Source organism: Dermacentor variabilis, chromosome 1 (genome assembly GCF_050947875.1).
Source record: "Dermacentor variabilis isolate Ectoservices chromosome 1, ASM5094787v1, whole genome shotgun sequence".
NCBI lineage: Eukaryota > Metazoa > Arthropoda > Arachnida > Ixodida > Ixodidae > Dermacentor > Dermacentor variabilis.
Genome location: NC_134568.1, coordinates 161755885 through 161900063, shown reverse-complemented (window position 1 = coordinate 161900063; position 144179 = coordinate 161755885).

The following is a 144179-nucleotide window of genomic DNA, read 5'->3' as shown; positions in this document are numbered from 1 at the left end:
AAACAATATTAGTGTCCGAAGGTAGGATTGCACCACTGCCCCCCAGCTCAACTACCCGACGTTCTAAATATTAGGCCACAATCGCTTTTTTTCTTAATTGCCTTACACACAATTGTACAGAACTCACTTGGTGTTAACACACAGTAGGAGACAACGCATATAGCTTACCCAAAATAAAAGTGTGGAGATTTGTAAAATTTTATCTATAGCCCAAGCTTGCCTCGTCCTACACTATATTAAAATTATTTCAATGTCATCCGTGACTTGACTCTTTCAAACCACTCTGGCACGCATCTCATCGTATTTTGAGCTTGCACAAAATCCCTTACAGTTTCTCTAAAGTCTTGCCTCGCCGAGCGGGCGTGGATGTATGCATGTCCTATTGCTGTTCTTCACCATCATGTGCTATTCACGGCCAGAACTAGGATAAGATCAATAGCGTGCCATCGCCAGACTGAACGGACAAAAACCGGATGCCGTGTTTGTCAATCAGAACTTGATTTTTTTAGAGTACGTTGTAGCACGCCTCAGAAGAAGACCCCGTTCCAACAGTCATGAAACACGCTCTCAATAGACCCGGAATGCCGGAAATTCCGGGACCCCGGGAAGTCCCCCGGATCTGACGGTATCAGTGCAGCTTTTCACAAAGCTCTAGAAGACAGGTTAAGGTGAATCTTTTCTATGTTTTTTTAATCAAGCATAATATCTCAGTCTATTGTCCCCCTCCTTTGGAATAACGCACACAATTCTTATGCCCAAAACAGACGACCAGGAAAAACCGGCAAGTTTCCCGTCCTATCGGTCTATCAGCTTAACCACTGTAAATTATCAAATCTTAAAAAAATCATCAGCTAAAGGACTGCAATCTTTTATTATTAAATTACTGGTGCTACAGTGAACGCGCGGAAGCAAAGGCAGATAAACTTTTACAAACATTAGTGTAGTGAGTTCTAATCTAGAAAAAGGTGATGTCGCTGGGCTTGAGGCGGCGACGATCTAAATTGACTTAGAAAAGGCTTTTATCAGACAGAGTTGGCTACGATCTTATACTGTAAACTTAGGCAGAGTGATTACAAAGGGAGCAGCCACCGCGTACTGGGCTTGTATAATGCAAGTTAGTCTAAATCAAACAGTCGGTGAACGCATAAAATGAGTACCCCTCTTCGCCAAAGGTTCTCCTTCACGCCGCATTCTTTTTTCTTTAGATTACGAACTTTTTTGCTTGAGCTTTATTGGCAATGAACAGATAAGAGGATTTCGGCTGCAACAGGCGGAAGCAAAACTTGTAGCTTACGAAAACGATGTCGTGGTGTTCTGCGTTGAATGCGAAAGCATCGTGCGAGTCGTGTAAACCTTAAAAAGGATTTGTGCCTTGAATGGGAGCGCTATTAACTAGGGAAAGTACATGCGGAGATTGGCGCGTACATTGGCCAGCGACTGGCCACCAGGCACCTTTGCCAATATGACTTTTGACACAACTCCGGCGAAATTTTTGGGCTCTCCCCTGGAATATTATATAGAGATTGATCCACGTTGGCGAAAGCAGATGTGCGAATTGCGCAAGAAAGCAGACTAATGGAATGGATGGCAGTGGTCCACATTTGTTAGGCCTACTGTGAGTAACTTACCTTTCGTAATCAAAATTATAATCTCCTTCAGGTGCTGCGCTGTTCGAGCGCTAACGTACAAACTGGTATCGAGTATTCCTGGTTTTCGTGTGTTGTTCTTCCTGGGAGAGGACGAGCTCTACGGACCTTTTCCGATGCGTCCGCGACGGCGGATTGGGAATAATACACCTTTCGTTGAGCCAAGAGTGGTCAAGCTGTTTCTGTTTAATATATTATATATTATAATACATACATATTATTATATTATATTATGGTATTTTATAGATGTTAACGACCCACTCTTAGCGTACCACCTGCCAGCTCCGCTTGAGCGCAGCTTTGCCTGATATTCTAGTCGCGGCTGACCATATTTAAGGTTCAATTCGCGGATTTTAAAGAGGTGTTGTGTTGGCTTGCCGTTTTTTTTTGTGTGTGTGTGTACGCTTTTCCTTGTTATACCTAAGCGAAGTACGTCGTAAAGAACTTGTGAAAAAGACGTTTGTGGTTTAGTCCTCCCAATGCCACTTTACCGGTCGTTGTATTACTTTCCAGAACAAGAAAGGGGCGTTTTTAAGAGCGTTAAGATAATGATGCTACCCGCAGTGGCAAAAACATTGCTCTTTTCCTCCGACATGTTCGCACCGACACGTTACCAGTAAACCAATGGTTGCCTGAGAAAGCATTGTTTGTTCCATTAGGCCGCGATTGCACGCATACTTCGCTCGTGGTAAGGCGGGCTGGGCATTTCCGACGTGTGGCGCGTGCGCCACGTCGCATAGCACAAACGAAAGCACGTGCACGAGCGAAAGTTTTTGATCAGCCGCAGAGTCGGCAATGAAACGCGCTAGGGAGAAACGCACACACACACACACATAAACAAACGCACAATTTCTTGATGCACACAAATGCGTTGGTCCAGCTCTGTGTCGGTACAAATTGAAAGCAGCACGCTCGCGGTTACTCCACTTCACTTATTGTAAAGACATTTGCTAAAAAATAAATAAAATGAACAGTATAAGGAGATAATGCATATCTGTATCGAGAATACTGCTAGTAAGTCCACGTGCAAGGCGTCATTCGCTAAAAGCCAACGGGTAAAAAGCGCATCACAGCCATTCGTAGGCATCAAATCACTTCCGTGCGAACAAGCTGGGGTAATGAAGAGAGGCCAGTTTTTCCACTCATTTTCATGCTTTTGTTGGGAGGTGAAGAACAAGGAAGCTCTCTCGTAGATTAGCCGCAACTGCGGCGGCTCCATTCAAAGGGCGTGCAGGCCGTCAAGCAAAGCCAGGAGGCACAGCCGAGTGTAACGATTACGTTACGGCTGAGTTCAAGGATCAACTATCACTCAGGCAGTTAGACCAGTATGCGCCTGCTCCATTCAGATAAGTAGCTTTTGTTTTGCGGATCCCGGCTTCGTAATGAGCTACGCGCACAGGTCACTTCTTTTGCAGCTTGCGGCTTAGAGCTGGGAGCAAACGGATTTTGCAGAAAGGACTTCTACGAAGAAAAGATTGCTCTAAATCTGAACTCCGCCGGGCACCATGGCACAAATAAAAACTGCAGTGGTGTGGAGAAATCGTGGAAGTCATCCTCCTCTGGCTTCTGACCAGCACAAAAAGTACAAAGTATAAAAGCAAGCCAACCACTCGTTTTTTTATTACCGCTTACCTTTATCACTGTATTAAAGCGGCATTATATAGCAACGCGAAGATGATATTCTAACCCGAGATTGAAGGAAAAGAAAGCAGTCACAGAACACAAAAAACAAGAAGAGAGGTTCATACCACAACGACCAGTCGTTGTGGTGTGAATTTTTCTTCTTGCCCTTTGTGTTCTGTGACTGTTCTTTTTTCCTTCAGCTATGTACCAACTGGCCCAAATTTCAACCCTTCTCCAACCCAAGAACACGACACAGTCCACCGTTGCTAGCATTAAACCAAAATCTGGGTGGAAAAAGATTGAAAATTAGAAGATTAACAACCCGAATAATAGAAAGAAAACCAGAACGAGCCGATGAGAAAGAATATCCAGTTGGACAGAAAGAATTCTGCAACTACTTGTTTTCAGCATTGATAATTTTTATCCATCAAAATTTCAGCTGCAACACTGTTAAATAGCTACGAAAGAATGTAGCGTGCGATTCTGGTTTTTCTGGTGTACCATTTAGCACAATTTCGTGTCCTGTGGCTAACTACACTCGTGAAAAGCTTATATTTCACGCGCTTATCGTGAACGCGCTAGGTTTCAACTGCGCACATAGTGCAGGAACCATTCTACCAGCAGGTTGCTCAGCTTTAAAGTGTTCAGCGTCATGCAAGGATATATTCAGTGATTTGCTCCAATGACGTTCTTGCTTTCTGTTCGCCCTCGTTTCTTAGTTATGCGGAGAAATTCGAGATATGTTCGAACATTCAGGATATTTATGATACAAATCAAGTGGTTTTTGTCATCGTATTCATATTCAATTCGAAAAATGAAATATGTAATCATGAATATTCAGTGAAGGCTACAAATACCGCATAATCGCGATTATGTGGTTATGGAACACTGCAGGTGGAAAACGTTGTATAACTGGTACCTTTATGCCGGCTGCCATTAAACGAACTTGAACAGACGCGCTTGGATTGGGAAGCTGTAACCTCTATTCTCACAGTTTTCACGAAAACGTGCCAAACACGAAGACGAAAGGAACACATAGGACAGGACGGGCGCTGAGCTTCCAACTGGCATGTATTTCAAATGATCATCTATTTATGCCGTGCACATCAGGTACATCATGCACGCATCCTCATACAAAGGGTTGTATAAATCATACAGTTCATACATGCGACTGTATGGTGAATGAGTTGACGTGCCTAGGTACCTCAAAAGAAGCGCCACTTCTATTTTCTGCAACGCCAAAGACGGCCAGATTACGCACTGGTCACCTGCCTTCCTTATAAAGTGCGCTTCAACTATTTTGCGTTTTGTTTTTGTTTTTTCTTTCCTCAAGAAAGTTGTGTCGCCAAAGATGGGTGTGCATGTGCACTTTTAGTAGTGTTCAGCCAAGTGGCTACCGTATTTTTTTCTAACATCATTATTGTGCTGTCTAGCCCTGTCGTTGAAGTACTAGCCAGTTTGTCATATGTAAACGCGTCCACAGTCTAAATGTATCTGATACACAACATCTGAAGTATAATTGGTGTAATTAGTGCAAGTGTAATTACTACAGGTTTACACGCTGAATTTAATCCGAGCGCCACTCAATGTAATCCAGGAATCACTGTACATAACACAAACGCCAACAAAAATAATCCAAACGCCAGCGAATTTAATGTAAGCATGGCGTGCTTCAAGGACATTCGAATTTTACGACAATTGAAATTTCTCTAACATATTAGGGGTTGATATTTCTATTCAAAATGAAAGGGCAACGTGGTTACTAGTAGTGTTCTTTCCACTTGACTAACGACAACCTTCGGACGCTTTTAATGTTTCGTTTTGAAAGCGACTCAGAAGACAAATTATCCCATACAAGGGCCAGAAAATGTTAGCATTAGATCGTTGATTTAGTGACGCAGCCACAATGCCGTCATCGGTATCAACCGAAAAACAATAGAGCGACTCAGTCACTAGGCGCTGGTAAGCCTCGGTCACTAATGAATCACTTTTTCTGCTGCCGCTATCACTAGACTTCAGTGAAATACGTCGTCATAGACACCGTTTAAATTCTCATGAAATTAGGAATTAACTGCATGATCCACCTAACTGATAGGGCCAAGTCACTAGTGATCACAAGTTACGCACTATGCTCAGTTCAATGTTCTGGCAGTTTTAGACAGTATAGTGTCGCGGATATGCGGATATCGAATGGAATGTTATAAAACGAGTGATTCTACCACGCCTGTTAGGAGTTATGATTATTTGATTGGGGGGAGGGGTGCAACGGCGTTAGCAATCGTTCATGCTCGTCGTCATTGACATCTATCAAAATGTCATTGAATAAGCATCTTTTTTTCTGCTACAACTGCTATCCGATAACGCAGAGTGATAAGTGATCCCTAGTGATTTATTTATTTATTTATTTTATTCATACGTCAAATACACCATTTGGGGTTTTACATGAGGGGTTGGCATATTTAGATCATATTTTCAATGAATGCCTTGAACGATGAAGGACTGGAGTGGTGCACCGTTTCAGCAGGTAGATGATTCCAGTCTTTCGCTGTTTGAACGAAGAAAGTTCAGATGAGCGGTGGTGCGAGCTGTGGGGGGATAAACCGCTTTTGAATGGCTATGGCGGGATGAAGTGCGATGCGCAAGCGTGATGTCGGTCTGGTGAAGCAGCAAGTGATAAATTGGTAAAAGAGGCACAGTCTTGCTGTTTTGCGGCGGTGCTCGAGAGTTGGAAGGTTCAGAGATGGCTTAAGTTTAGTAACGCTAGTGTGGTAAGAGTAGTCAGAATGAATAAACCTTGATGCACGATTATGTATGAATTCCAGTGCTGTTGCCGGGTTAGATTGGTATGTGTACCACACTAGGCATGCGTGTTCCAGTTTGGGTCGAACGAGTGTTAACTATTCCAGTAGTTTTACTGAGAGGGGAACAAGACGTAGATCACGACGCAGGTAGCATAGTACACTATTGGCACCATTGCCAATGCTGCAAATGTAGGAGAACCAACCGAGGTTATTGGAGAAGTTAATATCTAAGTACTTATAAGAAGTCACAGCACATATTTCAGAACCGGCGATAACGTAATTAGCTGAAATAAGTGATTGGCGACGATGGAAAATAAGTAGCGACGTTTTTTCGACGTTGAGGGACATTAGCCAATTATTACACCAAGTTTCAATGACGTTAAGGTCGGACTGGAGAGCCCGAGAATCAGCGTCGTAAGTAATAGGACGATAGATTACGCAATCCAGCAAATAAACGAATTTTGGAAGAACAACCTCTCGGTAAGTTGTTAATGTATATTAGGAAGAGTAGTGGCCCCAGAACCGCTCCTTGTGGCATGCCGGAGAAAACGGGTGATAAATTAGACGAGCATTGGTTAGCGTAAACAAACTGTTGACGGTTAGTCAGAAAGTTGCGTATTCATTGGAGAACACAAGGGTTAAGCTTAAGAGGCGATAGTTTAGGAGGAGCCGTTCATGAGGAACCTTGTCGAAAGCCTTTTGGAAATCTAGCAAGAGGGCATTATGGGCACGTTTTGATCAAGATGTGAGCTGATGTCATTAACGAAGAGAGCTAGTTGAGACTCGCAGGACATGCCTTTCTGAAAACCATGTTGATTAGGATTAAATAAATTAGGGGATGTTCGAGAATAAATTATATGCTCCATTAGTTTGGAACAAACACTGGTGAGGGAAATTGGACAGTAATTGTGGCACGATGACGATAATCCTTTTTTGGTACTGGAAATATTTTACCTATCTTCCAGTCTCATGGCACCAATCCAGATGATAATGATTGCTGAAAGATGTGGCACAAAAATACACTGGAGACGTGCGCAGTGTTCTTAAGCATTTTGGAATTGATACCATCAATGCCGGCCAAGGATGTTAATTTGAGGTATTCAATTAGCTTGGTGATACCATATTCCTCAATTGTTATGTCTGGCATCGTTGGGTGATTGAGGTAAGGACAGTCTGGGAGGTCAGTGTTAGGTTCAGAAGTGAACACGGAAGAGAAGACAGTTTAGTACTCCAGATACTTTATGGCCGGGAACATGGTTATTGTCATTATCATATAATAGTAACAATGGTTTAGGTTATTTGGGCTAATGTATTTCCAGAATCATTTGGGATTGTTTTGCAGCATGTTAGGGAGTGTTGGTGAGTAGAAGGTTCGTTTAGCTGTTGCGACCAAAGAATCAAACGCCTTTTCACTGGCGTAATGTTTTCCCCAGGTAACAGCGGTATTTGAATGCTTGGCTTTGAGAAATAATCTTTTCTTTTTATTGTTTAGTCATTTTAATGTGTTGTTGAACAATGGGTCCGAAGGTCGTTCGGTTAAGATCATAGTTGGTATGTAAGCCTCAGTGAGTTCGATCATTTTATTTTTAAAAAGCGTTCAGTTGGTGTCTACTGTGCGCTTCTGGAAATCTGTAATATACCAGCCGTAAAACTCGGGTAGTGCATTATTGATGCTGATGTAATCACCTTTATCGTAAAGTGTTATTTTCTTTCTTTGTTTTGTTTTGTTTTTGCATTGAGGTAGTTGCCAGAATAATTCTGCATGCAGTACTGAGTGCTGACTTAGTTCTGGTAGATGTGCTACAGAAGAAATACGGTTGGGATGGTATGTTAAGGTAAGGTCGAGTATATTAGAGCACTGTTCGTTTTTTCGCGTAGTGGTAGATATTAGCAGCGTCAAACCAAAACTGAGGCATGTGTTAAGAAAATTACATTCGAGGTTATTCTTATACAGTGTTATGGCTGGTTCGGGCCATGTTATATCAGGAAAGTTAGTCACCTTAGAGAAGTATCATAGAAAGCCAACAAACACTGACACCGAGGAAAACATAGGGGAAATTACTTGTGCTTAATAAATGAAATAAAGAAACGATATATTAATGGAAATAAAAGTGGATGAAAAAACAACTTGCTGCAGGTGGGGGAACGATCCCACAACCTTCGCCTTACGCGTGCGGTGCTCTACCAAATGAGCTACCGCGGCGCCGTTTCCCCATTCACTTTCTTGGGTATTTATGTTTCCTAGTAGACCCGTGGGAGTGTTAGCCAGCGCCACCACTCGCAACTCACAACTGCACTGAAGACCGAAGTTAGTTCTCGTTCTCGTGACGCCTACGGCAGAAATGATGTTCCACGTCCGCCGCCAAAGTCTGTGAGTGGTGGCGCTGGCTAACACTCCCAGGGTTCTACTAGGAAAGATAAATATCCAAGAAAGTGGATGGGGAAACCGCGCCGCGGTAGCTCAATTGGTAGAGGATCGCACGCGTAATGCGAAGGTTGTGAGATCGTTCCCCACTTGCGGCAAGTTGCTTGTTCATCAACTTTCATTTCCATTAATTTATCGTTTCTTTATTTCATTTATTAAGCACACGTAATTTCCCACATATTTTTTTCGGTGTCAGTGTTTGTTGGCTGCTTATGATATGACTAATAAAAATCGGGCCCCTCGGTTAACCCCCTTTCTTCTAAGAGGAATAGTTGCGCATGACTAAATGACGTTGTAACAGCTTGCAGTGCCTCGTGGAAGTGCATAGTGAAGGAAGTATCTGCGTCGGGGGTTCGACAGCATACACCGACAATAATTTGTAAGTACGAAGAACGGCAGAATACGAATAAAATTCCTAGAGGTGAAGTGATAACGACAATGGAGCAACGAATGCTGCGATCGGCAGCCATCAGAACACCTCCTCCACGTTTGTGTAGACGATCCCGCCTAATAATGTCAAAACTAGGGAGGAATGAAGTAAGCTCTGTGTTATTGACGATGGAATCCAGCCATGTTTCTGTTAGTACAAGAAGCTTACAATCAGAGGAATCGATGAGGCTACAGAGTGCTTCGCGTTTGGGCAACAAACTTCTAATGTTAGTATAAACAAATGATACATGGGTGCTATGTGGTTTTGCGGTAGTGCGTGATGGTAGCTATGAAGTTGATATAAGTCCATTTGTCGTGTTACCGTAGTTGTAAGTTCTGTTCTCCATGATTAGTTTATCGTACCGAAGTTTGAAAGATTTCTGCTGCGACTTGCCGAACTCGATTAGTTGTTTACGCGCATGCCGAGTGTTAGCTGATTAGTCTTCTGATATGCTGTGGTTGGACGCTCTTAGTTGTTTAGCATTTGAAAGAATGCATTGTTTTACTTTGAAATGTGCTAATCTGATAATCATAGGTCTGTTTCTATTATAGCCGCATTTGCGAATTCTATGAGCGCGCTCGATATATAAAGGGGATATTAGTGTCTAACGCTTGCGTTGATTTCGGAGCATTGGAGGGTCGACGAGGTTGGCCCGTCTGTAGTATTAGCGCGCCGTGGCTAGGGCGAGCCTACACCTCGCACGAAGGCATACAACAGGCTGTAGACGTGAGGCGGCGCAGCGCGTCGGTCAGGGTTGGTATTCCCTGGCACACAACTGAAGATGCTCCGCCAGGGAAGTGCATCCCGCAAGCCAAGCATTTTCCTAGCATCCGCAAGATACATTCCCTAGCATATTCTAGATATTAAACTTCAATCACCATTTAAATTATTTTTCATTTCATTCCTACGACTTCGTGCTGTATGAAAGTACTCTAACACCGAATTCAACGTATAACTAGTGATAATTAACAATTCTGCATTATCAGTAGCCATTATTGGCAGAAAAAATTGCTCATTTAAGGATGTTTTAATAGCTGTCAAAATATCAATATCACGAAGTGCCTGAATGATGGCTACCACTTCCATATAGAACAAACTGATGCGTGATCACTAGTAACTTCATTCTAGGATCTAGGTATCATAATTCAATCGCTGTTTAAAGGAGTTTTCAGTTGACATTCATGGCCCTATACTGCATAAATGTACAAGCACATTGAACTGAGTGGGTCATTAGTGATCCCTAATGACTACGCATTGTCATTTACCAGTGATACCAAAAAGGCTCACTTTTTGACAGTTTTCTTATAAAAGTGACGTCATGCACGAAAAAAACATGCCACTATCAAAGAAAAAGTTATTTATGCTCCCTAGAGACTTAGGCACACCAGTTCCTAGCAAGCGTCGTTGAATAACTCGTTTTATTACATTTCACACAATATCCATTACGTTATGCTGTCTAAAACAGCGAGCTGAACAGCTCAACTGAGCATATTAAGTAACTTGGGATCACAAATGACCTGGCCCTATGAGTTAGGTATATCATCTAGTTAATTGCAAATTTCATAAGAATTTAAATGGTGTCTATGACGACGTGTTCCATCGAACTCTACCGAGAGCGGCAGCACAAAAAGTAATTCGTATTCATTAGTGTCCGTAAACTACCAATGCCTAGTGCTAATCACAGATTCACTTTTTGGTGTTTCGGTTGATAACCATGACGACATCGTGCCTGCGTCAATAACTCTCTTAGCAATCTAATGCTAACACTTCCTCGCACTTCTCTGCGAGAATTTGTCTTCTGACTCGCTCTCAAAACGAAATATGAAAAGCGTCCGAAGGTTGTCCTTGCTGATGTGGGAGGAACGCTGTTGGTCTGCCACGCTGCCCTTATATCTTGAATAAAAATATCAACGTCAAGTATTCCAAGAAAATTTCAGTTGCCGTGAAATTTTAATGTTTTTGGAGGACGTTATGCTTGGCGCTTGGATTACTTTGGCTGCCGTTGGGATTAAGTACAGTGGTTTTTGGATTAAATCGAGTGGCGCTTGAATTAAAATGACTGGCAGTTGCAGTAATTTGAATGACTCATATTAAATTGAGCGACAAAACCTAAAGGTACCTAAATTATGGCCCTGTGTCGTATGGAAAGCAGTGTAAGTATTGACGGAAATACAGTGACGTTCGCGTCTATTCTAGCAAATCAGAGAGAATATTTTGCAATTCCAGGTGCTTTGTTTACACTTTAACTTTGAACAAAATTATGTTTTTCTCCGCATCGTTTGATCAAAAATACGGCGCCATTTCTGATCTGCTTTTTCAGCAAAAACGGAAACAACCGCCGTGCTATCTATGCACTCACCAGCGGACAGGCGAACTGCTGCTGATACGTGCACTCGGGCAGCAATTTCCAATAATTCTGCTCATGTTACATTATTTCATCTCACCTGAGGCATCTCACCGGCATATTGAAGCAGTGGCATGGACGCAAAAGCAAGCAAAGGCAAGGGACACAAGAACGTAAAAAGATTGACGTCAGGAGCCCATTTTACGTTCTTGTGTCCGTCGCCTTTCACATGATGCTGTTCCGATATGTCAAACCGTCTAACTCACTGCCTCCCCTTGCAACTTAAACGTCCGTATTCACAAAGATTTACGTTCATACGAGCTCTGTGCAAATGGTCGGCCACATTCACTAATCTGTCCAGCATCAGCATTGGCTGGCATTTTCTCTTACGAACAATTCCAACGTTAAGACGTTCTTGCGAATACTGGTTAAGAACCCTTTAGGCTGTAATTGTTCTAAGAGTTAATTGGCCAAGTCCGCCCTGGCTTTGCATTTGGCTTGGCTTGGCATGCGTGGTTTCCATACTGCCTTGTTTCTTTCTACACCGAGCCTGTTTATACGTCATGTGGAATTAAAACTTTTGAAGTGGTCCTAACACCACGGCGCACCCTCACTGGGTGACTCTCGTGCTCACGGCATTCAAACGCACAAAATAAGCTGTTTAGGTGCACAATAATTCGTTTTAGTACAGGCGCTGTTTATGACGCGTCGTGAAGTGCAGTATCTGCAGTGTAGGCGCACATTCCGCATAGTGCATGTTCCTAGGCTAGCTTACTTTTTTTGTAGCAAAATAATAGCAGTAGCTTACACCCTGGTGTTAACAGCGCAAAACTTAGAAGGGACACGAGACGAGAAGGCAACACCACAGGCGTTCCTTCTTCTCGTCATCTTCTCGTCTTGTGTCCCTTCTACGTTATGCGCTGTTAACACCAGGATGAAAAACCAACTAGCCGAAGCTGCTATTCCAGCGAAATAGCTCACACGACGACACAAAAAGGGAGAATCTGACAGGGAGGTGCCACTTGACACTGAACTTTATTTTCAGCAGGCACGCACACTTCATTAAACAGCCAAAGTGGCAAAAATGGTCAACGCGAATAGCGACAGTACTATTTGTCTGGTGGAGGATACTGCTTGTGTTTGGTCCACCGACTTGGTTAATGATGTGTCCAACATGATACGTGTGAACACCTTCAGTGGTACTGCGCGCCGTACCACTGCGCTCCGCGCATTAACGTGAAATTAGCGCTCACATATGAACCGCCGAATTCCCCTGCAAGTTTTTCACACTCGAGAATAAATTGTATAAAGCCATGCATTATATGATTAAGGCCTTTTCCACACCACGTGAAGAGGACAGCCTTACGCAGCAGGCACCATACACAGCGACAGTTATCTGTTGCGCCACCCCAAAAAGGTGTGTCGGAAGGCAGTTGCCTGGGCTGCACCCAGCCTAAGCCGTGCATGCCGCCATCGTCCTCAGTCTCCATGAAGCCCATGAAGAACGCATCTTAGACGAGCATAGCTCTCGGCAGGATGCGAGGACGACCAGCACTGGGCTCCGGATCAGTACTCGGGCGTATCTTGACCTGCCACTCTTCGCCCCGATGCATACTCTGTACACAGATATGCAGCTCGAGAAAACCTCATTCCTGCAGGCTGCATTGTAGAAAAATAACTCTGTTCAGACAGCGTGATGAACAGTTTTACTGCAATAATTGTAAGCATTTTGTTTATCGCTTGCTAAGTGTCCTACGCGTCGCGCTTGGCATCACTCATCAACGTTACTTCTTGATTTGCGTTTGTGCACGGTAAAAATGGCTTGATACAACCAATTTTAGCACTGGCCGTAGGCTCTGTTGCGGAAACTTATCAATGCTTCAAGAGACGAGACACCGTTAAGTGCACGGCGGCGCTAAGTGGTGTCGTGCGTTACTAGTAAAATATTCGTTTTCGCTAAGGGTACGTTAGCCGTATCCCTTCAACTTTGCTTTACAGGTGCACCAGACGAATACGACAGTTTCTTTTATGGAAGTATGCGCTAGGACTTATCTCCTTGCTTTCGGCAAGTTTTACGTTAATATACGTCGGACGTAAGCACCCCGCACCGCTAATGCGCGCATCCCTCGCGTCAACGTTGCTACTGTGAGTGATGCGGTGGAGAGCTCCTGACCGAGATCATCCCTGCTGCAACAACTGACGCCTCATCTTCCACATCGTTGATGCGCGCTTTTACGGAAAGAAAAACGCATTCCATTCACTGTCTCTCTATGCGACACAATGACAACGTGTGCTTCTCGCAAATGGACAAATAATATGTTAGGCTCCGGGATCCGCTTAGTGATTGGTGGAAGTGCGCCCGCGTTGCAGTGGTTGTTCTTATATTTACCCATTTCCAGTATGTCAAACTCAACTCTCCGACGCGTAAATTAACAGAAATGGTAACTAACCCACAGCGCAACTCTTCACTGAACAGTTAGCTCCACTGACCGCTCTTCATGTTGCCTTCAATTTACATTTGTGAACAGCCACGAGGGACCCTTGTCGTACAATTTGCTTTGCGACTCACAAGCAGTTCTTTTCTGAAGCTTCTACGGAATAGTACGCGTTAATCACATCATTGTGGAGTCCGCTATTCAAACTAATAAACACGAGGGAGAATCTACGTGCAGTTCACTTTGATGACAATCAGTGCCAGCGTGGCTGAAGGCTCGCTTTTCCAGCAAAACATGTTCAGTGGTGAGTGTAGGCTTTTACTACGGTACAGATAAAATGTCAGAGTATAGAATACGTAACGACAACAGGAGCAGGCTTTTAGAAAAGCCGAAATTATTAAATATTATGCGGCACATACCTCAGTCAGTCCACAGCACTCAGTTAGACCTCAGTCATACCAAAGTTAAAGGTTATCGTTAGGAATACAGAAGCGATTCAAAGTTGCCCGTTCAGAGGGTTACGGTGGATGCTCCGATGGCTACGCTAGGATGCTGAGTACAATACCAATAAAGTAATTTTTTTGTTATCGCTACGGCAGCTCAACTGATGTTCGAAATACCTTTCACCACTCAAACCTGACAAGTGCTTTATGACAGCAAGCAGAGCAACGCCACTACTGCCCGAAAGTCGCATCCATAGAACCATCGGGTAATGCATTTAAATAAGTTTAGTCCACTGTTTTGCAAAAAGTGGAAAAACTATGGAAACATCGAAGCCTTTCTTATGATGTCTAAATGCGAGAGCATTACTTGTCGTTGAGTTTTCCTGAGCTATGTTGCTGAGTTTAATGTAGCGGCGAAATGTTTCTGGGTGTAATATTACTGCTTATGAGGTCGCAACAACGCATGATGACAAGCCGGTCTAATTGCGATCTCTCATTCTAGATTTGTTAGCGAAGTTATCCCTAAAGTAGTGCTTCACGCAGGATGCGTTGAGTGTACATTCTTGATGACACCGTGTTTCAGCATGACAACACAACTTTGCTGAGTGGTGACAGTACTTTTCCGAGCGGAACCATAGTGCTGACACTACGTTGCTTGATCGGCTTCGTAGGAAACTCCACCTCATATGCTGGGGGGGATGTCGTAGTCGTCGTCTGACGGGTACTTAAGGCGCGTTCCTCCTTATTCTTCATCATCGACCTTGGACTCCGGCGACGGCGTCTGCGGGTCCAAGTTGATCGAGAGAAGCAAAGCCTTGTGATCGAAGTAGTACCTCGATGCGTGCCTTATTGCGTGCGCTGTGCGTGGCATGTTCTAGAACGCCAAGATGATTCCAGTGCTTCGCGAAGTGGTGATTGCAACTATAGGAAAGGAGAGTCATTGCCTAGATGGCAGCAGCTACAGCTCGCCGTGCTCGCTAAATGGCCGCTCGCTCTAGCTTACGCATTGTCGAGTGCTTGGGTGGTGAACGTTGCTTCGCTGCAGCAGCTCGCTTCGCACGTTCTGCTTCGTTGCGATGGTCTCATACTGGTCGGCGGTGAACTGGCGTCTCCGGCCACGCTTTGCTGTCTTGCCTGATGATTTAGACTCGAGTGATTAAAACGGACAGGCCGCCATTGGAATATGAACCTGGCAACATTTAACGCTAGAACTTTATCTAGTGAGGCGAGTCTAGCAGCGTGACAGTGCCCACAGAAACAGTTCGTGTGTACGTGCGTGTGTGTGTTTAGGTGTTTTTTTTATCCTTCTCTCTCTCACCTATTGCATCCCCTTGCCCCTCTGCCTGTACAGGGTAGCCAACCGGAGATAATCTCGGGTTAACCTCCCTGTCTTTCCTTTGCCTTTCTCTCTCTCTCTCTCTTTGGAGGAATTAGAGGGCAGTAAATGGTATATCATATGGCTCAGTGAAGTTAGGAGGACAAAAGAAGCATATACAGTGCTGAAAAGCGGGCACGTCCTGTGCTACCGGGGCTTAGCGGAGAGATGAGAACTAGGAGTCGGATTCCTGATTAATAAGAATATAGCTGGTAACATACAGGAATTCTATAGCATTAACGAGCGGGTGGCAGGTCATGTTGTGAAACTTCATAAGAGGTACAAAATGAAGGTTGTACAGGCCTACGCCCCCACATCCAGTCATGATGACCAGGAAGTCGAAAGCTTCTATGAAGACGTGGAATCGGCGATGGGTAAAGTCAAAACAAAATACACTGTACTGATGGGCGACTTCAATGCCAAGGCAGGCAAGAAGCAGGCTGGAGACAAGGCAGTGGGGGAATATGGCATAGGCACTAGGAATAGCAGGGGAGAGTTATTAGTAGAGTTTGAGGAAGACAATAATATGCGGATAATGAATACCTTTTTCCGCAAGCGGGATAGCCGAAAGTGGACGTGGAGGAGCCCGAATGACGAGACTAGAAATGAAATAGACTTCATACTCTGCGCTAACCCTGGCATCATACAAGATGTGGACGGGCTCGGCAAGGTGCGCTGCAATGACCATAGGATGGTAAGAACTCGAATTAGCCTAGACCTGAGGAGGGAACGGAAGAAACTGGTACAAAAGAAGCCGATCAATGAGTTAGCGGTAAGAGGGAAAATAGAGGAATTCCAGATCAAGCTACAGAACAGGTATTCGGCTTTAACTTAGGAAGAGGATCTTAGTGTTGAAGCAATGAACGACAATCTTGTGGGCATCATTAAGCAGTGTGCAATAGCAGTCGGTGGTAACTGCGTTAGACAGGATACCAGTAAGCTATCGCAGGAGACGAAAGATTTGATCAAGAAACGCCAATGTATGAAAGCCTCTAACCCTACAGCTAGAATAGAACTGGCAGAACTTTCCAAGTTAATGAGCAAGCGTAAGGCAGCTGACACAAGGAAGTATAGTATGGATAGGATTGAACATGCTCTCAGCAACGGAGTAAGCCTAAAAGCGGTGAAGCAGAAACTAGGAATAGGCAAGAATCAGATGTATGCGTTAAGAGACAACAAAAGCCGGCAATATCATTACTAATATGGATGACATAGTTCAAGAGGCTGAGGAGTTCTATAGAGATATATACAGTACCAGTGGCACCCACAATCATAATGGAAGAGAGAGTAGTCTAGAGGAATTCGAAATCCCACAGGTAACGCCGGAAGAAGTAAAGAAAGCCTTGGGAGCTATGCAAAGGGGGAAGGCAGCTGGGGAGGATCAGGTAACAGCAGATTTGTTGAAGGATGGTGGGCAGATTGTTCTAGAGAAACTGGCCACCCTGTATACGCAATGCCTCATGATTTCGAGCGTACCGGCATCTTGGAAAAACGCTAACATAATCCTAATCCATAAGAAAGGGGACTCCAAAGACTTGAAAAATTATAGACCGATCAGCTTACTGTCCGTTGCCTACAAAGTATTTTCTAAGGTAATTGCAAATAGAATCAGGAACAACTTAGACTTCCGTCAAACAAAGGACCAGGCAGGATTCCGTAAAGGCTACTCAACAATAGACCATATGCACACTATCAATCAGGTGATAGAAAAATCTGCGGAATATAACCAACCTTTATATATAGCTTTCATTGATTACGAGAAAGCGTTTGATTCAGTCGAAACCTCAGCAGTCATGGAGGCATTGCGGAATCAGGGTGTAGACGAGCCGTGTGTAAAAATACTGAAAAATATCTATAGCTGCTCCACAGCCACCGTAGTCCTCCATAAGGAAAGCAACAAAATCCCAATAATGAAAGGCGTCAGGCAGGGAGATACGATCTCTCCTATGCTATTCACAGCGTGTTTACAGGAGGTATTCAGAGACCTGCATTGGGGACAATTGGGGGTAAGAGTTAATGGAGAATACCTTAGTAACTTGCGATTCGCTGATGATATTGCCTTGCTTAGTAACTCAGGGGACCAACTGCAATGCATGCTCACTGACCTGGAGAGGCAAAGCCGAAGGGTGGGTCTAAAAATTAATCTGCAGGAAACTAAAGTAATGTTTAACAGTCTCGGAAGAGAACAGCAGTTTACGATAGGTAGTGAGGCACTGGAAGTGGTAAGGGAATACATCTACTTAGGACAGGTAGTGACTGCGGATCCGGATCATGAGACTGAAATAATCTGAAGAATAAGAATGGGCTGGGGTGCGTTTGGCAGGCATTCTCAGATCTTGAACAGCAGGTTGCCATTATCCCTCAAGAAAAAAGTTTATAACCAGCTGTGTCTTACCAGTACTCACGTACGGGGCAGAAACCTGGAGGCTTACGAAAAGGGTTCTACTTAAATTGAGGACGACGCAACGAGCTATGGAAAGAATAATGATATGTGTAACGTTAAGGGATAAGAAAAGAGCAGATTGGGTGAGGGAACAAACGCGAGTTAATGATATCTTAGTTGAAATCAAGAAAAAGAAACGGGGGAGGGGGGCATGGGCAGGACACGTAATGTGGAGGGAAGATAACTGATGGCCATTAAGAGTTACAGAATGGTTTTCAAGGGAAGGGAAGCGTAGCAGAGGGCGGCAGAAAGTTAGGTGGGCGGATGAGATTAAGAAGTTTGCAGGGACAACATGGCCACAATTAGTACATGACCGGGGTAGTTGGAGAAGTATGGGAGATGCCTTTGCCCTGCAGTGGGCGTAACCAGGCTGACGATGATGATGATGATTAAACTTCGGACAATAAGGACTCCATAGCGCCTACGGTAGAGCCACTCCTTTCATGAGCCATCTAATGAATCGCCCGCCAGGCAGAGGCCAATAACGTGCGCGGCCTCAACAATATTCATCACTGTCGCTTGTTGCAACAGTAGCGCAGTGATTAGTGCGCTCGGCTAGGTGCGGTGGCAGTGGCTCGCACAATCAAAACCTCACCGTGGTCACTTTTTTTAGTTAGATGAAGATGACATAATTTGTGTGCCGTTTTTCTGCCACAGGTTCCTGTCACCGATTTCTGATGACATTGGGGCCGCACGATGAGCCAAGCAGTGCTTTCGTAGTAATAAACGTATTGAAAAAGCTGCCCAATAAACGTCCTTTAACACATGACACGTGGATCCGAGATGAAGGTAGCAATAAAGGCTTTAGCCACGTCATACTATCTTCGGCAAAGCTCAAGAACGGCAACAATAAAGGTGTGAAGCAGTATTGAACCCGGGTACGTGTCCTACAAATCGGACATTTTACATCAACGCCAACAGCAAGCTACGTCCAATCTCTTCTGCACTTGCTATAGTAACCCCTGATTGGAGACTGGAGAGCTTTCTGCCGCTTGATTTTTGTTGATTCCGTCGTTCGTAAAGACATTTAGTGGCCATTCCATACCTTCTGTTTAACGTCTACAGCTACTTCTAGACCGCGTTCGTTAAAGAAGCGATTTCTCAGCCTTACTGGCACCGGATGACATTTGAAGTGAGCTGCTGCATACAATCATCTTTCTAATCTGTGCTGAACACAGTTTAGCGTATGTGACGACGGAAAGGTATGCATGCATGATGCACGGTTCAGTACGTATTTTAAAAACTCTGAAAGCAGTGTGAAGCCTGGTGGCGCGCGCATTCCGGAACAGTTTTCTCCTTATTGATCTCCTGCATATTAAAATAAACGTTCCCGCACTCGTCCAACGTATCTTTAGACACTTTATAAAATATTGCAGCAATTTCGCGACAGTTACACTAAGTGCTATATTAAGGAACTCAAAATTCTCTATCAGTTTGGAGTGCTACTGCATGCTGCAGGATATAAGTGTCGTCAAAGGAGCCTGGTCCCAGTGCACAAAAAAAAGTTAATCTTAAGCAAATCTGAAATGCCAAATATACTTACATGGCAACTATAGAGTAAGTGAAAATTTTATTTTAAGTGTCCGGTGATCTGGGCGTGGTGGGGACTTAAGCACCCCAGCCTAAGTGACGGCCTCGAGTCCTTAGACACGGGCTGATTCCTCGGCGTGCCAGACGGCCCACAGTTGATCAGCGAGGTCGTGGCTGAGCAGGGCCGCCTCCCAACGCGCCCCGCGGTTCGAGACGGCCATGTCTACCTCGTTCGTCGGGGACTCCTGCAGATCGCTACCGGCGCATTCCCACAGCATGTGCTGCAGCGTCGCTCTGGTACCGCACGCTTTACAATCGTCGGCTGAATAAATGTCGGGGTAGCAGAGGTGAAGGATCGCCGGGTTCCGATATGTGTGTGCCTGCAATTTCCTCCAGGCGACCGCCTATTTCTTGTTTAGTTTGGCATTCGGTGGTGGGTATTTACATCTGTTTAATCTGTAGTGTTGCGTGATGTCTCTGGAAGTTGTCATGCGATCCCCCCACGTCCACTGCCGCATCGCTCTCGCGGTGGGCGAGACGTCGGGATTGCCGACAAGCGCCGCGGCTCGGCATGTAAGTCCTCGAGCCGCGCCGTGGGCCGTCTCGTTGCCAGGGAGCGGAGGGTCCATGTGGGAGGGAGCCCATACGAGGAAACAGTCGTTTTTGTGGCAAATATTGCCGTCTTGAATTCCGGCCGCTAGCGTAGTTGCTTCTAACTGCCTGCGAATCGCTTATTACTTCGGCGACCGTAGTGGCTACCACGAGGGCTATCGCCGCTTCCACTCGTCCGTGCGTATCGTCGCACTTGCGACGCAAGCTCCGCTGTGGTCCGTGATTGCGACCGCGAAACCGCGTCGCCACTCCTAACAGGCCGCGTCTACGTAAATTGTTTCTTTGCTGCTGCCGTATTTCTTTTGCAGGTGTCGCGCACGCCTGTTGGGCCGGCCGACGTGATGTGTCGAGTGAGTGTTCTTGGGCAACGGCGAAAAGACGATGCGCTCACGAATCGATGTGGGTATCGCGACCTTTTCGCCGTGCTTCGTTCGGTACACTCTAAAATCTAGGGTGGGTATCGCAGTAGTGAAACGGCCGATTTACTCTTCAAAGCGTTGTTTTACTCTTGCAAAATGTCGAGTCGAGTGAAATGCATTGTTCACTCTGTCAGCAAGGAGAGAGTGAAATGTGCTTTTCACTCTGCCCTTCTGTGAGAGAGTAGAATGCCCATTCTACTCTTGCGGCAATAGATAACAAAACGTAGCGTAAGCTTCTGCTTCAACTGTAGGTGGCTAGCCCCCAACATGCCTATGTATCACTCACGCGCGCTGAGCAAAGAACACACCGTTTTGGTTCTAAGAGAACAAGCAGTCACCGTTCAAAGGAACGCGGAGCGAGCGCTCTACTTTTTCACTCGGAGTTGCTCCTCGGCGCACGCGCTCGACATCTCGGAACACCATAGCACAGGAGAAAAGGCATCCGTCCAGCGAGCAGCAACGAAGGCCATCCAATGAAGATCGTGTGTCAGCCATCTGGCGTCGCCGCGGAAACACGACAGTTGTTCGTCATTCATTGGATATAACAACAAATCCTCCACGGTAAGTGAATTTTAACTTAGGTGTACATTCTACGTATATGACATGCTATCGCCAGGAAGTGTTCGCCGCGCTTAGCCGACGCGATTGACCACGGAATAGGCAAGCGCCCTGTGTCTTTCGACGGCAATCAAAAAAGCCAGTCGTCGCGATAACTGCGTGTGATTTTATCCCTTGCCGCTATCCGTAAGAGCTTTGAAAATCGCAAACGCTGCCAGAACCATGGCATGTGTAATAAGACGTGAGGTGAGAGGACGCTTAAAATGGTTTGTTCACAAGCCCATGATTCCGAGCTTATGCGGAGCGTGCTTAGCGTGTGTTTTGTGTGTTTGAATTTATTCACTTTGGCAGTCTACTGTGTACCGAATGCTGTTGAAATAAGGAATCACGTAACAGAAGGCGTCATTTTGCTGGCGGCATGCTTTCGTTATAAATAAGCCGCGCGCTTGTCGGTGTCTCGCCCATGGGTAATATGCGACCACTGAAGTTAAGTGCAGCGCCAGTGCTAGTTAGGAACTTTGCCACAGGCATGCAGCTGCATGCGGCAAGAGGTCAGTTAGGTGCGTTATCTTGAACTTACTGAACACGCATGAGGAATTCATGTTTTATGCTGAATAAACTACAAGCCCCGTGTAAGCGATCCTGCGCGCGACAGCTACAAGCGATGCGATGGAGATGGCTGTCACGTTCGCTCGTCGCCTACAAGTCGTACTCCGTGCGAACGACGTCGGCCCCGTGTTGCCAGTATGAGGGCTGTAAATACGCGTCAAAACTAGGGCGAAGCGTGTTTTAGTAGTTTAAGTTGATGTATTTTAGCGTAAAAAGCAGCATAAAATATTTCTGAAGGTCTTGCAGTAGGTTCTTATCCTTGAACGTATATAAATTCAATCGTTTGCTCGTTCCGCGGGACAATCGGTAGTATTTGAGCGATGTACATCCAGTTCTGGCTTCGTGCTATTGGCTAGCCGCTCATAGCACTCCCGAGCGACGAATCCTAGATTTCCAGAACCGAGCGATCTGTTCAAGCGACCGCCCGAATTGTCGCTCGAAGCCGTCGCTCGTCGCCGTCGCGCACTAAATTGCTCTCATGGTGTTTAGCCCTTAGACTGAACTGTTTTTGGTCATGTATTGAAATGGTGTGATGATATGTCTGATTTTATGTCTCCTGTTGCGGTTTTCGAGCACGGTGCGAATCTGAAAGGGTGCTTATGTCTACGAACTCGGTGAATTGTCAAGCAGCGAGTTATGCATCGGCATCGAATATAACAGCTGCTGTGTGGAATTACAATTAAAGGGGCGCTTTGCATACATTTATCGTTTTGGACATGCCTGTTCATTTGCTAATGCGAGTTGGCGTTTCAGAGTTGTGTCAAATGAACAGCTAAATCAGCCTTCCTCTGGAGGTTGCAAGCATAATGTGTGCATCTTGCTACTGCATGGCAGATCAAAATGTGTTTATAGTTTTAATATTTTTAGTGGAGAAATAAAATGTCAAAATAAAACGTGGCTTTAATTCCGTGTTACCAGCCATCTATCGTACACAAAACAAAGAGTTGGTCTAATAAACTCCGCTCTAACTGCAACCTTTACATGCCATCAAGAATGTAAAATGCTAGATGTGAAACTGCAGCATAGACGAGCGTGTCAAAATGAACCCCATTGCACACCTCATAAATGAAGATAAGTTCATGCCTTCTAGTAAGCTTAGATGCAGGCCGCAGTGAAATTTCTTTTTAGGATTCAAATGTGGGTAAGCTTGCCATAACAAGCCTTGTTGCCCTTTCTTATAGGTATATCCAGTCACATCCATTGAACTGGAGGACCCTATTTTCACCCCTATTGAGCATCATGTTTGCAGCTATGATCCTGAAATTACGGCTTGAGCAGTGGCACAATCATAGATGATGTTGGGGGCACACTGGGCACATGCTTAGGATGTGTCACGACTGGTGTCTGCGACAGGCCAGACTAATGACAGACTTATGACATCTGACAATGACCAATATTCTATTTATTAGTAGGAGTATTTTAACAATGGTGCTGAGCGAGGATAAACTGTCGGTTATTTATTTTCGTTTAAAACTAAAAATTGAAGTTAGTTTAGCAGTTGACCGTTGCACTCATTTAGATGTCTGGCATGCATTTCAGTAGGAAGAATAAAAGCTAAGACTTTCTTTTAGCACCGTGGCCTAACTTCTTGACTGTCTTGATGTTGTTTTACAACGTGTCCTCGTGTTGACTTTTGCACACGATATTTTTCCGGCACCCGTTTTATATAACTCAAGGAGGCAGCTGCGAGGGCACAAGGACCTCAAAATAGCCAGCCCAGCGCGACTCCACATGGTGCAGGGGAGCGCACGTCAAAGAATCAAAATACATTGCTATGCAATTTGGACGAGAAAACTAGAATGTGGGTATATTGGGTGTACCATGTGACTCAACAAAGCTTTCAAAATGCAGCGCTGAACGGCGGGACGACTGAAGGGACAACAGCGCTGTTGTCCCTTCGCTCGTCCCGTCGTTCAGCGCTGTTTTTATTGCTCGTAATCATGAACCAACCAGCCCAAATGCGTACTCTTTCAAAATGCAGTATGTCCCACCAAGATGAAGATTATCATGTGATTTAGACAGTCATCTTAACATGGAATATTTATGTAATGTCTCTGATGGGAAACTCAAAATCAAGTTAGCTCTCTGGAGACAAACACATAGGAGCAAGTGTCATGGAAAAGGGAGAAAAGTGCTTTAAAAAAAGCTGATTGCTTTTGTGAGATGGTGACTGCTTTTTGTCTTGCCTCTCAATAGATATATCCATGTGATAAAAAATAGTGGAACAATGAAATTGCATATTTGCTTAGTGACATGATACATACTTGCAATGAGCATGCCGTCTGTGTTCACTATAGAAAGCAACACCTCATGCTTGGTCAGGTGCTTACATACATTTAACAGCTTTAATAGATTACATTTAACAGCATGGGAATGCAAGCGTGCAAGTACAAACGACTGTCATTCTGTATTTTAAATGCTGACCTGAAGCAGACAGATTTTCATGTCTTCCCTTTTATCTATGTTTTACACCTAATTTTAGAAGTATGGCTTCCTTAGTTCATTAGAACCGCTCGTGCCTCCCGAAGTGAAAGCAAGGAGCAATTAGGGCTTTAACTGTACACCGTGGTGCACACCTTACGTCTTAGAAGCCGGAAAGTCACTTGGAATTGAAAATTATTTAAAAAATGTAAAATTGGGGTTTCTCCTGTGAAATAGCCATACAGTAGCTTCTGGCAGGTATTTTATATTTTGATTCGGATGACTCAATCTACTTGCCAACCAAGTATGCTAGTGGAGGCAGACATGCGTTCTATGAAAAGAACAGAGCATCTGAGTAGAACACTTGTTCATCAATTAGTGGATGTGAACATAAAGTATTAAGCAAAAGCGCCTTAGTTTCATGGCTTCTGTAGACATAATTTTTATAAGGCAAAATAAAATTAAAGCATTGTGCACTTGATGAATTTCTGGACTTAAGATAGAGTGCACAGTGAGGCGATTTATTATTCTTCCGAGACACATATGTACTTGTTCTAAGACAAAGATTCTGTGAAGTGCGATAATTTTTCTTACTTGAACGCATCTTAACCATTTCAGTACTAAAAAAAGCTTTGGTTTCAGGTAGTTGGTTCATTGTGCAAGTATATGCATAGCCGGATGCAAAATCCACGTGCATCAAAGAGATATGTGAAACAGGATTTATGATTTGCTTCTTTGTCTTTTTCGTGCACTGCCCTGCTGTACTTATGCTGACGTCGCCTTTGATGCATGACATTCATCACATCTGATTTTTGGTTCACATCTGAAGCTACGCTATACTTAGATTGCATTTTCAACGAGTTACAATAATTGATCATGTAATTGTGCAAGCTGCTCCTCAGAAGTGTAGCATTCTTACCTAATGGAAATGAAAAGCTACCATATGTGTCAAAAAATTTGATGCTCAAGATTTTAATGCCAGTGCTCCTTGCAGTTTTATAGTCATTTGCTACACAATACATAATATTGTATATTTAATTTTATTTATTTGTGAGAAAGTGTAATGGATCAATCTCAACAGCACGAGGAAACTACTTTCGTGAAGAGGCCAACCGAATAGGAAACTTGATACGCCTCTGTACCACTTTGAGACCGGGCAGGATATTGCGGCAGAACCACTACAAGACACACTTGGGAACAATGGGGCGCAGCCCGTACATGAATAACTTTATGTGAAATATAAGAAAAGCTAGCTAGACCTGCGGCCTCACATGAGAATATATAATACATTTTTAATGCACTGTACTCTCACATCCATAGACTGTAGAGGACGTTATCATATGAGCTACTGTCTTAGAATATGGCACAAAAATTTTCTTGCACAATTTATCTACATTACCAGCCCCATGCTTAGCAGCTTATCTGGTAACCACTGCCATATAAGTGCATGAGTTTTGTGTCAGAAATGCGTTTGCTGGCCAGTAATGTGGCGCATATTTGTCGATCACAGTGTCAATACTTTGTGACTTTGCACACGTTTGTTCTATGTTTAACTTACCATTGTATTCTTTATGTTTGAGAAGGCGGAGCCGGTTGCAAATAAGGTATATTTCTACACTGTAATAGTGTTGAAACTTTAGAGAACATACCCATGTTTTATTACAAGATGTGTTCTAAAGTTCATGGGCATCATTGTAATCTGATTTTATGCGTTTGGCAGTATGTTTCTCAAATCATTATTCAGTTTGTCTTGTGACTGATCAATAAATATTTTGACCTTTTAAGAGAGAAAATGTTTAATTTGAGTAACTCGGCGACTACAGATTACGTCCCATTCATCAAGCATAAGTGCAGGAGCTGTTCATGAAGGAATCAAATATTCCCCACATGTAAGTATTGCGAATCCCTTCTAACGTAATTATGGATCTACATCGTGCTTTCACACTATTGGGAAGAGTACTAGCACTCTGTTCTGAAGGAGTACAAGCACTCTGTTTGGGGGAGTAGAAGCACTCGGCTTGAAGAAATAGTACTCGGTTTGGAGGAGTAGAAACACTGTCTGGGGGAGTATTATTATCCCGATGTGGAGAGTATTAGCGCTTTGCGGAAGAGTACTAGCACTCCCTTGCGGTCGAGTAACAAAACTCTGTCAGGAGGAGTTATCCTACTCTCTCTCAAACAGGGTCGATCTACTTTCGAAAAGAGAGTGAAATATGGAACAAGCAGATACTTCCTCAAAGAGAGTGCCCAGAACTCTCTGTTTTTAGAGTGTAGCTGATTCCCAGCGTCTCGACGATGTGTCGTCCGGTTCTGGTCTTTCTCAAACGCTCGTATAGCGCGACATTGTCCGCTTCGATTACCTCCTCTAGGGTATTCTGCAAACCCAGTTCGAAAATTTTTCCGTGCTCGTATTGATCGGCAATGCGATGGCACGTTCGTGCGCCTTGCGGATGAGGCGGTCTAGTTTGGTTCGTTCGGTCACCTGCCACTTGAGGTAGGAGGCGACGTACGTTATGTGGCTCGTTACGAACGCCTATACCAGGAGGGTCGTAGTGGCTTCTTTGATTCCACTATGTCTATTTGTGAAGCGTTTCAGCAACATTGACCGCACGCTCTAGTCTGCATACGGTTTCGCCGTTTTGGCCGTTGGCCGACAGGTGCAAACCCAGTACCCTAATGCTGTGAACATGCGGGATGACGGTGCCGTCCAATGTGACTACTCGAATTTCTCTGTCTGGGCGCTCGGCTTCGGAATCGGCGTTCTTGGGTTTGCGGCCCCTGGGCGTAAGTCTGTAGAGCAGGAGCTCTGATTTGGCCGCACCGCATTCGAAACCCGTGTTACGCAGGAACTCCTGCACCGCGTCGACAGCCGCCTGCAATGTTTACTCTACGTGGCCGTCATTTCCTTCGGCAACCTACAGCGTCATGTCATCGGCGTACAAGCTGTGGTGGAAGCCTTCTATCTCTGCTAGTTTCCGGGGTAACCTGAGAAGCACGACGTTAACGAGCGTGGGCGAGATGACGGCGGCCTGCGACGTGCCCGTGCAACCTATGTCTATGTGTTGCGATTCCAGTCCGCCGATCGCTATGCGGGCACGGCGACCAGTAAGAAAGTCCCATACGTAGTCGTACGTTCTCTCGCCCAGTCCCAGTGCTCGTATGCTTTCAAGTATCGCGGCGTGTTTTATGTTGTCGAACGCCTTTTCGAGATTGATTCCGAGTATTGCTTTTGTGGTTCGCGTGGGATTGTCTACGATGTGGTATTTGAGTTGAATCGTGACATCCTGTGTAGAAAGGCCACTATAGAATAAGGAGAATTATTCTACTTCAATGCAAAACTACACGGCGATTCCACTGCTCCCATGCTCTTGCGATGAAATTAAGAGCTTGCTTATAACGGGAACAAAGAGAGCCACTGGCAGCATTCTCTGCTATACGGCTTTTCAGTGGGCGAACACGAGCAACCAGAAGGCCTTGAGGTACACTCTCACGAGAGTTTTGACTAGCCTGAGCGGTGCAGCCGATACCAGAACGAGGTATCATCTATAATATTGGCTAATTCCTGCGATTCTACTGTCTTTTGGGAAAGTGTCTGTTTGGATACTCGCTCGCAGCTGTGGGGAGTGTTCCGCATCCAGGTCGAGTCAATGCGTTCTGTGCAACTGGATTCTACATAAGTTTCGTGAAACGTCAGCATGGCGTGGTTTGAACCAAGTGGTCATGGGCCTGGTTTGGCTATCTGCGGTAAAAGGCACGCAATGGGAGACATGTGCAAGATCAGGGCCACATTCTCGATGAGAAAGCCACTGGCTGACAATTGAGAATGGTGTGCTATCGTCTATTGAGCGGTTTCTGCTGTGAGGCTGCAATGTTCTCTTCGTGTTCTTTGCTCCCTTGCATCAGCACGCAATGGAGGGAGCCAACCCAAGAGGAAAAATTTATAAGAACAATGAAGCAGACAGACGAGGCACGGTTTCCACTGCGGATATGCCTGTGGAATATACTGGTCAGAATGATTTCGAGAAACTTTCGAGAAAGTGTGCAAAATGCTCCACGCACATATTCGCAAAAATATTTGTCTGGTGGAGGGCACTGTTATGTAATTTGTCGGCCAACTTCGCTAATGATGTTTCCAACATGATCTGAGGCGTGCACATCTTGAAAACAACTGAGGAATATACCACCGCGCTCCACGCATTGACGTGAAGTTAGCGCTCACATGTGAACTGCGGAATTCACCTGCAAGTTTTTCACACTCGGGAACGAGTCGTAACACCATGGAATATAAGATGAACACCTCTTCCCCACCACGTGAAGACGGCAGTGTCACGCAACAGGCAACTTACAAAGCAACAGTTATTTGCTGACCCACCCCAAAAGGTGTGACGAAGGGCAGTCATCTGGGCTGCAACCAGTCCAAGCCGTCCATGCCGCCGTCGCCATCCGTGTTGACCAAGTCCATTAAGAACACCTCTCAGACAAGCATAGCCCTCGGCAGGATGCGAGGATGGTCAGCCCTGGGCTCCGAATCCATACTTGGGCGCGATCATGACATGGCAGTTTACAGCCCGCTGCATACTGTGTACAGCGATCTGTAGCCTGAGAATGCCTAATTCCTGCAGGCTGCATTGTAAAAGAACAAATCTGCTTTGCAGCGTGTTGAGGCTTTTTACTTTACTAATTATTATTATTTATCTGTCATTTGCTAAGCACCCTCATGCGCGGCAGTTGGCTGCAATTATCGGCTTTCTTTGCTCTTATTTACTTTCTCGCGCTGAAAATGGCTGGATGCAAAACGTTTAACGCTGGCGGTAAGTCTGCTGCGAAAGTTTATCAACGCTTCCGGAGTCGAGGCACCGTTCAGTCCACTGTGGCGCTGCCAGGTGTGGAATGTAACCGTTATAATTGTACAGCCATTTCGCGACCTCCAACCCAAATTCTCAATTTATACACTGAAAATTCTGTTACATTCAGGATTGCTGAATGCTACACAATATTATTGTCGTCAAAAGAGCTTGATGAAGGAGGAGGAGGAGACAAAGGAGAGGAAAGACAGGGAGGTTAGCCAGTGTAAGTACCGGCTGGCTACCCTGTGCTGGGGAAAGGGGTAAAGGAAATAAAAGGAGAAAGAAGAAGAGGGAAAAAATGGAAAAAAAGAGAAAATTCACACAGTAACGCGAAACTACGCGCTACAACGTTCAAAGGCGGTCGCACAATTCGCAGTTCCTTAAAAACTTCAACAAAGCCCTTAAGGCCTTGAGTGCCGAAGCCCGTCTGGACCAATGTCCTAGAGCTTTTTCCTCTGTAAAGGGGCGATTGTCCAGTTTTGCGAGAGCGGTCACGAGCACTTGTCTTCGCACTGCGTAACGGGGACAGTCACATAGGAGGTGTTGAATCGTCTCCTCGCAGCCGCAGGTGTCACAAGTAGGGCTGTCGGCCATGCCAATGCGGAATGAATATGAGTTCGTGAATGCCACGCCAAGCCACAGGCGGCACAGAACTGTTGCTTCCGCTCGTGGCAACCCTGGTGGTAGGCGGAGTTGCAGACGTGGATCCAATTTGTGGAGACGTGCGTTCGTGAAATCACTGGTGTTCCACAGATTCTGCGTAAGCTCGCGGGCGAGGGAACGAAGACTTCTGGGTGCATCTGTTCTTGACAGCGGTATGGGTATAATCTGGGCACCATCATGAGCCGACCGGGCAGCGTCATCCGCACTGTCATTTCCTGAAATTCCACAGTGTCCCGGTATCCACTGGTAGATGATGTTGTGTCCCTTGTTGATTGCGTGATGGTGGAGCAGTCGGATGTCTGCGACTAGGTGCTCATTTGGTCCATGGTTGAAAGGAGACATCAGACACTGAAGAGCTGCCTTTGAGTCACATAAGATGGACCATGAATGTGATGATTTGTGAACTATAAACTCCAGAGCAGCACGGATAGCTGCGAGTTCTGCAGCCGTCGATGACGTAATGTGAGATGTCTTGAACTTGAGGGTGACGCACTCTGCGGGAATCACCACTGCTCCAGCTGAACTATTAGAGGATACAGAACCGTCTGTGTAAACATGGATGCGTCCTCTGTGCTGTTCATGTAGCACTGAAAGCACGGTTTGTTTGAGGGCGAAAGTGGACATCTCCGTTTTCCTTTTGATACCGGGAATAGCAAGAAGAGCCTGGAGTGGATGGAGGCACCACAGCGGTTGAGGTGGTCGTGCTGCAGGCGTGAAGTTTGACGGTAAAATTCCATGGTTGGCGGCAATAATCTTGCTAAACGCTGAACGAGGTCGAGCGGCAGGAAGGGAGGCGAGATGATGCGATGGAAGGCGGGCGAAGTGCCTGATATGCATCCTTAAAGTGTCGACTTGAAGATACGTGTTGATGGGGTGGTCATGCGCGATGGCTATTGTTGCTGCCGTGGACGCACATCTGGGAAGACCAAGGCAAATTCGCAGAGCTTGCGCTTGTACAGATTGGAGGGCACGGAGGTTGGTCTTGCCGGTCCCACCCAGTACAGGTAAGCTATAGCGCAGGAGACCGAGGAACAGTGCGTTATAGAGTTGGAGCATCGCACTCACAGACGCACCCCATGACTTTCCCGCAAGAAATCTGAGCACGTGGGTTATCATGACTAATTTCCTTTTTAGGTAGGATATTTGAGGACTCCAGGAAAGGTCGCGATCTATTATCACTCCTAGAAACCGGTGCGTCTTCTCGTAGGCAATTGGCTGTCCATTAATTCTGATGACGTACGGTTTCATTGCTTTACGCGTGAAAGCGACTATAGAGCACTTCTCGCAGGACAGCTCCAGACCTCGTGCTCGAAGATAACCTGATGTTAGTGTGGCCGCTTTTTGAAGTCTGGCGCGCACCTGAGGACGCGTCGCTCCTGATGACCAAAGGCATATATCGTCTGCATAGATCGACACATGGACGGATTCCGGAAGGGTATGGACCAGGTCGATGAGCACCAGGTTAAATAGAGTGGGGCTCAAAACGCCTTGTGGTACGCCTCGGTAGGTGTTGCGTTGTGATGACGCACCGTCCTCTGTTTGCACAAAGAATGACCTGTCCTTCAAGAAGCTGGATATCCACCGAAAAACAAGGCCGCCTAGGTCGACCTCACCCAAGGCGTCCAGGATGGCTTGATGGGTTACGTTGTCATATGCGCCTTTGACATCCAGGAACATCGCCGCTGACAGTCTCCTGAGGCTTTTTTCGTGCTGAACAGAGGAGACAAGATCTATAACGTTGTCTATAGAAGAGCGTCCGCGTCGAAAGCCTGCCATAGCGTCAGGATATAACCGGTAGTGTTCTAGATACCACTCTAGACGCGTCAGCACCATCCTCTCCATCACCTTTCCTAGACAACTGGCCAGAGCAATGGGACGATAAGACGCCACATCTAGGGGTGATTTACCTGGCTTGAGCAAAGGCACAAGGCGGCTGGACTTCCATGCAGCTGGAACTTCTCCATCACGCCATGAATTATTTTACACGTCTAGAAGTGCATGCCGGACTGTGTGACCGAGGTTTCCAAGAGCTGCGTATGTCACCCCGTCAGGCCCCGGCGATGAGGAACGTCTGCACGCTGCCAACGCCGCCTGCAACTCCTCGATGGAAAACAGATTGTCCATACGAGAATCCCGCGAGATTGGAACATCACGGGGATCACGTATAGCGAACGATGGCGGTAAACCAGCAACTTTGAAACAGAAGTCCTCCGCTACGTCGATCTCTCTGCGACCTTGGTAGAGAGCCAGGCATTTGAAGGGGTGGCGTTGTTGCGGTGATGTTCGAAGACCACGCACTGTTCTCCATATATGTGACAGGGGTTTACGTGGATCAAGGGTATCAAAGAAGGTCTTCCATCTTAGAGACTGCAGGGAGTTGATCCGACGCTGGATCTTCTTCTGTATGCGTCTCGCCTCACTTAGGTCGTAGATGGACTTGGTGCGCCTGTACCTTCTTTCCGCGCGACGGCGGATTGCTCGAAGCCGCTCCAATGCTGCTTCGAATTCAGAAAATTTAGGAATAGGCCTGAAAGATCTTGTGGCTTCTTGAGCAGCAGCGTTAATTAGCTTCTCGATGTTGCCAGGCAGACAGTCCTGGATCTCTTGGCAATTCTTCTCCATGAGCAATGTGTATTTAGGCCAGTCGATGTGATGAAGAACTGTAGTAGAGTGTGACTTGCGTATGCCGTCGATTTTGACATATGTTGGAACGTGGTCACTACCATGCGTTTCGTTGTCAGTGAACCATTTCACACTGGCACTGAGGCATCTTGAAACAAATGTCAAGTCCAGGCAGCTGCTGTATGTCAATCCCCGCAGAAAAGTGGGACTGCCATCATTTAGGCAGCAGAGCTCATGGTCCGACGCGAAGGATAGTACACGTCTGCCTCGACAGTCCATCTTTAAGCTTCCCCATAGCGGATGATGCGCATTGAAGTCGCCGGTAATAACCCATGGTCCAGGTGTCGCTGTTAAAATTGCACCTAGTCGTGCGTTGTCAAATCGACTATTAGGTGAAATGTAGGCACCTATGAGCGTGAGTGCGACGTTCTTGCATTTTATAGTCAAACACACATACTGATTGCCGTCATCAGGTGCCACTGGGTGTAAAACATATGTGAAATCGCATCTGATATAAACGATGACTTTGCTGCGGTCGGTACAGGTGGCAGACATGAAAGCTTCATATCCTGATAGGCGGATGGCGCTCTCAACGTTGGGTTCACAAATGACGATGATTGGAAATTTGTTCTTAAAAACAAACGGACGAAAGTCCGAAATACGCGATTTAATGCCTCTGACATTCCATTGGAAGATAGACGCTTCCTTGACCTCTTTAAGGAACGAATGTAGAGGAGCAGCCATGGTGCTTCTCAAGACCGGACAGTACCGGATACAGGGCATCCAGTATTTGAAGTGCGCCTCGAGCCGCCGGAGTGTGTATGGCGGTCAGCAGTGCTGGTAGCGTGTTCATAAGGGCCCTTATCATGGTGACAACTTGTTTGTCGTTGTCTTGGTTGCTGCCAGAAGGTGAAGCATGATTCGGCGAGCGTGCTACATCTTGTCGCTCCGCTGGTGGATCTAGCCGTGGCAATGGCGGCCACTCCTCGCTTGAGGCAATGATATGGGAGACATTGTGCTGAGGAATCTCATTGCTGCTATTGCTAGTTGTATGCAGAAGTTGCTGGACTGTCAGTGGACGCGGTGCATCCTTAGCAATAGCAGTGGGTTTCCTAGATCTCCGGCGACGTGAACGTCGACGTCGCACCTTAGCGGCAGCCTCCCTGTGCGAGGAACCATCCCTAACCATTTGCCTCAAAACTTTCGCCTCATTTTTCACATGTGGGCAATTCTTCGAAGTTGCATCGTGAGAGCTCTGACAATTTGCGCACTTTTGGTTTTCTGCATGACAGGCGTCGGAGCTGTGCGACCCAGAGCACCGTGAGCATACGGCAGCGTTTGTGCAAACCGCACTAACGTGCCCTATCCTTTGACACTTCCTGCACTGAAACGGCTTTGGCACAAAAGGCCGTACAATGCGTCGGAAGTGACCGACCTTGACGTGGGACGGTAGGCTGTCTCCTTTGAAAGTTAACTTGACACACTGCGAGTTTCCCAGGCGGCGGGCTTGCAATATGGCAATTCCCTCTGTCGCCGGCTTGATGAGTATATGCAGGTCAGCATCGCTTATGGAATTATCTACGTCATACACAACGCCGGCCGTAGAGTCATGATGGTCTTGTTTATAGCAGCGTACGTTGATGCTATCCAGCACCTTAACGTTGCTCAGAATGTCTAGCGCGCTGCGGTTTGTGACATCTATAGCGAGGATGTTCTTACGGCCGTTGATCCTTATATCTTTGATCTGACCCGGAACAAGTGCCTCGAGCGATACAGATGTGGCTTGGCAGTTGATCCGGTTCAGATTCTCGCTAGCAGCCACAGGCACATATAAAATGGTGAGGTCTGATGGCTTTCGCGTCGGCATCACAGTTGCCTTACTTGTGGAAGGAGACGTCCTGACGAGCCTTCTCTTTGCTTTGTGCTTCGCTACGGGCATGAAGTCGCTGTCATCCGAGGTTTCATCACTGGTCCCTGAGTAGATCACAGTGTCCTCGCTGTAGGTGTCACTCGGGCGACTAGACCGCTTTCTCGGTGCGGTCGCTGTTGACGTAGAGGGACCAGGAACCTCTCCAGGCGACTCCACGTCCATCGCCGTAGTTAAGGGAGTGGCGTCTCCCACAAAGTAGCTTTAAATTCTCAGAGACAAAAAGGCAGCGTTCCACACAGGACACTTCGTCGTCGTCCTCGGCCAGATCTGTGCCAGCTTGATGAAAGTGGGCAATAAGAGGTAATCTGAACGAACAAAAACGAAATGTCAGAAATCTCTTAAGCAAGCCAACGATCAAGTGAATGGTGTACTTTCTTGCACAAATATACGCCGGTTCAAGGTGGCCATGGTCATGGTGACTAAACTCTGAGCATGCGCATTCGGCCGGATGTGGAGCCACTCGCAATTGCGGGTCAATAAAATTCAATTTTATGTTGATTCCTATAAAAGAAATAAAATGCAATAGTCTCTTCTATGCGGCTTTTCAGTGGGCGAACAAGAGCAGCCAGAAATCCTTGATGTGCGTGCGCTCTTACGAGGATTCATGCTATAGCCTCCTCGGTGCAGCCGACACCAGAGTGAGACCATTTCTACGACACTGGCTGGTTCCTGCGTTCCCACTGGATGTAGCCGTTAGACTGTCGGAATACTCACGTGCAGCGGTGGGGAGTGTTCCGCACCCACGTCGAGTCGATGTCGGTACAAGTGGATACCACGTAGGCGTCGTAGTGAAAGGTCAACATGACGTGGTAATGGACCAGTGGCCCTGTCCCTGATTTAGTTATCTTTGGTAAAAGGGACACCATCGGACACATGCGCAAGATCAGGGCAACATTATCGATGAGAAAGATGGCTGGCTGAGAAATGAGAGTAGTGTGCAACTTATTGGCGCGTTCTGCTGTAATGGAGAGAGTGAACCCAGATGGAGGTGTTACAAGAAGAATTGAATTGAGACAACGTATGGTTACCCAGTGCGGATACGCCTGTGGAATAAACCAGTAAGGATGGTAAACTTTCGCCAAAAGCATAGTTCTAGGCAAGGTTGCTACCATTATCGCAGATAACGTAATAGAGCAAGAACAAGCAATTCCAGAAAATGACAATTTTCCACAATGCACCTAATTCAACCCATGTGCTTCTAACTTTGCTCACACATCACCCTGCATCACTGAAACACCACCAAAAGACGTTTCGCGTATGCAGACGGCACGCATCTGGCGCTTAGCGAACCACTGACGCGTATAGTTCTGATGGAACCTGTGCAATGACCGGTCAATACGACCATTTCTACGGCTGAACGCCAAGCGATGTGCTCTCCTGGCTTTCTGCAATCGTGTATCGGCCTTGCGCCCGCGTGCATGTACTGCACACATGCGTTCAAGGTATGCAGGGTAGTTTGTTAAGCTGCGAGCTTATTCCCTGCACCAGCCCTCAATGAACGCCGAGAGCTCATTGATCGTACTGAAGGGTGAACCGTGCGGAACCAACTTTTTTCTTCATGCCACCATCTTCATTACGCTCTTCCACCTCGGTCGTGGATATGCTGACAAGCTTTTGGTCGCTCCGAGGCTGGGCGTGGCGCTCCACGTCTCGCGACTCGAACATTCGAATGCCCAATGCGTGAACAAATCGCGAGCCCGCGCTGGCTCGTGCCGCAAGCGCAAGCCTCTTTCATGATGGTAACAGTAATTCATTCATTAATGTCGCAAGCCCACCATAGGGTATATGCCAAAATCCGGGTGGCATTATGCTAACAAAACGACGTGGCGCTGTTCTAGTTAGCGATATTCAAAAATAACCATGTTGTGCGTGGAATACATGGATACTACAAAGAAAAAAGACGGGCAACAATAAAGCACTAGGGCCTTTCTTTTTTTTCTAATTATTTTTAAGCGCTCCTTTGTTGTGCGCATTCTCCTTTGTGGTTCCTATTCCGCGCACAGCATCTGTACCTCTCACGATAACAAAGCCGAAAATGAATCCTGAAGAAGTTTGCGCGGAGACTGGAGGACAAGCCGAAAAAAAAAACAAGAATGAGCGCTAACTCTCAATTGAAGTTTCCTACAAGCACATGCACGGATAAATAGCAAGAACCAAAACAGAACAAAACAAGGCTACCATCTTGAACATCACGTGTTACCCCGTCTACCACATTGAGTTGGCCAAGAATCGAAACCCCTATCTTAGAAGCGGGCGAAAGTCTCACTGATGCACTTATCTCCGCTGATACGCATATGGAAGGCTACCGTGAACTCACGCACGAGTTGATCCCTGTGCCTGAATAGAATTGTTGTTTTGTCGAAGAGTCGTTTACATTGGATCTTCTTTTACTTATCGTTCTTGCCACACGTGGGGCAATATTAAGGGAGGTTATCAAGGGAATCTCCACGAAGTAACTATGTTCTCCTAATCTTTCATTATTGCATCGTCCGATTTGGCCGATGTAGAATGTGCCACAGGATAAGGGCAAACCTCCCTAAACATTGCCGCACGAGTGGCTATAGCATCTCTTTGCCTTGAATTATCGCTAGAGAAATCATGCCACCACAAGATGCAAGAAAGCTTTCAAGTGCAGGTGACAAAATTGCTGCAAGCAGGTTACCCCCATCAGTCATCATTGCAATTGATGAGGGTCTGTTGCAAAAGTTTAAGCAAAGAAAATAGAAAGACAATAATGATTTCAGGGGAAAAAAGCGTGCGCTTACATGTCCGTGTCGTGTCCATGTAAGTGTCTATCCATGTACGTGTCCCTGCATTCATAAAGTCTCGCATAATGTCAAGAAGGTCGCGAATATAGGTAAGACGTTGGAGTGGTTTTCTCTGCCCCCAACAAACTTGACTGCCTTTGCCCTCACATAGCTACAGCAGGCGAAACAAGGCGAGCTTGCCGAAAGAATAAACGCTGGCCCTATCTAAACTGCACCAGTCAGTTGTCTATGACATTCCTTTGGCCCGTGGCAAAACCTATATCGGTCAAACAGGAAGGTGTGGGAATGACAGATTTAGAGGGCACGCCTTCAATATTTAAAAGACGGAAAGAACACATTTGGCGGATCACGTGAACTTTTGCGAAGGATGTGAGGCATTATTTCTTGACGGAAAGATTCTAGGTAACAGCCACAGTGAGCAGGCCCGCTTGATACTGGAAGCCTATCACATAAAAAGAGGGGCGAAGGTTGCATGAGTGAGCCTTCATTAAGCCTGTACTTAAAAGAGTTGGCATACCTCTACCCGCATATGAATTACGCATTTCTTGTTCATATGTTCATAGCTTGTATTTTTTCCATAAAGGCATCTGCACATGGGCCTGTGTCAATATATTTCTTGTCGACGTTGTCGAATAAGGAGTTAAAACTAGCGCCTGTCCTATGTATGACCTTCCTTTTGTGCCGTGTCTCTTGTTTGCGCTTTCAAAATATTTGTCAAGTATGCACCAATTAGGCCCACAGAAAGTTCTTCATAACCATTAGAGCTTGCACAATGAAAGATAGAGGGAATTTTAATTTAGTATGTCAAGTCCGATGTGTGGAAAAGTATATGTGTGGAAAAGTGTATGTCTTCGGGGTAATGATTCGCATTTTGGGAATACCCGAAGTTTACTAATGGTAATTGCAGTTTGTTGCTAATACCGTATGTAAATTATGTCCTTTCAAAACTATGGGGCATGTGAAGCTTTAACTTTCTAAAACCAAATTGTATCTTCGGTAAAACAATCTGGGCAAATTTCATTGTTGTAGGCGCTTAGTGTCCTCTGTGCGAAATTATCAAAGGTCTGCGAACTGGTATTTCCTATGTTAACTGGGGGAGTAAAGGTCTTCCTGCTTGCGAACTGCGAAGGCTATCCAGTTGAATCTTCGTATCATTCCATTTCATTTTTTTTCAGTTCATTTTATTTAGGCCCATTTACAAGCGAATGGAGGGTGCCAAGGTAAAAGCTGCTTATTGGCAGCTTGGTGGGTCCTGACCCCCTTTACATATTGACCGACCGGCGGCAAAGAACACTTTCAGAAATGAAACACACACAACAGTGGGTTACATCAATTAAAGGGAGTAATTACATTTATTTCACTATGAATCTAGGTGGTTTCATTGTACCATGGTGATTTAAATCATAGTTTACGCTAGACAGATGAGCTCCGATGGTGTCAAGGCATGGATATCAAGGCCGGCTTCTAGATAAAAATTTAGTAGCCGTGGCAAGGTGTTTGCGAACATTTGATGGCCGTAATTTGTTCTCGAAAAAGGTATGAGCCATTTTTCATGGCTGCGCGCGTCATATGTGGGTGTACTCTCTTTTAAGTTTGCTATGTTTGGTCGTAGGTTTGGTCGTAGAGATTATGGCTTTTTTTTATGTTGTACTTGGGGAAAAGACCTTCAGTGTGTGAGTTGTACGGCACGTGTGCAATAGCGCGTGATATATTTTTCTTTTGCATCAATACTATTTTAGCGAGATTGGAAGCTGATGATGGGCCCCTTGCAAGGTGGAAATAATTTACATGCGAGGCAAACAGTGCATTATAAATGATCAGTTTAGCTCACGTTGGTAAAAGACACCGATTTCGATGTAGTATACCTTTTATGCGGCTCAGTTTCTGGAGTATAAAATCCACGTGAGCGTCCCATTGCAATGTGTCGGTAAAGTATACGCCAAGTACTTTTACCGCGTCAACAACCTCTATATTCACAGATTTGTAACATATATTGTATGCCATTGGAGTACACATACCTCTTGTTTTAAAGATGACTGCTTGCATTTTATTGGAGTTTACTTTTAAAAAGTGGTCCTGGCTCCATTTTGAGAGATGGGTTAAGAGATTGTTCGCTGCACCAATGAGGCCTGTATAACAGTTGCTTGATAAAAAACACTTGTATCATCTGCGTAGTTTATGCATTTTGCTTCTCGGTGGATAAGAACTATGTCGTTTATGTATATATTAAATATAAATTGAGGATACTTCCCTAAGGGACACCTGGTTGTATTTGTCGTGTAGATGATATGCTAGTGTTTATAGACACATATTGCTCCCGATTTCTAAGGTAAGATGCCAGTAACTGAAGAGGAAGGCCCCTAATGCCATATCTTTCAAGCTTAAGTATGAGGAGGTCATGATTTATATAGTCGAACGATTTTGTGAAGCCTATGAATAGACATTTACAAGTAACTTATTTTCGAGGTTTTGCAGTATATATTCTTTCTGTGCTACCAGTGCTGGTTCTGTTGATTTACCTTGTTGAAAACCGTATTGAGCGTCTGTCATTAGTTTATGTTTCTTGCTGAAAGGTGTTAACTGGTTAAGAATGATTTTTCAAGACCTGAGTAAGAGTGTGATATGTGGGGAACTCACTGAATAAATTGGGCATCGCGAGGCATTTCTATGTAGGTAATGGAGGGCTCAATTCTGTTAAAATATACGTATCACAGGAAAGGTCGGCACAGTGTTATATAACCTAAAATGATGGGAACTCGCGACACATGCGACATCATGTCTCTGTCTCGTTGGGGCATTTACGAAGGCTTAGTAAACCCTCGTAAAGCGTACTCTTCGGAATGAGAGGGACGTCTATGTGCGGTTGTTTGGAAAGTGAAGCGACTATTGAACAGATTTTCTACCTTTGGGCTTGGTACGACGTAAAGCGTAGACCTCCCAGGACAGAATTAAACCAGCTGGACTATGATAGTTTTCAGAAACGAAGATCATTCAACCATGGCTGTGCGCGTCACTGCCCTGAAATCGTGTCGGCAGCTATCTGCGAAAATTTTTATATTTGGTGCGCAACTGCACGTGTGCGCGCAACTAGTGCTCGTTCTCTCCCGTCATTAATGCGAGATCAATACTTGGCTCATTGTGCGACCCCGCCGTCACATCATCAGAAAGCCGGGGCACAAAAGCGGCTCACAAATTACGTCATCCTCGTCTAAATAAAAAAAAAGTGGCCACGGCGAGGATTCGATCATCTGCCATACCGCCACTGTTACCGCTCCATAGCCGAGAGCGCTAAACACTGCACCACTTTTGCTTTTTTTTGTTTAATGAATGCACCACTTTTGCTACCGGTCGCAGTGATGAATGTATTCGAGGCTTCGCACGTAGTTGGGCTCGGCCTGGCGGGCGATTCACTACATGGCGCATGATAGGTCGGATGCCACTGTCGGCGCTGGGGAGTCGTCATCGTCCGAAGTTTAATCGCTCTAGTATACATCATCAGGCGAAACAGTAAAGCATGGTGGGAGGCTCCAGTTCACTGCCGACGAAGTACGAGGCCATCGCAACGTAGTGTAACTGTCGATCAACTGGAACCCGCAGACGCTGTCGCCGGATACCATGAACGATGACGACGAATAAGATGCAATGCGCTTCAGGTACCTGTCGAACGGCGTCTACGACGTCGCCCCAGAGTATGAGGGGGAGTTCTCCTACGAACCCAATGAAGAAATGTAGTGACGACACCATGGTGCTGCTCCGAAAATAGATGCCACTCGTCGGCAAAATGGTGTCATCGTGCTGATAAGTGGTGTCATCGTGAATGTACACTCAACGCAACTTTAGTAATAACTCCGCAAACAAAACTCAGCGGAGAGGTATTCCAACAGGGCCGGTTTGTCGTCTTGCGTTATTGCGACCTCATAAGCAGCAACATTACACTCGAAAACATAACGCAGCAGCGCTAAGCTCAGCAACATTTCGCTACAACGCTAAACTCAGCGATATAACTCACCGACACACACAGCGACAAGTAATGCCCTTGCATTTACACATCATAAGAATTGCTTAGGTACCCCCTTAGCTTATTCTGCAGGGTGATCATTTTTAAGTTTTATGGCATTTATAAATATAGCCTGCTGCAGGTAACATATTTCTATTCCTGGGGTGCTATGCAGGATGCGCCGAGTTTCTCGTTCACCCGAGTTTTACCCGAGTTTGCTCGACGGCAGTCAGTGAACGGAGATAGCGTGAAACGCGCCGAAGCTGCAGGCAAAAAAATATGTAGACAAAAAGCCGCGTATGACAACATGAGCGCACCCTGCGCGGCACACTGCTTCCACGTTTCAAGCGTTGAAGGCTGCACAACGAAACGCGCCAGCGCCGCGTATTGTTATCAACGGATTATCGCAACTTAGCGATTCCGTGACTGTCCCGCTGTCTGTCTGCACACTTGCCGTGAGCCGCTTGCCACGCCTTTCCCGGGCGCGTCAAGGGCGTGCCTCCTCTTTCTGGTGCTATCTTTCTTTCCTCGGTCGAATGCGAAGAGGGTACATGCGGTGCATTTTTGTACCTACACTTCCACTCAAACGAATACGTTAAAATACAACAAATAAAATAACGAACATTTTTATTTCTTTAGGTATCTGTTTTTCGTTTTCAATGCTAGAAATTTGTGATGACAAACGGAGATCGAGCTAATTATTAAATTTTGCACTTCTTGCCGCGAGTGGCGACAGTGAGGCGAAAGCTTAGAACCGGTACATTGAAGCGGGTCGCACGCACGAGGGCGTTCATACGGGGATAAGTCGCCTAGGGGCGCTGCAGTGCTATTCTCAATAAAGTCGGTCATGATCCATGGACGGTCATGGCCACTCTTTCTCTATTAGGGGAATAGACACGCAGCGCCGCGGTGCGGCTGTTCATCGCAGGCGCTTCACTACGCTATTAAGGCCCCCGCTTTACCAACTAAAAACGACACAACGGCTGTCGTTGCAAAATGGCGGCATGTTATTTTAGAGTGCGTAGTGACGCAGTTCAGTGAAAATGTACCAGCTTATTTTTGTGCGCGAAGCCTCTGCGATACTTTGCGAAAAGTGCGTGCTTCCCAGCGACACAATTCATCGCTTGTCATCGCTTGCTCAGTGAAGGTGCCCCTGAGCGCATGTACGCAGTATATGAGTGTGTTGTGCAGTCGAAGGTGCTTGCGGATTACCTCTGCTGGAGCCAGCAGCGATCGCAGATGGATATCGTAACGACACCGCAGCACTCGCATTTTGGCAGGTGAGGGCTCTTGTGTGCAGTTATGAAATCAGACTTCGAACGGAGAAAGGTGTTGGAACTGTTGTGTGCGCAGTGCTTGTGATGAAGAAATGCCATTGCACTGGGTCTAGGAGAGCGAGTGATTCTCGGACGCTGATCGTGTTTACGACGCTGTGGCTCCGTTTCATCACCGATGGCAGAGCAGCCATCTCAAACGACTGCTGCAATACGCACTCCTCAGCATCGTCGTCCCCCTCGGCGCATCGACGCCTTGCAAGCAGCTACAGTGACGTGCCGATAATTATTTAGTGTGTGCTACGCGCCACAATGCAGGCAATGAAACCGTGTTGTGGGGCCATCTCAGCCCGAGAAGATGTATGCATAAGCCAGCGACAGTCAACGCTTTGTTTTTGATAATGGTGCTCAGTACATCACCGATGACAATGCGTTGTGCGTGTTGTATGTCGGCGGTCAAGATTGTTGATGCCTCTCAGCTCCACACCGCGTCGCTGTTGCCGGAAGATAAGTTGGGCGTGGCCCAACTGTAGTGGGTGCGCGCACAAGAGTTACACGCCTCGCGCGGGGCGTGACCTCTGGTTTTGATTGAAAGGCGAACTCGTGCTAAACTCGTACATCGCGAAACCCCCACCGAGTTCAACTCGGGAACATGGCGGCGGCAGTAGCAGTCTGTTTCATTGCATCCAGCGGCAGCAAGCGGCAGTATGACCGTCCGGACCCGTTCACCTACATGACCGACGGGGAGCTTCAGCGTCATTTTCGCCTGTCGAAGACATCAGTGCGCTGGCTGTGTGACGAGCAAGGCGAAGACTCTCGTCTGCGGAGACAGCGTGGCGGGCTTCATTCGCTCACCGTCGTAGAGCAAGTCATCTGTGCCCTCCGTTTCTACGGGACTGGGAGTTTTCAGGGAAGCGTCGGCGCCGAGCGTTGCATTGGACACCATCAAACTACTGTTAGCCACTGTGTCAGAGATGTGTCTGACGCGCTTATCGATGCGGCAGTGCGTAAGCGGTGGCTAGCTTTCCAGAATACTGCGGCTGAGCGGGCATATATAAAAGAATGCTTCCTACTTCGTGGGAACATTACGAACGTAGTCGGGTGTGTCGACGGAACGTATGTAGGAATTAAGGCGCCTTCAGTGTCAGCGTTACTGTGATTAACATTCAAGCAATGTTTAGACACGCCATATTGCCAAATTTGCCAGTTCTGTGTAGCCGACTTAAATTTTGTGTTAGCGACATCTCACATGCAGCTGCTTATGATATTAACTTTTTCACTGGTGACTTTTTGCCGATTGTACTACTTGTCTGTCAGGGTGCCTTCCAAATGGCTCATTTTCTTGGGAAAGAGGTTAATTAAGTACAAATAGATAAATGGATATCACAAATTGTGTGAAGTAACCTATGAATCCTAATCTCATAAAGAACTTGGGGTTCTTCATTGGTGAAATTACTTAGTATGCACAATGCTGAATTTTGGTTATGCGTAATCTATCAGCCGCACTATGAAACAACGAGGCATTGCACAATTTGTTGCAGCGCGAGATGTGGATGTTGCACCAAGCCGGTTGTGCCTATGCATGTGTGGCAAAATGAAAATGCATTGAGAATCTTAGTGTGTTGGCTTGCATGAAGAGAATACTTCAGATTGTTTGCTCTGTTCACTGTCGATGCATGTGCCAGAGGTTCAGTGTATCTTCTTTTTTTGGGGGGGCGGCGTTATTCTGGATGGATAAATTGTATATTTTCGTCTCATAATGGGGCTCTAATTCTTAAGCAGTAGAGCAACGCACATCCAATGCTCTGCAGAACTCTCGGTACGTGAAGATGTCATGAACCACCAAGGCAAAATTACATATCGGGAGAAATGTGGTGCAGATGCCAATGAAAAGTGGGTCTTTAACCCACCATGATAAAAATAAAAACTGCAGAGCAAATAGACCATTTGTACAGCTTTAGAGCAATGATTACACAAAACGTGATATGCTCAAACGAGTAAATGCTCGCCGCAGTGCCACACTAGGATGAGCGACATGCAGCATATATTGGCATTGAACATGTCTCATAACCGTTATTTTTATTGTAAGCCCTCGCTGTCACACCTTTCCCTTCGGCACTCCCTTTACTGAAACGTGGTACTGTCTTTCCATTGGTGTCATGATGATAATGGTAACGGCAGCAGCAAGGCTGGTTAATGCTTGCCCCTTTGATTCCTGTGAGTTTAGTGGTAAAGAATATGGCACGTGCGTACATACACCTGTGCTGCAAAATTTAACACTTTTGATTTTTTGGAGAGCTAATTTGTGTTAGGAAATTTCAAAGATGTGCACCATGTGGCCTAATAACTAGAGCATTGGTGAGGTTGAAGATTGGGTGTATTGGTATGGAAGCTTGAAGTTTAATTGCACAACAATTCGATGGGACACAAAGAAGAAAAGTGCACAGCAGAATGCTCTGCTGTGTGTGTTACTCTTCTTTGTGTGCCGTTGAATTATTGTGCGATCCAACTTCAAATATAGCATTCGGCTTCTTTGGTGCAGGACCGAGGAAGTGTGAGCTATTCGACAACATGCCTAGTGCCTTGCCACACAATTATGGAAGTCTGAAGGTTTGCAAACAAAGCTTTGCTTTCAAATCCACCTGCTCATGTAATACAAGCACTGATTGAAAAAACCACCATACAAAAATAATTGTGAAATCAATGGCCTGTGAAAAGTGTAATTTGTATATTGACGCTGTTGACATAATAGGTGCCATACCGGCCTCAAAACTGTACTGGACAGAGCAGTTTGTATCCTATGTGAAGCACAACCTCCCATTACATGCTGTGCAGATAACCAAGCTCAGTTTGTTTTGACGTGCTACACAACATTCACTGTAATCTGTTTTTGATTCTAAAGAAGTGCCAAACACCACCTCTTTTTCAAGGACGTCATGGGAATATTTGGCGAGACCTTTTTACAGCCCCTCATAATGAAAGTGTGGCCAGCCAGCTTTGCTGGGATGCCTTTATAGATTTCTGCTCCTGATCATTGTGTGCTATCAAGTTGCAGAAGTCTATGCAACTGGTGCAAGGCATTACGTGTTTCTATAGTCGGATACAACTTTAGGAGGCTGCGGAATCTGCACTTTAAGGCAGGTGAACACAAGCTTGCACCAATGGGCACGCACTCTAGACTGACATCGTGCTGCCGGATAGACTAATACCTGCTCGTTGGAGAGGGACTATTTCTTTAGATGTGGAGGCAATCAGCTGCTGCGCTTTGGTCATCTGGGCGGGGCCTCTCTTGTCTTCTGAAGTTTTATCCGACTGTAAAGGATGCTGCTTTTCATACAACACAAAAGGACAAAGTGTACAATTATTTGGCCTATGAAATGGATACATCAGAAGTGTGCTATGGAAGGGCTTAAGATGTGTGAAATATAGTACATGCAATTATAAGACAATGTTAAAGAATATGTGATATCGAACATGCATGTAATGGCACATTTGAATCGGGGAGTGTTGCAGTCATATGCACAGTCTATAGGTGATAGCATTATTAAGCTCCTGCTGTTTCCTGGCTTCATTGTGAATTACACACACCGTTCATCTTGTGGCTAATCAACACACACTGTATTCTTGCACATAGAAAGAACAAACAGCACAATGTGTATGCTGCATTAGTGTATTTTTTATTTACATGGTCCAAGAGTGGCACAGGTTGTCTTACGTTTTTGCCTATTTTGAAGGGACACCAAGTGCATGTTACAAGTCTCCTAATATGCACAGCACAATGTTTACTGCAATAATTTTATTCTTGTTCTTGAATAATAAGCAAAATATTAAACTGAAAGCTCCTTTATAAGGTGCCTTTTGTGGTTTCAACAGGAGAGCAGTGAGGGCACCGATACTACTGTTGCAGAGCAGCCCTTTGGACCTCTGCCACACTCTCAAGAGCACGTGCCTGGCGCTCGCCTACTGCCACCAGGCAGTTGAGTGCCTCCAGCAGCAGAATGTTTTGCTGCAAAAAAAGTGTATTGGAATGAATCAGCCGCATACAAACCATTATTTACAAAGAAAAGTGCTCGTTGCACTATTAGTACTAAGTGCCCTTAACTGTGGAAACCTTCATGTAGTATTTATAATAAAGCAATGTGTCGGGACAATGTTGCTTTATTTTTCATCACTGGGGTTTTCTTTTTCAGAGCCAATTGTCATGTTTATTAGTGTGCCAGCAGCTGAGGTGGCCCCGCACCTTCGCCAGTCTCTGCTGTCGGCACCACAAACCTATTTTTGTTCGCTGCAGAACAAATGCCTCACCCTACAATCCCGTCTTATACGAGCTGATTGCATCCTATGCCTACAAACATCATATTTTTGTCCCATTACGCAATTTTCTGCCATCCTCGGCTGTAGTTCTCTCTCCTTGACATCCATTCTGTCATGCTTATGTAATCACCTGTTATGAATTGGCAACAAGTGATCGAATGCGTGCATGGCCTGCCTGCCGATTCCTTTTTTTTTTTCCTTATCTCAGCTAGCATATCAGTTGCCACGGTTTACTACGCCACTGTCTTCCTGCCTTAATGCTATCTCCAACAATTTTTGTTACTTCGCTTTCTGCAGAGTCCTTGAAATCTCAAGTTTCTTTGTTAACCTCCGGGTTTATGTCCCATATTGCATAACCGGTAGAATGCAATGATTCTAAACTTTTTTCAAGGATATCGGCAACGTGGCAATCACGATTTGTATAAGTTTCCTGCTTTATATCAGTACCTGCTATTGATATTTTACCTGGATAAAGATACTCTTCCATAAATTTTGCGGGCTTAATGTCACTCATGAATTTCTGTTTTCTCACCAAGTTAGTGAAGGTTACCTTCATCTTTTCCATATTTTCGCGGGCCCACTTGCATGTAAAAGCACGAACACTCATTGGTTCTCACTGCCTTCTTTAAACTGCTGGACATTCAGTTCGTTACTACGAAAGTGACTTAATCCGTGCACTCTTATTATGCTAAATATGAAACAGTAGAAATATACTTATCTGCAGTTTGTCGATGTCTCCTTCACTGTGTTGGTAGCGAGATCTATCGTCGCTACCACCTCCTTGTCGCATCGTAGCTATATAGGCTGTCTGCCTTTTGCACACACTATGTAATGTTCGTGACGCTCGCAGTCACGCAGATTGGAGGAACTCGGCGCACTCGCAGAAGCAACACCGGACAAGTTGTTTGTTCAGCACTGCGTCGTGAACAGTAGGTGCGCGTTGCGATCTGTAATATCTCCGAAGCTATTGGGAGTCTTACGGGGTGCACGGAAAGATTGCTGACGGAGGAACAGAACTATCCAAGAAATAGTGGTCATCGTCGAGCCTGATCACTAAGTCGCGCACTGCAAGCTCGTTGTACGAGTTTGTTTACACTGGGCCTCTTCGATGTTTAGCCGCCATGCTCGCCCGGTGAATGGATGTGATGACGCCACCACAGCGTTCCCTCGTGGTATAATGCGAAGCGTACTAAATTACAAATTAGTCTAATGCACATTCAGTGTACAGGTTGTAAGCTTTAAAATGCTTCTAAACCACGTTAAACTAACTAATAATATTGTACTAAATGCGTTTGTTTTATAACTCGCTTGTGCATGTAATGCACTCGGTGGAACGACAAACAAGTGAAAGAAGGCAAGACCATGCACCGACGGTATGATCACGTGAGCCCCAGTTTGTCGACCGCCCAGAAGGCAACGCCCAAGGAATGATAGCCAGCCAGAGTGAATCTAGATAAACCAATGAAACTGGAGGCTTGTCGAAAGATAAAATGTGTCTCGGTACCATTCGTGCTTTCATCTTGGGGTGTCGCCAGAGCTCGTGAAGATCCCGAGTTTCGCCAAACTCGGCGCATCCTGCATAGCACCCCTGAGCTGGATTATACAGAGAGCCGGACATTACTTACATAAGAAATATAAACATATTCAACTAATTACCAAAAGTCCACTAATTATATTTTGAATTATTTACTTTACGATACACATTGCAATTTACGAATTGTAGCCAGTGACATGGCAGAGCGTATCCACTTGGAATGAATTTACAGAATGGCGCCGATTTGGAGTTATCCCCTTGAAACTTTCCCTAAAAGTACACTGTTGATCCTTTACTTTTTTTAACAAAACGCTCTTTTAGACATTGAAGCACAACGCTAACTGCAACTTCCATTTATTTTGCTCCACACATTGGGAATAAATAGCTCGAAACTGGTGTCATCCTAAATATGCATTTCAAGTGGATTCGCCTTGCAAATTCACCATCTACAATTCGTAAATTGCAATATGTGCTGTAATGTAATTGATTAAGAAGTTAATAAGCAAATATTTGTTAATTAGTTCAATATGTGTTTCAATTTCTTGTTCTAGTAATGTTCACCTCTTCAAATAATCCAGCTCAAAGATGCATTATGCTATCTGCCACAGGCGATTCTTTAAAGATTACATAAACTTCGAAATGATCGCGCTGAATATTTTCGTCTCTTTATGTATACTCTGCCCTGAATACAGGGTAGCAAACCGGACGCGCCTCAGAATAACCTCTAAGCTTTTGCTCTATTTTCTTTCTCCCTCTATTTCTCTGGTCCCGATATGTGACATCGAACCTTCGTGAAAACAGGTAGTCACAGTATTTAAAAGAAAAAAAAAACGTTCGCTCTGCGCAATATGACGCAGCTGATAGCGCAATCGAAACGCCACTCACCACTGACAAAGCGTTTAAAGGAAGTTAATTGAAACAGAGTAGTCACATTTTGCAAGCCTTTCTGTCATCAGAAAGCAACGTTCGAGAATTTTGAATCTGAATCCATATTCACACACCTTCTATATCATAAGAATTTCTGTCCATTTGCCGGCCGCCTTTATTGCCATTATCTTCTTTCTCGCGATTATTCGTCGGTGCTTCCTCTTATGAATCGTTCTGACGTTTTAATTGCGCAGTGAATACAGCCACTAGGTCCATATTCAGAAAACTTTTCACATGATGGAGCATGTAACAACGGACGTTGGTCAATCGTGACAGTTTAAACCTTATTAGAAAGGGCAGCGAGTCAATAAAAACAATTAAGGAAAAATTATTTATGGATTCGGTTTATGGTATAGAATTCTCAAATTTTCCTTTGGGTGTACCGGTTGTCATTGGCCAAATTTCTTTGCGAAAATGTCGGTTATCACGGCGTGCTTGTAAGCTGTAGCTTTTGCGCGTACATGCTGCATGCTGTGGGGCGATTGGAATTGCGAATAGGAATTTTCGTACATATCACGCTAATTTTATCACTATTTTCGTCTACCTTCTATACACGAACTCCATATCATCCTTTAACGACTCATGTACATTGTCAAATCAAGTAAGTGTGCTTAATTTTGTGTGCATATGATCTACGATCAAGTCTAAATACAAGACCCGTTCGTCGATTTTGTTCCACTACGGTGGGAGAACAGACGCCGTCCAAGCTCTGTGGTCAAAAATTAATATAACAAATGTTTCTAATCACGTTCCTCATGAGAATACGGATCAAACTGGGCACATGTAGGTATGTTGCACCAGTCCCAAAACTAGTGCGATGATTCGTACCAAAGCCAATGGACTTTTGCACTCCCATTGACGTCCCTATAATTGCTTACGGCTAGTAAACAGCCCAAAGGGATGACATGGTATTCTGACACACCACCAACGATTTCGTCCAGTTAGAAACAGGGGATGCAGGTTTGCGTCGCAGGCTGCTTGTGATTTGCTGCACTTGCGTACCGGTCCCCGAGGAAGCCAGATGGTACAGACTTCAATCTGCTTCGTGCCAATGTCGGGACTCTTTCACCCAATCAATATAATATATATTATCATACGCGGCAACCGTAAAGGCAACGAAACGGTCATCTCACCTCTCACAGTTCGCGAAATTTACGTATCGCTAGTCAGCATGGCGGAGTGAAACGGACTGCTGTGGCAGAGTCTCTCATTTGCGACTGAGTTACGACAACGACTCACAAAAGGGGCTAATGGTCGCGTCTTTATGACTCCCGCACCACGTAGGGACACGCACCATATGGAAGATCACGTGCGGAGTTTCTCACCCCTCGCTCACTACTGCCGAGTGGTGTGTCCAGCTTATCGCGCCGTGAGTCAAGTGCGGGCACCGCTTCACACATGGGAATACCTCCCGTGTGAATGCGCACCGTGCCTGCTGTGAAACGCACCAATCCACCGATTATACAAAATTACACTGTGCGGTACAGACGTTCCCCTTCACGGACACATCACACGAGGCTGACACGGCGTCCGCGTAAAAAAAATGCGTGTTGACGACTGTGCAAACCACTTAATTCATACCATCGCACAGCTGTGGGACACGAACCAGTCCGCGTGTCATGACACTAATAAGAGGTGGTATGCCAGTTACTCGCGCCTCTCTCGGGCTGTCCCATGTCAAAGAAAACTGTCAATCGGTGTATCCAGTAGCAAATTAAACGTTTGTTGTATTTGTCACGCAACACTTCTTATAAAGAACAGAGAGGTTTTTTCTAGCACAGCTATAAGCTCTTCGCATCATTGAACACTCTGAATGAAAGCGGGTTGCGGCAAGAAACACACTTTCTACCATAAGCTCCTCGCTCCTGAGCATATAAGTTTCACTTTCTGTCACATTAGCCTTTGAGTGACTTGGCACTTTGGAGGCCCGGAAAGGTTCGTAATACCGCTCGAAATCTGAATCTATTAACTAATTCTCCTAACGGGAACTTTAGTACATGAAGATCGTGCTTTCTGTTGACTTAGGGACGATATGCAGTTTGCTCTGACAAATTTCTTTGGCGGCTATTCGAATACTTTCGTAGGTTTTGTTGAAACAATGAACTTGTACAAGACGGCGTCAGTCTTACTGGAGTGGATGCCCATATATATATATATATATATATATATATATATATATATATATATATATATATATATATATATATATATATGGCAACCGGTGATACTCAAGGTAGGCGCCGGAAATTTTTTTCGAGCCCCTTCTGGCGTGTGCTGTGCTTATGTATATTTACGCATGATTTGCAAGATACCATGCAAGGTGAACGAATTGCTTTATTTCGCTAGACGTGGAATGAATGAGGAAGAGAGAGAGGAAATGTACAGAGGTCAACTGTAAGTGAGTCTGGTTTGCTACCCTACGCCGTGGGAAGGGCGTTAAGGGATGAAAAGAAATAAAGGAGAGATGAACTTCACTAGAGCTGAAATTCGGGCTGGTTGCTTATTCATGAACCTCAAATAACAGTGCGTAAAAAAGAAAAAAAAAACAAGGGATGAACGTAGAACGGTCATTCCACGCCAACTGTCCCAACCATAGCGCTCAACCATTCTTCATTTCTCTAAAAAAATACACAAAAATTCCACGTATATAAGCATTCGTTCCCAGCATATTTCGAGCGCAAAAACGTTTTTGGACGCGTGACTGGTCAATTGAATTTCACGAAGCAGTGGAAATCCAGGTGCGAAACAAAATGTGCCAAAATTCGACGGTCTCGCCCATTCCATACCTATTTGGGTTTTTGCGTTGTCTGAACATTTTGCTTTCATTAGAAAACCGTTTCACAAAATACTATTATGTGCTTTAACCCTTAACACCAAGGTGAAAAGGCGCAAATTATATCGTTTTTGGCAAATGTTCCACAGAAAATGGTTAAGGAAGAAAATGTGGAATTATTTTCATATAACTGTCCCCTAAAACGTACTATCTTCTAAAACAGGCTCTAACATAAGACCCTGAATTTAGCACAGATGCTATTTTTGAATATGTTTAGACGCTGGTAACACACTAAGATAGGCCATGAAGAAAGGATATAATTGAGAAGCGTAACTACTTTCGCCGTGGAAATTTCAATCGAACTAATTGACGTTTTCACCATTAAAAAATTTTGAATTTGTGTCTCACCATTGGAATAATTTGATTCGCGCTTCGACTTCACCCCACAGAATATAGGCGGGAAATGCAAACCAGGATAGTGCAGATGGTGGTATGCGCAGAGATGAATAAAAGACCTAATCACCAGATGTTCGTAAAAAAAAAAAATCTGAAGGTATGCCTACTTGACGTAGATCGCCATTGCGCACTTCCGTGCTCCTAGAAGTATATATGCAGCCGCCTACGCGTGAAGTGGTAGAGCGGGCCACAAATCTCTTTCTCGAACGTGAACTGGGAGCACTTCTTGCACTACGCACGTTCAGTCACAGTGAAACCAGCGAAAACAGACGAATACACTGAGTGAATATCGGTAATGGGCACCTTTATGGATTATATTGCACTAGTTCCGTGATACGTCTCTTCTATTATTCCAGCTACCCGGGGCCACATGGACGACAGTCGACAAAGTTTTTTGTTGGGACACGCGGCACAGGGCCTTTGTGCTGTCAAGCTTGAAAAAACCTGCAAAAATTATGGGGTTTATGGTAAAACCACGATCGGATTTTGAGCCACGCGGTACTGTTGGGCTCCGGAATAATTTCGACCACCTAGGGTTCTTTAACGTGCGCCTAAATCTTAAGTCCACGGGTGTTTCCTCATTTCACCCCCACCAAAATGCGGCCGCCATGGATGGAATTCGATCCCGCGACCTCGTGCTTAGCAGGCCACCATGGCCACTAAGCAACGACGGCGGGTAAGAAACCACAAGCGCAGCTGTATATTATTCGGGGCATTGTGATATTTAAGTTGTTATATTTATATTGTTATATTTTCTACCTTCTTTGTTATCGCGTTTCTAGTATATGGTCGAGCATTTTGAAGTTTCGCGGAATTTTTTGAAATAGGCTGTTGCAGATAACATAGTTCTAGGCCTTGATCTGGATTAGTCGCAATTGAATGGAATTAAATTCTGGGGTTTTACGCGCGAAAACCACAATTTAATTATGAGGCACGCCGTAGTGGGGACTCCTGATTAATTTTAACTACCAGATCTCTGACGTGACCCCAATGCAGAGGACACTGGCGTTTTTGTGCTTCGCCCCCATCGCACTGCGGCCACCGAGGCCGGAATTTGACCCCGCGACCTCGTGCATAGCAGCGCAAATCTATGCCGCTAAGCCACCGCGGCGGGTAAGGGAATTAGTCGGTGGCGGACATTACTTGCACCAGAAATAAAAACACATGTTCGACTAGGTAACAAAATTTCACTATTTCTTCTTAATTATTTACTTTACAGCACACATTGCAATTGACGAATTGTAGCCGGTGAGCTTACAAGGCGTATCCTCTTGGAATGAATTTCCAAAATGACTCAAGTTTCGAGATATGTGCCATCAAACTCACCGCAATAATGCAGTGTTATTCCACTTACTCTATTAGTAAAATGCTCTCTTATGCATTGAAGCACAAAACTATAACTAGAAAGCCCACATATTTCATCCAAAATTTTGTGAAACAATATGTCCAAACTGATGTTATCCTGGAAATAAATTTCAAGCTCATACGTCTTGGTGGTTCACTGGCTACGACTTGCAAATATTGTTATGCCCTTTAAAGTAACTAATTAAGAAATTAATTACATACTTTTGGTAATTCGGTGAATATGTGTTTTAATTTCTCGTGCTAGTAAGAGTCGCCTCTTTAAATAATCAAGCTCAAGAAAAAGAATTATGCTATCTGCCACAGGCGATTTTTAAAAATTACGCAGAGGTTAGATATGATCATCACGTATAATATACAAAGAATACAGTATGAAAGAAAGAACCGAAAACCATATGCAGCGGGCACACCACCCATATTTTTTTCCGCAGCACATTCAGTTGGTTTGTGTGTCCTGGCAAAATGCTATGAGATGAAGTCGATGTGCGAACCTAAATATTGCAACGGTGAGACTCAAACTCCAGAATGTTTTTCTCCGTGAAAACGCAAATTAGCTCCAATAAAATTTCCGTGCCGAAAGTTTTTATGCTTCTTAATTATATTTACTTTTCTGCGTATTTTTTCATGCACCACCTTAGTGTGTTACCAACGTCTAAACATAGGCCAAAACAAAATTTTTGCAAAAATCAGGCTTTTATTTTAGAGACTGTCTGCAGCATATCAGCGGAAATAAAATTTTTGAAAATAGTACGTTTTAAGGAAAGTTATATAAAAAAATCCAGGTTTCCTTCCCTGACCGTCATTGGTGATATATTTTCCAAAAACTTTATAACTTACGCATATTTACCTCGTTGTTCAGGATTGAAAAGCATAAAAGCATTTTGTGAAGCTGTTTTATAATGACAACACAATGTTCATATAACCCAAAAACGCGAAGTTCGAAATAATGCTCGAAACGGTCGATTTTTTGCTAATTTTTTTTTGTTTCGCATCTGGTTTTCTACCACTGCGAGCACGTGGGACTGCCTATCACGCCTAGAGTTGGTCACGGAGGCCAGTCAATTTCACAAAGTGAAGTATAGCGCCTGGCCTCCTTTGAGAGCCTGTGACTCAAAAAGCCGTGCTCGAAGAATCACGGAAAATGGTGAAGGTCTAGCCGATTTAACACCGTGGTAAGGACGTCGTGTTCAACGTTATAACGATGACAAAAACGCAATACGTGTTCGACTGTCTCTACAGAGTTACGCCAATCGCACATGAGTGTGTCTGCTATTACAATGAGAAACTAGAAGCCTTCTGTAAAAGGCACTGGCGACAGGACTTTCGTAAGAGGCGGCAGTAAAATTTGCATCACTGTGGGAAAGGTGCGATGTCAGATACAGATACAATCTTTTGTGTGCATGATGATGAGTGCATGATGTACGTGATGCGCTGTGCATAAATAGATGATCGTTTGAAATAAACACTAGTTGGAAGTAGCGCCAGTCCTGTCGTATGAGTTCCTTTCATCTTCATATTTAGCGCGTTTTCATGAAAACTGTCAAGATGAACCCAAACGCCCCAATGAACAAAGTTGCAACAAAGCATAACTTGATTTTGATAGTAAAACCAGGATTACAGCAGCATAGGTGGCGGAGACCGATTCATCTGTGCAAATGTACGTTCTTTCGCCATGCGCCTCGTTGAACAATGACAGCGTCATCTGTCGTAGGGTAACTGTTGAGTGACGGTCTCCTTCACAATTCCAGAAGCCATGAGGCTTACTTGTGGCGATCGTAGGCACCACAAGTACCCCTCTTGTTCTACTCGTATATTAGCAGGTTTGATAGGTTACAGCAAGTTTCAGACATGTGATTTGAGGTCTGTGTGCTGGCATTGCAGCAATATGAGAATTAGAGACGTGGCAGGAGGTATCGAATGTGTGTTCTCAGGCTGTCTTCGCAGAAGTACGTTGATACTGGATTGTTGTATGAGTTGAAGCATGCCATGACAGCCTAAGACAAATGTACAGTTCCTGACGTTGCAAGCTCTCGAGAGTGCCAATATTTTTTTTGCGTCTATTGGCCTAAACTATCAATCTGCAACGTAAAAATCCCAGAAGCAGAGTTCTGTACAGCTACAGCGGGGACCATGCCGACGTTACCTAGATTTTTCCGCACATGAAATTCAGTACGCGAGTGGTGGAAGTTAGTCTCTTCGGGTAGAAGCAGTGAGGACTTCACGAAAGGTCCCTGTCAGTGATCATATCTAACAAAGGATGAATCTTTTGTTGTGACACAACCTGGCCGTTAATAGAAAGAAGGTACGGTGTTATGGGCTTGAGCGCAATCGCCAATAGTGTGCCCTTTTAGACGAAGACACTAAGTTCTATTCGCGGAGATAAGAACACGCATAAGCCATCTGCCGACTGAATTCTTGCACGCACTTGAAGCCGGGTTGACCACAGAAAACGCAAAATAAATTTCGTCCGCGTATATTGATAAACTAATTTTCGTTGATAAGATTTCAGCAAGGCCAGCCACAGTAAGGTTAAACAGAGTAGGGTTCAATAGCTCCCCCTAACGGGCACCACTGTAAATATACGTATAGGTACGATAATTGGCAGTGCAGCCGTCTTCGGTCTGCGCAAAGAAGCATCGCCTCGCCAAACAGTTGCGAATCCACGGAAGCATTCAGCCACCGATTCCGACAGCTTCAAGAGTCTCGGGAATCGCTTCAAGTGTGACAGTATTGTATGCGCATTCACATCAAGAAACAGCGGCACTGACATGCACTTCAGGAATCTTTATTGCGATAGCAATTACTCCGACACTCCAGGCGCACTGCTGCTGTTGCCGTCACCATGCTGCCCTGTATAAAGTCCAAGAGCGAGGAGATTGAGCGGCCTATTTGCCGTATGTTGGTGGTCATGCGATGTGCTGGGGACGAGAGGACAACCATGCGAGGGCGAGCCGAGAAGGGTGCTGGCTGCATGGACACCGCTTTCCCGCGTGCGTATTTTGGAGCTAACATGACTGAGGCCACGCTGTCCCAGGGCAGGGCTAGAGGAACGTTCTTATTCATTAGAGGTCCCTCACGCTACTAAGAAGTTATCGCAATGCTAGTAACAGATAAAAAGAATAATCAAAAAAGCAGTTATAACACGTAAATATTTTTCCTGAGAAAGTTCCCCTCGCAACTCTAGTTGCTTATTTGTGTGTGGGAGGGGGGGGGGGGCAAAATGGCGGGTGTTAGTTGAATTTGCGCGAGCTGCTCTAGACTACCCCTAAATTTTATAGCGGGCCAGTAGTGCTAGCCCCTGTTCGTTCTCTTTAAGTCAAATGATAAACGTTATCTCCAAAGCACGCCTGCCGATGTACGGGCCTCAAGTCTAGGAATACGCTTAACACTATTTTTCGAGCTTACTTTAAAGAAACCAAAGAAACGAAAAGGAAAAAAAAAGACCTTACTTGTACGAGGGGCCGTCTACTAGTACTCGCGAAACGTAGAGCATGCAGCGGGAACTTCACCGCATTCCAAAGCTCGTTTCAGTGTTTTTGCAAACTATTGCTCGCACGAAACAGTCTGAGAGTCAGTTTACAGCGCTTTCCGAATTCCTTAGCACTTCTTTCAAACCTTCTTCGCACTCCTACCACACCTCCATCTTGAATATCTATGCGAAGATACTTGCAGTTTGGAAGAAAGCAGAATTGTCTGCTGCAAAGTGCTTTCTCGTGTCTAGTTTCCCGCGCCGGAACTTCAGCGCAGGAAATTTCCTCTAAGGCTACTTTCTAAACAGATAACATTAACTTGATTGTTCTTCGTTACTTCTGTTCGTATAATACTGCTCTACATTATTTCTAGAAAACACATTGTTGACAGCTAGCACTGATGAGTTTAACAAAAACCCCTGGTATTTAAAGTAAGTATTGCAGTGCACAACCAAATGTACGAACGAGCTAGACGCATTGTTTGGAGATACAAAACAAAACTGTAAGCTAAATAGATATGCTTAATCGGGAACTTGTCACGATATTTATGTTTCGCCATTTTCAATTTTGTGTTGACAGAAATGTCGCTGTTATGGGCGCAACAAAACTAATCAGGATAAGCACAAAAATTAATATGTTTTACTTGCCCCAAAACTGCTTTCGTTCGCACTGTGGTTCGCTTTCGTTTTAAGTTTTTGTCACTCTTGTTATATGCCAAATGAAACATTTTTTTTCTATTTAGGTTGTCCCTAAAGGTCACCAAGTAGTATATTTAGATCCGTATTAGAAGTTTCTTTTTATGGTAATGGATGTTGTATTTTTCAAGAATTTCCTCTTCACGTGTAACGATCGCATACACAAATGCATGCTCGTGTACGCAGGCGCAAAAAAAGAAAGCAAATACAAGCTCCAACTTTGCCAGGCGTCCTTCGTGTCAATCTTTCAGGACTTAACGGAAGACGGCAGCGCGTTGCGACTAGGTTTCTGAGTTAAGCACGCTAACGATTCGTACGTTTGCGCTCAGTGCGTCCCTTGGATTGCGCGCGCAGCTATAAATATAGCTGTTCCGTTAGTTACCGCACCACGTTTCCTGCTCCCAGCTATAGCCAGCAGCGCCGTGCTGTTACCATCGCAGATACAAGGAAGCGGCATTGTTTGACGAGGAAATGATCACTTGGCGTTGGCGAGAACGTGGGTCAACGTCGCCTACCCCTGCCGCACTTCCCGCAGCTTAGCACGTAGGCCACCTCCAAAGCACGCTGCTTGGCGAAAAAGGGCTGTCGAGAATTAAAAAAAGAAAACAGAAGAGAAGCAAGAAATGAGACAAATGAACGCTTTCGCAACTTCACATCCTATAACAGGAACAAAAAAGAAAGCTCATTATTACATTTTATTTCTCTTTTTCTCCTGTCTTTCTCCCTCTTGTATTGCTAGCGCAAATAAGTCGCTCAGAGAATCAGTAAAGCTCGCTCACAATGCTTCCATGAAGCTGACGAGCATCTATCACCGTTCTAGTTGAGACCAGCAAATGGCGCCGGAGACAAAGGGCCGGGTAAATGTTCGACTCAATTAGAGCATCACAAACAGGCGTTACTTGATTAGAACGGTTTTGTCACTCTGTCAACTGTACTACCGCACTTCCCCCCGCTCCCCCAACTGCCAAAGCAAACCACTGAACACCTTTAGTGCCTCTGTTCGTTTATTTTCTTGTTTCTTCTTTTTTCCACGTGTACGCGTGTGTGTGTGTGTGTGTGTGTGTGTGTGTGTGTGTGTGTGTGTGTGTGTGTGTGTGTGTGTGTGTGTGTGTGTGAGTGTGAGTGTGTGTGTGTGCGTGTGTGTGTGTGTGTGTGTGTGTGTGTGTGTGTGTGTGTGTGTGTGTGTGTGTGTGTGTGTGTGTGTGTGTGTGTGTGTGTTGTCATGGTCCAGCGTGATTACCGGGTTAATGTTACCTCTCGTTTGTACCGCTGCCAAGTTGCTTCGCGTAGATCATCCTCAAAGCCTTGTGTTTGTTTATTGGTGTGTCCAGCCACGGCTTCACGAATATCAGATTTGTTCTCTACGCGTACTGATATTGTTAATCGCCACTTTCTATAGAACATCCACTGGAGCCAGTAAGCAGTAGTATGATGGTGGGAATCACAAGGACGGGCTTACATCAGTGTTATATATAATATTGCCACATGGTGTGGCGCAGTAAGAGACTGAAGAAGAGGAGAACGAGGTTCGTCTCGGCATCGCGCGTCGCCGCTTGCGTTTTTGTAAAAGTGCAACCGCCTGTATCTGATTCAGCTTGTATACCCCAGGAGGGTATACGCGACAATTTGGTGGAGCTTGCTGGGTACGCTCAACTTATGCAGGAGACTCCACTGGGCAGCAAGAACCTCGCCCCACAGTTGGAGTTGACTCCAGTTCACCGCACAAGCCGGCGAATCCGAGGCCTCGCCCCAGAGTTTGGAAACCTGCAGGAAAAAGTGATGACTGCGACCACTGCGACTTCTACGGAACGGGTGACACCAACTTACCTAACGCTGCTGAACCCCCAAGTGCCGACGGCTTTTCATGGCGACACATTTGAAGACGTGGAAGACTGGCTGGCGGAGTTTGAGCGCGTGACTGCGTTTAACGAGTGGGATAACAACGCCAAACTCAGGAACGTCTACTTCAGCCTCCAGGATGGTGCTCGCACGTGGTTTATGAACCGCGAAAGTGCCCTGTCATCCTGGCCTGAGTTCTAGCGCAAGCTACTTGAGACTTACTCCAGCCCCGATCGCCAAGAAAAAGCGGAACGGGCTCTTCAGTCACGCGTCCAAAAGCCCAACGAGAGCGTCACGATGTACGTGGAGGACATGACGCGTCTCTTTCAGCGTGCCGATCCGAGCATGTCGGAAGAGAAGAAGGTGCGTCATCTGATGAGAGGCGTAAAGGAGCAGCTCTTTGGCGGTCTTGTTCGCAATACGCCCAGGACTATTGCGGAGTTCCTCACCGAAGCCACCCATCTATTTCCAGCAGTCAAGCACCACCTCTGCCAAGCGAATCCCGGCGCAAGACGTACGCAGAAACATTACTGAGCCCCGTCCAAGCTTTCGCACCTACTTATGTGGCGCCGCCAGTCGCGTTGCAATCGGCGCAAGCCGCTCCGACAGCTCCGCCGTATTTCGACGATCGCCGAACACCCGCGAGGAAATCAGAGGTCTGGCGAGCACCCGATCGACGACCGCTGTGCTACCACTGCGGCGAATCTGGTCATGTGTACCGGGAGTGCCCCTACGGACGACTCGGGCTGCGGGGCTTTTCTATCGATTCATCTCGACCTAGGTTTGGCCAAAGGCCACCCGACATCGCAGAATTCCTCCAACAGCAGCGCAGACCGGGCCCAACGCAGCGGCAGTCACGCTCACCCTCACCGCGGCGATATTTCCCTGCTCGCGATACCACCTCGAGGACGACGCAAGGGCGATCACAAAGTCCACGCCGGGAAAACTGACGTCAGCGACCTTCCGAGGCGGGGCCGCTGATACTCGATGCGCTCAAGACCTCGTACCGTGCCGACCACAGAATAACGAAAACACGATGACGCCAGAACCAGTTTCCTCGAACAAGATTTCACTGGACATACCTGTGTTGATCGACGGCAAAACAGTGAGTGCACTTATAGATACCGGCGCCGATTACTCTATTCTTAGTGGAAAACTGGCGAGCGTTCTGAAAAAAGTTACGTTGCCCTGGAACGGGCCACCAGTTCGTACGGCAGGTGGCCACGTCGTCACACCGCTTGGCCTATGCACGGCGAGAGTAGAAATTTGCGGTACTGCTTTTCTCGCCACTTGTCTGGTTCTACGCGAGTGTTCCCGCGATTTAATCCTTGGAATGGACTTTCTCCGGGAATATGGCGCCATTATTGACCTCCGCGAGCGCTGCATCACTTTCTCGACACAAAGGGCAACACAGACCGACGCCATTGGACACAGATCCGCACTTCGCGTTTCGGACGAGAGCATCACGATACCGCCGCGTGCGAGTGTTATGGTTCCGGTCAAGTACGACAAACTACAAGACGGTGAAGCCATTGTCGAAGGCAACATTTCTATGTTGCTGGCACAAGGTATTTGTGTAGCGCGAAGCCTTGTGGAACTTCGTGAAAGCCTGACAACGGTCCGCGTTACCAACTTTACCTTTGAGCATCGGCACATTTTTCGTGGCACTGCCATCGCCTACGCCGAACCATCAACGGACATCGTCGAGTGCTTTGCTTCTGAGGTGGACACAGACGATGGTTCGCTCCGAGACATCAATGTAAACTCCGAGCTTACGGACGACCAAAAGAGCGCACTGCAGGAACTCTTGAACGAATTCAGCGTGTGCTTTGCTCGGGCTACTAAGGTGGGACAAACGCGTATCACGAAGCACCGAATAACGACATCCGCCGACGCACGTCCCATCAAACAACAGCCTTATCGTGTCTCGCCGAATGAACGTGAGGCAATTCAAGCCCAAGTCAAGGAGATGCTAGATGATGGCGTCATTGAGCCTTCGCTCAGTCCGTGGTCCTCCCCGGTCGTTCTAGTCAAGAAAAAAGACGGAATGCTTCCTTTCTGTGTTGATTATCGACGCCTCAATGATGTTACCAAGAAGGACGTGTACCCACTACCACGTATCGATGACTGTTTAGACAGGTTGCGGCGAGCTAAGTATTTTTCGTCTCTCGATCTAAAGAGCGGTTACTGGCAAATTGAGGTCGATGAACGAGAGCGTGAAAAAACTGCTTTCGTCACTCCAGATGGCCTTTACGAATTCAGAGTACTTCCCTTCGGTCTCTGTTCGGCCCCAGCAACTTTCCAGCGAATAATGGACACCGTTCTCGCTGGTCTGAAGTGGCAAAGCTATCTCGTCTACCTTGACGACGTGGTTGTTTTTTCGGCGACATTTGACGACCACCTGAAACGACTTCGGCAAGTTCTCGAAGCCATCGGATCGGCTAACCTCACCCTTAAGCCTCAGAAGTATCATTTCGGCTACAAGGAGCTGATGTTTCTCGGACACGTGGTCAGCGCGGAAGGCGTTAGCCCCGATCCCGCGAAAACTGCCGCTGTAGCCTCGTTTCCAACACCGACCGACAAGAAAGGTGTCCGACGCTTCCTGGGCCTTTGCGCATACTACCAGCGTTTCATCGAAACATTTTCAAAGATGGCGGAGCCGCTGACTCGCCTCACGAGGGACGATGTATCGTTCGTCTGGTCCTCAGAGCAAGAGATTGCTTTCACCGAGCTTCGACAGCGTCTGGTGTCAGCACCAGTTTTGGCCCATTTTGACGAGGAGGCGGACACGGAAGTTCACACAGACGCCAGTAACGTTGGTCTTGGTGCGGTCCTTGTACAACGGCAGGAAGGTATTGAAAGAGTGATCGCCTACGCAAGTCGCACACTATCGCGTGCAGAAACCAACTACACCACCACGGAGAAAGAGTGTCTTGCCGTCGTATGGGCGCTGGCCAAATTTCGACCTTACCTTTACGGCCGCCCATTCAAAGTTGTAACTGATCACCACTCGCTATGCTGGCTTGCAAATCTCCGGGACCCTTCTGGACGATTGGCACGGTGGAGTCTAAGTTTGCAGGAGTACGACGTGACCATCGTGTACAAGTCGGGCCGCATACACGAAGACGCTGACGCACTCTCGCGCGCCCCTATCGACACTACCGACCACGACATTGAGGACGACGGCGCTTTCCTTGGGGCCGTAAGCGTTACTGATTTGTCCACACGGCAGCGCGCAGACGACGCACTACGGCCTATTTTCGAACATCTGGAAGGACGGAACCCAACAATACCCCGGCATATCGCTCGAGGATTGTCGTCTTTTTGTTTACGACATGGCGTCTTATACAAGAAGAACTCCGCTGCCACCAACAAGACCTACCTTTTAGTCGTTCCAGCAGACCTCCGTGCCGAAGTTTTGTTCGCCTGTCATGACGAGCCTCCGTCTGGCCATTTGGGTTTTACGCGAACGCTTGATAGAGTGCGCAAATCCTACTACTGGCCGAGACTTGCCGAGTGTGTTAAGCGATACGTCCAAGCCTGCCGTGAATGCTAGCTCCGAAAGTCGCCAGCTGTGAAGCCTGCGGGATTGCTGAATCCGATTGACCCACCTGGCAAACCTTTCGACCAGGTCGGCATGGATCTTCTGGGCCCGTTTCCATTGTCATCTTCTGGCAACAGGTGGATAATCGTCGCCACGGACTATTTAACGCGATATTCTGAGACAAAGGCGCTGCCTCGAGGCACAGCTTCCGACGTTGCCCAGTTTTTCATACAGAGCATCGTCCTACGGCATGGCGCCCCATCGCACGTCATCACAGACCGAGGCAAAGCCTTTACAGCACAGCTCATTGAAGACGTTTTTAAACTCAGCTGCACGACCCATCGAAGGACAACTGCCTATCATCCACAGACAAACGGCTTGACCGAACGACTGAACAAAACGATGACTGACATGCTGTCTATGTACGTAGACGTACAGCACAAGACGTGGGACGAGATACTCCCTTACGTAACGTTTGCCTATAATACTGCTACGCAAGAAACAACACGCTTCACGCCGTTTTACCTCGTTTACAGCCGTGAAGTGCAGACTATGTTAGAAGCGATGCTGCCGTGCGACAACATCGATCATCTCGACCTTGCCCAAGATGCCGAACTTTTCGTACAACGAGCGGAAGAAGCCCGTCAGCTTGCCCGAGTGCACATAAAGCAACAACAGAGCATCGATGCGCACCGTTACAATCTCCGCCATCGACATGTGGAGTTCCCACCTGGTGATCAAGTTTGGGTCTGGATTCCCGTGCGCCGAAAAGGACTATCCGAGAAGCGTTTGAGTCGCTACTTCGGACCTTAGAGAGTGTTGCAGCGAATTAGTGACGTGAACTACGAAGTCCGTCCTGACGGAAGTCAGCCTCCCCGACGTCGACAACCGCAATCTGAGATTGTGCACGTTGTGCGGTTGAAACCGTACTATAGCCCCTAATATTCGACGTTTTCAGCTGCTTCGATTAGTTTTGTGGTTGCTCGTCCATCAGTGCCTTGTGACTATCTCGCACAGCACAGTGATTGTGACTATAGCCTATGTGTTCGTCCTAAACCATCTCGGCGCTCTCAGGTCAAGGCTATGCATGCTTTCCTTCTTTTTTCTTTTTTTTTTGAAGAGGGGGTAATGCCACATGGTGTGGCGCAGCAAGAGACTGAAGAAGAGGAGAACGAGGTTCGTCTCGGCATCGCGCGTCGCCGCTTGCGTTTTTGTAAAAGTGCCACCGCCTGTATCTGATTCAGCTTGTATACTCCAGCAGGGTATACGCGACAATATATATATATATATATATAGTGGTGGCGCTGGCAAACACTCCAGAGTTCTACTAGGAAAACATAAATACCCAAGAAAATCGACAGGGAAACTGCGCCGTGGTAGCTCAATTGGTAGAGCATCGCACGCGAAATGCGAAGATTGTTGGTTCGGTCCCCACCTGCGGTAATTTGTTTTTCCACCCACTTTTCATTTGCATTAATTTATTGCTTCTTTATTTCATTTATTAAGCTCAAGTAATTTCCCTAATGTTGTCCTTGGTGACAGTGTTTGTTGGCTTCTTATGAATATATATATATATATATATATATATATATATATATATGCCTGACTTTCAACTTCATCGTCTCCGCATATCATCATCCATTGTACATCTTCATCTGCATATACCATCACCAGCAGCGCAGCTGGATCCTCGTGGTAGTAGCACGAGTTCGGCTGGAATAAAGCGGTTCCTTACAGTATAATATATATTGTCACGTAGTAGTGACGATGAAGAAAGCAGCAAAACTGGGAATGACGAAACTAGCATTTCATTCCGCGAACTTGTGCCCTCAAAAACAGGTTACACAAAAAACAACCACAGCGACGAACAAAGTCGGCGATCTGCAAAAATCTCCTCAGCGGGTCAAGCGCGTCGGCTTTTATACATTAGTTACCGAAGCTTTCAGAGTAATCCGTGGTACCCGCGTGTCTTCCAGAAAATTCTGCACCATTAGCGCCGCGCATACATGACAGCAGATTACACAAGGTTCGGCGACAACTGACAGCGGATAGAACCATCGATAACATTCGAGAAACTTGCGATACATGCAGGTGCGTCCTGCCCTGTGGGATAACAATTGTAAGGCGGTGAAAAATGATCACCGGAAAAATATAAAGTACACGTGTCACTGCCCCCCTCTCAAAAAGCATCGCACCGATGCTAAAAATATAACAGGAGAACGAAAATTAAAAAAGGGCGCTTATTAAATAAAAGTAACAAAACAGCAAACAAGCAAAGTTCAAAGTAACACAGTACAAAAAAAAGAAAATCCGAAGTTCAGCTATGCAAAGTCCCGAAGTTCGTTAGCGCTGGTAGAACGGCTTAAGCCGCACAAAATGGACTATTTCAGGTCGTGAGCAGCGCCGCTGTGATAGCGAATTGCCGTGTGGCACCATCTCATAGTCGAGTGCGCCAATGCGCCGGATGATCTTGTATGGTCCGAAATGGTGGCGTAATACTTCCTCACTGAGTCCTCGTCGGCGAATCGGGGCTCAAACTCAAAAACGGTCGCCGGGCTTGTATTCCACGTAGCGTCGTCGAAGATTGTAGTGTCGGCTGTCCGTCCTCTGCTGGTTCTTGAGGCGTAGGTGGGCGAGCTGTCGGGCTTCTTAGGCGCCTGGAGATAGGTGGCGACGTCGACATTTTCGTCGTCGTGTTCGTCGTCGTGTTCGTCGTCGTGTTCCTGACCAGCTTGAACGGCGTTGTCATTGTTGTTTCTTACACTGCTGTGTCGTAAGGGAAGGTTAGGTACTGCGAGACGGCATCCCAGGCCTTGTGTTCGACGTCGACGTACATTGCCAGCATGTCAGCGAAGGTCTTATTCAGGTGCTGCGTACAACCATTCGTCTGCGAGTGGCAGGCAGTTGTCCTTCTGTGGCTTGTCTGGATGTACTGCAGGATGGCTTCGGTCCGCTCTGCTGTAAACGCTGTTCGTCTGCCGGTAATGGGGACTTCTGGGGCACCATGTCGCAGCATCATGTTCTCGACAAAGAATTTCGCCACTTCTGCTGCACTACCTCTCGGCAGAACTTTCGTTACAGCGAAGCAGGTGAGGTAATCGGTCGCCACGACGATCCACTTGTTTCCAGATGCGGTTATCGGAATGAGTCCCAACAAATCCATCCCGCTCTGCTGAAACAGTCGGCAAGGTAACTCGATCGGCTGCAGCAATCGCGCTTGCCTGGTTGGCGGTGTCTTGGGCCGTTGGCAGTCGCGGCAAGTCTTGACGTAACAGGCGACGTTGGCGGTCAGACGCAGCCAGTAATACTTCTCCTGTGTTCGTGCAAGTGTACGGGAAAACCCGAGGTGCGCGTCTCTCTGATTGTCATGCAGGGCATGCGGGCACTTCTTACCGGACTGCTGCAGGCACAAAGAGAAAGTGGTTTGCAGGGGTTGGGGAAAAGTTCTTCACCAGGACGTCATTTCGCAAGGAGAACGAAGACAATCCGTGCCTGAATATCCTCGGAGCAAAGTCGGTTTTGCCATCCAGTTACTCAGCAAGGCTTCTTAGCTCAGGGTCCGCTCGCTTCTACTCGGCAAAGTCGTCTGTGCTTATTGTTGCTAAAAAGGCGTCCTCGTCTTGGTCATCTTCGGGCGGCGGGTCCAAGCGAGCGCGAGACAGGCAGTGGGTATCAAAGTGTTTTCGTCCGGACTTGTAATGTACAGTGATATCATATTCTTGCAATCTGGGGCTCCATCATGCCAGGCGTCCTGAAGGGTCCTTTAAGGTCGCTAGCCAACACAAGGCGTGATGGTCGCTTATGACTTTGAACAGTCTGCCATATAGGTAAGCGCCAGATTTTGTTGTAGCCCATATGATGGCAAGGCATTCCTTTTTGGTTGTAGAATAATTGCCTTCCGCTTTTGACAGCTACCGGCTAGCGCAAGCTATCACCCGTTCAAGTCCATCTTTCCTCTGGACTAGGACGGCGCTGTGGCCTAGGCTACTGGCCTGGCCTACTGAATGTGGATTTCCGCCGAAGACGCCGATACGGTGACTGCATGCGTCGTTTGAGTTCTTGAAATGCGTCAGCCTGCGGCGTTTCCTACTTGAACTCGACATCACATTTAGTTAGATGTGTTAGCGATGCAGCGATGGGTGAAAAGTCCTTGACAAAGCGCCTGTAGTAGGCGCACATACCAAGGAATCTACGCACTGCCTTCTTGTTGAAAGGCTGCTGGAACTTCGCGATGGCAGCTGTCTTCTGCGGGTCGGGGCGTACTCCAGATTTGCTGATAATGTGTCCCAGGAACAGCAGCTCTTCGTGCGCAAAGTTACACTTTTCCAGTTTCAAAGTGAGTCCGAAAGATTTGATTGTCTTTAGTACTGTTTCAAGGCGTCTGAAGTGCTTGTAGAAAAAACGACGACGTCCTCCAAGTCGATGAGGCAGGTGTGCCACTTCAACCCTGCTAATACCGTGTGCATCACGGGCTGGAACGTTGCAGGTGCCGAGTACAGTCCGAATGACATGCCCTTGAACTCACAGAAACCGTCTGGCATGATGAAGGCAGTCTTTTTGCGATCCCGCTTGTCGACTTCTATTTGCCTGTAGCCAGTCTTGAGATCCATCGGCGAGTATTTAGCGTTGCGGAGCCGATCCGATGCGTCGTCTATCCGTGGAAGGGAGTATACATCTTTCTTCGTATTCTTGTTCAATCTACGATAGTTGAAGCAGGAACTTTTCTTTACCACGACTACGGCAGATGCCCACGGGCTTTTCGACGGCTGTATGATGTCGCCGCGCAGTATTTCATCGATTTGTTGCTTTATAGCTTCCCGTTCTCGCATATAAACTCGGCATGGGCTCTGGCGGAGGGGTCGGGCACACTCTTCGATTATTCTGCGATGCTTTGCAACTAGTGTTTGTCGAAGCCTCGATGATCCGCCGTGGTTGCTTAGTGGCTATGGTGTTGGGCTGCTAAGCACGAGCTTGCGGGATCGAATCCCGGCCACGGCGGTCGCATTTCGATGGAAGCGAGATGCGAAAACACCCGTGTACTTAGATTTAAGTGCACGTTAAAGAACCCCAGGTGGTCGCAATTTCCGGAGTCCTCCACTACGGCGTGCCTCATAATCAGAAAGTGGTTTTGGCACGTAAAACACTATAATTTAATCGGAGAGGACAAACACATTGCCGGATTCCACATTTTCCTCGACGTATGCGATCGTCGGGCTCTTCTTCATGTACTTGAACTCTTGGCTGAAGTTTGTCAGCAACACTTTGGTTTTTCCTTCATGCAGTTGAGTGATCCCTCTTGTGACGCAAATTTCACGGTTGAACAGTAGACGTTCGTCACCCTCGATGACGCCTTCTACGTCTGCAGGTGTTCCGGTACCGACGGAAATGACAATGTTGTAGCGGGGCGGGACGCTGACTTGATTTTCGAGCATACTCAAGGCATGGTGACTACGAGAGCTCTGCGGTGGTATCGCTTGGTCTTCGGATAGCGTTATCCATTTCGACTTCAGGTCGATGAATGCGCCGTGTTCGTTCAGGAAGTCCATGCCGAGAATTACGTCTCCTGAGCACTTGTTGGCTTCTAATGACATGACTAATAAAAATCGGGCCCCTCAGTTAGCCCCCTTTCTTCTCGTCTCGTGAACACTGTTCGATGATAACGAAGGTGACAGGCTAGGAGCGGTCAGTAATGGTGATTCGGGCCGTGCAGATCTAAGTCGGCGTTATCAGGTGTCCTCCAGCTGTTCGAATTTGAGGGCCTTCCCATGCAACCTTAACTTCAACTGGGCCGCAAGGGGTCTACTCATCATTGAGTAGTCGGCTCCTGTGTCCACTAAGGCGGTGACTGCGTGGCCATCGAGAAGCACGTTGAGGTCGGTGGTTCTTTTTCTTGCGTTGCAGTTAGATCTTGGCGTCACATCACGGCTGCGTCGTGTTGACTTGTGGCTGGAACGTCGCGTCGTCATGTCTTTTTTTGTCGGCGTATCCTTTCTTCTAGGGTGCGTCGGGATGGCGGCGTCTCGTTGATATACCGTTGAGATAGACTTTTCGGCGTCTTCGTCGGAGGCGGAAGATGTTCGTCAGTCCGACGAACAGCAACCGCACGTCCATCGGCTGCTGCTTTTAATTTTCCGGATTAGGGCAGACGGTCCGGCCCTGGGCTGGGCCGTCTGGACGGCGCTGTGGCGAGAGGTGGCGGCCTGGTGACAGCGAACGGGACGGTCGTCAAGGGCTCCACTGAATAGCGGCAAGGTAGTCGGCGTTATCACGAGGGTGTTCACCTTCCTGAGGGCACGGTGCGTTCACGGCGAACCCATGTCGCGGTAAGGACATCGGTGGCAGATGCGGCCGGCAGTGATAGCAGAGCGTATGGTGGTCGGGGGCTCGCCAAACGTCAATCTTCCTTGGAATGCTTCGCGAGGTGATGGGTTGGCGTGCTGGTGGCGGCGGGGGTGGACGACGCAACTGTGGCGTTACCAGGCCCTGGCGCAGGCGCGAAGGGGGAACGTGACGACGGGCTACTGCGGCATACGTCATCGCTTTCGGCTGAGGCTGCGGCGATTTATGTACTCCGAGTGATTGTTGGAGCTCCTCTCGTGCAACGTCGGCAATCGAAGCCATTTGAGGCTGTGATGAGGGGAACAGCTTCTGAAGCTCCTCCCGCACCACCGCTCTGATAGTCTCGCTCAGGTCGCCCGTGGCCAGTGGCTGAAATCCGGCGTTGTTTGCTGAGTTCGTACTGCAGCTCAAGTACTGATTCCGCATTTCCAGTGACTTCTCGATGCGGCTGTCCTCGCCAAGAAACTCGTCAACGGTCTTCAGTAGGCTTCGTACCATTCCGGCGAAATGTTCCTCCTTCACACCACGCATGAGTAGGCGGCCTTTCTTCTCCTCGGACATTTCCGGGTCGGCGTGGTGGAATAGACGTCGCATCTCCTCCGTGAAGATCGCGATGGTCTCATTGGGCAGCTGCACTCGGGTTTCTAATAAAGCTTGGGTTCGTTCTCTGAGTACGACGCTTGCGAATGTCAGTAGGAAGTCGCTTCGGAAAAGGCCCCACGTCGTTAAGGTGGCTTCTCTATTCTCGAACCACGTCCTGGCGGAGTCTTCCAACGCGAAAAAGGCATGTCGCAGGTTGTCGTCGCAGTCACAGTTGTTCAAGGCCGCGGTTCGTTCATAGGTCTCCAGCCAGGTTTCTGGGTCTTCAGACGATGATCTATGGAAGGTTGGTGGGTCCCGAGATTGTCGCAACAAAATTGGGGACGATGGCGCAGCTATTGGGGTTGCTGACTTGAGTTGATCTCGGTGATCTCTTCGGGAAGAAGTCCGTATTCCGGTAGCAATCCTTGCTACCTACGGCTAGCTCACTTGTCCTTGGCGACGTTGGTGTTGTCCTCGAGTTTCGGCCTTGTATCACGGCTTTGCGGGGGCATTCGGTAGATGAACGCACTAACACCTCCACCAGATGTCACGTAGTTGCGACGGTGAAGAGAGCAGCAAAACTGGGAATGATGAAACTAGCGTTTTATTAGGCGAACGTGTGCCCTAAAAAACAGGCTATACTCAAAGAACAACGATAGCGGTGAACACAGCCGGTGGTCGTCGATAATCTTCTCTGCGGATCATGCGCGTCAGCTTTTATACATCAGTCACCGAAGTTTCCAGAGTAATCGGTGGGGCCCGCGTGTCTTCCAGAAAATTCTACACCATTCGCGTCGCGCATACGTGACAGCAGATTACGCAAGATTCGATGACAAGAGAGAGCGGGCAGAACGATCGATAACAGTCGAGAAACGTCCGATAGATGCAAGCGAGTTCTGCGCTGTGCGGTAAGATTTGCTAGGCGGTGAAAAGCGGCCCCCCGAAGAAGACGAAGTACACACACACACACACACACACACACACACACACACACACACACACACACACACACACACACACACACACACACACACACCCTGTATATATATATATATATATATATATATATATATATATACAGGGTGTCCCAGCTAACTTGGACCCAGATTTTAAGACTACCCAAGTGCTCTAGAGAAATCGTACCGACTGCACAGTAGCCGTAGACGTATGTACTTACGGCCACTGTTTTTTCATCACCAAGTATTACTTTGTGAATTAGTGAACTATTTAATTATTGCTTGAATCGCAAACTTATCAACTACATAGTTGTTGGGCACCTCAAATAACCTCCGAATCAAGCATTTGTTTAGTGATCAGCTTTGCCTCGTTGGTTTTTCCGAGAAAAAACAAAAGCGCGCGAAACATCCAAAATACGATATAGACAGGCGCTCGCGCGCCGCTACTCAAGCGCTCCCAATCGAATCACCACGGATACTCGGCTGTACTAACGGCGGCAGCTCGATACAGCGCTTCACGCTGTGTGATGGTCGCGGCCACAAGAGAACACGCCGCTGCCGCATTGATAAGGTCCAAGTTAGCTGGGACACTATATATATATATATATATATATATATATATACCATGAGAAACTCGTTCTCGTCTGTGAAACGCTGTCTACGTTTAAAATACTGCAGAAAAAGAAAGGTATCTATTGACGTTTTTACTTGACGAACGTTACAACGAGGGATTATTGAAGCAAAAAATCTAACACCTCTGTTTCATCTTCGGTTTGTGTCGGCTACTTCACTCTTAACGACTTCAGGCCGGCATTCTCAAATCAGCAGCTGAATTCAAAAATTGTTGATTCATGAATGCTACGAGTGCAAAATAAAGGAGGCACAAACCGAAGACAGGGACACTACAAATGCTGGACTACAATTGAAATTTACTTAGCACAATCCTGCGCTAGCAGTCAGAGCACGCGTGAAACTCGTGCGTGCCACTCATGCTTTGACTGACACGCTACATTTCTTTATTGGCGGTGCCAACAGGAGTGGTGCTAGCGCAGTTGTCGCCTTCATATTTTTTAATGGGAAATGCCTCAAAGATCAATCCGTTAGGTTTTGATTTGAACCCGCATAAGACACGTGTGCCATCGAAAAGCGGGCCGCACTATCTAAGACAGTTTTCGGCAAGAAGTCCTGGTCCTGTCGTAGCCGCTTCTACATGCGCGCGGTGTTCTCTCAGCCTATTACTTAGGCTGAGAAGATTCGCAGATTTGCGTCAGCGAGTGGCACTCACTCCTTTTATGGAACAATAATCATCTTCAATGTTGTGCCCGTGTATGTCTATGCCAATAAGGCACTGACATATTTGTTTGTTTCTATTTTTTGTGCCTCTACGGGTGGCGCAGAACATTGCAGTCCTACTTCAAACTCTTGGAGCCTGGTAGTATGATCTCAATATGCCTCTAATATCAGGAAGAGCGCCTTTATTGTTCGACCTTTGACTGCACGTGTTAGTATCGCTCTCCTTTCTCTATTTTATGAAGAGGTAGCGAGCAAGTCAGTGCCGTGAAAACAGAGGGCAGGTCCCTAACCTGCTCCAGAACAGACGCAGGTGTAGCTCCTTATGTCCTGCCCCGAGTGTCGAGAAGAGCAAGAACCGCACGTTTCCTATGTCATGTGGAAGCGAAAGAAGCCCGACTCTGTACTCCGCCGCTCCTTGACCTATAGAGTGCAACTCGGTGGCACTGATCAAGAAAACGACGAGACTTCGAGAAAGAAAAAACGGGTTTCAAATAGACTCCTATAGACTTCGCGCATGGCGTAAACCAGGGGTTATATTTGATAGAAGCATCACAATGGCGCCAACATCATCCTGTTATCTATTGTTGCTCTCTTCATCACGAGAACAATCCCAATAGCTTCGTTCCTACATAGCCCCGTCTTATTCGTCGGAATTTGCCAAAAAGGGCAAGAAAGCGCTTTACCAATTCACCGAAATTAATTCAGCACTGCAGTTGGGGTGCTGTAGACTGCCGAAAATACTATATGTCTGCATAGACATCACCTCAGGGGGGATGCTCGCTAGGGCGGCCTTAAAGGGCCCATCAGCAGGCCACATAGAAAATTTTGGTTATCCGCTGAAAGTTGCAACGTGCCATCGAATAAGTGTCCTACGCAACAATTTTTCAAATAAGGTCAATATTAACAAAGATAGAAATATTTCTAGTGGCGCGATCGAGCTATGGTTTCAGGAGGCGAGCGTCACCGCCGACATAGGCATTCTCTCCGCTTGCCCCATCTAGGCTCCACAAGCGAAATTCCTCCCTGTGTTCTGCCATACCGGAGCCGGAGGGTCGCGTGACGAATACTTCACGAACCCCACCTTCTTTTTTTCTTATAGCGAATGTGTTCGCCTCTAGTTGGTCGGCATTTTTCGTGTTCGCGTCCGTTAACAAAATTGTGGGCCGATCCTGGTGGCAGTGCAGGGCAGGGACAGTGACTCGTACCCCCGGAAGGCAGAGGCTTCAAGCACTGAGCAAAGTGAAGTGAAGAGTGCATACATTATTTGGAATCACGCATACAACTTACAGAACAACATTCGTTTCAATAGTACCCGCCGTGGTTGCTCAGTGGCTATGGTGTTGGGCTGCTGAGCACGAGGTCGCGGGATCGAATCCCGGCCACGGCGGCCGTATTTCGATGGGGGCGAAATGCGAAAACACCCGTGTGCTTAGATTTAGGTGCACGTTAAAGAACCCCAGGCGGTCAAAATTTCCGGAGTCCTCCACTACGGCGTGCCTCATAATCAGAAAGTGGTTTTGGCACGTAAAACCCCAAATATTATTATTATCGTTTCAATAGAGAGCGAGCACAAAGCAAGCATCCGAACCATATAATTGATGTTAAGGTACTCCTGATAACAATGCGAAGCGCGCAGCGCTCCCCGCCCACGTTTCCTGGTAACGATGACAGTTGCGCAAGCAGCCGAAGCGGCGGCAGCTTGCGAGCAGCGACGCCTCTAGACTTTCGTATATAAGATAACCAGCCTAGCAGGTGATTTTATTGTTGTAGCATCACTGTGGGTATGCAACGCATAGTGCGGACTCCCGAGGAGCAGCGTGAATACGAGGAGCAGCAAAGGGAAAAAGAAACGTCAATACGACCAGTGGCGGAGTGCTGCTAAAATTACCACTAATCCCATTACTGCTGTCATTACTCTAAAGCAATAAAGCGTTGCATACCCCTCTCTTGAGTTGTAGTGATGGTTTTCAACAGCATCGGTGAACATCCACTTTCCCAAGGCCGGGATGGCAAGTCAGTGTTTTTTTTTATCTCACTCTCTAGCATTTTTGCTGAGTGGCGCACTTCCGGTGACGTACTCGCGCGCGACCTGCTGCGTTTGTCTCGTTTCGGCCAGCGGATAGTTTCTTCACACTGCACGAGAACTCCTGATCAGTGCCACAATCACGAGCAATGGGGAAGGCGTGAGAGGATGAAAGAGCATGATCGCGGCGCTGGAACACGGTAGAAAATTAGATAGTTTCGTTCTCTGTGCACACGACTGCACGACGTGGGAACAGGGAGACGAAACGGAAGTACATCTCTCTCGCTACGGTGCGAAGTAAAATAAAACGACGCAGACGTTCTGTTTGTATGTTTTATTATTTCTCTAAACGTTAATTCATCTATTCAAGCAACACATAAAACAAATAGTTGACGTTGCCTTGAATAATTCTTTAAGTCCCATGTCGCTTTGAGCGACGTCACAGCACTGTAATTTGCGAAGGCGCACTTGCGCGATATACGTCGACTACGTATATCGCGATATACGTCGATATACATCCAGGAGAAGGGCAAACGGCGTTTGGTTTGAAATTTAAGTTCTTTTCATGGCGCATATGGATGCAGTACTTAGCAGACGCGATCGCTAGCATGCATTGTATATGCGCTGCGCTTGTCAGTTGAACATGGCCAGAGCTGGTGAGGAGCCCTTTAACATTGGCCCTCAAGACCACCGTGAACCTAGGGGAGACATATGCCTGCACAGATGTAGAAATCAATTGTGCAAGTCGAAGAAAGGACGTATGTTTCCGATCATTACACGCAACCTCTGCATTGGCTATCAATTGAGTTCAATTGAAATTGTCGAGTTTGACGTCGCAAACCAACTCTTGGGCTATAATGGTTGCCGTAGTAAGATGCTCCCGATTAATTTTCACCACCCGGCAAGGGCTTTTTTAATGTGCACCTGAATCTCAGTATACGAGTGCTCTTGTATTCTGGCTTTAGCGGATGCTGGTCTGGAACCATTGATGACGCAAAGGTTCTCGTCTTGTGCCTGCATAATACCATTGCGCGTAAACGAGCAGCTTATAACATCGGCGCCTTGTCATATCGCCCATTCTTCATACCCATTAACAGTAGCAGTAGGAATGGGCTTAGTGTCAGAAAAATATGCGTAAATTTTCACATCAGTTCGCATAAGCCTCTAGGGCTTTCGTCTAATCTAAGATTAGGCCGTCTGGGCAAGTAAACACTTTCTTCAACTTACTGCTACTACCTCAACTGCTATAACATAGGTTTCTCACAAAAGTCACGTATCAACATGTACAACAATACACCTGCGGCAAAGGTATTACTGCACCCGATAAGAATGTGGCATGTGCTATTACACAGACTAAATAAATTCTGTTCCCGCCGAGCCCAAAATTCTACAAATGTGATGCATACGATGTATACCGTATGCCGACATATTCTGGGCAACCCAATCTACTCAAGAAAAAGATAGAGGACAGGTAAGCATACAATAGAAGAGTTTGTCGCATGTCATTTTATTACGTACTGACTGCGCTCCAGCTCAATTTAGTTCAAGTGCGTCTGAACTGGACATTATGCAAGTCGTTTTAGTGCACTAAGAGGTTTCAGAGTTTCCGGTCTCGCCTGGCCTCGTGTAGCATCACCATCAAGAAATTAAAGAACATGGGCCCTATTATGTAAAACTTCTTTCCATTTGTCATTGTTTGTTCCTCCTTTATTCGCTGGTGTAATGTTACTTATTCCTTATCGCCTTTTTCAGTCACTCGCTGCGAGGGGTGATAAGAAATAAAGTGAATCAAAGCAAAATAATGCGACAGCAAATTGTAGTGTGTGATATGGCCACATTCATAATTCTGCTCAAGCGTTGGTAGAATTAGGTCTTCATGCAGCCAAGGCCACGACAATAGCAACCACATCCGGGGAGCAGTGAAAATAAGGGGAATGTGGGATATTGCTAAAATCCTACCTGTGTTCGCAACCCCATCATAAAATCTCGCACTTGTAGAGTTCAGTTGCATGACGTCATGCGCAGCGACGACAAGGTTATTTATGCGCGATGTTTTTGCTGGGGCATCTGTAACATGAAAGGGCTTATCAGTTATGCACAATACGTTTTGTTTGTAAAACTAGGCAAGTTCGTAGCGATCTCTTGCGAGAAGCACCACCTGATACTACAAGGAGGCACAACACTTAGCGCAAGTGAGAAAAATAGGCTGCATAAAGAACAATTTAGTGATCTCAGCAAAAATAACTGTCATCTCACATACAAACGTTCACACCTTAAGAAACCTGTTGGCTGTCGGCTAGATGAGTTATATCGCAAAAGCAGACAATGTGTCAAATCAGGCGAGACCAACGCCCTGCACGTAAGATTTTACTGACGTTTGCTTCGTGTTGTGACTATGTTAGACGACACCTGCTTTTTTGTTTTGTGCTAATTCAAGTTCGACAGTACGACAATATCGTGACGCACCTTATGCCGGCCAGGGTCATTGAGGGTCAATTGTGTTGACACTTCCCTTTTTAGAGTTTCCAAGACGACCCGGAAAAAGAACGCAGTTAAATCCTTTGTCTTGCGTGCCACCTGCGCTGTAGAGCTAGCTGTACGCTCGAGCAGCAACAGTGTGAACCAACTCCACAGGGATTTCAATTTCCGCGTTTAGAACTGGAGTCGCAGGAGTCGTCTACAAGCGCAGTACCGCGTCGCCGCTTGCCTTTTCTTTTATGGCCGCGTCTTGCTTCGGCAAACAGTTTCAACTTTCGGCGGCCGACCACGCCGCTGAAGCAGCGGCGAGAACTACTCTAGCGGACACGCGAACGACCCCCTTTTCACACTTGCTCTCCGCTCCGTCGCAGGACGTGCCAGCGGCAAGACGATTTAGGAAGTCGTCTCGGCGAATACTTCGAGCTGATGTCAGCCGAGGTCAGAAGAGAGCACGGCATTCGGTTTGAAGGCGCGCTGCATAGCTTCCCCCTTGCCATGTCATCCTCGATTTAAGCTTTCGTGCTCACTCTCTCTCGTGTTTGTCTTATCCGGGAACAACTTACGCATGACTGTTCCCTGCGCCTGTCTTCGCATTTTTTTCTAACTGTTTCCCTCGCCTTTCGCTTCGGTCGGTCGGTTTGTCGGTTGAACGCCACTGAAGCCGAAAGGGAGAATGCACACACGTCGAGCCGGAGTTTGGCCATCCCTCTCGGCCCTGCAGTATAGATATCCACACGGTTACTTTTTTGTATGTATGCGTACGTGGGCACAAGTTAAATGCTACTTATGTTTACCCAATGGCGGAAACAGGAACAATATACTTTGTTTAAAATACATGCGCAACGAAGAGTACTTTTGACGCCGCTCCCTAGTGATGGGCGCTTCATCAGACAATTTCGACAACTTTTCAGCACACAAAAGCGCAGATACGAATAATATTGTCGCAACGTCAAAACAGGGGTTCTAGAGCAGGAGCCACAGCAGCCGAATGGTGTTTTTATTATGAGCGCAACCGCGACTACTTCGCTGCGGTTTTACAAATACGGTCATGCACACTCGCGTTTTCCTCTTCTGCGACAGAGTACAGGCGCGGCATTTGCGTCCTTCCGAAGGAAGCATCGTCCCCATGCGCAATTTAAGCGCATGAGGGTGGGGTATAACGGCACAGAGTTAAACTCGCAAGAAAATACAAACAAGAAAGACAAAAATTAAGTTAGTTCGACAGTTACGGCTTCATTTGTACCACATGCACCACTTCAGGTAAGTGCTTGCGGCGAGTTGAACTATTGTCGCTGTCAGGAACGAACTCGTAATTCACGTCGCTCAGGCGGCGGATCACTCTGTACGGCCCAAAGTACCGTCGTAGGAGTCTTTCGGAAAGTCCACGACGGCGTATGGGTATCCAGACCCATACTTTGTCGCCGTAGTGTAGAAAACGGATCTGTGTCGAAGATCGTATCGTTTCGCATCTTGGCTGAATGCAGATACGTACGCGGGCAAGCACCCTGGCTTCTTAGGCGTGCTGGGTAAATTCGTCAACGTCGGTAGGGATGTCATCAAACTCGTGCGGCAGCATGGTATCCAGCGTTGTCGTGGCTTCGCGACCATGAACCAAGCTGAATGGTGTCAATCCGGCACTTTCTTGTCGAGCGGTATTGTAGGCGAAGGTAACGTTAGGCAAAATCTGATCCCAGTTCTTCTGTTCCACGTCGACATACATGCAAAGCATGTCTGCGAGGGTCTTATTAAGACTCTTGGTTATATTCCGTTCGTCTGGGAATGATATGCGGTTGTTTTCCACTGCTTGTACCACTGAGTCTGAGAACCGAGTCAAGGAGTTCGGCAGTGAAGGCAGTTCCCCCGTCTGTGATGACGACTTTTGGGGCGCCGTGCCTAAGGACGATGTGTTCGATGAAAAAATCAGCGGCTTCTGTGCCTTCCCCCCCCCCTGCTGGGTAGCTTTTGTCTCCGCGTAACGCGTCAGGTAATCGGTGGCAACAATGATCTATCTCTTGCCAGCTCTAGAAGTTGGAAATGGGCCCAGAAAATCCATTCCAACTTGGGCGAATGGCTGGCCTGATACCTCAACCGGATGTAAAAGACCGGCAAGCTTACCGGGAGGTGCTTTGCATCTTCGGCAGCCGGCACATGTTTGCACGTGATGCCTTACACTAGCAGATAGCTTTGACCAGTAGTACTTGCGTGGGAGTCGGGACAATGTTCTCGTGTAGCCTAGATGGTATGCGGTGGTTTCATCGTGGCATGCTTTTAGTATTTCTGTTCGAAGTGATGCCCGTACGACAAGCAGGTACGCGCTGCCACGCGCAGAAAAGTTCTTCTTAAGGAAACCATCGTTCCGGAGACAAAACAACGGCAGTCCCCTGGCCGGAACGTCTTTACTACGGCCTTCCAATAAATTATTTAGTGGGAGCAACTCTGAGTCGTGGCGCTGCTCTTGTGAAATAGTGATGGCGATGACGACGCCCAAAAATGCAGCGTCCACATCATCGGTACCTGCGGACGCGACGGGTGACCGCGAGAGGCAGTCCGCATCGGTGTGCCTCTTCCCTGATTTGTAAATTATGGTCATGTCGAACTCCTGAAGGCAGACACGAGCGCGCAAGATGGCTAGATGGATCTTTCAGGTTAGTCAGCCAACAAAGAGAATGATGATCACTGACAACCTTGCGTGAACGGCCGTACAAACAAGGTCGAAATTTGATAACGGCCCACAGCACGGCGAGGCATTCCTTCTCGGTAGTCAAGTAGTTTTCCTCCGTACGAAAGAGAGTTCGGCTGGAACGGCACCCAGACCAACATGGCTCGCATCAGTGTGAAGTGCTGTAGGAGCGTGCTAGTCGAAGTGCGCAAGAACAGGAGGCTTTTGAAGGCGTTTGCGTGGTTCGCTAAATGCTACTTGCTCATTCCCCCCCCACAGAAAAGGAACATCGTCTCGTGTCAGACGTGTTAACGGCGCATCAATACATGCCCCAAGAAGCGCCTCACTGCCTTCTTGTCCGATGATGTGGGAAAATTTGCCCCAGCGTCTATTTTGTCTGGATCAGGTCGTACACCCTCGTGACTGACGACGTGGCCGAGGAAACACAGTTCACTAGAACCAAAATGACATTTTTCGGGTTTTCACATCAGGCCAGCCGAGCGTATAGCTTGGAGAACAGTAAGTAACCGGATTACGTGCTCCTCAAATGTAGCTGAGAACACTATGACGTCGTTTAGATAGACCGAGCATGTTTGCCACTTCAGACCTGAAAGTACAGTGCACAATAAACATTTTAACACCCTTATGGGTGGTAAAAGGGGGTGTTTTCTGCATTTACACCCATGCCAGGCCCTTTTAGCACCCTTTTGGCCAAAACACTCTATCATAAGGGTGTATACCACACATAAGGTGATGACTTTGCTAGAATAAAGGTGTTAAATCGACCACTGAAGGGTGTTCAACACATTTATGCATAAATCTGGGTAACGTGTACACGTCCGCACATTGAGCAATGTGTTTATGCATTGCATTTTTAATGCGAAAGCATTAAATGTCCTTTCAGGTAGAAAAGCTCGCGTTCTCCGCAACAACAATCCATATGGGACCCTGCTCATGCCAATCTTGCTATTTCTCTTCAAAGCATTCAAAACCGCGCCACCAGTTTTATTCTTTTAAATTATTCACATCATTCTAGGGTTGCGTCCATGAAAAGAACACTAGGTAAACCTGACGTTTGGTTACGTCGCAAGTGCTTTCGTCTCTGTCTTTTTCATACGATACGCTACTTTAACTCTTCTCTTAAAGAAAATCTTTTCGCCACACCAAGTTATATCTCGTCTCGCATCGACCATCAACACAAAATTGATGTCCCATTCTTCCTTTTTGCCAAGAACAGCCACTGAATGGAGCCACCTTCCCGCCTCGACAGTCTCAATTTGTGACACCACTAATTCAACATCGCCGTTCAAAGTGTCTTATAGCTTGATTTTCTATTGTTGCCCTGTACTGCAAATATTGTATGTTTTCACCACTTCTTTCTGTTGAGCCTACTAGTTCTTGAAAGTATGTATCATAAATAAATAAATAAGATGTGACGTCATCAGCGTCTTATATGACGTCAGTAGTGATGCAGAAGGTAGTAAATAGAACAACGCTAATTATAAGTAATTATGGGTAATTAATGTGAAATGATGTGAATTAGGGGAACTTAAATTGGATTAAGGTTCGTACAAACTATAGCAAGGTGGATTACGGCAGATTAAGGTAGAATTGTGAAGGACACGAGACAATGTATGAACTCACGTATCACGGTCACGTGATAAATTGCAAGTGTACATCCGTGGAGTCATTAAGCTTTCGCATTCCTAAGTGACTGTTGATCTTTTTTCTAGAATTCTGATGTTACTGGCATGACGGCCACTCCAAAATGTATCATCCAGAAAAAGTACGCACTTTTACTTACAATTTAATTATCATTATATTTTGTGCTCACAGTAATATGATCATGCAATTAAACACTTATAAGACAAACTGCAGTAGCAGAATGAAAATGTGCGAGCAACTTGCACAATTCTGCACGATTATTTCGGTGCCCTTAATAGCTCAACAAAAAGTGGAGAAATTAAAGAAGCTGTCTGAATACATTGCTGAACAAACAGGGACGTGCTGTTAGCCGAGCCTCTGCTGTACAATGACATCAGCATACAATTTGCTTGTTGAAGCCATAAAGAAGACATTTATAGCGGCGAGATCACGCTGGAAATTCTCAAACCCGAATCCCCACGTACCTTGCCTAAGTTATTCAGAGCTCTACTAAGCTACTGATCTGCTTTCTAAGCGCATCCTCAGACACAGTTTGTAAGGCTCAGCCTATATATTAGGGGCTGGTGTCGTCAAAGCTGTAATTGCTTATCCACAGCATACGCTCTTACAAACGCAGTCTGCAGTCTCCTCATGAATGCTTACTCTTCGCCTTAGCACGACCAAGATGTGATCGTCTTTATCGAGCCACGATCTCACTGAAACTACGCTGTGACCTCGCAAGGTTGCTTCGTTCGGACGCCGCGAGTAATCTAATCGCACCAGCAGAAGTGCGCCGATCATATGCCTCACGGTCACGATTTGTGTGCTGTACCCACTGTGATGCGGCACAGACTGCGTCTCCCCAAAAATGCTCGGCACGAAACGCAGTAGCAACTACCAGCTCATCGCTCTAGTTAGAGACCACAACGAAACAGCATGCGGGCAAGGAAACCTGTCAGAATCAACGGGTAGCAGCAGTTGTTCTTATTTTATTATTCGACTGACTTCGGCGCAGCGCAATGTACGTGGCCCTACGGGACCCTGCCCAATGAAAAGCGACCGGAAGTGACGCGACGACGCTGTACCATCGCAGACATGGTAACAGACAACTAGGCGCGCGGCAGGACGGGAAGGCGGAAGCCTCTCCATCGTTGCATTCGCTGCTGTTGCTAGATGAAATCTATTGTCTCGTATTCGCCTGTGTTCGAGTCTCGCACTGTGCGAAATAACTTTAAAGGTATGATTAGTTTTGTGAGCGGTTTAGAAAAAGATGTGGGCCATGCTTTGTGTATTACTCGTGCCCCACTTCAAAGAAAAGCGTTCGTACGCACTAGAAGATTGATCCCCGGAGGCTGAAACGAGCAGTTGCAACGTGCCCGGTTTCGGCGGTCGTTAATACTGCCATAATGGGAATTTTCAGCCAAGGGCCCGTTTATTTCGAATTTGTTTGGTGGGTTACGTGTTATTGTTCGCTGTGTATCTCACTGTGATCTCGTAGCATAATTCACTAATGTAAGCGCAAGAGCAGCTGCGCTCGTAGTAGGGCAAGTTAACTACCTCAATCGCGCCCCGTGTGGCTAATGTTTGTCAAATGTACATCGGGCGTGGTGTGCCTGCATACTTCCGCTTTGTTTATCAGCGCTTGAACATTTTTAGATGTGATTCTCTTGTACATTCAGCGCATCTTGTTGTAATACGGTCTTTCGCACTTAAGTGAAATGTGATCGGCCACACTTCCGTCGCGCAGAAAAAGGACGACTGTCTTTGCCACCTTTCCAAAGAACCGGCGCATTCCCTCTAAAAAAGATACTTGGCCCATGGCCAACTGCGTGCCTTCAAAAAAGAGCGCTTCTTGCTCTGAAAAAGTTTTTAGAGGACACCAGCATTTTGGGAAAATATTAGGTATCAGATGATCCGAATACGCTAAATGAGTAACACAAGCGTTGTCTGTGGTTCATAATTGGTTTAAGTGGTGATCGCAACTTTTACGCAATATGTATAATTCTGTTTTGTACTTGCAGTGCATTACATGTGTTGTGTGTTTTGGCTGTACAAAATATCTGACGTTATATATGCGTATGAGGGCTGAACTAATGCACAGAACTTTGCCACTGATGTACTGTTGGACTGTATATTTTTTATTCATCCAGTGTTCTACTGAGTGCCATATTTCGTGTCGCTATTCTCGCTTTTTACGCAAATTTGTTTCCTTTGCCAAGTGACAAGGAGTAGCCCGTGCCACCATAAAGGCGCCAACCTCTCCTAATATTAACTTCAATAAAAAAAACGGCGCGGTATTGATTCTCCCTGGCGCGGTCGTGTGCTGCTGTTGCTGCTTGCCGAACGCGTTCAGCATGTTTTCGGCTCGCTTTGTGCGTGTGTGTGAGTGCGCGTACTTGACGGTTTGCATGTGCCGGCGTGTTTGCGTGTGTCTAGTGCGTACGTGTTTTGTGAGCGTGTTTGTGTATGCGTGCGTGTGCGCGCATGTTTCTGTGTGGGTCGCTGTGTGTGCGTGCACGTGTTATCGTGTCCGCCTGCATGTGTGCTTGTTTGTGTTCATCGATGTGCGCGTGCGCGCTTTTGTGTCCGAGCTTTGAGAGTGCGTATATTTGTGTTTGCGTGCGAGTGCGTTTTGCGTGCGTGCGTATGTATTGAATAAGGTCGCTAGAGTTCCATTCGCAACAAAACTCTTCAAATTTGGTGCAGCGAGTGTTCCTGCCTGAAAGCTGAGTTTGGTTTCGAGCCACCCTGGACAACTGCTGTATTAGGCGCCGTTTCTCGGGAGGACCAGTGGGAAGGCGTCAGGGGTACGCTTCCTCCTTTTTTCCTCCTGTACCCTGATGAGTCCATGACCTTGATTATTATTGTAAAAGGAACGTTACATCCAGAGCACAAATGAATGATTAAGAAATCTGGTAGTGTGTTTCGCCATTACACTAATTCTGATCTTAAAGACGTCGATTTCCCATTAGCCCATATTTCCCTTGATGTAGACATCCGCTGAAATTGTGAATGGTAGGTTATTCGAGACGTTCTACGTATATAGAAATTGGCTTCAGGAGCTTTAATGAATTTGAAAATTTCAAGTGTTGTGCTTTAGAGGTATCATATACAAGCTTTAGGTCTCTCTGGGTAGTTTGCATGTCCTTCGAGAGCTGTCGCCTATAGCCCTATTGAAATTCGCAACTGCAGTTTGGAGCACTGTGGAAGCTAGAAGGCTTGCCCTGGCTCTAGAGCAAGTGTTTAAACTGGAAGTGTAGGTTTAGGAGTATAGGGTTCTTCAGACAAAGGCATTTTTTTCTGTCTTAGCCGTAGGAGTGTCAAAGGATAAAAAGTGCATGTGTGTGTGTGTGTGTGTGTGTGTGTGTGTGTGTGTGTGTGTGTGTGTGTGTGTGTGTGTGTGTGTGTGTGTGTGTGTGTGTGTGTGTGTGTGTGTGTGTGTGTGTGTGTGTGTGTATTCGCTCCCCAAAAGGCAGTATGTGTGTAAGTGAGCTACTTCGTTGCTGGTGCTGTTTGCCAAGAATTGGCAAGAAAACACAATAATCACTTTAACTTGAAATAATAACCTATGCAAAGCATGCTTGCACAGTGGCGACAGCAGCATATGAGCATACAAACATGCAGCGGTGTGACAATCTTAATGCATGAATGCAACATCTACAAGGAGGCTTGCTTCTTTTTCAGGAAGGAGCACAAAGTGCGTATTTCGGCTTTTCTTGTGCAAACCAAAACGATGCTCATTGCCAGTGATCGTCTTTCGTTTTAATAGCATTTGTTTATCTTGAACTTAAAGCGTCGTTTATCGTAGGTCATGCAGATGATAGCAGCAGTTGCACAATGCCCAGTCTTGGTGCCCTCCAGCAAGAGCAAGCCACTTGCATTCTGCTTCACAGATGGTTGATGTCTTCTTGGATGCAGTTGTGAAGACAACATTGTAAGTAGATATAGGCGTGTAGTTTAATATAATAAGACAAGTTTTAATATAAAACTCTGAAGCTCCTTGGCGGCCTAAGCTTTATATCATGTATAGTTGTATGTGGTTGTAAATATTGCCGATGGTACAGTGCATACTGCGGGTATGACTGCTGATCCAAAGTATACACTTGCATTTTCTTGACGGCCTTTCATAATGAGGATTTTCTTTGTGCAAAAATATTCACAGAATGGGGCATTGCAGCATCATATTCTTTATTGTGCATTCAGTGCTAATTTCGTATGACCTTCCTGCTACCAATTTATTTGCAGGAATAGAATATTTGTTTGCTCTCTGCAATGAGCTTCTTATTTGCTCATCGCATTACAGTCTTCTACCTTTAATTTATTCCGATATAATTCTTAAAACCTCAAAATTTGAGCTGTTTCTCTTTTGAATACCATATCAAAACCAAAATGCGCCGAATTGCAATCTAGACTGCAAGGGAATTGAAGAAATTACAAGAAACAACGACCTCTCTTGGGCGTTAAAAAAAGGTTCAGCAGGCAATGCGCCTATTTCTTGTACTGAGCTAGCTGTTCATGAAAATTGCAAGTATATTTCATTTCCCACAGTTTTGCAGCAAATAGCAGGCCTATAATTGTCCTAAGCACAACCTCTCCTCATTTGCATCATGAAAATCTGTCTCCTGCTTATTGGGACAAGTCTTGAAAAATGAATGTCCTATAATTTTGAAACTACACTAAGCATTGGTTTGGGCTAGACAGTTTTCAGGCTTGACCATGTCGAACCTAGCCATTACAAGACGAGAAAACAACATGCACAAGAGCACTCATTCAAGCAAACGCAATGCTTATGGTCATTTTCCACGTGGCAAAATGTACTTTTAGGTGAGAGAGGGCGGGTAGCCAATTTACAACCATTGCGACTCATACGAGTAGTGGCAACACAGGATGAGAAACGATTGTGGCTCTGCGGTTCATTGAAAATGTGAACACTTATATACAGCCCCCCCCCCCCCTCAGTGAGGGGTAACCGTGCAATATGTTTTTGGCGGTAAAGATGATTGTTTTAGCAGACAAGAAATTTCAGGCAATAGTTGAGAGGCTACAGAAAGAAGGACCATGTAAATAGTCGCAGACAAACATAAACTGGGTAGGAGGAACATCACAGTTTAAAGCATGAAGGAGAAGTTGGGAGCATGAGGAAGGATCATAAATTTACATAAGGGAATACTACTGTCAGCGTATTGCCGAGCTAACCCATTGAAAGAGGAGGCGTGCTCTAATGAAGATACTTGACAACACATGCTAATTTTTCCAGGAAAGTATGCTGAAATGCCAATTCTTACTAAATTAGTAAATAAGAAATACACAATAAATTTTAGGATACAGAAAGGGTCTAATAATCTGCACTGGAGAGTTGGAGATCATTGGGCTGGATGCATGTATTGCTGGGCAAACGAGAAAGCCAGTGGGGGTTTGCTCATTTTCATTTTTTTGTGTACTCATTGTAAAACAGTGCTCTTGGTCTCCTAGTGTAATAATGTTCCGTAAAAACAATTATTTTTTCGTGTCTTGTGCATCTCAGTGATAATGTGCCATATCCCGTAAGGTTGTGAGCTGTAGTACTTATAAAGTGTAATGCACAGATAAATTGCAGATTTCATAATGTCAATTTTATATTAAGGTCACATACACACTCCTGGGCAAACGCCTGTTGAGAGATCTCATTCGTAGTGTCTTTAAATTTTATTCAGTCTTATTTTATATGGTGAAAAGGCTACTGTAAATTTATTTGCTTTTGCTGCTGTATGTGTCACGTTTTATTCACAGTGACATAGTGGTTTAGTGTTCATGGTAACATGCAATTCCTAAATTTGTAAAATCGAAATTTCTCCTACCCTTCACTTGTCTTGCCCAGTTATCTGAGCTGTGCATTGTGCGCAATCACATTAATTAAGATTGTTATTTTCAGGAGCTTGTTGCCTTATCAAATTTTTCGCAGTGTACATGTGTAATTGCGCAGGCTCTTCTGATGCTCTTCTTATTTTGCTAATGCAGGATGCAATATTTCAGTACAGCTATTCGCTGCATTTATTGGTCAAGATGCTCAGAGAATGGAGTCCGTGCACATCGTGGTTCACCGTGAACAGTATTTTTTTTCTTTTTGAAAGCTAAACGCCATTTGGCTGCATCAATTGCATTTTTGCAGCTCAAATGTGTACCATATTTTTCTAATTTTTAATCAATTAATGTACACTGTTCAGTATATTTATGCTGTTTGATACAACCATTTCCTGCTGGCCAATGTTAACAGTGTGATATTTAGCTTGAACTTATGCATGACTGCCTGTGCCTGTGTTCTTTTAGTAAGCAGAGTATGGCTGATTTAATAAACCATATTTGCTCATTTGCATACTCACATGCTACAGCAAGCCCTAATCTTGCATTACCGCATGTAAGTGCAAATAAATTAGAAATTTACAATGCAACACTCTCCACCTTTTGTGCTCAGCAAAATAGTTTAATCAACAGTGGTTTGTTTTTATCAGGCCTCCATTGATACTGCACTTTGCACCTAAACATTAGTAAATGTGGAATATTCCGTCTTTTGTTTAATAGTAAGAAAAGAACCCATTTTCAAGCTACATATTGTATAACAGACCAGTGCCTTCGAGTTACAAAACAAAAATTTATAGAAACTGGAATTGTAACAAGAAAATCTACTACACAGCACCTTCACCCAGAGAACTCTCGTTTCACAAAAGAAAAAAAATTCTACATAATTTTCGTGCTCAAGTAATCTTGCTGGAAAGAGAAAATTAGCACTAATTCTACTCGCTCAAACCTTATTTAAAGCACGTCTATTCTTGGAAAATATTGTTTGTCTCAAATATGTTGGCCAGTTATGCCTTGAATCGACTTTCCAAAATTTCATAATGCTTTGCCATTACATTGGTGTGCAAAATAACAGGTGTGTTTCTTGTGTGTTTGCTCTGAATTTCATTTACTTCCCTAATTCACCTTTGCAATATCCCCCTTTTTTTCAAGGCATCGAAACTTGAATTTTCGTTCATTGGAGTGTAATACTGAAAATTTATTCCTTTATGTAGCCCAAAACACTGCGAGGTCAACTCAGGCTCTTTCGGTGCTGCTATACATAGTTTGTTCTCTATAATAAGAACAGATTTGATCAATACATATATTTTTAATTATGTTTGTGGGAAATGTACACGTTCTAGTACTTACCAATGTGTTTGGTGATTGTGCATGTTTAGATTTTATGTGATTTATGTATATCTTGTACTCTGTATTGTAGCATGCAATAAATATATTTACATTTTTCTTGAAAATGCAGCATATATCTTACCAGTCTGTGTTGCATGTTATATGGATCTGGAAATCGTGATAACTGTTCGTGTTGATATAGATGCTCAAAAGTGTCAGATTTGCTCGGTTGTATTTGTGCAGCGAAGACAGGTTTTGCAATATTCAATGCGAGTTACTAATATGTAATGTGATCCCCACGTATAAGTGCTGTGTGTGCCCATCGAAGCTTCAAGGCCGGCTGTTGTGCGGTGCATTTGGTAGCCGAACTTGAACCTTCTGGCACACACGAGAGTTACACGTGGACCGCTGTACATAGTAGTAATTGAAGGCGTGTACTGCCAAACCTGCCTTCCATACACACCAGAAATAAGAGGGTGCACACCCTTCCAACACCCACATAGATGGGTGTTAATGTGGACTAGCACCCTTACACCCTAAATTTATTTTGCTGAACACCCTTCCTCTAGGGTACTATAATTGCACCCCAACTGTAGGGTGTGAATAACAGCACCCTTAGGGTGTCCGTCTGGTGACAAACTGATTTATACACTTAACGGTGTGAAAATGTGTAGTGTGTGTCTATTACACGCTGAAAAGTGGCAGGCGCTGAGCAGAAACCGAAAGGAAGGACTTTAAATTGGTAAATACCGTCGGGGGTCACGAAGGCAGTTTTCTCACAATCTCCCTCATCGACCTCGATCTGCCAATACCCGCTTCGTAGGTCCATTGATGAAAAATAACGTGCATGCTGCAGCCTGTCCAGCGAATCGTCGATGCGTGGGAGTGGGTAGACGTGTTTCTCCGTGACCTGGTTTAATTTCCGGTAATTGGTGCAGAATCGCAAAATGCCGGCTTTCTTTTGGACTAATACCATGGCTGACGCCCAGGGACTTTTCGAAAGCTGTATCACATAATTCTCGAGCATCTTCACTTGTTTTTTGAATCTCTTCACGTTCCTTTGGAGCTACACGGTAGGGATGTCGATTCCGCCGCGTAGTGTCATCAGTGATGATATGCTGCTTGGTCAGTGGTATTTGTTTGACCTTCGATGGAGTCGAAAAGCAATCTTCGAACTGGTATATCAACTCCAATAGGCGCTGCCGCTCTGAAGGCGGCAGGGTGGACCTGACGTCGACAGAAAAGGTGGCGAGGGCGGCGAGGGCGTTTCTTGCAGAGCGAAACAATCTTTTACTTCGGTAATGCCTTCGCACTACGCAATTCCGGTACCCTTCTGGATGTGACGGCGTTCGTTGTTGAAGTTCGTGAGAAGACTTCCGCATGCACATGAGTCATGTCGAGTACGCCTCTACCAATGGAAATGCCTTGCGTTAGCAAGCGTTCAACAATTTGCTCCACGATCACATCCCCATGGTAGGGCTTCTTGCGTGATACAGAGACAAGGCGGCAGGATCGCGGCTGAATGGTCACATCGTCGGCGATTAGCAAACGCTCATGTTTCCCGCCATTCATCGTGTGGCCATATGGGCTGACAGAAAACGTCACCATACGTTCCTCGTTGATGACTGCACCGTGATCTCGCAGAAAATCTATCCCCAAGATGGTCTTTGCAGCAGTCGTGGAGAAGGACGAAAGTCGCAACAAAGTTCGACTCACCGATGTGAATTCGGGCGGTGCATGTACCTGTTGGTGTCATTAGCTGACCCCCGGCACTTCTTATGTGGTTCCCTGTCCACGGCGTCTTCACTTTCCTAAGGCGGTCGGCCAGCTCTTGCCGCATAATCGAGAAGTCTGCTCCAGTGTCAAGAAGTGCGGTGACGTGATGTCCATCCACCAGAATCCTAAGATCGGCACCGGCAAATTCGTCGGCGTGAATATTCGTCGTCGTCATGCCGTCTTCGTCGGCGTTAGCAATCGTCGTCATCATATCGTCTTCGTCAGGAGCGGGGGGAGTATTTCTGGCGTCTCGACACAAGGCAACCTTCCCCTCGGAGATCGCTGCCGTTAGTTTCCCCGGCGCGGAATAGAGGAGCGACCACCCCTGCCGACGTCATTGGTGAAACTCTGGCGGTTTGGGGAAGTGGAGCGCACAGGTGAAGGCGACTGCCAGCAATGACGTGGTGAAGCTGCTTGGCGGGGTGACAGCTGATCACTGTTTGGGGCGCGACGGTCGTCGAAGTGCAGAGAAGCAGCAAGCGAAAAGGGACCGGCTCCAGCATCTGCATGAGGGCAGTGACGGGTAATGTGGCCGGGTTCGCCGCAGTGGAAGCAGAGGAGTCGATGGTTGGCCGCGCGCCGCAAGTCGGTACGACGAACTGGCAGTCGTCTCACAGACTCCCGTTGCCACCACGGCACAGGATCGGGCCGTGGGAGAAATGGGCTTACCGGTGGTGAAGGGGCAGGACGTCGGACCATGTCGGCATAGGTCGGCGGTCGTGTTGCGGCATATGGACATGGTGAGGAGAAGGCTTGCCGCAACTCCTGGCGCACGACTTCGGCAACAGAAACGACCGGTGGCTCTGTAGGAGGAATGCCGAGAGCTCGCAGCGCTTCACGAAGGATGTCTCGAATCATGTCCCGTAAAGAAGTGTGGCCAACAATCTGAGCTGCGGAGCTGACTGGCGTGTTGTTGGGCTGGCGGTCGAAGTGTCAGCAAGGTTGCTGAAGCGCGCCCTCGATGACAATCGCTTCCTTGGTGAATTGGTCGACGGTTGTTGGCGGGTTTCGTACAAGACCAACAAAGAGCGGTTTCTTAATTCCCCCGCATCAGATGACACACTTTCTTTGCCTCTGTCATATCGGGGTCAGCTCGGTGAAACAGACGGGCCATATCTACCGCATACATGGCGACGGTTTCGTTGGGTTTCTGACCCAAGCCTCAATAAGTTGTTGCGCGTAATCTCGCCGGTTCGACCTCGAGAATGTGTTGAAGAGCTCACGACGAAAATTGCCCCATGTTTGGAAGCTCGCTTCCCTGTTCGCGTACCACGTACGAGCGCTGTTTTCTAGCGTGAAATAAGCATGGGCGAGTTTTTGTTGTTCGTTCCAGCGATTTACCAGAGCGACGCGTTCGTACTGGTCAAGCCAGTCCTCGACACCTTGAAAGGCATCGCCGTGGAATATTTTGGGGACGCGAGGGTGTTCAGGAGTCACCTGGGTAAGGCTAGCCGCCGTCTGTGAAGGAGGGAGAAGCGCCGATCATGTAGTCATGCTGGTGGGAGTCGCAATGGGAGGGAAGTCCGGGCTCAGGCCGAGCAGGCGCCGATTGAAACGGTGCACTGGAGTCGCTACGAGGTGGAGCTTCGGGACTGGGTGTACGGCTCCGATTAGGGGTTGCCCACATGGGGTTACAGGCTCCAGCACCTCCACCAGTGTCGCAATGTCAAAACAGGGGTCGTAGAGCAGAAGGCACAGCAGCAGGTCACCATTTTTATTATGAGTGCAGCCACGACTGCTTCTTCTTCACTGCGGTTTTCCAAATACGCTTATGCACACTCGCGCCGTCCTCTTCTTCAACGTAGTACAGGCGCGGCAATATTGTTAAACCAGCGAAGCCATGATTACTTGAAGGAAATGAGGATTTCCCATGATATTCAAGAAAAGACGCGGAAGTTTCGCCTTCATTTACTCTAATAGTAATCCATATTTTTCTACCAAATAAGTAAATGTAGTGATTTGAAAGAATGTTTTCTCAGTTTTCACTGAGCTTGTGTTGCTCTTTAGGGCCCGTTTCAGCAAAATCCTGAAGGTGGTGACCCTGACGTCCACAGACATGGCCTCACCATCTCTACGGAAAAATTCGCTTTAGTCGACATCATGCGAAAATTGCCTTCTGAGCCATCAAGTCATGTGAGCCATCAGAGAAAGATATTAGCCTCAGTCATCCAACTTTGCAAATTTTATCGCTGGAAAAAGGTGCCGAGAGTTCTCTGCTACAACTGTACAATTGGCTTTTTCTTGTATTTAGGCAGATCACTGCCGCATTTCCAAGCTTCCATGAGGCAAATCGGCGAATGATTGGATACTTCAAAGCGTGGAAGCTGAAGTGCAATGAACCTGCCTTAATTGCCGGCGACGCGCGTAGGTAGCTGCATCAATTGTGCACTACATTGCGACTGGCACGCTTAGAACGCATCTTCGACCCCTTTTCCTTCTTTCTTCACACTGCCTTGCATCTCGCAAGGCAGTGCAAGGCGGCGTTTCGAAGCATTTTAAACGCTCACCACTTATCCAATCCGCCTGGCTTTAAACGCTCACCACTTGTCCATCCACCTGTCTTTATATATATATATATATATATATATATATATATATATATATATATATATATATATATATATATATATATATATATATACATAAAGCCAGGTGGATTGGATAAGTGGTAAGCGTTTAAAATGCTTCGAAACGAAGTGTACTCCCCATTGGACAAGATGCACTGGTTCCGCCTGTTCTTTCATTGCTGGAAACACCACTGGAAGTCATCTGGAACTTCCAACACATCTGTGACTTTACAGCACGAAATACTCTGTTTACTACTGTTTATGCTTTTTGTGTGTTTCTTAGACCAAGTGTCATCTGCACTCGCTTTGAACGCTCGAGTATTCCTTGAGTGCATGTGTAAATTCAACTTTCTCTCTGTCCTTTTTTATTTCTGCAGCCACTTCGTTTTTATCATTAATAACAATTAAGGTGAGGTTGGCACCATTATTGGCTCCTTTTCGCTGTCGGGCACGCAAAATTTAAAGCAAACAAAAATAATATGCACTGGCGACAGTAAAATAGTACGACCGTTTGTGAAGTTATACCCGCACAAGAAAGTAAAAGGACACTGGGAGACGCAGACAGCTCCGTGAACGTGTGAAAGCGTATGAAAGAGCTTGAAAGTGCGCTGCTAAGTTCAGTTCATATCTTGTTCTTGTTCCCTAGTGAAATGGCGCAACCCACTCTGCGGGATCGGCCATGAATCGGGCAGTGAAAGACTGTTATCAGTTTTTTTTAATAAGTTAGGGTGAAATAAAATAAGTATTCAACCAAAGGCATTTAAAGTTTCTACTGTTACAGATATGAGTGATCAACTATAGAAGTATTACATCAAGATAATTATATGTGCATAACAAGTATAAAGAAGAATTCTAGCACGCAATTCTTTTTGTCTCAGGCAGAAAGATCCAGATGGCTTCACAAACGTTCTTGTCGCTGTAACCTAGTACCGTAGCCCCAAAGGAAAGAATTACAGGAAGATTCAAATTCAAGCCGAGCTTTTCGAAGGGCTCATCTATAAATCTTTTACATTTACGTATACACACATACATTTTACATTGAACAATGAAACGGCGCATATCAAAAAGAAGCGCGCCAGAGATTCACTGTCATTGTATAAAGGGCACAAGGGCGATATAGCCAGACCAGACCTGTGGAGGCAAAACTTCAGTGGGGGTACTCGGCACCATAGTCATGTAGTCGTGACTTCAATTTTTTGAGAGGAGCACCATTTGTTGTTCCAAGGAAAATTGAGATGCGGGAAATCACATGTTGACAACGATGATTCCGCGAAGTTATTCGCAGTAGTATATTTTCTGAATCGCCCCGCAGTGATGAAAGCTGACGTAAGTAAAATGGTTATTATAGGACCATCGTGGGATGCTACTGCGAGTGCACTGCATATTCGTTTAAGGCTGGACCTTTGTGACCTGGCACCCACACTAAACGAACGAAACGTAAGTGTCTTGGGAGAACAGATGAGAAAGTATCTAATGAATCTGGCAATTTGAATGTCGTTAGTGAAGAACAGGCAGGCAATCAGTTAAGATTACGGCTGATGACAGAGATGATGGTAATTTGCATAAAGCTAAGACAATTGCCAATAATTTCGCCTGAAAGATAGGCGTGAAGTCAGGTAGCCGAATAGAAAAAGACCAGTTTAGATGTGGTGAACAATGTCCACACCTGCCTTTTTTTCTCAGACAGAAATATCAGTTGCTATAACGGTCTTTGTATCCAGGAGTGCAAGGTGATCTTCCGAAATACTGTTCACACATTGATAGGGAAAATGTTTTAAATCGTTTGAAAAAATATTCATCAAATTCTATTTGAGCGATTCGAACAGAGGAATTTAGTAAGGCCACCTGGCATAAGTTAACATTTAATGAGCCCAATAGTTTTTGTACGAAAACAACTTAAAGGCAACGTGGGCGATACCACTGAGAGTTAAAAAAACTGAGGGCCTTTCCACTCTGTGAAAAACGATGACCAGCGAAGATGTGCATGTGGGCTCCTTAATGGCGAACTGCACTTCTGCCGCGGGTCGGCCCGGCATTGAACTATCTTTAGGGCTCGGCCCACATATGGGGAGCGCTTAACGCCTGCTTCACCTCCGCCGCAGGTTGGCCTGGTATTTCATTATCTTCGGGATCGGCCCACGTATGGCGAGTACTTAACTCCTGCTTCCCCTCCGCCGCGCGTCGGCGTGGCATTGCACTATCTTCGGGATCGGCCCACGTATGGGGAGTGCTGAACGCCTGCTTCACCTCCGCCGCAGGTCGGCCTGGTATTGCACCAGCTTCGGGATCGGCAACCGTATGGGAAATGCTTAACGCATGCTTCACCTCCGCCGCAGCTCGGGCCGGTATTGCACTATCTTCGCGATCGGCCCACGTATGGGGATTGTTTAACGCCTGCTTCACCTCCGCCGCTGGTCGGCCCGGCATTGCACTATCTTTGGGATCGGACCGCGTATGGGGAGTGCTTAACGCCTGCTTCACCGCCGTCGCGGTTCGGCCCGCCATCGCAATATCTCTAGAATCGGCCCACCACGCCAACAACACGGAAATTTTCTTGGACGGTAGAGGTATACAGCCTCGTTGTAATAATGGGAGCTATTCATTAATGAAAGCATATTGTGAGCTCCTTTGTGGTGATGCATATATCTTTAGAAAAGTTTGTACGGTTAGGATGCGAAATGGCACGAGAAAAGGAGGCAGGCGGGCTTCTTGATACAAGATGTCGTAGCGGCAAATTTAGGAAGCCCAAGACATAAACGTAATGTCTCTCGTTCTAATAAAACCGGAGGCCGAACTTTGCATGCAGGTGCGCCAGAAAACAAAACGCAGCCGAACTCTATTATCGGGCGAACATATATGCAATACATTGTAATATGGACATGCCGACACAACCCTCATCGAAGTGTAGGCAGCATTCCAACTGTGCGTGCTCCCTTTGAGCTAGCTAATATGCTCTATATGCAGGCCCCAATAATGCTTTTCAGTTTACACTACACCAAAATATTTAAGTGAATTCAGCTCTCTGATACTTTCTTTTAGATAAAAAATTGAAATTTCTCCGGAAACGCTCTGAGGCAAAATTAGGACGGCGCTTTTTTTTATATTAAGAGAGAGGTTAATGCCAACAAGCTACAATTCTAGGCGGCTCATATAGGACTGTAGAGTTTGGTACAAAGCATGTAAATCTACCGATGTAGCAAAAAAAGGCTATGTTGTCGGCGTATACGTATGCATGCACATTCTGTTGCAAATGTACAGTACTCAGTAAAACATTACACAGCAATGGCGATAGGATTGATCCTTGTGGTACCTCTTTACGGTTGATACGTCAATGAAGAAAATGCACGTAGAGATCAGTAAAATTCCATACCGCTTAAAAATTCATAAACCAAGGCAAGAAAATAATGCACCAGACAGAAGTTGAAGACAACGAAGTGATCCTGCGATTCGACGCTCCTGCCTTTCCATTCGATCCCTGAAGAGCTGAAGAAAACCCCGTCGGGGGTGTGGTCAAATAACGGGCGGCGGTATTATACTGTTCGTTTCGCGTTTTCGTTGTTCTTTTGACTTGTATATCGTTTCTTTTTTTCTTTCCATTTAATGTGTCCCGAGTTTAGGCCAGTCAGACTAATCCGATGTGTCTTTCTTCTCCCGGTCATGGGCATTCCCCTTGGTTAGCTTCTATCCCTTACCGAGAGTGGCCGATAGACACATTTTTACGAAGTGGCAAAAATAATGTCCCTGTAGCGCTAGTGCCTACTAGTGGGGGATTTATACAGCTGAAGAACCCGAAAACCATTTAGGTGGAGCTTAGGAAGGCCACTTTCTCATTGCAGAAGATCATAGAGGTCCGTAAATTCGGTCCCCGGTGGTATTCTGGGCTGGTCGTCAGGCTAGGAGTGCGTTCGAGACCCCCTCAACGGTTCCGGTGAGCCCGTTTATTCCAGCACATCTTACTTACTCGAAAGGCTTAGTTCGTGGGGCAGACGTGAGCCTGGACCCCTCAAAAGTATTAGACTTGTTTTCAGTCGTGGGTGCTGTTTCTGTATACCGATGTAGCCGAATTATTGAGAACAAATCCCCTACGGAATCGGCGATTGTTACGTTCGCGGGAATAGTCGATCCACCTCAAATAAGGGCATGACCCCTGATATGTAGAGAAGAGCCACTTTCTCAACGACCACTACAGTACTTGAAATGTTGGCGTTATGGGGACAGCATGAAAGGCTGCAGGTCAGTTGTTCGATGCCGACTTTGCGAAGAAACTCATGGCAGCACAGACTGTAAATCTCAGGAAGGGAAATAATGTCTGTGTAATGAAGCTCACGGCTGCACACTATTCGAATTGTTCTGCGAAGGGAGGAGAATTAAGAATACTCGAAGTGGTGGAACGTAGGCGATGCTCCCGTAGGAAAGCAGTGACTTAGGTTCAAGGAAGAGCCCAGGGTTATGCAGGCATAACAGCTTGTCACACTACTGGAGTAGATGTTTCTGTATCCAAGGCCATAGCAGACGTAGTAGAGAACGCTACGGAAAAGGCTATTGAACGCCTTCCAACAACTATTTTTGAGTCCTTGGCACAAATGCTGTCTAGTCAGCTGTCACAGTTCATTAGTGCTGCCTCTACCCAGGTTCATGCATCCCAAGTTTCTAATGTGCTAAATCTAGCTCAAAAGCAAACATCGTCACCCAATCCGTTAGCTCACTCTCCTTGTGCAGGACCTTTACTCATGTAGAGTAGACGGAACCAGGACCACTAATACATAATTATGAAGAGTTCCAGGATGTAGACATGTAACTTCAGAGTCCGAAACGCACCAGGTCTCCTCCCCCCCAAATTTCCCCTGAGTCAAAAGCTAAAAATATGTGAAAAAGAACCTCTCCAAGAAGGATTTGTTGAAAGAGAGTATTTTGGATCAGGCAGTTTCCGCTGCCGTTCTATCTTCAATGTAGGCTCTCTAAAGATATTACAGTGAAATTGCCGCTTGATTGTTTGTACTACTATATATTAATCCTATATTTCTACTCAGTTTTCCACAGGCATAACTGTCTTACAAGATACCTGGCTTTCTAATGGTCAAAAACTTTCCCTAAAAATTACCGATTACTTCTTTTGGATCGACCTGCCAGAGGTGGTGGTGTTGCTTTCTTGATTTTCGCTAAATTTAGTCACAAGGCCACGATTTCGTATCAATGTATGTCTAATGAAGGCGAAATTTTAGTATTAGACATAATACTCCCAGACTGCTCCCCTTTTACCTTAGTTAATTTAGATTTCCCAGCAGGAGGAATACAGGATACCTGGTCTCTAGACAGCGCATTGACTTCCCGCATAAAAGTCATAGTATTTGCTGGTTACATTAATTCTAACTGTGCGCCTTGGGGTTTTAAAACTGATTTAGATGGAAAACGCCTGTAGGACAGGACTATATCCTGTTTAAATTCAAACGTTGCTACGTTTGTTCGGGGCCAGTCTCAATCGGCCATAGATCTCATTTTTGCAGCTCGTCTCTAGCTATATCCTCGTGGAATACTATAGACTACGATACAAACAACTATCGCCTTCCTATTATCTTTGAGGTTGGTTTCCCTGTGATTTCTTTCTGAAGAAAAAATGACACCTTTGCAAACTATGACAAATTTCAAAAGTACTTCAAGTCTATAATGCTGTCCCGTACGGGTATGCAAGAGAATATTAGGGCTGTCAGCATCTGTGCAGTTTTAAAATGTTCTTTGAAGAATGGAGCTTTCAATTTAACCTCCGACACAGGTAAATCTTTCAGTCCGTGGTTGAATTCAGAATGCACGTGCGCTCACCTAAAATGAAAAGATGCCTCGAAGAACCTTCTTTGTAATCAATTTCCAAACAATTGGAATGCTTAATAATTTATTGCTGCATCTTTCAAGCATACGATAGCAAAAGCCTAATAAAGTATGATATGAATAAATTCAATTATCTGTCGAAATCTAAAAACAAAAAAGCTCTCTTTTGATTTTTACGCTCTCGAAAAATGATTCCGAATCCAGCAAATGTTAACTCTTTTGTCCTTTCGCCACGCTAATTGTCCGAATTATTTAAAAATACTGGAGATGTATTAGAAAACACATTCACTTCAATAGTTCCACCGTACCTATTGAAACCATTACCGCTAGAGGAATATAAGGAAGTCAAATTACAAGAACTGCCGGATGTTGGTTCTCTGCCTTCTTCAGCACCAGGTCCAGAAGGAGTTACCATGGCCGTGATAAAAATTCTGCATAAATTATCCCCGCAAGAAATTTTGAACATGGTAAATTGCTCTTAAAAAATGCATGGATACCTTCATAATGGAAAATCGGTAAAGTAATTCCGATGCTTAAAAACCAGGGAGGTGAATATATTTAGATAATATTAGACCAATTTCTCTCACTTCCAGTTTGAACGGACGAATGGAGAGAATTTTGAACGGACGAATGACATCCTACATTTCTTAAAACTTAATATTTAGCCTCAGTCAACTTGGCCTTCGATCTGGTTACTCAATACCGAATGCGCACGTAGACTCAGAAAATCGCGTACAACTTGCTCGACGCTGAAGGGAATATTAAGCATTAGTGACCCTAGATCTAGCTAACGCTTATGATTCTGTGGAGCATGGCATATTGATAAAGCAACTAGAGAATTACAGGTTTCCGAAATACATCACGGCATGGGTTTTGGAAATTTAAAGGAAAAATAATTGTACTGTTTTCAAAGCGCATGTTCATCGTCTACGTATAAGCAGGAACGCGTGGTACAACAAGGGTAAGTGTTATATTCTGTTTTATTTATGATGTGTTTTAGCTTCATCCCTCTGCTCCAGAACATTCAGGTATACTTTATGCCGATACCATCGCCTTTTTTACATCGAATGCTGACATACATTTACTTTATCAATTGTTACAAAATTACTTATGTACTCTTGAAACATGGATAGAGAACATACACATGTCTCTGAACGTCACTAAAAGTGCACTTCTTTTCTTTCCTTTAGATGTTCCCCATTCACATTTCACTCATGTATCGTCAAGAGTTCATTCCCCAGATGCATTGTCTTAAATACCTGGGACTCACGTATTATGGGACAGTAAACTGGAAAAGCCACATTGAAGAAGTCGCGTCTAAGGCAACCCGTGTCATGGAATGGATGTGTAAGATCAATAACCGACGATATAGGTTGCGAAGACATATAATAATTAAGATATATAAATTTATGTCCCACCCGTCATAGAATTTGGGTGTGTCTTGTTTTCCGGCCAACCAGCTTACAAAAAGCAGCCTCTGGTTTTACTAGAACGGGAAGCTCTGGGAGTCGGCCTTGGACTCCCTAAGTTTGTTGCAAACACCGTTCTGTGTATGGAAGCGCGAATACCATGTTTAAAAAGTACATTCAGGATCCTCACAGTCCAAACGTACCTACAAATTTACGATTCTGCTCAAAGAAAATCAATGTTTGTTTTCATTAATGAACCAAGTTCATTTTTTAGTAATCATTGGCCGCGACTAAGCACGTGTCAGATTGTATTTGTACAGGCACAGCTAAACCATTTAATATGAAAATTCAACGCATTCAACCAACAGGTCAATCCAAGATTAGTCTCCAGATAGAATTTGACAATATTTTTCCCTAAAATGCTAAATTAATGCCATACCAATATTTAAATAATCAGTTACTAGATTACCTTTCTCGCCTGTAAACAAGCAATAAATACCCACTGATGCTTCACTGCCTGAAGAGAAGGCTGGCGTAGGCATTTTCGTTCCTTCTGTCTGTTGGTCCTTTTCGATACACCTTCCAGATTACACGCCTATTTTCATAGCAGAATTATTCGCTATTGTTTCAGCGCTGCGCGAACTTCCCGCTAATCAATCGTCACCTGTCGTAGTTACAGATTCTCTATAGGTATGTGCGTCGCTTTCCACGGCAACGAATACAGCTATCTTAAGTATGTTTCAAAATTTGGTCCCTACAACTTTACAAAAATTAATTAGCTATGGATTCCTAGCCACCTTGGTTTATACTTAAATGAAATGGCAGATGTATTAGCCAGAACGTCTTTAAGTTGACCTTGCATTGCTGTTTGACCGGGATACAATATACATCATTGCATGGAGATACAGAAAATTTTGTTTGCAAATTGATTTAAGTAAATTATCGCTGATACCATCTGCAGACTTTCATCTCGCTTTGTGCTGGAATAAACAGTGGTGTACTTCTCGGCAATTGTAAGTTACATACGCCAGACTACGCTGTCGCAGCCCGCAATTGAATTTTTATTTACATAGAGCTGGCCTGATGATGTCCCTTCTATGCCACAAATGCAAGGAAATTGAATCAATAGAGCACTACTTTTTATCATTTACACAATATTCACACCACAGAAAGATATTACTCGAAGCTCCACTCTGCGAAATTGGATTAGGGTTAAGTATACCAGTATTATTATCATCTGGGGCCTCGACACTAGGCTATAGTCACAGAGACATTTGTTCCGCAGTATTCGATTATTTGACACAAACAAAACAATTGCCTAGCTAATTATTGTATCTTTGTTCTGGATATCGAATCTGCACTCATTTGACCTAAATTCATTTCTCTAAATTCGTTATTAACATTAATTTCTCCTTGATTGTAGCCTCTTCTTAAACATTCATCTTTCAGTTAGTCTGACTGCTCACTTGCATACTAGTCTAGTTACTGCATCATCTCCTTTTTTGTATTTCATTTATTTTGTGTTTATTGTCTTCAAATAAGAATTTTTTTAGCTACCTTCTGCCACCCGATTCTTGGCCTATCCCCCTTAGTGGGTGTGAGCCATGACAGAGGTTCATGATTATCATCACCACCGTTGCCAGGAGTTCCTGAAAATGCTCGCTTTTTTACGGGGAATACTATCACCTGCTCGACGGGAATGGAAGTGGAGTCACCCACACTCCCACCTGATCTAGCGGCGTCCACGTCGGCAGCCTCAAGGAAGTGGAACGCCTCTCGAGCAACAGTGAAGCTACTCTGATAGACTTGACTGAGAGCGATGACAGCTCCGACGAAGACTACGTGACCGTCCTGAGTCAGAAAGCAAAGCGGCAGATTCCCGGGGCCTCTGTGGACTCCGCAGAGTTATTACTGTACACCATCCTCTTCTTACCTGCGCTACCCTCCGACATCCTCTTCTTACCTGCGCTACCCTCCGACAAGATTAGGCTCCTCAACCGGCAAGTTGCGTCGCTCGAACTCAAGACGCCGTTGTTAAATGGCATTGAGGACGTCAGAGTCGACGCACGAAAGAATGTTGCGGTAGACGTCACTAAATCGTCGTCCTTAGAATCTGCGCGCTTTCACTGTCCTCGATGGCATGAACGTTCGTAGCATCATCCCGCTGGGAAGAGAGGCTACTACAGGCACCATGTATGACATTTATGCGGCCATCTCAAGCGAACGTCTGCCACTGTTGATTAAGTCTTCAAATCTGAGAAAAATCTTCAAAGGTGACTGCTTTTGGTCGCATGTTAAGGCAGGTCATTTCCCACATGCTGTTATGCCCTTTATAGCCAAGCGACTTCAGTGCGGAAAATGCCAGAAATTCGGTCACGTCAACGCCGTCTGAGGGTAGTCTACGATATGTTTGCGTTGTGCAGCACAACATTCTGGAGACGACTGACTGGCTAAAACTTATGAGTTTCCGAACTGTCAAGGGCCCCAGGACGCCTCATCAAAGGAATGTCCGAAAGGTAAGCGGGGACTCTCTGTCTTGAAGAAAATGGTGAGGGACTGTTCCACTCGTCGAGAAGCAGCTGCTGGCGTCAGGCGACGTCATTCTCGTCGCATGCGCTCATCAATGAATTCTGCTCTCCGCACATAGAATGCATGTTACGCAAAGCCTTTCGCTATTGAATCCACTCCACTACCTCTGTCGAATGTATCCAAACCATGCATTGATAATGGAGCAGTTGGAAATAATGCCGTGGATGAAGCATGGCCATCATTGCCAAGGATAAGCCTTGTTTATAAACTACAAAAAGCAGTGGCACCACAATGCACCACACCTCATTGAGATGGGCTGACAGAGCATGAACCCCGAATTGTAACAATGTTCACGCCTTTGATATATGCGATTCGCGCGTTTGTGGGCAATTCGAATACGCCAACAGCTCGAAGCTCAGTGATTGTTGGATGCCTTGAGTACAGTGCCCTCAAATCTTGCGTCGGCACAATTGCTTTCCCACTGCCTTCATTCTTTGATGAAGTGCGCAGCGCGACGATTTTCCTGTGGAGTGCCATATTACTTAAATCACGGATCTCATGTTTTCGCCAATACGTTTTACCAACCGATTTCCTATAGTGGTAATGTGGGAACCAAACGTGTGAAAAGCGCTAAGGCTCTGTGGGTACGAAGCCTTTATTGAGGAATTCAGCAAAGCAATTCAGCAAAGCAAAGCCTCATGATGAAAACCAATACGTGTGTCTCCGCACTACAAAAAAACAAGTGGCCTTCACCCTCATCGGCGCCTACATCTGCCCATCTAGTGGGTTCAACGGCGACCTACTGCGAGATATCTTGAGGGCGACTCCTGGATCCTGGTTTTTAATGGGTCACTTCAATGCTCATCATTTCTGTTGGGGAAGCTCTATAACATATTCCAGGGGCCAGAAACTTGTGGAATTTGCTTCCGACCACGAACTCAGCATTATGAACGATGGCAGTCCAGCGTACTTGCGTGACTCGACGTATAGCAGTTGCTTGGATTTGACTTTGTTGTCACGGCGTCTTGGTCAACGCGTTCCACGCTTCTTTGACATCGAGACTCGTGGCAGTAACCATATTCCCACCTACTTGAGAATCACGAGGTTTGGAAGCTCCTTCTTTTCTACTTCCCTACAAGTAAACTAGTCAAAGTATAGGACAAAAGTGGAAGAGGCATACAAAGAAGGATTTGCCTGCAGCACTGAGGACCTCATTACAAGTGCGCTGTAATCGTCTAAGTGCTCCTTTACACACACAACAAAATGTACGGATTTCGGCATGGCAATTGAGCGACTTCGAACGATTCGTAGAATGGGCCAGAGGTGATACAGGCGCACAAAGTCAATTCATGACCTTAGAGGCGCTTCGTGTCATTATTTCTGATGACCTCTGCTAAAAAACCTAAGTCCAAAAGACAACCAAAAAAACAATGAACAGTTTATAGTTTCTTAAGCACGCCTTGCATTTTGCAACTTCAGATACCAAGTTACTCGTATATAAGGTCCTTATCCGTCCAATCTTAGAATACGCAAACATCGTCGGGCTTCCGAATATGCAAAAAGTTATGCACATGCTCGAATCGGTGCAACGAAAATAGGTTCGCTTTATCTATAACAGGTACCGGCGCACTGATTCCCCCGCGCAGCTGCTTCCTGTGCATGCCTAGATACACTATGAAGTGGCGTAACACTTCAGAGTCCAGTTCTTATACCAATTAAAACATAAAGCGTACAACATGGATCCTGCTACTTACATTAGTTTTAACCGTTCTTGGGACGTGCATCACTAGCAGGAATTTACGATAAATGAATACTCTTGTGTTAGCAACATATATTACTTCTCCTCCTTCCCACGAGCCATAAGGAAATGTAACGCCCTAGATAAAGTCACAACTTCGCAGAAAACCCTGAAAAAGTTCATTGAGCTCACGGCTGCATCAGTCCTGTAAGCCAGCCAGACTTCACGACCATCTTCAATCTTTTATTGATTTATGTCATTAACTGCCAGACGTGTACTATTTGTATGAATGTATCGATGAATTATTTGCGATGTGTATGGACGCTTGCTTTGATGACCAAAGTTGGCGGCTCTCTTCGGTATCTCGCGTTTCGCACTCGATATCTTCGCTTATGAATGCTTGATTTCTTGTCTTTTTACATGTTTGCTATCTTATTTTATTATTGATTGTAATTTGTATTTTCTTTATATAAACCCACTCCTCTACAGTCCCAAGTACGACTAACAGTATATTCAATATAAATCAATAAGTATTAAATATCCAACATCGTATGGACAGGCTAGAGGAACAACGGCGGCAGACATTCTACGAATCATTTGACCCTCGCAAGCCACTGCCCATCATATCGAGGACGGTACGTGGTTTTGAATCGTCTCCACAACGAAACCCATTATGCGCCCTAGCCCTCCCTTAAGGCCGTTCGCAGGTTGATATAGCCAAAGATGTCTGTGTGAAGACTGCGGGTAGTGCAGTCACCATCAATGGCGGAATTGTGAGCGAGGTTCCTGCGACACGCTTCCCAGAATTCATTGTGTCCTTCTCACTTGGATAACTGGACGCTGTTCTGGTCACATGCAGGTGCTCATTGTCGCCAGGACCGGATGGTATCACCTACGCTTCTTTATGCCACCTAGGTGAAGATGGTCGAGGTCAACTTCTGGAATGTTACAAGCAGTCATAGAGTGATAGCATCGTTCCTGAGTGGTGGATGCCCAGCCGCTTGATACTACTCCTCAAGCCTGGAAAGTCACCACTTGACCTAGCATCCTACCGACCCATCGCGATGTCCAGCTCCGTCGGGAAAGTCATGGAAAGAATGATCCTGAGATGCCTAGAGTGGTATCTTGAGCGCCACAACACATACCTCGATGCCATGGCTGGGTTTAGAAGAGGCCACTCGTCTGCGAGTCGCTGATGATATTGCCTTGCTTAGTAACTCAGGGGACCAATTGCAATACATGCTCACTGACCTGGACAGGCAAAGCAGAAAGGTGGCTCTAAAAATTAATCTACAGAAAACTAATGTTTAACAGCCTCGGAAGAGAACAGCAGTTTACGATAGGTAGCGAGGCACTGGAAGTGGTAAGGCATCTACTTAGGGCAGGTAGTGACCGCGGATCCGAATCATGAGACTAAAATAATCAGAAGAATGAAAATGGGCTTAGGTGCGTTTTGCAAGCATTCTCAGATCGTGAACACCAGGTTGCCATTATCTCTCAAAAGAAAAGTGTATAACAGCTCTGTCTTACCAATACTCACCTACGGGTCAGAAACCTCGAGGCTTACGGAAAGGGTTCTACGTAAATTGAGGACGACGCAACGAGCGATGGAAAGAAGAATGATGGATGTAACGTTAAGCGATAAGAAGAGAACAGATTGGGGGAGGTTACAAACGCGAGTTACAGACATCTTAGTTGAAATCAAGAAAAAGAAATGGGGGCATGGGCAGGGCATGTAATGAGGACGGAAGATAACCGGTGGTCATTAAGAGTTACGGACTGGATTCCAAGAGAATGGAAGCGTAGTAGGGGGTGGCAATAAGTTAGGTGTGTGGATGAGATTAAGAAGTTTGCAGGGACAACATGGCCACAATTAGCACATGACTGGGGTAGTTGGAGAAGTATAGGAGAGGCCTGTGCCCTGCAGTGGGCGTAGCTAGGCAGATTATTATTATTATTATTAGTAGTAGTAGTAGTAGTAGTAGTAGTAGTAGCAGTATTATTATTATTATTATTATTATTATTATTATTACTATTATTCTCGTCATGGGACCTCGTGGCGTCTGTGCAACAAGAAAAACACCTCAAACCTATATCGGTTGCACTTTCATCCGATGTGAAAGCTGCCTATGATAAATAATGCATGAAGCCATGCTTTCTGCCCTAGAAAATAATATAACTGTGGACGAATGTTTCAGTGGCTTCAGAGCTCTATTCAAAAGATCCTTCTTTGCGCAAAGTCTGGATGGCCGAACCACTGACCATTACACTTGCCATTGCGTCCCGCAGGGTGGGATTCTTAGCCCTACTTTGTTCCACCTTGAAATCATTGGACTTGCCGATGTTGTACCACGTGCAGTCAACCTTTCCATATACACGTGGGCCAGGGCAGTTACACGTCGCCAGGCGCGTGCACGGCTCCAAAAAGCAGTGACCCTTACATCGTCGTACCTGCGTCCTCAAAGCCTCAGCATTTTGACCAAGAAGTGCGCCTTAGTGGCTTTTGCCCACAAGCCCATGACCTGGTACCCCATTTCTATTGACCACCAAACAATTTCATATGCGAAATTTCGCCGATTCCTAGGCGTTATTACCAACAGAAACCTTTCATGGAGCTCCCACACCTCACACTTGCAGAAGAGGCTTACCTCTGTCGCCCATATACTAAGGTTTCTTGTAGGTAAAAAGTGGGCCACATCCATGGCATCGATGCTTCAACTATACAGGATGCTCTTCCTAGGATACTTGCGATCTAGCACACCATGTCTGTCCAGGGCTAACGAAACTGACATCCATGTCCTCCAGAGCATTTAAGACCAAGTCATTCGAACATGATTGGGGCTACCTCGATGTGCTTCAACCGTAGCAACAATTCCCAACGCAAGAGACCACCAATAACGACTTATTAGGTGTCGACAAACTCCAGGCGCGTGTTTGCCATATATCCAGAGTTCCTGAACCCCATCTCGCTCGCTTGCCTGAGAAAAGACCCAAGGCATTGTCTTCCAGATTAGTTTCGGCTTCTTGTGATTCACGTACTTACCCGCAGGAAGAACGCCATCCTTTCCGTTGTGCTTGCAAAAGGCTCCTCTGTACCTTGCTGTTCCAGGAATTGTGAAGAAGGCTAGCCTAACCACCGCGGCTCTGAAGCAGGTCACACTGGAACTTTTACATAGGTCGTAGGCTAACAGAATTCATGTTTACAGCTATGCTTCCGTCTCGGAAAATTCTACGGGCGCCATTGTTATACCATCTCAATCGGTCGTCATCAAGTTTTAAGACTCCACACGTAACGACATCTACAGGTTCCCAACGGGCCGCTCTTCGCGCTGCTTTCCAATACATTGAAAAAGAACCGCCTCGCAAATGGGTTTACAAAGTGGTAATTACGACCAGCTGCTGACCCATATAAACAAAATTTGCCATAGCGTTTGTGAACGAGGACATGATATGATCTTTCAGTGGCTGCTGGGACATTGTGGCATTGTTCGTAATCACCTCACCGATGACGCTGCCGGAGGTGTCCAGGCTGGAGCACTGACACTCCTTATACTTTTATGTAGACTAGACGCTGCAACACAGCGCGTACCATCACGTTGAAAGACTGGCATACACCACGGAACCCTAACCGTCAATTAAATAGCCTCCACCCATCACGGAACCTGAACTTACGAGCAAACCTTTCACAGGTTACGCAACACTGATGTGCCGGCTGTAGATAGGAGTAGCATTCACTAACTCCTACAACTATCGTATTAGAATGGCGGACTCAGCAATGTACGCTAAGTGCAAGTGCGAAGGGAAGCATCAATTATTTTCTGTGCCACTATCCTCGCTTCAATAATCAACGTCAAACTCTCCAGGGTGCGTTAAATAGAATGGACGATAGACAATTTACAGAAGCAAAGGTCTTGGGAGCCTGGTCTCACAGTTCATCAGCCAAGAAAGCCATTCGAGCGCTTCTTCAGTACCTGACAGCAACAGACTTGAGTGCCCGACTGTAGACATGCTTCACATACTTTACTTCACGTGAAAGTGCGATATAGACTCATGTATTCTCTCTCTCTCTCTTTATTCCACTGCCCTTTCCCCCTCCCCACGTGTAGGGTAGCAAACTTGACTTGTTTGGGTTAACCTCGCTGCCTTTCGTTCCTCCGTTCTCTCTCTCTGTCTACACAAAACACATAACGACATGTAATAACGCCAGACATGAGCTACTCGCATAAAACATATTATACAGCCTGAGGTGTTCACATAAAATGTATAAGTGGGGTCAACCACGATACGTTTAGTAAGAACCCAATACATTTGTTTCCCCCCCCCAAAAAAAAGATTTTAAAAGCCACAAGTGCTGTTGTCTGCAGCGCTATTGTTGGTCATGGGCCAAGTATTTTTTCCAGAGTGGAAGACCTTCTCATGTTCTAATTTCCAGTTGATTCTTTAAGGGCTCTTGCATTTTGATTTTATTCATTTTTTACCCGTCTCCCGAATGGCCTACCCCAGTGAGAGCAAGAGAGCGGCAGTCAGCGGCAAATACGTTCCCGGAGCTAATCATTTCATTCCTTTCGGCAGGCGCTGCATGCCGTAATCGGACGCTTCACTGAGACACGGGCAGTGCAGCTGCTGGCATCGGTGAACCTGGATCTGCGCAGGCTCTGCGCAGACAGCGGGTTTCCGTCTGCAATTTTCGTCCGCAACCTGTCACCCTCTCGTCAGCACATCATCTAGCCTGTACCCCAGACGCTTGGGAATGCCTACTTAAGGAACAGCATCGCTCGTTTTCTTTGCAGTCAGCGGCAAATACGTTCCCGGAGCTAATCATTTCATGCCTTCCGGCAGGTGAGCCATTTGCTCTTACTTATTTTATCATTGTAATTTTTTGCTGCTGACTGCACAGAAATGCCTTCTGTTTGTGCTGCTTGCTCTAAGCCGTTACCGTTGGATGCAAAATTTTTAACATGTTTGGCTTGCCAAGAAGGTTTCCACCTTGGAAAACGATGCTCTACAGTAGTCGAAAACAGTTACGCAAAAATGAGTACAGTTAAACGTGAAACTTGGCTGTGCCAAACATGTCGACCGGAAAAAGGCACACAAGGAGACTTGACACAGACAGCAAAAGAAGAATCGTTTGCACAGCGATTTATTGCTGTAAATGAAAAACTAGACCAACTTGCATCTAGTGTAGAAATACTCGCCACGAAGGTACAGGAACTTCTTACATTTAAGGACTCGGTTGGAAAGATCGAGAACCCGATACGGGAAGTGCCGACTTCAATAGAATTTATTTCCACAAAATATGACTCGGTATTGGAGACAGTCAACAAAAATCAGACGGAACTGGCGGAATTACGTTCCAAGGTTGACTCGCTGTCTTCTACCGTCGAGTTCCAGTCAGACCTTATTGACAAAATAAGTGAGCAAATGAATGAAATGGAGCAGTACAGTAGGAGAAAAAAATTCGATATCCACGGGCTTCCCAGCAAGCCAAAGGAGAACTTGCAATCCTTCCTCGGTGATCTTACGCAAGAACTTGAGGTACCTAACTTTGCAGCAACTCAAGTCTTTGCTATCGACCGTCTACCCAGTAGGAACAATAGTGCACCAGCTATTCTTGTCCAGATGTGCTCTGTTGAAGCGAAGGAACAATGGCTTCGATCACGTAAAAACTTGCCAGGATTAGTTCAGAATGATTTTCCACGGTTGTATTTCAATGACAACCTCACACGGGTTAATCAACTGTTTTGGCTAGCTCGCACTAAAGGAAAGGAAATGTACTTCAAGTACGTCTGGACAAGAAATGCAAGGTGTTTATAAGGAAAGCAGACGGCGCTTCACGCGTTCGAATTTATAGAAAATTGGACATTGAGAGGATTATCTAGTCATGGGTAGTACTTTCAAGGTTTGCGATGACCTTTTAGAAGTTTCTCGGTTTTTTTGTTATCCGGGTAATGACGCTTTCCATGTTGCTCACGTAAACATCAGAAGCATTCATAAGCACTGGGACCATTTAGTAGTCATTCTATCTTCTGTTCCACTGCTTTTTGACGTCATCGTACTCACCGAGATAAATATCTCGACAGGTCTATTTTCTAGTTTCGCGCTACCGGGCTATCAGTCATTCTCCTTTTTTCGTCCGGTCCGGAAGGGTGGAGGCGTGGCTGTCTTCATAAAAAACACTTGGTCAGACTCCGAACTCAAGTTGCCTTTCGACCATGCCGAAACTGTTACTCTTCGCTTATCTAATCCTCGATTTTCATTGGCCTAGCTTTCTGTATATCGTCCCCTATGTGGTAACAGGCGTCTTTTTTTGGCTGAGCTCGACTCTGCGTTATCACGTCTAGGAACCGATTAATGTATTTGCCTCACAGGTGACATTAATATAGATACGTTACATCCAACAGTAGGAATAGTTGCTGATTATTCAGATACACTATCTAAATAGGGAATTGAAATGGCAATCCATGCAGCAACTCGCGAGGAATTCCTATCTCAACGTCTTGTTTCATCGTGCATTTATCATGTAAATGTTAGAGCCCATAATCTGGAAGTAAAATCTACTATTGCACCGAGTTAAGCTTTCTGGCCACTACTTCGTCTGCTGTTCACTGAAACAGACTGTGAAGCCTTTGTTATCAGATGCTATTAACTCTATCAAACAAATTTGTATAATTGATCCAAGGCTTTTCGATAAATTAGTCTAGAAAATGATTGGGATAATTCTTTATGTACTGTATCACCGGAAAACATGTACCGCGAATTTGTAGCTGCGTTTGATGCTTTTAGGCAGGCGGCAACACGCGTTGTCAAAATCAGGCAACGTAACCTGAGCCAGAAATGGATGACAAGCGAAATCATAGCAGCTATAAAGGAAAAAGACTTCTTGTGGACTAAGGCCAAGCGGTCGTCAAACTGCAATGACACGCGCTTAAGATATAAATGTGCCAGAAACAAGGTGAATGCAATGATCAGACTTGTGAAGCGCGTTTACTTTAGAAAGAAATTTCAAGAAGCTCGATCTGACATAAAGACAACATGGTCCCTAATCAATAATCTTAGAGGCGGCAACATTTCAACGCCTAAACAGTGCCTTTCATGTTATTTTTCTGCAGACGACGAAACTTTGGCAAACTTATTTAATCAGTTATTTTCAAGTGACTCGGGATCTAGGACACGGCGACCATCGGTGTGCACTTTAGCAGATAGCTTGCTAGATTCCGCATATCTTCCTTTACTATCGCTTGAAGAATTAAAGTCCATTGTCTTCAATCTTAAGACGAACAAATCACCTGGCTTCGACAAAATCTCTTCAGTGAACTCCAGAGAAATTTTGACGCAATTAAACATGTATTGCTATCTCTTTTAAACTTTGTTTTGGATGGTGGTGTGATTCCAGTTGATATGAAAACCGCAATTGTAATTCCGCTTCATAAGCAAGGTGCACTCAATAGTACTGAAAATTACAGACTTATTTCGATAATTCCCTGTATAGCTGAAATATTAGAAAACATGTGGCTCTTACGGTAACACAGTTTCTAGATAAGCATAGTGTATTATCATCCCATCAGTATGGATTTGTGCAGGGGAAGGGTACACAAACACTGTTAGAAGCTTTCTCTGGTCTTTTAAACTTAACACTAGACCGTAACCGGGTAGCATGTGCCCTCTTTATGGATGCCTTTAAGGCATTTGACAGTGTTTGTCATGACATTTTGTTACAGAAACTGTCTCTCCTAGGCCTTCGTGGATCATTCTTGAATTTATTAACTAACTTTCTGCAGGATAGACAACAATGTGTAAAGGTGGGAAATAGTTCGTGTTTTTACCAGTATGCATTCTGGAGTCCCTCAGGGCTCAATATTAAGCCCCCTGCTTTTTAACATTTATGTGAATGATTTGTCCAGTGTAGTAAGTAATTATATATATATATCAATATGTCGATGATACTGTTCTTGTATCCTGTGCAACTAATTACTCTGATACAATCAGCTCCTTACACAATGAGGCAACTAAAGCTATGGACCGGTTTGCGGCTAATTTAATAAGCATCAACCCTTCTAAAACGCGACTTGTCTGTTTCCATAACCCCATGAAAAAAATCCTGCCAACGACATTACTATTCTTACACACATCGGACTGTTATGAATGTACATGTCAACCTGTGAAAAATGCATCTTCTGTTAAGTATCTTGGATTGCTTTTTGACTGTGATATATTATGGAACTCGCAATTATCCCACGTCTGTAAAAGGCTGCGCGCGGTCTCCTGTGTATTATACAATATACGATGTCTTATGCCAATCTCCGTTCGAAAAATTTTTGCCCATGCTTTAGTCCACAGTGTGCTAGGTTATGGGTTGAATGTATATGGCCATTGTACTCTTAGGTGGAGCTCAAGAATTAATTCAATTTTACGTTCACTGCTGTCAACAGTGGCTTACAATTTGCGTCCGAAGCAAGATGCAGATGTCTTTAGCTTGTTGGATTTGCCAAACTTCACTTCCCTGATTGTCGAAAGTGTTGTAATTAAACACTTCTGGAATAATGATTTTAAAACACGATATACGCCTGTCCGCTCCTTAAGACCGAAGGAACCCTACGTCATCCCCAAGACTGCGACAAAGTACGGAAGGAGAACGCGGCAATACTATGTTGCAGCCATATTTAATAAATTGCCAACGCCTGTGCTAGAAGCAAACACAAGACGTGGGATTAATAAACTAGTTAGAATTGTCGATGTTTAATGTAACATTTTGTATAACTGCTCAACATTTTGCTCCAACCCACTAATAGCTAACTCCGCTATTAACCCTGTACAATTTTCTGTGACCTGACTGTCAGGCACTGCCAGTCAAGCCCTCTGAGGTTTTGGTAGGCCTGCTATATGGACTTTGTTTTCTTTATGCACAGTAAAGATTGTATTGTATTGTATTGAGCCAGTCACGAAGGGAAGACAGAATCGAAAAGTAGAGGAGTCGTTACGAAATATGGTACCTCAACTGCAAAATTCATTTAGATGCTTAGCTATCACCGCAAACGATGAAAATTGATCTAAGACATCAGCATTATAGCAAAGTAGCGCCGCATACCCTGAGATCAGCTTTTGACCATATTTCTCCAGTACCCCGAGTCAGCCCCCTCGCAAGTTGTCTCAGAAAACAAAGTGCACAAAGTTGATATTTAATGCAAACCAGCATGCTATCTCTGAAGCTACTGTTCTGATGATTCTCTCCTTTAGTGTAGGCTTCTTTATTGTAAAGGAGCGCATTTTGAAATTAACTGTCCGCTCATTGGCCAGAAATTATCTGGTCACCCTAGTGTGAGCCAGGCTATTCTAATAAGAAATTCGATTACAGTAAGAAAATGATAGCCTTTGACAAGTAGCACTTAATTTAACGTCTCCAATCAAGGCATTAGCCCCTGCCTTGCATTCTGAGTTGTGGCGATTTTATTATTTTTCTCATATAGCAATTACCCATTTACGAGCAAAGAGCACTCGGAACTGCCGCGAAAGCGCGCTCGCTTGGCGTGCCGGTCTTGACTGTAATCCTAAACCAAGCTGAAGCCCTCGTGAATCCTCGAACTTCGTCACGGAGCCTCTCTATCTGGCCTAATGCGAGGGTTTCTGGCACTCTCGATTTCAGTTTTACCTGAACTGAGGCTTGGAATTTGATGATCTGCCGGTATAGCAAGTTAGGGGTCCTCTTTAGGTTATAAAAAGAATGAGGTTGCGTGACACCTCGATTGACTCCACATTTGTGATATAAAAATCTGCCCCCTATGCTGCAATATAAAGCTTCACAAATTCCGATGAATTATTGTTCTTATACTTACACATGTATGCTTCGCGTTCCAACTCATCTGACTAAACGGCACGCGCACTACGCTCGTAGCCTTATTTAAAAAAGGAAAATCAGTATAGTGCAAAAGAAATTGGCAGATCACATCTCTCATGTCTGTCCCTGTAAGCGAAGCTTCTGTAGTTTTGGGGAACGGCGCATTGAAACAGAACACATGTACAATGTGCAGGTCTCCTTAATTAGAGATTATGACACGTCCATTCTTTCGGGTCGTTTATTTTCTTGGCCCGTCGTGGTAGCGCAGTGGCTATGGTGTTGGGCTGGTGAGCTCGAGGTCATGCATTCGATCCTGGTCGCGGCGGTGACACTTCGATGGAAGGGAAATGCAAAAATGCTCATTTACATTGTTTTATGTGCGCGCTAAAGAACCCCAGAAGGTAAAGATTATTCCCGAGTTTTGCACGGCGGCGTGCCTCATAATAAAAACCTCAGAGCTTAAATGATTAATTTATATTTTCTTGTCAAAATACTATATTACTGTATACAAGACTATATGACGTCAGAAAGAAGCTGCGCAGTCGATAGAGGTTCAATGAAATTGACGCCACCGTGCGGGAGTAATACTAAGAAAGCTTGGCTTAAAGCACACCCTATGTGACTAGACGGGAATACTAGAGCGGAAGCTTGCCTGAAAGACAGGCTTTATTTTCCACTTTATTATAGCTACGGAAGCGGTGCTGACAGCATTGCTCCACTATTTTAAAAACTGCATTGCCTCTAAGATTTGCCACGTCTCTAAGAACATTCACTGCGCCAGAGTTCAAGCATTTTGACACCCCAAAGGCAGAGCTCGCAGCACTGTTCCTCAACCCGGTGGACGTGTGCACAGTGCCCAAGGCAACACCCACAGAAGGTCTAAGAAACTTCCGGAGGAGGCTCAAGACCTTATTCACGAGGATCTGGTGTTCTTAAGCGAACATCAAGTTATGATTTCCAGCGAACGCAGCCGCTTTAAGCTTCAAATCGTCAAGAAGAGCCTTGGGCTCTGAGACGGACTCTTGGCATTCAACACAGCAATGTTTCATGTTACGACGGGTGTGAAAGAACTAGCACACTGGTCACGTCGTTTGTCCTATCTTGAGCCGTCAAGCAGCGCTGACAGCGCGCCAATGCGGTGCAGTAAGAAAGTGTGTGTCCGCCAGAGTCCTTTGGTCACTAGCTTCACGGATAGCGCAAATAACTAAAATACACATACAGTCACTCTTAATAGTTTTCAGCTTCTTTCAGAGTTGGCCTGTGTACTTTAACGTATACAGTGAGCATTAGTTTCCGGACACACCGGTGTGCGATATAAGCCATTGAAAGTCCAGACAGTAGCTTAACTTGCTTGGCGGTTTTGTGCTGCGCAATGACTGTTGAAAACAAGTATCGTGCGGAAATGCGGCGCTTCGTGTCCTGGCTTGCAATCGAATCATATGGTTACTAGCTGAACTAGGCCGAGTTTAAATTATTTCCAAGGCTGCTTTGATGACGACACTTTTCTACACCGTCGAAGGAACAACTCATTCAAGATGAGCGGCCACTGACGTCTTAGGGACCTTTATCACGAACACCACGACACAAGCTTCGCATTCAGCATTAACAGGGCCACCGGTAATATACTAAAAAATGGTGTTTATACCTTTTATCCATGTTCTTGAGCGTCATGTATTAGTTTCCGCTGCAGATGTACTACGGTATAAAACACTTGGTTCAAATGCCAGAGTTATACGCATACTGTTATACTAATGTTTAGGTAGTAATAATAAATGCAGACACTAGAGATTATCGTTAGCATTAAGAGCTGCATGCAGGTTCACAATGGAAGTTGGACGGCCGTGCGCCATGGAGACTCGGAGTAACGTTAAGCCGTGGCACAATCCCCGATACCACACAAACCAGAGGAAGCAGCTTCATCTAGTAGGCGAGCATGACCCCAAGAATGCACGGTTGTCTCGACTGCTTGGTTGGTTTGCTTTCGAGGCTGAGTATCAATCACACTTCACTTCGTAGTCCAAGGAACAAAATAAAACCAAGTTTGTCCCCTGGTATGTACTATCAGCATACATTAAAACGCGAAAAAATCCAAAACACCCAAAGTACATCACTGCGTCACCCAGGTTCGCCTGCGTTTTAGCCAGGCTTATTTAGGCTTCAAAACGTAAGTCTGGGACTCGGCAGTCAGCACAGCATACTTGGAAACCGGGTACTGAATTACTGCACTTTGCACTCCCATCTAATTACTCCTGACGACTGTTGTGATCAGTTCTAATTATTATTTTTTATTGTTCGTATTTTAGTTTTTCTTGATGGTAGAATATATGCAATCTAACGGACGCGTGGTAAGCCTTAGTCGTTAGGATGTTCCGTTGCGTTATCGTTCTTACATTTCATGTTCATAGCCACTAAACAGAATTCAAATTTTGTCAGCGTACGGAAACAGACTCAAACACTGTATTTTCGACACTGTCTGTATTTGTTGACCTCTTCAAGCAGTGTTTCAAGATAGGAGTATCCCGCATTTGGGAAGCGGCGTTAACTTTATTTCGATTTTGAATGTTCTGTCGTGACATCTTTATGTTCGTTCATTCATAGCTGCTGTAGTACATGCATAGTTGGAGTGAACGAGGCACTTTATTTCTGTCTCTCCGCAGGCACCGATTTCATTAAAAAATATGTACATTTAAAAATCCGCCGATCATGATTTAATTCAGAACATAGCCGAATGTGTCTGCCGGATAAAATCAAGGCACGCTTTGATGCTTTCCGTTGCTTCGCTTCGAGAAAATATTCGGCATTTTCGATTATGCGGTGATATCCATAAATAACTTCTAGGAAGCACAATAGAGAATTCATTAGAAGCTCAGCACGTCATGTTTCTGAAGAACATCATTGCGATGACGAAGGCTGCTTCCGGATTGCTGGTGCTAAATAATTATGAGTAATCTATTTGCAAATTTAATATCCAATCTTTGCCCTTCACACTGTTTTTCACTGTATTTGTGTGGTAGCTTCATAAATCAATATTAAATGGTTGTTTAAGACGCGCACCAAAAGAGAAAACACAACATACAGGACTATTTCTATCTCCTCAGTATGTTCCTGCTTGATCATTCTGCGCTGTCTCCGACCGCGTTTGCGGGGCATATTCTAGTTTAGAAGGAATAAATATTCTATAGAGTGTAAGTTTAAGTGAACAAGAAACCATATAAATGTTATGATGGAGGTAGCTAACAATACTGTTAGCATAATTAAAAACACACCAGAAGGCATATCTGTAGTAAAAATGGCCTAAAGAGGATATCAAAACATATAGGCATGCAGCCCTGTGTTACGCACGTACTGCAGCAATGAGTTGGCGCATATGTCGTCCCTTATTCCAAGGGCTTTGTGTTATCCAATGTTATCTGACGTTCTGCCTTGAAACATTACGCTTGTGTTTGGCCTCCCTAAACCTCTTGGTAGTCTGTCTATTAGAGTTGCAAGTGCCGCGGACACAAGGTTTACGAGAAAGCCTCATTATTTTCACTTAGCATTTAGTCACATTTCCCATGCATTACACGGACCAGTAATTTTGTTAAGGTCAGCCTGTAGTAGTAATGGGTCAGTGCTAGAATAAACCACGTAGTAAACTACACAGTCATCTGCGAAGATATGAATTGAAAACTTAATACAACTATGTAAACGATTCATGTAGATTAGAAAAAGATTGGGTCCAAAGCCAGAAAATTAAGGCACACCCGAACTTATAGAACAGAGAGAATTGTATATATTAGTAGTTACAAATTGCTGTCGGACAAACAAAACATGTCCTATCCATGTAAGTGCGTAAGCGTCAAGATCAAATGGTTTAGGAAAACGTAAAACAGACAATCTGTACAATTACTTAGTTTAAGAGTACAACGAGTTCACCACCAAAGAATATTCACTGCACTTCACTATAAAATGTTTTGCGAAAGCAATGCTAAAGAGATGTGAAAAGGGAATAGCTTCAAGATCATTGGTGAGATAAGAATAAATAATATGCTGAAAAATCTTACCAGGGACACTAGCTCACAATATTGCTCCGTAGTTTAATAGAGAATGGGTATCAATCGGTTTAAACGATGGCAGCCTTGCCCAGCCCACTTTCCAATAACAAGGCAATATACGAGTGTTGACAATTTCGGCGTTCACTTCGTAACGCAATAGAAAAGAATAAACATCAGTTTTTCTTAACTTTTTCGTCTTTACACCATGAACACTGCAGGATGAAAACAAATTGTATTTCTAATGAGGCTAACGGCACCGCCATATTAAATTATTACGAGATGAATTGTAGATCATTTCACGTTCCAATAATACGGGAGGTACATAACAGTCCTATACAGGGTGTCCCAGCTAACTTTAGCCTGAGTTTAAAAATATGCGAATGTCACGCAGCTGGGCAGAACCAAGGTAATGTTGTTTGCCGTGGCTCGGAGATACTCAAATTATTTTTTATTCTCCCTAATTAGATAATTAGTCTTAATTGATTGTATATATCATCTGCCCAAATATGATTAGCTGAAAAGTGTCTGAGAAAATTGTAGAGTGACATGAAAAACTCCCGATACAGCTTTCTGTTGCTCAATACAAGCTACAAAAAAGTGTTTTTTTCCGAGCGTGGATGAATCCGTGAGTACACGCAAAGTGCCTAGAGTGGCCAGTCACACGACAATTTTGCGTGTGTCCACAACATCCACAACAAACATAATGTAGTAGGGCACGCTGAGTCATTCAGGGAGCCAGGCTTCATCGGCTAAACCACGATCGCTCGCTACAAAATTATGTTTAGACAAGGATTTCCGCCGTGGGTATTGTTCAGTACTAGCTATCTATAGATGCAGCACCTGTCGCCTCTCGCAAGATTATATCTGAATGCATTTGCGGCAACGTCTGGCGCAACAATTCGACCTAAAAAAACTGCATTTCTAAACTTTATATGACAGCGCTTGAGCGCGTGTGCATCAAATAGCCCTGAGTTTTCATACTGCTTAGTTGCTTCTAATGCTTCATTCGCTGTTTCAATGAAGGATCCTTCCAAATAAGCAGGTTGACGACAGAAACTTTCTAATATTGTGGATACTACGACGTGAAAATCGCTTGATATTGTTGCGCGAAGAACGAGCCAGTAAGACGAGCAACTATTTACAGGTTATAATTACAACAGCGGTTGCAGCGCTGACCGGTTAGATTCACATTGCGAGCCCAGTTCGTTCTTCCTCCTATGTTCTGGAGCGATGGCGCCCACGCGCCTCGTTTCAACATTCAAATACCACACGCGTGTAGCATAACCCCCGGCGGCCGAAGCGACGTCACGGGGCGTCTAATTGTCATCACAGGGAGGGTGATACTGCTTCAGTCGTGTAACGTGCACGATATCACTGGACTGGGAAGCAGGTGGGGTTTCAGGGGCGATTTCGTAGGTGACAGGAGTCACGGCGCGAAGCACTCGGTATGGGCCTGTGTAACGAGACAGCAGTTTTTCTGACAGGCCGACCTGACGCGACGGAGACCACAGAAGCACCAAAGAACCAGGCGGGAAGTGCACGTCTCGGTGTCGCCGGTCGCCTTTGACTCTCTTGGGTTTTTAGAAGGCGGTCACGGGCAATTACCCTTGCATGGTGTTGCGTTTCGCCTGCGACACGTGGTTTTGCCGGCGCGACGGCGGCGGGGCGGCGGACATTTTGGCCCGATCGTCGTCACCGCAACACTCATCGCCAGGTGTTTCCAGGCGCGTCTGCGGCGATGCGACCGCCTAGGGATTTCGTTCCAGTCATTGTGCCCGAAACAGGCGAGGCCAAAGCAGGGATCTCCTTCCAGTTATTGGGCCCGAAACAGGCGATGCCAAAGCAGGGATCTCGTTCCAGTCATTGTGCCCGAAACAGGCGATGCCAAAGCAGGGACCATCTTCTCGTTACAGTCATTGTGTCCGACCGGCAGCGCCACGACAGTGTGCTGCGCAGCGCCACGACAGTATGCTGCGCAGCGCCACGACAGTGTGCTGCGCAGCGCCACGACCAGGTGCTACGAGATCGTGCGCAGCGCCACGACATGGTGCTACGGCATCGCTACGACAGTGTGCGTCACCATTAGCCCATTGTACATTCACGTGCTCGTCTTTTGAGGGGTTCCTTCTTGCCCTCAACGGCGAGAGTATAAAAACAGCTGCCCCCGGACGCCAGAGGAGGGCTCCGATTTCTTCTGTTGAGTGAAGTGCTCTCCCGTCTCTCTACTTCGGTCAAACCTGACCACCAACCCTTTGCGATGTTAAAATAAACAAGTTGTTTCGTTGTTACCTGTCGACTCATGCTTTGCCGGGACCTTCGGATGCTTGCAGTTGTACCCCAGGCCGCCAGGCCAACGCTACCCTTGGGGCTTGCGACCCAGGTACAACCACGGGCGTCAGCGCCGAGTTCCCAACAGATCGTACCAGCAGTCGGATCCAAACATCTGGTTGGCAGCGGTGAGATCGCCTACGACTTCAAACAACGGTCTGCCAGCGGCGGGATCGCGACAACGGAGGCCAGCAGCAAAGAGATGCAGTTGACAGTATGCTGAGCAGCTCAACGACGATCCGGGAGCAGTGCAACGAGCCCTGTGTGACGACTGGTTGCCTGCAGCGGAACGACTGCGCGGAATTCCTGCCTGCGAGGTTTGGTGAGTGCGGGACTTTCTTCTTCTGAGCGTTGCCAGGCTTTTTGTTAGTGTTAGAAACAGAGCTGGTAATTGTGGTTGTCGTTGCTGCCGGGTTAGTTGCGGCAAGACAATAGTAAGCAGTAGAGAAAGCAGCATTCAGAGCAGCCATGGATTTGAAGTCGTTGCGCAAACCGAAATTGTTGGAGCTTGCAAGAGAGTTGGGTCTGGATGTCTCGGACAAACTCAGAAAACCAGAACTGATAAAGGCTATTCTTGAGTTAGAGGCTGAGGATGACGAGCTGTCGGAATGCCTTGAGACCATGGAGGAGAGGGAGACTGCAAAAAGACAGGAGCGCGAACTTAAAGAGCAAAAAGAAAAAGAAGAGCGCGAACTTAAAGAACAGAAAGAAAAACAAGAGCGTGACCGTCAACACGCTTTGGAAATGAAGCGTCTTGAGGTAGAGATGGAACGCGCTCGTAATGGAAGTCAGGCACACGGTGCAGGAGAACGCGTATTGTTCAAAATGACTGACCTGATGCGGCCGTTTAAGCTTGGAGAGGACATTGGTTTGTTCCTGGTTAACTTTGAGCGAACGTGCGAGAAGCAGGGGTTCTCTCGGGAAACGTGGCCACAGCGCTTGCTCACTTTGTTACCCGGCGAGGCGGCCGACGTAGTCGCTCGCTTGGATAGAGAGGAGGCAGAGGATTTCGACACAGTGAAATCGAGTCTTCTAAAAAAGTACCGGCTGTCTGCGGAGGCGTTCCGTCGGAAGTTTCGGGAAAATGAGAAAGGCAGAAGTGAGTCATATACAGAGTTTGCGTATAGGCTTATGTCGAACATGCAGGAGTGGCTCAAAGAAGAGAAAGCGTTTGGTGACCACGATAAAGTTCTGCAGTGTTTCGGGCTAGAACAGTTTTATAGTCGGTTACCGGAGAACGTGCGATACTGGGTCTTGGATAGGCCAGACGTGAGTACGGTGGCTAGAGCCGCTGAGCTAGCCGAGGAGTTTGTGACGCGTCGAGCTCGCGGAGCTAAGGACGGTCAAAAGGGTGAATTTGGCTCGAAGTTTGAGAGGCCGAGGTTCACACCCATGAGATTAAAGGGGGACACGCGTAGTGAGGATGCAAGTGAAAGCAGTCCGACCAAACGTAAAGAGACGGCGGCAGCCAAACGCAGAAAGCGGTTCGAGATGAGGCGAGCGCGCTTGTGTTATACGTGCCAGAAGCCGGGTCACTTTTCGGCGCAGTGTCCGGAAACAACACCAAAAGTTGTGTTTTTTTCAATAGGCAGCACTGACGAGAACATGAAGCTTCTTGAGCCTTACATGCGAGACCTCCTCGTAAACGGGAAAGAGTGCCGAGTGCTTCGCGATTCCGCAGCTACGATGGATGTAGTTCACCCGTCTTACGTAGAACCCCATATGTTCACGGGCGAGTGCGCATGGATCAAGCAAGCCGTGGAAGCTCATAGCGTGTGTCTGCCGGTAGCAAAAGTGCTTATTGAAGGACCTTTCGGAGCGCTTGAGACGGAGGCGGCAGTGTCATCTATGCTGCCACCCCAGTACCCGTACCTATTTTCAAACAGGTCCGATCACCTCCTGCGCGAGAAGGGGCTTTTGTTTGGTGAAGCTAGTGTTCAGGCCTTAACCAGATCGAAGGTTCGGGAGCTCGCTGCAAAGGCGGTAGTTGCGGGGCCGACGTTATCAAACAACGAAAAAGGGTCAGAGGCGCAGCAAGCTGATATTCAGAGCACGCCCGAACAGAATAAAATTGAGTCTGTAGCGTTGAAGGCGCCAGATACTGGAGAGGAAAATCCCGACGCGGGAAAGTTAGAAGAGCTATCTACTGATTTGCTCATCGCGCCTACGTCAGACGGACTTGATAGGTTGCTAAAAGTCAGCCGGACGGCTTTGATAGCCGAGCAAAAAAAGGATGGCAGCCTGGAAAACGTGCGCTGCAATGTCAAAGAAGGTATCGCCAGGAAAACTGCGCGTTTTGTGGAAAGAGGTGGAGTCCTGTACCGGAAGTATCTAGACCGCCGAGGAGTGGAGTTCGATCAGCTGGTCGTGCCTCAATGCTATCGTCAGGATCTGTTGCGCTTGTCACACGGGGGTTCGTGGTCCGGACACCTAGGAGTTAAGAAAACTAAGGACCGTCTCTTGCAAGAGTACTATTGGCCAGGGTGTTTTCGGGACGCAGACCATTTCGTGAGGACATGTGACACTTGTCAGCGGGTGGGCAAACCAGGGGACAAATCGAGGGCGCCGTTGAAATTGGTACCTATCATTACGGAGCCTTTTAGACGGCTCGTTATTGATACAGTGGGACCTCTGCCGGTAACAGCCACGGGGTACAGACACATTTTGACTGTGATCTGCCCAGCGACAAAGTTCCCTGAAGCAGTGCCGCTTAAAGAACTCAGCTCAGTTGAGATAGTTAATGCACTACTGTCCATATTTGCGCGAGTTGGTTTTCCTGCAGAAATTCAATCAGATCAGGGCACAGTGTTTACTAGCGCTTTGACGACAACTTTTCTCGAAAGGTGTGGGGTAAAGCTGCTACACAGCTCAGTGTACCACCCACAGTCGAATTCCGTTGAGAAGCTCCACTCCGTCATGAAGCGCGTGTTGAGAGCCTTGTGTTTTGAACATCAAACTGACTGGGAGCTGTGTCTGCCTGGGGTGATGTTTGCTTTAAGGACCGCGCCGCATGCGGCTACGGGGTTTTCGCCAGCTGAACTGGTGTACGGTCGCTCGCTTCGATCTCCGCTTCGCATGCTTCGTGAATCATGGGAAGGTAGGGGCGACGACCCAGTCGTGGTGGAGTACGTGCTTAAGCTCCTCGAACGCTTAAGAAGGGCACAGGAGTTGTCAGGTGAAGCAATGGCAAAGGCCCAGCAGAGGGCCAAGGTTTATTATGATCGGACAGCCAGGGCCCGTCGTTTTGAGGTTGGCGATGAGGTCATGATATTGCGCACATCGCTAAACAACAAACTAGACGTGCAGTGGGAGGGCCCGGCGCGAATTGTTCAGAAACTGTCGGACGTTAACTACGTGGTAAGTCTGCCAGGAAAGCGGAAAGCACAGCAAGTTTACCACTGTAATCTGCTCAAACCTTATAGACAAAGGGAAGCAGTGGTGTGCATGATGGTAAACGTTCCTGAAGAGCTTCCGGTCGAGCTTCCGGGACTAGGCTCAGTGACGAACAGGGAAGACACCGGTCAAGTCATTAGTGACCTTATCAGTAAAGCACCGCTGTCGCCTGAGCAGAAAACCGAACTACACCAGCTATTACAAGAGTTTCAAGGTCTGTTCTCTGAGAGGCCTGGTAGGACTTCTGTACTTACTCATGATATAGAACTTACCTCCACAGAGCCAGTACGATCCAAGGCGTATCGGGTGTCACCCCGCCAGAGCGATATTATGGAGGCTGAGGTAAAGAAAATGCTACAGCTCGGTGTTATTGAGGCAGGTGAGAGTGATTATACCTCCCCTTTGATTTTAGTTGAGGTACCGGGCAAGGAACCTCGTCCTTGCGTCGACTACCGCAGGCTTAATTCCATCACTAAGGATCAAATTTATCCGATCCCTAACATCGAGGAGCGCCTTGAGAAAGTTAGTAGCGCTCAATTTATTTCCACCCTAGATCTTGTCAGGGGTTATTGGCAGGTTCCACTTACAGAAGAGGCTAGTAGGTATGCGGCGTTCATTTCACCAATGGAAACATTCCGTCCTAAAGTGTTGAGTTTTGGTTTGAAGAACGCGCCATACTGTTTTTCAAGTCTCATGGATAAAGTGTTGCGGGGACAGCAAGAATTCGCTTTACCGTATCTAGACGACGTAGCGATATTCTCCGCATCCTGGTCTGAGCATATGACACACTTGCGGGCAGTGCTAACCCGCCTGCGCGAAGCAGGCTTGACAGTAAAGGCTCCTAAGTGCCAGTTAGCACAGGCCGAGGTTGTCTACCTCGGTCACGTGATTGGTCAGGGTCGTCGCCGCCCCTCTGAAATAAAAGTGGCCGCTGTGCGAGACTTTCCGCAACCGCGCACAAAGACCGATATTCGGTCGTTCTTAGGTGTCGCCGGCTACTATCAGAGGTACATCCCTAGGTACTCTGATATCGCGGCTCCCCTGACGGATGCTCTAAGAAAGACAGAGCCTCAAACAGTCGTCTGGGACGAGACAAAGGAAAGAGCTTTTAGCGCCCTAAAGAGTGCCCTAACAAGCCAGCCTGTGCTACGATCGCCAGACTATACAAAAGGGTTCATTGTTCAGTGCGATGCTAGTGAGCGAGGCATGGGCGTTGTACTGTGCCAACGGGAAAATGGAGAAGTAGAACACCCCGTCCTGTATGCTAGTCGTAAGCTGACCAGTCGTGAGCAGGCGTATAGCGCCACCGAGAAAGAGTGTGCATGTCTCGTGTGGGCCGTTCAGAAATTGTCATGCTATCTAGCCGGCTCGAGGTTTATCATTGAGACAGATCACTGCCCTCTCCAATGGCTGCAGACCATCTCTCCCAAAAATGGCCGCCTCCTGCGCTGGAGCCTCGCTTTACAACAATATTCCTTTGAGGTGCGTTACAAAAAGGGGAGTCTCAACGGTAACGCCGATGGCTTAAGTCGAAGCCCCTAACGTAGGAATCAGCCTCAAAATTGTTTGTTACTGATGTTTTTCTTCCTGAGGCAGGATTTTTTTTAACATATTGCTTTTGTTTAGTGTTTCAAAGTGATGATATGCTTTCTAGTGCAATTTTTCAATTTGTGGACGCGTTCTGAGTGATGCTAGACTACTGTAAGGAACTAGGCAGTGGTATAAAAAGGGGAAAGAGCCTGGCAGGGCTTAGTGAGGGTTGTGCCGTGCTTGCTGACTGAGCGGTTGAGTTTTCAGCGTAGTTCTAACGCTTGCCGGGAACGAGAACAAAAATGTGAACTCTCCCGAAGTCACTTTGCAGTGTCCCGTGCGAACCTGAACGAGAGAACGAGGCCTTCTCTGTGCGCTGCGCTCAAGAAACGTCAAGGGACGCCCGACTTCGGTTATGAGCATCATCGAGCGACATCCCTCCGGACAGCGGATGCAGTCCCCAGTCCATCGGGATCTCGTTTCCCCGGCGGGGCGGTCTGTTGCGTTTCGCCTGCGACACGTGGTTTTGCCGGCGCGACGGCGGCGGGGCGGCGGACATTTTGGCCCGATCGTCGTCACCGCAACACTCATCGCCAGGTGTTTCCAGGCGCGTCTGCGGCGATGCGACCGCCTAGGGATTTCGTTCCAGTCATTGTGCCCGAAACAGGCGAGGCCAAAGCAGGGATCTCCTTCCAGTTATTGGGCCCGAAACAGGCGATGCCAAAGCAGGGATCTCGTTCCAGTCATTGTGCCCGAAACAGGCGATGCCAAAGCAGGGACCATCTTCTCGTTACAGTCATTGTGTCCGACCGGCAGCGCCACGACAGTGTGCTGCGCAGCGCCACGACAGTATGCTGCGCAGCGCCACGACAGTGTGCTGCGCAGCGCCACGACCAGGTGCTACGAGATCGTGCGCAGCGCCACGACATGGTGCTACGGCATCGCTACGACAGTGTGCGTCACCATTAGCCCATTGTACATTCACGTGCTCGTCTTTTGAGGGGTTCCTTCTTGCCCTCAACGGCGAGAGTATAAAAACAGCTGCCCCCGGACGCCAGAGGAGGGCTCCGATTTCTTCTGTTGAGTGAAGTGCTCTCCCGTCTCTCTACTTCGGTCAAACCTGACCACCAACCCTTTGCGATGTTAAAATAAACAAGTTGTTTCGTTGTTACCTGTCGACTCATGCTTTGCCGGGACCTTCGGATGCTTGCAGTTGTACCCCAGGCCGCCAGGCCAACGCTACCCTTGGGGCTTGCGACCCAGGTACAACCACGGGCGTCAGCGCCGAGTTCCCAACAGATCGTACCAGCAGTCGGATCCAAACAATGGGCACAGCGGGCGATGGCGTCAAGTGCATATTCAATAGTCGATGCCACGTGAACAGGGAGAGTTGTGTCGAGGGGCAGTGCTGGTTCTCGGCCGAACAGAAGGAAAAATTGGGAATAACCGGCTGTGTCGTGACGCGAGGAATTATAAACAAATGTGACAAACGGTAGAGCGAGGTCCCAGTCAGTGTGGGTTGAAGAGACATATTTCGCTAGCATGTCTGTGAGAGTGCGATTGAGACGCTCCATGAGACCATTTGTTTGCGGATGCTATGACGTGGATAGCTTGTGCCTCGTGGCACAGGACTGCAAGATGTCCACGATAACTTTTGATAGGAATGTCCGGCCACGGTCTGTGAGAAGTCGCGGAGCTCCAAGTAATAAAATCCCGTCGCGTAGAAAAAATCGGCGACATCTGTGGCGCAGCTTGTAGGAAGCGCTCGGGTGATGGCGTAACGCGTGGCGTAATCCGTGGCCCACAGTGATCCACCTGTTCCCAGAGGTAGAAAGAGGAAAAGGGCCAAGTAAGTCCAAACCAACCCGAAAGAATGGTTCCGCGGGAATGTCGAATGGTTGAAGGTACCCAGCAGGGAGCGTCGATGGTGTCTTGCGTCGCTGGCAATTCTCACACGCAGCTGCGTATCTTCGAACGGAGCGAGCAAGCCATGGCCAAAAGGAGCGTCCGGTCGTAGGTACGTGACACACCCAGGTGACCGGAAGTTCGTGGAGAACAGCCGAGCGAAGATGTTTAGGGATCAGAAGGAGTAATGCAGGGCCGTCGGGTTGAACGTTGTGGCGGTAGAGAACCCCATCTTGAAGTGTGAATAAGCAAAGGGAACTGTCGGCAAGTGACGATTCCAGGCGGTAAATGATGATACGCAAGGACGGGTCACGGCGCTGTTCTTTGGTGACATGGAGCAGTGGAAAAACAGAGAGAACATAGGCGTCGGTGTCAGTATTAGACGTAGAGGTCGCGTTTTCTACTGGGTAGCGAGAGAGGCAATCTGTGTCCTGGTATTGGCGTCCCGCCTTGTAAGTCACTGTGCATGGATATTCTTGTAGTCGGAGAGCCCAACGACGGAGCCGGCCAGTATGATACTTGAGCGGCGAAAGCCAACAGAGCGCATGATGGTCTGTGATTACTGAGAAGGGCTTGCCATATAAATATGGGCGGAACATTGAAACAGCCCAGATGAGAGCAAGACATTCGCGCTCGGTAATCGAATAGTTGCACTCTTCAGTTGTCAGGAGCCGGCTAGCGTAGGCTATAACGGGGTCGTGTCCGTGTTGGCGTTGCGATAAGACGGTGCCGATCCCATAACCACTGGCATCGGTTCGGACCTCTGTAGGTGCGGACGGGTCAAACTGGGCCAAGACCGGTGGATTGGTGAGAATCGTGTTAAAACTTGAAAATGCGGCAGCCTGAGAAGAACCCTACGTAAAAGGCACGCCTTTCTTCAGAAGTTCAGTGAGTGGTCGAGCGATTGCTGCGAAATCTTTCACGAATCGTCGGAAATAAGAACAGAGCCCCATAAAACTCCGGACGTGTTTGACAGACTGAGGTACAGGAAAGGCCGTTAGTGCTCGAACCTTCTCAGGGTCGGGTTGTAGTCCGGAAGCATCGACGAGATGGCCGAGCACTGTAATCTGTCAGCGCCCGGAGTGGTACTTCGATTAGTTTAATTGGAGCCCAGCCTCAAGGATAGCTGCGACGCGCTAAAGGTGCGTCTCAAATGTAGGAGAAAACACAAGGAACGTCGTGGAGGTAACAAAGGCAAGTTGACCATTTGAAACCTTGAAGCAGAGAGCACATCATTCATTCGAACGTGGCCGGGGCATTGCATAAACCGAACAGCATAACCTTGAATTGGTAGAGGCCATCTGGAGCGACGAAAGCGCTATTTTCTTGGTCTTGCTCATCTACGGAAATCTGCCAAACACCAGATCGAAGGTCGATGGACGAAAAGTATTTGGCACCGTGAAGACAATCCAAGAGCGTCGTCGATTCGTGCTGAAGGGTAAACGTCCTTTTTAGTAATTCGGTTTAGGTGGCGGTAATCAACGCACAAATGTCACGTGCCAACTTTCTTTTTGACGAGCACGACCGGCGACGCTCACGAACTCGACGAGGGCTCAACAATACCTCTGGCGAGCATCTTGTTTACTTCCTGCTGAATAACTTGCCGCTCTGCCATGGACACGCCATACGGTTGGCCGTGAATGGGAACAGCATCACCAGTGTTTATGCGATGCTTAACAAGGGACGTCTGACCAAGTGGTCCATTGTCAGCGTCAAATATGTCGCGTTAGAAAAGCAAAAGGCGATATACGGCGGCTGCTTGGTCAAGTGCGAGGTCCGGAGCGACTATGGGACGTAATGGATCGTCGAGGTTCAAGGCATCCTGTGGGTAATCAGGAGGATCTAGAGACGCGTCGGCTGCAAAAGCAGTGACGTGGTCGTCTTTCACTGACCGGAGCGTGGCCACCGCTATGCCCTCAGGTAACACTTGCTTCGTCAAGCCAAAATTGATAACAGGGAGAAACATCCGATTAGCTGCAAGGGTTACGACGGAGTGTGGCACAGAGATGTCGCGCGCCAGGGGCACATTACGAATAGGTGCAACGACATAGTCGCCATCAGGCACGGTTGCCGTTGAGACCAATTCCACGAGGTTACGGCTTTTGGAGGTAAGCGAACAAACGCTGTAGTGGAGAGGGTGTTCGGTTGCTCGGGGTGAACGTCTGAAAGAAGAGGAAGCTCGAAGCACAGCGTACCGGTGGCAAAGTCGATGAGGGATGCGTCTTCAGAAAGTCGAGCCCGAAGATTAGGTCATGAGGGCCACTGGTCAGCACGGAGAACAGGACTGGAACTTGGCAGCCAGCAATTCCTATGCGAGCAGTGCACATACCCTTGACGGCAACAGTGGCGCCATTGGCGACGCGTACGGTTCGAGTGATGGCAGGCGTAAGAACTTTTTTGAAGCGACGACATAGCTAGGTTAGCGCTCATTATGGACACTTGGGCTCCAGTATCAATCAACCAATGCCGTCAACGGAACACCATCTACGTTTACTTCAATTCGGTTCGTGTTATTGAAGAGCGTCAACGGAGGATATGGACAGGACGAACGTGATGCAGCACTACCTCAAAGAGTTGCATGGCCTAGTTTTATGTCCGGGAGGGTCCATAATTGGTCGGCGACGAATAGCGGCGTGGCTGCGGCGACGGTGACCGACGGCGCTGACGGCGGTGACCGACTGACATCGACGGATACGTCAGAGGTAGGAGGCATACGGCGAGGCGAGTAACGGTGCGGGTCGGCATATGGGCGAGGAGACGGTAAAAAGGAGCTTGAAAACGGCGACGTCCAGGAGGTGCGGCAGTGGCGTGCGACGTGGCCAATGCGGAGGCAACGGAAGCAAATAGGGCTTGTCGTCCGGAGTTCTGCACTCGATAGGGTTGCGGTATCTGGGAGTGGAATAGAGATCGCCGTAAGGCGTAGCAGTCGGCACCACTCGGACGTCAGGTCGGGAGACGGAGCAGGCAGCAGGAAAACTTAGGTTTGCGAATTCTTGCCGCACAACTGCTTGAATGAGAGAGGTCATTGGGGCTGGTTGGCCAACAATGTGGTCAGGTGGGCCTAGATGGAACGGCGCAGGACTTGCAGCCTCGAGCTCGCGGCGAACAATACGTGTGACGTGCTCATTTAAGGGTGGTGAAGCGGTAAGGTCGACGCAAGACGACATCGAAGCCGTGTTAGGGAGCCGGGAAAACTGTAGAATGACGCGGTGGCTTTTGGCGAGCTCTAAGCGGCGGCAATCCTTGACAATGACGTCGATTGTGGACATATTGTTGAAAACTAACAAGTTGAACGCGTCGTCCACGATTCCTTTACGTACGTGGCCGACTTTGTCAACCTCGGCCATTTTTCTCGCCGACTTTCCGGCAAACAGCGAGCACGTCTTGTATGTACGAGACATACGATTCAGTGGAAGACTGAACTCGGGTAGCAAGCTCTTTTCTAGCAGCTTACTGCCGACCGGTGGGATTTCCAAAGAGGTCGCTGAGCTTCTTGAAAGCATCCCAGCTAGAGATCTCGTCCTCGTGTGTCCGGAACCAGACACGAGGAGTTCCGCCCAAGTAGAATAGGACATTTGCTAGCATAATGGTAGGGTCCCAGCGGCTGTTTTGCTAACGCGCTCATACAGGCTAAGCCAGTCCACAACGTCGACATTATCTTGGCCGGAGAATATGCCAGGATCGCGGGGATTGGTAACCCTAACGTACGTTGTTGTCGGGGTTGCAGGAATAGAAGGAGACGAGGTGTCGTCGCCGGGAGCCATGGCGCAAAGCAGGACGGTGCGGCCGCTTCGGAGCTCCTTCGCGAGGGCGGCGAACGTTCCACCTCTACCACAAATGTTACGCTAAGGACTCGGCAGTAAGACGAGCAACTATTTACAGGTTATATTTACAACAGCGGTTGCAGCGCTGACCGGTTAGATTCACAGCGCGAGCCCAGTTCGTTCTTCCTCCTCTTTTCTCGCGTGATGGCACCCACGCGCCTCGTTCAAACAATCAAATACCACACTCGTGTAGCAATATTAATGGTGAGAATGTTGTACATTACTTGCAAAATTTCGAAAAAAATCGATATTCGGTTCAATTCTCCTCTGGCACTGTTCAATTTATATTCCATTGGCTCTTAAAGGTTACAACTGCGCGCGCATGCGTGTGTGCGCGTACGTGTACGTGTACGTGGTGTGCGTGCGTGCGCGTGTGCATGTGGGTTAGCCTGTACGTGTACCTTTGTGTGTATATGTGGGTGTGCGTGTATGTCTGTGTGCGTGTGCCTGTACGGACGTGTGCGCGTGTGCGTGTGAGCGTGTGGGTGTGCGCGTGTGCGTGTGTTTGTGCATGTGTGGCGTGTGCATGTGCACGTGTGGTATTGCGTGTACGTGTTCGTTTGTGTGCGTGTGCGTGTGTGCGTGTCTGCATATGCATGCGCACGTGTGGGATCGCGTGTGTGTGTGCGTGTGCGTGTACGTGCGTGTGTGAATGGTGCGTGTGCGTATGTGGGATTGCGTGGACGTTTGTGTGCGTGTGTGTGCGTGTAAATGTGCAAGTGTGGTATTGCGTGTATGTGTCCGTTTGTGTGCGTATGCGCGTGTGTGCGTGCCTGCACGTGCATGCGCACGTGTGGGATCGCGTGTGTGTGTACGTGTGCGTGTGCGTGTGAGTGTACGTGTGCGTGTATGGTGCGTGTGCGTATGTGGGCGTGCGTGGACGTAGGTGTGCGCGTGCGTGTGCGTGTACGTTTGTATCCGTGTGCGCGTGAGCATTGCACTTGTGGTTTTGCGTGCGCGCGTTTGGATGTGCGCGTGTGTTTTTGCGTGTGCGTGCGTGTGCGCGTGTGTATGCGCGCGTGCCTGTGCGTGTGCGCGCGTGTGTGTGTGCGTGTGTGCATGTTTCCTTGAAACATGCACACACGTTTCCACCAGTTTCCTTGAAACACCTGCAGATGGCGCTCGCCTCCACCGCATCGCGGCCCACGCGAGAGGCCGCGCTTCTACCAGAAAGCCCGCCTTCATGCATAGCGCTCGACGCGAGCGTTTCCCGGTAAATATTACAATTAGATACACTGCAGCTGCCGGGAAGCCTGAGAAGCAGTCAGCGATCTTTTAACGCTATCGCGTACCACTCTTAAAGGCGAAGTTAAGCGTCCTCCAAGTTTTTTGGTGGCTATCTAACTATCTATCTATCTATCTATCTATCTATCTATCTATCTATCTATCTATCTATCTATCTATCTATCTATCTATCTATCTATCTATCTATCTATCTATATATCTATCTAACCATTTATCTATCTATCTATCTATCTATCTATCTATCTATCTATCTATCTATCTATCTATCTATCTATCTAACCATTTATCTATCTATCTCTCAATTTAACCATTTATCTATCTCTCAATCTGTCAATTTAACCATTTATCTATCTATCTCTCAATTTAACCATTTATCTATCTATCTATGTTTGTACCTAACCGTCTTCCCGCCTACCTGTATCACTGGGGAGTCCGTGGTCGAATGAGTAGCGATCGGGCTTCTGAGCTGTAGCAACAGGTTTTGAAACCAACCATCGGACCAACTTGGGTCGCTGAGTATGTGGCAGTGTGTACTACCTACGCGTTAGCAGGTACCGGTGCACCACGCTTCTCGTCTCGGAGGCCACGCGGAGGCTTCCCGGTGGTGGTGCTACATGGCGTACAGTGTTCTTAGGAAAGCGAGAAATAGCAGTACCGCTTCAGTACACGCATCATACATAACTCGATTCGACGGTGCCAATACATTGTGTCGCTATATTAATTAAATGCTGTATACATTTAACATTCTTAGAGAACTTCACGCACTTTCCGAGGGCTGTGCATCTATGTGTGGACATATGTATCTATCTATATATGTTTGTAGTTATGTATGTTTGTTAGTATCTAATCATTTTCCTGCCTACCTGGGTCTCTGGGTAGTCAGTGGTCGAATAATTAGCGCATCGGGCTGCTGCGCTGAAGTAACAGGGACCCGCCGTGGTTGCTGAGTGGCTATGGTGTTATGCTGCTGAGCACAAGGTCGCGGGATCGAATCCTGGCCACGGCGGCCGCATTTCGATGGGGGTGAAATGCGAAAACACCCGTGTACTTAGACTTAGGTGCACGTTAAAGAACCCCAGGAGGTCGAAATTTCCGGAGTCCTCCACTACGGCGGGCCTCATAATCAGAAAGTGGTTTTGGCACGTAAAACCCCATAATTTAAAAAAAAGTAACAGGGTTTGGGTCAAGAATTGTGCCAGCTTGGATCATTGAATATGTGGCAATGCGTACATACATGCCGCTCTTCAACGAACATCTTTCACGCCGACATGGGTCACTGTAGATGCGGGACTGGGTAGCTGCCGCTGTTCGAAAAAAGTATTTGACACCGACTTGGAGTACTCGGTATGTGCCACTCCGTCTCTGGCGATCTCCAACGAAGATCTTCGATGGTAGCTTGGGTCACTGTATATATGCGAGTAGGTGTGCGTCGCTCTTCCACGAACGTCTTTGACGCCAACTTGGGTAAATACACATGGGCCACTGGGAGGTGGGGCGCTCTACAATGACGATAAGGCTCCCTTACATTTATTCGATGCTGACTGAATCGAACACACGTCACAAGGGTCCTTCCACGACAGCAACCCGACGCATTAGCAGACTGCGCAACAAATGCACTGGATATGGGCCGTTTTCTATGAACGCCTTTCACGCGAACGATTTACTGAGCTGCGCCATGAATGCACTGGGTATGTACCGCTGTTCAATGAAACTCGCGTTAACTTGGGTCACTGAGCACGTTCCATTGAGTGTGCGGCAAGTGAGGGAAGAATTCTCGGCGTTCGCAGATACCGGTGCGCCACGCTTGCTGTCTCTGAAGCCGCGCGCAACCTTCTTATCAGTGTCGCTAGATGGCGCAGGGTGTCCAGAAATAAGCGCGAGAGAGGAGCCCGGTTGCTGCATGACGCGTTTCTCATCGTCCGCACGCACTGGCGCTCCATGCATTTCTTAGGCCCTGTGCAGGCTTCGCAGAGGTTGTGGCGCTGGATGGTACCGAGTATTCTTAGAAAAGTGCAAAAGAGGAATCCCGCTGCCGTACACGACTCATGCATAACTCGTTTCGACTGTGGAAATAATATTGTGTCGCTATATTATTTCAATGCTAAACGCATTACCGTCGACGTTCATAGTAAGATGGGTGCTGTCGAAATGTTTAATGTATTTATTTATTTCTTTACAATAACTGCTGATCGTTTCCAAGTTATTGCAGAATTGGCGCCACAATATTTATGCACACAACAGAGACACAGCAACTAACCTGGATAAAACTTCCGAAAAGAACTCTAAGGAACGGGTAAATTGTTCATGCATGTGCTGGTGAAGATATGGCAGACAAAGCAAATCACAAGATAAATTAGTTATATCGCATGATTAGCTGGCAAGCTGCGTTACATAATCAATTCCAGGGCAAAAATTCTGGCCATAACCAACTTGTCCCTTTAGAGTCCGCGAGCGCACAATAAGCGCTAGACTAATCATGCACTTGAATAGCTAGAATTAAGGTGCCAAATTCAATTCTAATTCGACAGCCACTAGTCGCGTCTGTAGCAGTGCCTGTTCTCACGGCCGAATTTCGGGAGGAACACTGGCACCCTTTCAACATTTACACCTTTACAAAATTTTAGGCAGAAAGCAACCATATGCAAGAAGAAGGCACTCCCATTTGCAATAATTGTTAGAAGTAGCCATAAGTATAATTTAAGCCCTTGTGATTTATTTCATTCAAACAGCGCGCCTCCAAAGTGGGCGTGAGTTTATTTTTCTGTCCTTCTTCCCACAAAACGTAGTTTTTAGAACAATGTCACAAAATATTTAGCAAAAGTCTACATAAAAGTCGCCAATAAAGTCCTGGGACTGATGCTAGCACCCGTAAAGTGGCAGTGACTGGCACCAAACCGTGATGAGTGTTATTTAAAGAAGCCTCCGTTATATTCTATACAGTTTTGGCTGCTTCAAGAGATCTCCAAAACAGGCATTGAAATCATTCTCAGGAATTTGCTTGAGTTGTGCCGTCGCGAGTTTCTGAATATACTGAACAGTCCTGGAATGCTGCCGCTTCAGTACCAGTCCCAAGTATGGAAACAGGAAGATGTCGGTGGGAAATTTGGTCTATCTAGTGAATGGGTGAGCCTGTGGACCCTACGCTTCGCTAAGAACTGTGAAACAAGATAAAGCTGCGTAAGCACGAGCATTGGCATCCTAGGAGCAGCCAGCAGCCGCATTCTCGCAAGTGTGGTCCCATGCAATGAATGCGCTTCAGTAGCTGATCAAGGCTGTTGCCATGAGAGAGACCATTAGCATCCTCAGGAAACCAATGCATGTGAATGATACCTTGGCATTATAAAAAAGAGTAATCAGCAGGGTTTGATACTTGATTTCTGGAGGCGAACCATCATCGGTCATAATCAATTTCTCTCCCTGTACTCCGTTTTTTTGGTTGATAAATTTCACTGCAAGTACCATATTTCGTTGTCTGTGACGATGTGATCCAGCAATGAAGGGTTCGACTCCGCGGCCTCACTCAACTCTGCAGCACTTGGCTCTGAGTTTGTTGCTATTCTGTCAAGGAATGATGCAAAAAGTCAGTTTTTTTCCCTATCTCCCGCGATCTGCTGGATTTTGCAGCTGATATAGAGCATATCCTCCAACATTTTGAAGCTAATCGGACACTTTGGGTGCAGCGCTCCATTGTCAATTCTGAACGATTGGTTCATGGACGTCCATTTCTTGCTTGAGTCATGACAAACGTCCTCTCGCCCATTAGAATGGCAGGCATACCATTCAGGCTCAACGCCACAGGAGAATAAATTGTCACGATAAACAGTTCTGCTCACCTTGTAAGACGCTGCGACTGTTTTTGTAAATTACATAAAAAATTTATGCTCGCTCTTTGTATAATGGAGGAATTCATGAGAGTAGGAAGAAGAGTGCATTCGATGACCTATATTGGAGGGCACAGATACTCCCTTTACTACATCTTCACACGGCCGGAAAAAATTCACCGATGATTACGATATTCCTTAATGCGAAATTTGAGCGCAGCTGTATACGTGTTTACAGTTCGCGATATATTGACTGGCGCGTACACTCTGTCTCGTGCGGCACGTTGCAAATGGAGCGAGGTGTGGCGCGACTGCCGGGTTAATTTGTAGATCGCGAAAGCAAGGGCATGGATGACGCATGGCTGCCATTCACAGCAGCCGCCACTAACATACCTCCGAGACGACGCCCGCTACTCTGGCGCCATCTCGAGGCCATCGTCGCCACACTACGATTTTCTTCTCACGCTTTCGCCATACCCGTCTCCGCTTTCCGCCTCATGGTTCCGCCGCACCCGCGTCTCCACTCTCCTCCTCGCGTTTTTGATCCCCTGCTGCGCTCCGCGTTCGCTTTCATCTTTCACTGTGCCCGTTCGCTCGGTTACGCCGTCGCCGACGACAACAACGCCGACGACGCTTGCCGCAGGAATGGGCCCTAAGAGCTGCATTCTAAAAGGGAAATAGGCTAAAAGAGAGACAGCTCTTTGTTTAAAAGCAGTGAGGCTTGGCGTCGTAAAGATATTTGTGTACGTGTACGGGTGATGGTGCAAAAACATTATGGTGTTAACCTGACACGTTAAACATTTTACCGCATCAGCTATTTCTCTCTAGGTCTTTCGCCGACTTACATTGCACGGAAACTACGCCATCGGCCGACATGGCTTACCATAGGATAGCACACTCTTCTTAGTGGCACGTGATTTCAGTTTTTTGTCAGCTTATAGTGCTGTACTAAGTGCCACAAGATGATGCACTAGGTGTCATGAATTGTTCTTAATATTGTTTGTGTATTCCTGATCATAGGCATTGCTGTGTGTTTAGGGTTTATTGTTGTAAAGCATGTAATATGTTATTGTACTCATTTCTATCTTGGCCCTGTAAAGGGCTGATAGTATGTTAAAGTAAATAAATACAAATACCTAAATATAACGAGTCGGTGTATACGTACAGCCACCTGTACTACCGCGACATATGCGCCGATTACCGGCATTGTTCTCTACGAAATCAAGCAACGACGCAAGAAACGCTACCAAATATGTTCATTGCGACAGATATGCAACTTCAAGCACCGCCATTTATTTAATAAACCAAATTTATTTATTTCGCTTTTTCTGCCGTTTTAAAGCGAATCTTTGGCTCTTAGCCCGTTTTCACACTCGGACTTTTTTCGCTATGGGCGCGTCCTCTTGCGCAGCTAAGTTACTAGGCACGTTCGTCGCTGTACACCTACTAGCTTTTTGAGACGCCCGCGCTGTCGGGCGATAGTTTTATGGTTTCCGAAGGCTTAGATGCTGTGGTCGGTGGTGGCGCTGTATCACATTTCTCCACCGCACGGGTGCGTTCATCACTGCTGAAGTTCACTGCGCGTCTCTTGTCGAGATGCACCATTTTGTCTTGCCGGCTCACCACATCTTCGCTTAGACCGAAACAGTGCGTGGGGTCAAGATGATTTTACCACAGAAATGGAACGTGTCACAGGTTTGCCGTCTTGCCATTGACTTCGCCTTGCTTAGCTTCCGGCAGCAGCATACGTCAACATATATGCTTTCCATTCTCATGCATCAACGCTCGGAGACATCAAATTGCTTTTAGAATTATCTCATGACTCGTTAAAGCATAGCTTCCTCCAAATGGTGCGTAATTGTGTTCTTGAGCTTTGTTCAATTAGCAGAACGTATTACCATATTCTTCTTTGCCTATATTAATATCTTCTAGCCCCCTCGTCTATGGTGTCGAAGTTTACTGTTCTTTTCTGGCTAACACATATTAATGTCATATGCTTGCAAACTTGTTCGCGGCTCAGAAATCTAATTGTCCTGTCATTTTTCTGGCAGACCAGTAACGGAGCACCAACAACAATCTTGGAACTTTATTGTCATGCCTTTATATACAAATGCACGCCATGAAGGTCCCGGGTGAGGGTGAGTTATGTAATTTTGCACGTGCAGATGTCCTTTGCGATAATGCGGAAGTTACTTTGCCGCTTGGATTCCTGCATAAATTTGATTCTTTTTTGCCGCATAGGTGCTTAATAGCACCTATTCCCACACAGGGACAGCTGCGAATGTTGTGTCACTGGTTGCGTCATTGCGGAAGGCCCAAATGTTTTAATCTTTGGATGGTGTTCTAGGTCGTGGTGGGAGTAGCGCGATGGTGGAGGGAACCCAAGTACCCAAATTTACATGTATTTTCCATTTGTTAAATAGGAAGTAGAACAAGACAAATACACGCCCACCGAACGAAGTAACAAATAAATTTGACCTCCCCATTTCTGCCCCCACTCTTCTGGTCACGTGTATAGGGAGTACGCGTAGCCCTTCGCGGTCCGGAACCGCACGCTGCCAAGTGGCGGTCGCAAGCGTGCGACTGTAGTGCGCCCAACCAAGGCGCATTTGCATGCGCGGCGCGTACAAGCAGCACCTACCTTCGACGCCCGATCACACACGGCCGCGGCTTCCGCGCGCGCGAGGAGCGAAACCGTGCGCCCACGCTGGCCGCCCGGGAAGCCATTGTTGTCGAACTGTTCGGTGGCATGCTCGTGCACGGGGCCATCATCCTGGCGGTTCTCACGCTTGCGTCCACTGCACCACCGCCATTTACGCTCGCTTCTTTCCGGTTCGACTTCCGACGTGACCGGCATCGCGATGGCGCGCTCCCGCTAGCTCCGTCCGGCGGGGCGCGTTCCCCGAGTGCGGCGGCCCCGAGCCCCTAGTGACGGGCGCTCTTCGTGCTGGGCAGGTCGTCACGCTCGGAAGCAGTTCTCCTGGGCGGTGATTTTGCGCGTGGTTCCCGTGTGCGTCATGCCGTATTACGGCGTTGCGTTCCTTCCGAGCGCTTGTAGATGCAAAACCAGACTCAGACTCTTTGCAGTCTAGCGTCATTTACTGCGATAGGATGTCAACTTGCAATTTTCGCTTAGTCCACTTCTTTCACTGTTCCTGCAGGCGCTTCACGCTGACGTCTGTAGAATACTCTCACTCGGTCCCGCGTCTGTTCTTTCTCAACTTTTGCACGAGATTTGTCAGCACACAGCCTTCAATTAGTCCATCTGCGGGACTGCGTTGATTAGGACGGTCTCGCGTACGCCCTTGAAAATTTACATTGCAAATCTTCAAAGTCTAAACAGTGCGAAAGACATGATAAGCAAACACTTTAGACTTAATTATGTATCAGCTAGCCCACGTCAACGCCCTGGTTCAGATCTTCTGTTTACCCCGTTCCAAATGTTATCTCCGTATCTTTTCCCGTTCCCCCTTGAAGACCACTAAAGACCGCTAAGCAGGTGGCAGTGTGGACGTCTTTATTTAGGGCTAACAGTACCACTGAAAAGTTAGCCGTACTGCTTTTTACCGTGAAGCGTTTAAAATATTTCAGCGTAAGCATAGGAAACGATCATTTAGAAATTGTGAAAAGCCCTCGCTTCCTTTCTTGTAGTACTGTATAGACGTATCGCATGCACAAAACGTTTGGAACTGGTAGAGACTAAAGGAACAATATGGTGCTTGTTTTCAGGGTGGCTGATTGGCCTAGTTGGTGGTGCATTATCCTAAGTGTGTAGCGCGAAGGTTAAATGTGGACGTACACGAGACAAGGTCAAGCACAACATTCACATATTTTAGGTTACTTGGCGGGTGCACATTGGGGAATTCTGCAGATACCTTCTTTATGCTCCACGTCGCTTTGGTGTGGTTAATACCTAAGTATTTGCTGCCAGTAATACAAGGATTGTCCCGTTCGGCGAAGACGAAGTTGCACTTGATAATCGCAAGGAGTCTTCATCTCTGCCTTGGCGTACCAAAGGCGACTTCAAGTACAATGGTTGGAGCAAATGCACCATATAGCCACCTGTGACTGTGCTACAACAAGAAATATATCTCTACTTCTTCCGCATCTTTACGTAGCGTCAGTCCCATGCACTATCGACAACGCTACCTTTAAGAAACGGATGTCTTCTATATGCTCAGCCACTTGAGCATCAAGCAAGCGTTCCCGAATACAAATGCTATAGACATCGGCAACCACACCGCATTCACACGCAGACACAACTGCACGTAGAGATCGAAGAGATGTAAAGTAAATGCGAAGTTATTCCCTTGGTTCCTTTCGAGCCGCTTTTTTCTACGGCTTCACGAGAAGTATGCAGGAAGAAAAAAGCGATTCAAGGTGCGTCCTGTATTCAGGATAGTTTACTGTGTGGCCTTCTCAAAGGTACAGTGCCTACTTAACATTGCTTCCTCGACACCATGCACTACAGCAGAGCTATTCCAGTTATGTGCCAAACTATGTCCCACCTGTGGCAAGTTATCTTTTCGCCCACTTTCATTTCCGTTTACCTTACTATTTCCACCATTTCAATTAAACATAACAATCTCTGCCATGTGCTTTCGCTGGCTTCATTGTGTATTTCTTCTTTCGGAAGTAACTGACAAAAAGAAAGAGAAAAAAGCATAAAAGAAAAACGAGCTCATTGGATCCCCTTAGTCTTCATACTGAAAGAAACGAAGTTCTTTGCTGGATGTGGTTCGCCTTGAAATTAGGCGATCTGCGCAAACTTGAAGTCGGCGATAGGAAGCCTCTTGCGGACCCGCTGAAGTACGTCCTGTCCTGGCAGATCAGAGAATGTAAAGCGGTAAAAATGAACGGTGCGAGGCGTCTACCACATGGTTATTAAATTTTTACATAGCATTTTATTAAAAAATGAAACCTTCTACAAAAGAGCGCACCATGAGAGAATAGCAACCTTACCACCCATCTCCTCGTGCACGCTAGTGCTTGGAGACGCTTTGTCACATTACGGAAAAATCATTTTTGTTTTTTTTTCAATTTTTGGCGCCTTTTTGTGGCAGGCAAGTATGATAGCGGCAACGGATGACATGAAACTGCATCAAATAATCTTTAATAGATATGGCTGTAAAACTCTCTTGTCATACCCTGTGTCCCAGGTTAGGAAAGCTTATAGAAGAAAAAAAGAAAGGATAGAGAAAAAGGACCTATATGTAAGGTGCAGTTATGAAACCTACCCGCCAGATCGTACCGAATCCGACGACCGAACACCGTAGGTTTTAAAACCGTATCTTTCACCGTCCTTTTTTTTTCTCTTCGTTTTGTATTTTACCAGCTTAGCTAACGCTTTCTGCGACAACCTGTATATATTTCGGTGCCCACCAGCTCGTGAGAATGTTTACAGAGCTTTCAACTACGGCTTCTCTCATCGCATGTGTAGTTTGATCTCGCTGTCGTGTACAATAATCCTTTATCGCATTAAGGGAGACCAGCAGCCTCAAGGGTGGGAACATTTCTACTGTTTACTCCACCCTCAAAGTTTGCCCCGTTTACCCAGCGCACTACTTTCGATAGAGGCCCGGGTCGATGGCAAATATACGTGCTTAGCGTTGCGTGCTATGTAACGCTATTATTCAATACACACGGCAAAAGTGAGGTACACGTTTGCGACGCACTTCGCGAACAGCCGTACTGCACTGTACTGCGAAGAGCAGCCATGCAACAGCCGCAAACACTGGCGACGCTTCATCTATAGACGAGAAAATAAGGGAGCACATCTAGAGGCAAGCACAATACGGTACAAAACAATATAAGCTTGTCTCACTTTGAGAATCATCTGCGATGGTTTCTGCAAATTATTTCTTATAGCACACCTGCAAGCTGACTCTCGTTTATGTAAACTGTACGTGCGTAGACAGGCCGCTGCAAAATTCAACATACGCCGCTAGTCACGATGACCTTTTTTATCCCGCACCTTCTTCCTGCACACAATTCACTTTCGCCTTGATTATGCTGCCAGGGTCGTGACTGAGCCACAGCGCGTCCGCACACCCGTCACGGTGGCTCCACAGGGCAGCGCCTACTTAAGTGCCCGGCATACATCTCTGCAGGCGGGTGTCATGCAAGCGGGTTTAATGGATGTCCACTGCTACCGCAGAAAACGGCAGCGCCGCACCGGCTCGGCGTCCACTTCCTGCATAGATCGACGGGTGCGCCGGCGGAACGCTGCTGCTACTGTCGTGCTTGGGGACCTTTCTTTGCGAAGGTCGCGGGTTGAAACTTTGACGAAAGGAGGTCACGCCGCTGCCGGATTTGGACGAGGAAAACCGGCTCTCCCTTATAGCAGCGACCAGGGCGGATCCGCGTCTCTGTGGGCCAGCGCGCAGGCCGTACCTCAGTGCGACAAAAGGTGTCTCCGGGCGTGTGTGCAAGCGAAAGGGTGAGGCACGCATTTCACGCGGAAGCGACCACGCGTTGCGCTTTAATTACGCGATCGGAGTGATACGAATGGAGATCCGTTACGCATCGTGGCGGCGAGCCGGGCGGTACGAGACAGTTGCATAAAGAGATTACGAGAGTTGGCGAAGCTTCGCGCGTAAATCGTAACGCCTAATCAAACGTTGAGGCGGGCGTTGTTTACTGGGCGGATCTAAAAACATATCTACGTCAAGATTCAAACACTACGCGTCCTGTATAATTTCTCGAGTACCCTTCAGCAAAAAAAGAATTAAACGAGAATGGTTGAGAAGGCGGAAAGAACTCAGCTACACAGGGAACGAGATGACTTAGTGTTGTGCCGGTCTGTGGTGGCCTCGAATGAAACACGGTATACAACCGCTTTCATTTTACGGAGGAGCATTAATATAACTCCACCGCTTCACGTGCCAGATGATAATATCTCTGTCTCTCCTATATATAAGTACATTCACTGGAAGTGCAGCAACTTTCTGAATACATTATTTGGCTGTAGAAAATTACTCTCATTTCGAAATGTTAGACTAATGTTCAACTGTGTTGGCTGCCAACCTATGCAGGCAACAGTTTCTACAGAATGTCTTTTGAACAGGAACAATACACGTCGAAGAACTTCTAGCAGATCCTGTGTCAGGCTATTGCCCCCGTTTTCGGCTGGTATTATAACTATGAACGACAGAGACACGCATATCCCTATATTGCTATACGAACTTGAACGATTTCATGCGCAGGCGCAGGATAGCGCCACACCCAAGCATCTCAAAGGCCAAGCACAGAAACTCTGCGCCAGGTCTTTCGAATGCTTTAGCGGGTGTGTTAATGTAATATTAAATTCTGTGATTTAACGTGCCAAAAGCACGGTGTGGTTGTGGGGCACGCAGTAATGGGGTACTCCGCACCTATTCTGACGACGTGGTGTTCTGTAACATGCACCAATACACGGTACACGAACGTTCTTGCATTTCACCGCCATGTCATGCTGCCGTCACGGCCGGTATTTGATCCTGCGCCCTCGGTCTGAACAGCGCAATGCCAAAGCGCCTATGCCACCACGGTGGGCGCGCGGGCGTGTGAAGCGAAGTCACGGCTACAGGTTTCTTGCGTGCCGTTAGTCTTTCGACTGAGCGACTCCTGTCAAGAGATGCCGCAGCATTATTTCAGATGGTAAAAAAGGCATCACATATATCTGAAGATAGATAGATAGATAGATAGATAGATAGATAGATAGATAGATAGATAGATAGATAGATAGATAGATAGATAGATAGATAGATAGATAGATAGATAGATAGATAGATAGATAGATAGATAGATAGATAGATAGATAGATAGATAGATAGATAGATAGATAGATAGATAGATAGATAGATAGATAGATAGATAGATAGATAGATAGATAGATAGATAGATAGATAGATAGATAGATAGATAGATAGATAGATAGATAGATAGATAGATAGATAGATAGATAGATAGATAGATAGATAGATAGATAGATAGATAGATAGATAGATAGATAGATAGATAGATAGATAGATAGATAGATAGATAGATAGATAGATAGATAGATAGATAGATAGATAGATAGATAGATAGATAGATAGATCTTATTTGTCAGCCATCTCGTCATCTCACGGTATCGAAATATGTAATGGCGGCCAGCGGTTAATATTTCTTACGTTTC